This window comes from Neolamprologus brichardi, chromosome 5, assembly GCF_056152115.1.
Source record: "Neolamprologus brichardi isolate AB-2024 chromosome 5, ASM5615211v1, whole genome shotgun sequence".
In the NCBI taxonomy this organism is placed as follows: domain Eukaryota; kingdom Metazoa; phylum Chordata; class Actinopteri; order Cichliformes; family Cichlidae; genus Neolamprologus; species Neolamprologus brichardi.
In genome coordinates, this window is record NC_142108.1 from 2,791,901 (window position 1) to 2,911,556 (window position 119,656).

At 42.0% G+C, this 119,656-nt stretch overlaps 1 long non-coding RNA gene and 1 pseudogene across 3 annotated transcripts; one reads left to right on the forward strand and one right to left on the reverse strand.

Moving 5' to 3' along the window:
* Positions 1–5,948: 5,948 nt before the first annotated feature.
* LOC148102681 (uncharacterized) lies at positions 5,949–6,728 on the reverse strand (annotated as a pseudogene).
* Positions 6,729–71,967: 65,239 nt separating this feature from the next.
* On the forward strand, positions 71,968–102,510 carry LOC148102682 (uncharacterized). 3 transcript variants are annotated; one of them, XR_015719024.1, is made up of 4 exons: positions 71,968–72,205; positions 73,758–73,903; positions 75,635–75,736; positions 93,381–102,510. It is a non-coding gene; the product is annotated as an uncharacterized LOC148102682 (long non-coding RNA). The 3 variants fall into 3 exon arrangements; XR_015719023.1 differs by lacking the exon at positions 75,635–75,736; XR_015719025.1 differs by lacking the exons at positions 71,968–72,205; positions 73,758–73,903; positions 75,635–75,736 and adding an exon at positions 83,752–83,856.
* Positions 102,511–119,656: the final 17,146 nt, after the last annotated feature.

A 119,656-nucleotide genomic window follows, 5' to 3' on the forward strand; every position in this document is an offset into this window, starting at 1 on the left:
GTTGTTTTAACCCTTTAAATCCCAGTTTAATTACATGAGTGCCCTGTTTTTTTTTTTTAGCCCCCAAAAACAAAAAAACTAAATATTTTCCATAAAAAACATTTGAAGTAATATTCGTTTGTTATTATAATTAGGCCTTTAGATGGTCTAAAGATTGGCACCAACATTCATTTTTATCCACTTTTATTTTTTTTGCAGGAGCAGATTTAAAAATATGCACCCTTTAAGAGCCCTAAGGGCACAAAAAGGTCCCGCCCCAAAAAGTGCAATAAAAATATTATATATTCATATTTTTTTCTACTTTAAATTGGTCAATCTTTTAAAACTACTCCTCCCTGAAATATTCATATAAAGTTTTAATTATATTTTCGTTGTTTTAACACTTTAAATTTCAGTTTCATTACATGAGCGCACTGTTTGTTTGTTTTTTTTAGCCCCAAAAAACAAAAAAACTAAATATTTTCCATAAAAAACATTTGAAGTAATATTCGTTTGTTATTATAATTAGGCCTTTAGATGGACTAAAGATTGGCACCAACATTCATTCTGATCAATTACTATTTTTTCTAGGAGCACAGTAAATGTAATATAATGGTGATCATGTTTTTCACTTTTTGATTATGTTAACTGCTTATTAGCACTTATTATTTACTTATTGCTTATTACCACTAAATACTATTACCTTGTTGTGTTCTAAAATAAAATAAAAAAAAATATGAAAATAAAAATACAAGATCACTTTGAACCAGAAAACATTTATTTTAGAACGATGACTGTTTGAAATGGAGAAAGGTATGAGAGATATGAGAAAGAGATAAAGAGTGAGAGATGGGGGTTGGGGGGGCAGTCCTGCTCAGGTGGAGCAGTTGCTGCAGATGGTCAGGCTGTGGTCCTTACATGCGCCCTTCCCACATTTGCAGCAGGTGGTAACGACTCTTCTTCTTTTTTTGCGCAAAGGTCACATTGCTTCCTGCCCTTCGATTTGGCTGCAGAGGGACCTGCAGCAGCAGCACCCTGCGCATGTTTCACAAACTCTGCTGTGAGGGAAGAGCGGAGAAGTCGCTCTGTCTTTGCAATGTGCGGTTGAACTAAAGTTTCGCCAATCTCCTCGATGTACAGCCTCCTTCTGTATGCTTTGCTTTGCTGCCAGGCTTGGTCCACCACGGTCCACAGGACGTAACCGTTATAGAGCAAGATGTCGATCAGATGGTGGAAAAGGGCTAATGGCCACCGCCTCGTTCGCCTCCTACACGTGTAGGTGGCAACAGCCTAATAAAAAAACAAAACACACACACACACAAAAAAAACATTAAACCTACATATATTTTACACAAGAATATATGAGCAAGAATGAATAAATTCGTGCGCAACTGATGCGTAATGACACCTACCTGATCAAGTTTGTCCACACCTCCCTTGGATTTGTTATAGTCCTTTATGATGTGTGGCTTTCTCTTTGGGTCGTCGCTTACTCATGGAGTGCGGTGTTTGGAGCTCAACAGGAGGACATTTCTGCCGCGGCGGGGGACGTACGACACGGCCGTGTGCGTCATAGTAAAAGCGAAGACGGAGGAAAACACTCCTCTCCCCCTTGTCTGGAGCAGTTGTGGCGGAAGCTCCGGTTTGTTCTTCCTAATGGTGCCAACCAGGGTATTTTTTCGCCTGAGCAGCTCCTCTGACAGAGGGAAGGAAGTAAAAAAATTGTCACATGTGACGTTGTGTCCCTGGAGCCCCTCTGTCAGTTCCAGAACCACTCGCATCCCCTGGTTGATCTCAGCACGCTCGCTGGCTGCTTTGTCTGTGTAGAGCTGCAGTCTCCAGGCGTACGACGTCGCAGACCGCCCATACCTTCAGCCCATACTTTGCTGGCTTTTTGGGCATATACTGCCTGAAGGCGCACCTCCCTTTGAAAGGAACAAGTTGTTCATCCACACAAATTTCCTTGTTTGGGGAGAACATCATCTGGAGGCGATGGGTCCACATATCCCAGATTTTGCGAAATGGACCCAGTTCGTCATCACGTTGTCTTGGTCTCGAAAGTTTGTCATCGAATCGCAGAGCCCTGCTGATGTAGCGAAACCTTTTCTCGGACATGGTAGCCCGAAAAACCATCCGGCCGGATTTCTCACTCCAGAGAGAGTGTTGATTAGTTTCGGGAACGGTAAACACCAGCCAGAATTAGTAGCCCCACATACGCACGCAGTTCATCGCTGTCCACATCTTTCCATTCAGCGATAGTACGTCTCCCCTGGAGATTGGTCATTGAGACGATATGCTGGATAATTTCATCGGTGACAAAAAGAGAAAAACTGAATTGTGGGTCACTGATCCGGGCGGTGGCATAAAGAGTAGGTCCGGTTAGTCCCGTGGCTGCTGGAACGTAGCGGAGCGTCTCGGCGTTTGTAGGAGACCACTTTGTTCCATTTTTAGAAATCTGGACTCCAGCTCCTCCGTTTCCTCCTCCGAAGAAATCTCCACGTCATCCCCCGAATCCTCGGTGGATGATGAGGCACTATCCTCGCACTCGGGGTCCAGGATCATTTGCAACGCTTCTTCCGTGTTGTACCGTCTTGCCATTGTGAAAAAGACTACTCCCGCGCTACTGCTCATTCTTATAACCACGGCTTTAGTGCAGCTGCATAAACAACCTGAGCTTGCAGACAAAACAAGTCTAATTTGGCTTTGGTATTCGTTTTATATTTCATTTGTTTACATTGCAGTATGGACTTCAAAAGGAGAAAAAATGTTTGAAATTAGACACACACTCTTTGATTCTGAGGTTAGACACACACTCCTTTATTTTTTTTAAGACACACACACATTGATAGTGACCCAAACTCATCATTTGAGCAGAAAGAACGCTGCTGTAAATGTGGGATTTTCCAGCTGTAAATGTTGTATTTTCCAGCAGGCGTCAAATGTGAAACAAGGGCGCCACCTGGTGGACAAATAAAAAAAAATACAATTCTAAGGCCCCTACTTCAAAGTCTCAGTGAAAGTGGAAAGATGACATTTAATTTGATGGTAATGATTGGGCAGTGAAAAGTAGCGTTTATAATGGGTTTCAATGGGGCACAAAACGGTCCCTAGGGCCTTAAGAGGATGTGCATTTGTAGCTTAGCCACTGAAGCTAATTTAAAGAAGTCAGACTTAAATTTTGAAATAAAATTATACCAAACTTTTTTTTGGAAAGTTTGGCTATATTCCATTCAACACAGTGCAAATGGCTTGGAACCGAAAAATGCAAAAGCCACAAAATGGTCCCAGGGCTTCTAAAGGGAGATGACAAACACTCGACATGCTAAAAAGTCTGTTCCTCATTGCATCAATGCTTGGCTGTTTGTGTGTAGCCAGGATACTCAAGAGCCTTACAATGAAGCATATCTTGCCTTTGGCTTCAGCTGCACAATGGTGGTGCCAAGGTAGGTATCCCTGACAGAATTCATTTCTCCTGCAACGGGAGCACGCTCTGGGCTATCCAAATCACGGACAAACAGTATCTCTTGATTTTTAGTTCACAAAAACATAGAAAGACTAACTGCTCCTGAAATTCTGGAGATGTTTGCTCTTTATACAGTAAGGTTACAGTGGGGTACAAATAATATCTGGCTGATGCTGGCACAATCTGTTCCCCCGTCCAAATCACAGACAAACAGTATCCCACAGTCGTCTGTTTTTAAACCCATTTTGCACTGAGGCATTTTTATTCATTTATTTATTTTTAAAGGTAATGATAGCAACGTTGAGTATTGTTAAATAGGGGTGGCAAAACAACTACACGTAAAATAATTACACCATAAAGATTGTTTTTCTGTTATTGGCTTTGTCAAGGCTACGTACACGGGTATGAAAATGGAGATTTTCCGTTTGGGGGGGGACCCTGTCTGAAAAGTTTGTTTTCCTGGAAAGCCAGCTAATTTTGTGTTACTTTTCAAGTGCCTTCATCTCAAATGTTAATAACTAAAGATAATATTTTGGATTTTGTCTCACTGAGTCTCTTGGTCAGAGTTGGTCAAAAAGGAGACTAATGTAAAAAAAATTTTTACATTAGTCTGAGTGATTCATAATCATAAGTCACAGCGCTGGACAAATGCATACAGCATACATAAATTTAATTTTAAAAAAAGTTAATTTGGTCAGGATTTGGATTGTGAAAGTGTTTGTGTTGAATGTAGAAGTTCACTGTGAGGCCTGTTTTTCTAAATGGAGGAACAGTAACTGTGTGTCTATCTACGTGGTTTTAAAAAACAAACAAAACTGCAGAGCAAGATTAACAGCAAGAGAATTTTGTCCATATCCGCCACTGTAGAAATTAATCTCATGTAAACAATAAGGTGGCGCACAGTGTGACGTCAAAAAAGGCACACACTTTTGATGTTGCGTGACTAAATCTCCGTATCCCTTGTCCACAGGTAAACGCAAAAACTGAGTCTTCAAATCTCCACCCTGGCACGAGTTTTTAAAAATCTGTTTTTGATGATCCAAAATGCTGTTTACGTGTGGACGAAAAGTCCTCAACGCATAGAATTCATTCAAAAATGCCCGTGTAGGTGTAGCATAAGTTTATTTTATTGCTACCTGTAATTTATTGCAATTTACTTTAATTGTTTAATTAAAAGGTGAGGTGTGAAATAAAACAAATGGGTGTGTGTGTAGTTGGAGGATGTGTTTGTGCCGGGGAGGGTGGGGGTGAACAAAGGGGGGGCTAGCAAAAAAGTTTGGGAACCACTGCGTTAACCAGCACTGTAAGAACTGTCTAACACCCACACTATCAACATCCAAACAACACTGTCTTTTGTCTGTCTAGTTAAATATGTACCTTTTACTCTCCATGGCCAGTCAGAGTCTCCATAGTTGCACGTTATGTTTTCCCCCGGCTTGATGTCTGTTACTGCAAATAAACAGAGATGAGGCTGTCTGTTCATAGTAATGATCTTTATTTTGATGTTTGGACTCACATGATCATCATTAACAAGTCTGCCCAAGGAGTCATCCTCTCTGGCTGTTTAAGTGCTGAAACAAATAAAATTGCAAGAGATAAAATGACAAACTTTATGAACAGGCAGAATAAATTCAATTACATTTTTAATTATATGGATTTGCAACAAACTAGCAGTTTGTCTTAATGTGGTCGTCATAACATTTGCAAAAAGTATGCTTTGCATAAATTACTCTAAATTACATACCATAATTGTTTTCCATTTCATCAAAATTTAAACAGAAAGAATTTCAAGGCATCATCGTACAGTCTTACGGTGCATACACACCGAACGCGATAGAATCGACCAGAGCTTCACGTTTACATGTAAAGTCAATGGAGGAGCGCGATGAAGCGCGACGTGGGGTCTCGCGAAACTTTAGAAGCAGATTGGCATTGTGAAAATGCTTTTCTGCCTGATTCACGCGAACAATTAGCGTGACTGATGTGATCGAAAATACACGCTGCAGTTTGTGTGGTGCATTTTGTGCATTCGCGTCGACTGCTCAGTTGGAAAAATCTGAACTCCAAACCAATCAGGAGCCTGGTGACGTGATGCTCTGACCCTAGTTCAAAGGGGCAGGTCCGGCCAAAGCCATTCATTCTTCAGTCCTTTTTATTCCTGTCTCTCTGTAAATAGTTATATTTTATATATTTATGTTTAATGTTTTTTTTGTTTGAGAATTTTAATATTATTTCAAAAAAAAATTTGTAATGACTAATGTCTCAGTTCTACTACACAGCAAATATTGGCACACAACTTGACACATGTAGAAGTTTTCATATTATACTAATGAAAAAAATATACTACTATATAGGAACGTAGTGAAGACAATTATTTAAGAGAATAAAGAGAGGTTAGTTTATTTTGGAGGCAAGCTCCATTTATTAAGAAAGTTTTTTTTAAAAAAAGGCAGGAACACTCTTTAGAGGTTTGTGGGTGGCTCTTAAAAGAGCTGTTGTGGGGAAGTCACTGGGACTTAAAATAGGCTATGCTTTTGGCTGCCAAGAGACAGCTCCCTCTGCTGAAAAGTGGGCCATGAACTTCTCCTTCACCGGGACAGCCTCTCTGGAGGAGTTGTTGGCTGCTACACACCCCTCACAGCAGGTGCCACACCCCTCACAGCAGGTGCCCCTCTCTTGTCCAAACAGCGCAGAAAATAGTGGAGAACACACGTTGCCTTCACACACTTCTCTGCAACTTCAGGACTGAGCTCCATGGAGCGCCATTACAACCTCCACTGTGAGGAGAGGACACCGAAGACACACTCCACTATCATCTGGGCCCTGGAAAGGCGATAGTTAAAGATCCTCTTCTCTAATAGCAGGAGGCGTCCAGGGAAAGGCCTCATGAGCTCCCGCCGCAGCGGGAACGCTTCATCAGCCACAAAGACATGGGGCTGGGCTCCACAGTGTTCTCCACCAGGTAGAGGCTGGTCAGGGGGCAGATGGAGAGTCCCACTCTGAAGAGCCTGACCAAAGGTGGAGTTGGCCAGAATACCACCGTCGCTGGTCCTCCCGTACCCCCCAACATCAGTGACGCGGAAGCGATACCTTGCATCCACAACCGCAAGGAGAACAATGGAAAAAGTTCCCTTGTAGTTGTGGAACATGGATCCTGAGTTGGGGGGTGCCTTCGTCTGGACGTGCTTCCCATCCAGCGCTCCTGGAATCACTCTGCAATGGACCGCCAGTCTGCAGTTGAAGGCACAGCCCTGAAATCATCCACTAGACAGTCCCAGATGGCCATCGCTACCTGGGGGATGATCTGGCTCACCGTGGACACACCAACTCTGAAACTGGATGCGATGGTCATAAAATAGAAAAGGCCTTACCCAGCTAAGGAGGATATTAACACCTTTCTCGTGCCCGGAGAGTTAGAGAAAATGCCTCTGGGATCCCTGCTGCACAGTTTCAGGTAAAAAAAAAAAAAAAAAGATCAGGTATTACAAATGAATAGGGGAGACAAAATTAGTGTAGTGTAAATGTAAATGCGTTCATCCCCTTTTGTCTGATGAAAATAACTACATATACACACGTACGTCTATTATTCTGGGGGATTATTTGCGATGTGCCCCTCCCCTCACAGCAGGTGCCCCTCCCCTCAAAGCAGGTGCCCCTATCTCGTCCAAACAGCGCAGAAAATCATGGAGAACACACGTCGCCTTCACACACTTCTCCGCAACTTCAGGACGGTGCTCCATGGAGCGCCAATACAACCTCCACTGTGAGGAGAGGATACCGAAGACCCACTCCACTACCAGCTGGGCCCTGGAGAGGCGATAGTTGAAGATCCTCTTCTTTAATGGAAGGAGGCGTCCAGGGAAAGGCCTCAGGAGCTCCCGCTGCAGCGGGAACGCTTCATCAGCCACAAAGACATGGGGCTGGGCTCCACGGTCTTCTCCACCAGGTACAGGCCGACGCGGGACAGCAGCTCTTCAAACTATGCGAGGGACAGACAGTGGTACCGCTGAAAGCGTCATCCGGACGCAGCTCCTGGAGCAAGTGGTGAAACTCACCAAACTGCTCACGCGTCTGGAGGACCTGATGGACCCAGGTATGGCGAGGACGTCCTTTACGCCGCTGCTCTGCTCTCCACAGTAAATAGAGAAGGGAGACTCTCTCTTCAAACGCTAGATTGATAGCTGCCATCTACTTCCTCCCACATTTCCGCTTCATGCGCGTGAAAATTGCATATTTTAAAGCGCGACCAGTTCGCCTTGGACACGCTTCGAGGTGCGACTGTGCAAGCAACCAGCTAGGGGCGTGTGGCGCTTTTTGGGCGCTTCTATCGCATTCGGTTAGTTTTCGTTAGTCTTCCATGTTCCTTCTTGCTTATGACATCTCCACAATATTTCACAAGGAATTCTCCTTTATCAAAGTAGCCACCTACTAAACACTCCTTGACCTTACAAAAAAAAAATAGAAAATGTCAACATTAATCTACCACAGTGGTTAAACTTATGACTATACCAAAAATCTTCAAGTATCTTAGTATCTCACCTTTGAATAAATTGATTAATTTGACCTCAAATCCATCTTTGTCCCTACCCAAAAATGAAAAAATGTGCAACTTTGGGTTAAATCTTCACTCTTAGTTGCCTCGTTGCAATACACTGTACAATTTCTGTAATATTTCAGGAACATAGTTTACAGTGAAAACTGATATTTTACAGGAGGTGCTTTTAATCCTCTGGAGTCAAGGGTATAATTAGCAGTTTTTGACTACTCTTTGATTTGACCTCTATAATTCTTTGTCCTTTGTCCAAGTTCTTTTGGTGAAGCTTCAATAAACTCAATACAGTCCAACTTGCCAGGAACTCTGCCACCTTCTATGAATCTTTTTCAAGTGTTTTGGGGGGGGGTTTGTTTGCTTCCCCCCACCCCCACAGCACGAGTCTCTTCTGCAGACCAGCTTCTCTTCTATGAAGCTCCTGAGAACAAACAAAAGTATTAATAGATCTGTTATCATTTTAATTGAAGGGGCCTCTATGGCACTCAAGTACTCTGCACAACATTACAAACAGTAAAATACAGAAACCAGAAACATAGGACTGGTTAAAAATGTGACACTGCTGTTACATTTGTGGATTGAAAGCAAATTTAAACTGATGAGTCTTGAGTGAGGATTTGAAAAGAGAAAGTGAAGTCATATTTCTGATGTTAGTGATTTCCAGAACATAGTAGTGAGATGGGTGTGAGGGACAGACAAGCAAATAGGAAACCAAACAAGTGACAATACAACATGCGAGCAACTAAAATAAAAAGTAACCATTTATTTTTGCCGTTTCAGAGGAGATATTGTACTGCATGTTGTAAAAGCCTCAAAAGTGACAAACTCCAGTCCTCGAGGGCCAGCATCCTGCTTGTTTTTGAGTTATCCCTGCCCTACCTGCTGCTGATTACCTGGTTCAGGAGTGCTTTACCAATAAGAAGCTACAAGGGCAGGCTCGTTAAAGCCTGGAGTTTGACACCCGTGCTGTATGGTGTTATACAAATGTTGTAATTATTCAAACACACGTCCAAATGAACCTTCAATATCAAACTTTGGGATTTTGTGATGCATTTGCAGACATTTAGCACAGCTTTCAGTGGCTCGTTTTGGAGTGTTACCCCTTCAGTAGCTTTTCACTCCCGCTTCGCCCGCCATTGTTGTCTCTCTATGATAGAGCATGCCCTGGAATGATGAGAGTTCAAGTGCTGGGCTCCCACACCTTGAACTGGCCTCTTGTAGGGAGTGATGAGGAGGAGTGGATGTTGGAGGCATGGGTACCCTCCATCTGCGAGGATGAAATGCACCGACCCAGGCCAGCCCACGTACGTGTCAATGAAGTGGCCCTGATGGTCACAAACCGCCTGCAAAAGATGATAGATAGTAACAGGAAACTGTTTCCATAGCACTGACCATAAGGGCAGCTTGGAGACTTGATACGGATGTGGCAGCCTTTCAGAAAAGCTTGGTGGCGTGCCAGCACTGCAAACCCACAGGACACTATCTCCATGTCCTTCGGGGTCTTTGGGAGGTGGATGATCTGGTGGTGAATGGCCACCACTTCTTCTGTGACTCGGTGAACAATGTAGTGGACAGTAGAACGAGGCATCCCAAACACTCTTGAGACCACCCTGTAGGATGCTCCACTTGCCAACCAGAAAAGGAACACCAGGGTCTCAATTGTGGCACCCCAACTATGCTGCCGATCCTGGTTCAGGAGATTTAGCGACACTGCCAGAGACTCCCTGCTTAGCCAAAAATCAGGCCTTGGATTCTCCTGGTTTAAAAAAAACTTATAAATTATACTTACGTAAAAGAAGAGAAAAAGAGTGAGAGTTTATGACTATCATTTCACCGAAGGGGAGAAGTGGTAAGGGCGGGAACAGCTGGTGATGCAAATCTGAAGGCTAGCCCGTCCCATTTCACAGCCTTGCACTTCTGGCTTTCAAAGGACCCGGCCTTCTTCGAAGGATGTGGCCTAGGCCTAGGACTTGGGACAAGTCTGACATCTTTCAGATGAAACTTAATGGAAGCAGACGTGCAGCATAACTCTGGACTCTTCTTTGTCTGGTTTTGAGCAGTCTGCCGCACATGATTTTTTTACTTTTGCACGACGACTGATGTTTCCATAAGATCTTTTTGCTGAACATTCCAAAGCAATAACAGCAAGGTTAATAGTCTCCAACCAATGCTTTATTAGATGGCTGCTTCCATATTACAACTTCTCCTCTGCCCTTTTGTAGCACTTTGCTGTTGTGCTTTAAGTCTCCTTTATTGCTTAGTTGTTTCAAAAAGACTCTCTCTGCTAGGCGACAGAGGACGTAAGATAAATGAGCCCAGAGACCAGGGGGTTAGATAAAAAGAAAAACATAAGGTTTATTAGCACAACTGAAAACCGTTAGTGAAACAACTCACTAGGCAATAGAGATTTTAAACAAACATAACAAACAACTCAAATAACACTAATAACACCAGTAGAACACTACTCATCTAAACATCTCACAGGAGGCAACTCAAAAACAAAGGCTCAAATGGCAGCAAGGCAAAGGCAAGAGGGACCGTCTACACAGTCTGTTCACATCAACAAGTCCCCCACGAATGAAGGATCCTCAGCCTTTTATATTCTCAGGTAATTGCAGTCAGCTGTGTCATTGGTCTGTCGTAGTCAAGGCTCCTGCAGCAGCCAATGGTGTGAGTGGTCTGGCACACTCTGATCTGCATGAAGTTGGGGCGGGCATAGGTCCAGGCCAGCCAATCCCCCGTGAGTCCTGGAACACTTTGATTTCCATAGAGAAAGGCGGGGCCACCTGAGGCCAGAGGCCGTAACACTCTTCCTTTCTTTAGAACTCGGAGGGCAGCTAAAGGCATATGCCAACTCTGCCATCTCCACGTGCTTCCTCTGCAGATGTCTTGAAATGTTTGCTTGAGACTTAACGCAGTAAAGACATAATGCCTCTTGTCCCATACTCGTTTGTCCTTGCTCTTTGTACAGGTTTTTACAGTCACCTTTGATTTCACATTTATTTATTTTTCTTGTGATTATTTCTCCTTTTCCCATGTGTTCTGGATTTCTTTTTAACAGTCACATTTCTCATTTCTTGATCATCTCTTGAAGTAGTGCTAGGAACTTTAGGGATCTTACTTGGCAGACTGTGGGTTTCACCAGCACTTGATTCTGAGCTCTGACTTGTTGTATTCTGTGTCTGAGCAAATGGATAACTCCAGCTCTGAGGAATCACTCTGGTCCTCCTGAATACCTGACTGTAGGTAAAGAGAATAATTATCATGAGAAGAAGTCAAACATTAAAGACACCTTAAGTGTCATCTTGAAGATGAACTATCAAATGTAATTATAAGTATAGTTTTACGGCTTTATTACATAACTCCAACTCCAAAAAGTTGAGACGCTGTGTAAAATGCAAGGTAAAATAAAATGCGATGATTTTCAAAGCCCACATCTGAGGGTATGGGGGAGCATTAGTGCCTATGGAACTGGCAGCTTGCACATGTGAAAACGCATCATCAGCGCTAAAAGATAATACAGGTTATAGAGCAACATATGCGCCCATCCAAACTTCTTTTCAGGGAAGGCCTTGCGTATTTCAGCAAAACAAGGACTGCTGAGCAGCTAGAATCTTACATCAGACAAGAATGGGAAAACATTCCTCTCCTTAAAGTCCAGCATCTGGTCTCCTCAATTCCCAGATGTTTACAGTGTTGTAAAAAGAAAGGAACACTACACAGTGGGAAACATGGTCCTGTCCCAACTTTTCTGGGACATGTTACTGCCATCAAGTTCAAAATGATCTAATTATATATTTTTTTTAAAAAATAGAAAACATATCAATTGCTTAAACTGAGATTTTTTTCCATGTTCTACTATGAATAAAATATGAGTTTAGGAGATTTGAAAAACACTGTGTAGAATGTAAATAAAAGCAGAATTCAAATGAACTAAAATAAGATGATACAGTATGCTGACACCTTTTATTGCATGGAAAACTTTTTGTCAGTGACACTAGTGCCATACACCAAAGATGACTTTTTGTTTTCTTTCCACAAACATTCTGTTGTATCAACCCACATGACAATAATTTGCAATTAAATCAAAAAGTTACAACCATACAAAGAAAATCTGGTATAGTTCTGTGGAAAACCTCCAAATTGCTGATCCTCTGCTGTCAGCTTCGTCCATGCTATTTTATCTGTGCTACTGTTGACATAGTAAACATAACAGTAGAAATGACATGAATAGACTGGTTTGTGGTCACCAATATAACTTTTTTTTATTCTGAATTAGAGTGTTTTCTGATATCTGGCTTACATAATTTATATTTTAAAAATGCTGAGTTTTAACCATGTGTTGTCTTTGTGCCATTTTCAAGTACAAAGGCAAGATCAATGTCTTATTTGCATTTTATGTAGAACACGAGGCTGACCTCACAGACATGAGTATCGTGCTAGCAGCAGTTGTTCATGGTAAGTGCATCAAAGGATCACGTTTTTGAAGACAATCACGTCAAATCTAAGAATCATTCCCACCTTAACTGTCGATTCTTGATGCAGATTCCAGTTTGCATCTGTTGTCTTTACCTATTAGACATTAATAATTGTTACTGAATTGTATGTAGGAATTTTAAAGACTACATTGTTCTTAGTAGAACAATGTTCAAATATTTTGTAACAAGGCACATACCTGTGTTTGGCTTGCTGCCATGGCTTCCTTGACCTAATACCAAAGACAAAATTCAAGGTCACTACTTAGTTAAATTTAAGTAATCCAGTTACAGTCAATGACTTGGATGTGATATAGTACAACTGCACCAACAGTTTTTGGTGTTGGAGTGACATTATTTCCTTTTTAACATACTTTTATTAATAACTCTCTGTACGTAAAACACAATCAGGACAGGATCTTATCATTTCCTCCAAGGTGTCTTATTATAACACTAAAACAGTGGCCAAGAGACGACATAAACACACTTTCCATAAATAGTGAAATTTTGGCACTAAACTACCCCACAGCCAAGATTGTTTCAAGGCACAGTTATAAAACACTACACAAAATGTAAGCCTTTGTATAACTATTTACATCATTTGCTCTAAATAGCCAAATAAATATTGCATGGCAGCCTTGATCTTCCATTTTTAAAAAAAAAAACAACACTTTCTGAAGCCCACTTTAGCAGCGGAATGCCAGGCTAACTGTCCGGTTGTTTGACAGTGGAAAAACACAGACAACAAACATGAAGAATATGATAACAGATATCAGGAATGAGACAAATAAGGCTACACAGAGCACCCTTGCTCAGTTGGGTCATGCTGATGTGCACTACACCAGTAAATATAGTGTACATCCATCCATCCATCTTCATCCGCTTTATCCGAGGCCGGGTTGCGGGGGCAGCAGCCTAAGCAGAGAGGCCCAGACCTCCCTCTCCCCAGCCACCTCCTCCAGCTTATCCGGGGGAACACCAAGGCGTTCCCAGGCCAGCTGAGAGATATGATCTCTCCAGCGTGTCCTGGGTCTGCCCCGGGGCCTCCTCCCGGTGGGACATGCCCGGAACACCTCACCCAGGAGGCGCCCAGGAGGCATCCTTGTCAGATGCCCGAACCACCTCAACTGGCTCCTTTCGATGTGGAGCAGCAGCGGCTCTACTCTGAGCCCCTCCCGGATGGCCGAACTTCTCACCCTATCTCTAAGGGAGAGGCCAGCCACCCTTCGGAGGAAGCTCGTTTCTGCCGCTTGTATCTGCGATCTCGTTCTTTCGGTCACTATAGTGTACAGACGCCGCTCAATCACTGAAAACATCTACACTATTTAGTCATCACTCATTGGAAAGCTCATGCTACAGGCTGACAGGTGGTTTAATTTTTAATTGGGTCTGAAACTCTGATAACAAGTAACGCAGTATAAAATGCCATGTTGGCGTAAACATGTGTGAACGTTTATATTTCAGATGAGATTTGATGGATAAAGGAGGACGATGATTTCAAGCATTTTGGATTGTATACTATGGGCTCAAAATGTGGTCATAAATATTTTGTACTTGTAAATCGGTTTTGTACTTGTAAATCAGGATTTGTATGTGTGAAAAAAATTTGTGTGTGTGTAAAAAAGATTTGTATGTGTAAAAAAAAATGTGTGTGCGTAAAAAAGATTTGTATGTGTAAAAAAGATTTGTGCGTGTGTAAAAAAGATTTGTGTGTGGACTTAGCCAAAAAAACCCTGCAAGTTACAAGTACGAATTTTGACCCTATTTTTCTTCCTTTCATCTGATTGGTCAGTGTCATGTCAATCACAAATGTAACAATCCAACCAGAGAACAGATGGGTTTGGCTGTCGGAGGGGCGCTTTTTTGAACTGCAGGTCCTTGAAGGGTAATACAGGTTGAAGCTGGAGGATCTCTATATAAATATCCGATAGCAGCTAGGTCCCCTAACTTTCAGTTGCTGTTGAAAGGATAAAGTTGTGGTATATCAGTGGTTAGAAATACCATTATTACTTTAGGATTAGTTTAACACAAAGTCAGGGCTGACCCGGGACCATTGCTGTGAGTCACAGTGCGCAGCATAAAAGTCCTTTCACATCCGACGCAGGATGTGCTGCTAATGCTAACTGCTAACTAAAAGCAAAGAATCCAGAATTTGTTGCTGGCTGCTGAGCTCTGTGGGTTTTTGCAGCAGCTCTACCTGTACTAGATGCACCTGCTACTTGTCTTTTCTATCTCTGACTTTATGTCCTCTACAAGAGTTTCTGTTTTTTTTGCTAGTTCTTCAAATGTTCAATAAAAACATCTATGCTAATTCATAACGAAGAAAGCTTTGTAATGAAGACTGTCATTTCCAAAACACTGCCCGCCCCCACCCCGCGGTCCGCAGCGCTGTTGAAAAGGCTGTAGAAGTCCCTATATTAAACACGTAGACCTGTGACACAAAAATCACCAAACTCGGGCGACCACAGACTGTTTTCCTTCGTGGTGATGAAGGAAAACGCTGAGTTGGCATGTAAAAGGGCATTTATTCCCTTCAAAGACCTGCAGTCCAAAAAAGCGCCCCACCGACAGCCAAACCCATCTGTTCTCTGGTTGGATTGTTACATTTGTGATTGACATGACATTGACCAATCAGATAAAAGGAAGAAAAATAGGGTCAAAATTCGTACTTGTAACTTGCAGGGTTTTTTTGGCTAAGTCCACACACAAATTTTTTTTACACATACAAATCTTTTTTACGCACACACAAATTTTTTTTACACATACAAATCTTTTTTACACACACACAAAATTTTTTTACACATACAAATCCTGATTTACAAGTACAAAACCGATTTACAAGTACAAAATATTTCTGACCACATTTTGAAGCCATAGTATACACGTTAAGACAATGAAATTCAAAGCATTGCTACTCGCACGCGTCACACTTCACTAGTTTCGTTTACATATTTTGAAACGCTAACTTGAATAGCGGAGATGGGCAACTGGGGTAGAGGTGGTGATCTGAAGTAGTTTTCCAACAGTCTTGAAAGAAATTCCCAGAGATGCTGAGCACTTGTTGGCCTGTTTGCCTTCACTCTGCGCTCCATCTCATCCCAAACCATCTCAGTTGGGTTTAGGTCAGGTGACTGTGGAGGCCAGGCCATCTGGTGCAGCGCTCCATCATTCTCCTTGGTCACAAAGCCCTTACACAGCCTGGAGGTGTGTTTGGGGTCATTGTCCTTTTGAAAAATAAATGATGGTCCAACTAAACGCAAACTGGATGGGATGGTATGCTGCTGCAGGATGCTGTGGTAGCAATGCTGGTTCAGTGTGCCTTTAGTTTAGAATAAATCCCCAATAGTGTCACCAGCGAAGCACCCCCACACCATCATGCCTCCATGCTTCATGGTGGGAACCAAGCATGTAGAGACAATGATAGAGGGATGGTGGATATATTGGACAAAGGATGTTGAATATGGAGCTGCCACGCAGGAGGAAAAGAGGATGACCTCAGGGGAGGTTTATGGATGTAGTGAAGGAGAACATGCAGAGGGTTGATGGGGGTGGGGGGTGCCTGCTTACACTGGAACTGGGGACACTGAGCGACATGAATTTGATTAATTTAACAAACATTAAATGATTAAGAACGATCAGCATTGCTGCTTTACCAGGTGTAACTATGAAGTTTAACATCCAGGCATCCATGAAAACAGAATTTATTACATTTAACGGAGTTAGAAGTTAGCAGGAAGTTAGCGGAAGTTAGCTCACTAGTTTTGCTAGTTACCTAAACATGATATATCATGTTCTGACTGGGAGATTTCTGAAAAAATTCAAACGTACAGCTCTGCTATCACTTCCAACATAAATGAAGACAGAAAACTAAACAGCAGTGACGTTTGTAACTGAAGTTGGGCTAGCTGGTATATCATGATGTGCTACGTGATCGCTAGCGACACAGCTATGTTAGCATAACATAAACAGTGAAACTGGAGGATGAACGCTAACTTTTTTCCACTCGATAAAAGTTAACATGAGGGTTCCTGATGGTTAGAGACAAATGCAGTCGCATGGCAGGATGCTGCAAACGGACCAAACTTAAGTCAGGAGAACAACTGAGATAATCCATCCACAATACGAGGTTAGTCATTAATATACTGCAACAACACGGGAATAGAGCAGCTGCGAGAGAATTCAACATTAATGAATCAATGGTACGGAAGTGGAGGAAGCAAAAAGAATGAGTTGAATAAAGCTTGATTTATCTGACTGCTTTGTTTTGCTTAATGTGTCTTATAATTCTGTGCATCTTATGGTCCGAAAAATATGTATCTGACTTTTTTATTTGGCACACTGCAGTTTAATGTTGCAAAGCACCTCTTTTTAACTTCAGTGGATATTATACATGGTTATGCTCAGGATATGTCAGCCCATTTCTACTGAAAATGTTTTTTGGTTAAAGTTTCAGCAAGGAATTTGCATTTGCACTGTTTTTTTTTTTTTTTTTTAATATATATATAGCTTTAATATACATAAAAAACAGCTGCTTGTTTAAGTGAAAATAAATGGATTGGGGGGGGGGGGGGGGGGGTTGCGTTGTGGAGTTGTATTTTGTCTCGCATCAATTATATCGTCAGTTCTATCGTTATCGCAAATTTTCAAATCTATATAGTGATAAATATTTTTGGCCATATCGCCCTGCTCTAGTGCTAAATTCTGTTTTTTATTCCTCCATACATAATACAGGTCTCCATCTAGATTAAGCATGTAAATGGGCGGAGGGCAAGGGGGGTGGAAGCACATAAAAAAAAAAAAAGGGAATACTACACTTAAATTCAACTTGAAATGAGCCATTATACTCCTTTATCCTGAAGGTCTCAGCTCTTCTCTTGATTATAAACCTTTCTTTGCTGGTTGACACCTCAGGATAACAATTGTGGAATTTCAAATCCAGAATCTCCCTCAAAATTTTAGGATCTATTTCCCTCACACCTATTCATTTATCTAACAAACCTAATGACTTGCTTACTCCTCTGCGCCATAGACTCACAAACTCAAAAACACAAGACAATCCAACTGGCACACCTCAGTCACTCACTTTCTTAAATCGACTCACTTTCTCATGCTCTACTTAATCACACTGGCTTGAGTTGCTTTCTATTCACTAACTGCTATCTCCTCACAAAACCACAAATGTTTGTTAAATTAATCAAGTGTATATAGACTGTACATAAGTGCCAATTCTCACCAGCTGCGTGGATCAATTATTGCTTGATTGACTGACGGGATGGTGGCCTTAGTCCTATTGCATCAAAAATATCTATTGCAGTGCCATTTTTATAATTCAGCATGATAGCTGAAGGAAGGATATCAGGGGTGTCAGGAAAAACTTTCAGTCTTACAACTGATGGGATCATGTGGGATGTTATTTGAATCCAGGACCTGGCCGGCGGTTCTGGGAAACCTGGGAGTAAACTTGTGGATCCAAGCTGAATAGGGGGGGAACTTCATGCCCAGTGTAAGACCAGTACTAACTACTAACAGCATCAAGACACTACAAAGTAATAAACATCTTCACCACAGCTAATGTGTGTGTGTGTTCAGTTGATGTGAGTGATTACTATTGGTGATTCAACAGAAATTGGGGGGGATGACAGCCTCTCTCCACAGTTTGACCTCTGACTCATCCTTTAATAATAAAGGGTCCAAGGGTTCCATCTAAATGTGATAAAGAAGGACAACTTTTTCTTTTAAATAAAAATGAATGAATAAAAATAGCATTAGGTAACTTTGTATTATTCTACCTTGAATATGGTACCTACCATGTCTTTACTGGAGTTTTAATTTAAAAAAAAAAGTTTAAAATCTTAAACTACATCTAAGAAAATAAATGTGAGGAAACTGACAGCTTTGACCCATCCCCTGACAGCCGATCGATCCGGATGGGAGCAGTCACATACTGCAGATAGCTGTGTCTTTACTTGTCAGCATAGATCTGATGCGTCCACAGATAGCCGACAGAGAGCCGATGGGACTACCTGCACTGTCGCAGCCATCAGGCCCATGAGGCGGAGATACAGGCCCCAGCTCGCCCGAGAGTGGGGGAGAAGTGGTCAAGGCACGTCCTGAGGACTTGCTGCCACTCAACTGTGACGGAGTCCAGGGACATGCCCAGGAAGGTGGTGGTCTGAGACGGTTCCAACCTGCACTTCGGTGCCCCAGAGTGCGAATATGAGAGACCAGAAGGGCAACATGGCTGCAGCACTGTTCTGAGGAGGCACAGACCAGCCAGTCATCTAGGTAATTCAGGTCCAACCGCAGCTGCGGCAGACTTTTCCCTAGCTCTATAACTGCAAATAAACATGAGCAAATTAAGCACAAGTGAGCTGGAGATATAATTGCTTTCTCTATTATTATACTCTGTAACTTTAGAAGTTAATTATTAAACAACTACCAGCATCAATTAAAAAAGGGGATGCACCTGAGTTTGGAGAAAATTGATGCCGTGACTCTGCGTCCAACACGGTTACGTTTTGGAGGATGATTGTCGAGGGGAACGTAGTCATCATCTTTGGGGTCACAGGTACAAAGAAGTCTCTTTACCCCTGAAATGTTGGTTGCTGTTACAGTAGGATGAGTTATTGTTGTTACCTCTGGAAACACTTTTTTAAATGTATTTTCTGTTTTGTAGCTTCAATACAGAAAATACTTGAGCTGAGAGCATCATCTTAATTGTTGTTTTTAACTGATGTTTGTGTTGGGGGAAAAAAATCGAAGTTTGATCGCTGAATTTGGTAGGACTAAATTTTATTTCCACACACACTTGTAGATGGATTTCAGTTTGCACACATCATCTTGAAGACTAACCTGTGAGAATAGGTTTATTTTTAGTGTGTGATAAAGCTGTGGCTGACTGTTGTCTAAGTCTTAATGATAAACAATTTAAATTCTTGAGACTGATGCTGTGGGCCAAGTTTATGCAAATTTATTTGACCACCTGTCATAAAACCAAAATAACTAGTGCTGTCAGCGTTAATCTCATTAAAATGACATTAACGCCATAACCGCATTAACGCGGCAAATCTCTGTGAGCAAGTTAATGCGGATCGCTCCGTGCGAGGGGCTGCACGAGCTAACCGCAATAACGCGTTGATGCCGTGCATCCCTTGCACGGGGCGTAAATCTGGAACTAAAATGAATAGTACAAGCTTACCCTCAAATCTTAGATTTTCTTTGACTATTAATATTATTGTACCTTAAATTTATTAAATTTATTTATTTACATTTATTAATTCATATTAACATTGAATCATAATTGAATGCTGTAAACAAATAATACTTTTTACTCTCAATCATTAGTTTCACGATTCAATCATAAATTTTGTTCCTGGAAAAAAAAATCTTCTTCATCTTTTTTATTAATTAAAGTAATCTTTTATTGCAACTTTTATTGTTGTTAATTATACTATTTTAGTTCCAATTACTATATTTTAATCATTCTTTAAACAAAACTAAAAATAAATAAATAATGCGTTTCAGTGTTCCAATATTGTTTTACATTTTTGACAGAACTTTCTAAGATAATACTTATGTGTTATTAAAAAAATAAACATTTAAGAAACAAAAAAGCATGCAATAAAATAAATGCATGATATCCTTGTGAATTGGACACATAAATTATTCATTAATATTGGATAACAGGGATCCACAAGGTGACGAAGAACAATGGAGAGACTAATGAAAATTGTGCAATGTGTTTGAGTAAAAATAGGAGTTTAATGTACACAGCGCTGTTTTTGAAATAACCAGCAGACCTGCTAGTTCAGAGACTCATCACTCATGAAGAAAGCAAGACAATGATGGAACCGGGTTTTACTTGCTAGTAAGGGAGGCTGGTCGGAACCAGGCTCTTGGAGCTGAACGTTCATCACCTGTTTCCTAGACAACTTCAAATAAACAGCCTTCCTTGCAGCCTTTCTGAGAACACAAGCACTGCCCATTGTAAAAAAAAAAAAAAAACTATGGTCACAAAAGGTCAAAACACTGTGTGAGTGTGTGTACCTGACTTCCTGCCACACAATATATGCTTACAACTGCTTAACCCACATTTCCTGGTTATCCAAAGGTCATCTCCCCACACGCGTATATGGCTTAACTTTAATGGTTCACCATATGCAAGCATAGGCGAGCCCCTAAATGGCCGGGGGTGGACATCCCTCAGAAGATAAGGAAACCAGAATCTCACATGGGATGTGCCTGCAGATAAACAGCTACAGCTAATTACCTCCAGCATCATAGATGTGTAGGGGAGGAACAGACGAATATCTAACCATGCAGTTTACTTACAAATTTAAGTACAACAATGACAACATTTAACAATTTCAACCTAACACTGTATTTTACTCATTTTTCTAATTGAAACAAATAAATACAGTAAGGATAGAACAGAATTGCATATACGGGCCATTTGTCCAAGTTCTAAAGTACAGAACGTATAGTATGAATATGAGGAGCAGACAGTCACCTAACCATACCAGCAGCACAGAGGCATCAAGATCGGGTCAGCTGACAATCTGCCTGGATATTCAATCTTCTTCTAAGAGTTCAAGGACTAGTAATACGTTTTAAAGGCACTGTATAATTTGCAGCCCAAGTGTCTAATAAGTATGTTTAATAAAATAATAATAATAATAATAAAATATGTTTAATAAAAATATGTTTGACTGGCCAGAATGACAGGGCAATCTGGAGAGTAACAGAGAAGTGATGGAGTATATGTATATACTGGAGGAAGAGATTAGCCGATTGGGAACAAATGGAACAGAAACTGCAGATAAAACAAACAATAACTATATTTATTATAATTAAATAAAAGAAAAAATAAAACCATGACACGGCATAAAGAAAAATGTCTTGCATAAGGTTAACTTCTCAGCTTTTACACCATATAATCATGTTGTGTAGGTACCCCATATTTTGCCTGTAACCCTGGAGGTTCCTGGTCTGTTTGGAGTGGTGGTTCATGTCATACTACAAGACCCAGGTTTTCTCAGCAGAACAAAGTGATCAGTATTATCCACGTCACCTCTCTAAGGCTGGCTGTAGGAATGTGGAATTGGATATCTTTGATGGAAATGCAATGTTGGCGTTAAACCACTGGATGGCAGACAAGATACACCTATCAAGAGTGTGTGCTCAGACTCAGTCCAGTTGCTTCCCATTACTCAGTTTAGTTGAAGCTACGACTTACCTACAGGCAGCAGTAGGAAGCAGACAAACTGAGACAAATGGATCACAAAAACGTCTTTATTGGCATCTAGTGATGTCCGGTGAGAAGAGGAGGTTTGAGGACTTCTTGGCATTCTGTGTGGGTCTCCAAATCCTGCCACTAATTTGTCATTTGTATGAGGTAGCAAAACAAATAAAAGAAGCTCCTCAATGGCAGCAATAAGAGTGGAATGACGGGACAGCTCCTGATGTGCAGAAAGAGCATCAACTAAACAAAGTAATACATTTCAGTCTATTTGCACTGGGTAGTGTTTAAAGTGCTAATTAGCATTGTGTGTTAATGACAGACTTCACAAGGTTATACACTTTAAACTAGTTTATACTCGATGGCAAATACAATCATCTATTGTGGATCATATCATAAATATCACAACAGATGGACTCAAATGCAGATTTATTGACAATTAGAACAGTGACAGGAGACGGTAACTACAGCTGAGGATATTTTATCAGGCCCAGGATTAAGAGTCGCCTGCAGTGGATGAGTCTACAAACTGGTAAGTATAATATAAAGGAACATTTACGAGGGGTCAGTCTGAGGAATAGGAGATGCATATTAATATCACAGGTGGAAATCTGAGTAATACTGATGCACATCCTTGTTATTGAGTGTAAAGAAGGAGTCGACTGGAAATGTTTCAGATATGAATCCAGTAGCAGGTGGAGAATGGCAGTACCACCTACTGAGTGAGGTATCCTCATCTTACAGATGAGAACACGTAGAGTGCTGGAAAAAGGTATTGATGCCCTTCCAGATTTTTTTTTTTGAAGAGAAGAAGAAGAAATTATCCCCCACACCGTTACACACACCGTTGCATCTCCACCAGCAGCTTGAACTGTTGATGCAAGGCAGGAGTGATGAGTGCTTTCATGCAAAGCTGTCTGTTGTAAAACCTAGTCAGCTTAATGTGTTTAATATAGACATTTAAGGGAGGGGCAGTTGGAGCAGTCTTCAATGGACATGTAGATGAAGGGAACAGGGGTGAATAGTGGTGGTGGATTTAATGGAAGAATGGCGTACTGATGGTGAACACTGAACACAGTAGAAGAAGAGGCAGGACCACAGTGTGTAAGAGTGGAGGAAGTTGCACTCAGGTGGACTAAATCTTGCACAGAAATTGCAGTCCGAAAGACAGGAGAATTCAAGATAGTGTAAGGGGAGAACAGAGCTAGACAACATCTGGCTCTAGCTCTGGTTCTTGATTTCCAAAGTCATCCTACAGACTAGCATCAAAGATTAAATGGTGGAAATTTTGGAAGGAAGAATGCTGTGCAAGTTTTAGGGAAGAGTTGAGACAGGCTCCGGGTGGTAGGGAATGTTACCGGGTGACTGAATAATTACAGGTGAAGTAGTGAGGTAAACTGCAAAGGTGTTTGGTGCAACCTCTGGACAGAAGAAAGATGATAAGAAGACTTGGTGGTGGAATGACGAAGTACAGGAAAGAATTCAGAAGGAAAAGTGGGATAGCTAGAGAGTCAAAGGAGCTTGCAAAGAAAAGCGTCTGGACTTCTTTAAGTTACTTGAAGACGTTTCACCTCTCATCCGAGAAGCTTCTTCAGTTCTAAGGTCAAATGGTGGAGAGTCCCAGATATAAACCTAGTGGGAGTTTCCCCCCACAGAGGGACAAAAGGACCCCCTGATGATCCTCTAATCGCCTGAGCCAAGGTGTGAAACTGGGTGTGGGTCCCAATCAGCCAGAGTTTCGGGTGAGCTCATTGTGAAACCTGGCCCCACCTTATCATGCGAATTCCTGAGGTCAGATGGCCCAGGGTGTGAGTGGGCGTTAAGGCGTCTGGGGAGGGAACTCAAAACTGGATTATAGATGGCAGAGAGTTGGTGTCGTAAACCACCGCCTCTGTTCAAAGATGGTCGCTCACAGTGGACATAGATGCTTCTTTCACTCCTCTTTCAAACCATCTGTCCTCTATGTCCAAAATGTGAACATTGGCGTCCTCGAAAGAGTGACCTTTATCCTTAAGATGCAGATGGACAGCTGAGTCTTGTCCTGTCCAGCTGTCCATCTGCATCTTAAGGATAAAGGACACTCTTTCGAGGATGCCAATGTTCACATCTCCTTTGACTACGATGACCTGGATGACTGAGAACCTTCACAGACAGATAGCTAGAGAGGAATACTGAGAGCAAATAGAGAGGTGACAAAAGAAAATGCAAACGGTGAGTTGTATGTGAGGCTGGACACTAAGGAAGGACAAAATAACTTGTATCACTGCAGAGAGATTGAGCTGGAAAGGATGTGCAGCAGGTTAGACTGATTTAAAAAACAAAACAAACCTGTGCTAACATGGGAACGGAGAGCTGGGAAGATGGCAGGAGCCCTCCGAGGAGCTAGTGTATGAAGAAAATGAGAGAGAGAGGATAACAGGAAAGTTAGTGAATCAGGAAGTATAGAGGATTAATGACAAAATGAAGGCAGTTGGTTCAGGTGACATACCTGTGGATATTTCGAGATATGTAGGAGACATGGCAGTGTTTTTTTTAACTGAGATTGTTTGATACAACTCTATGGAGAGGTAGAGGGACGTACTGAGAGCAGAGGAAATGAAGTAAGAAGAAGCGAGTAGAGTAGACTGTGTGTGGACACGAGGTGAAGAAGAGAGAGCATGCAGCGTGAAGAGGGTGGAGAAATATCAGTAAGAGTGAAAAGGAAATTTATAAGATAGTAGTGAGACCTGCTCTGATGTATGGTTCGGAGACAATGGCATTGACATGAAAACAGGAGACCGAACTGGAGGTGCCAGAGTTTAAGATGTTGAGATTCTCACTGGGAGGGACCAGGATGGACAAGATTAGAGTACATCAGAGGGACAGAGAGGGCACTTTGTTTTTGTTTTTTTTTTTGTTTGTTTTTTGAGAAGCCACTTAGCACCGACCTATGACTCATCCAAGCTATATGAGGCACCTGGGGATGAACCAGTGAGTTCAGGCTCTCTTGAAGAATAATGGTGGTCATACCAAATATGGACTTGTACTCTGCCTTTGCCTTATGTACCGTTTCCATTTATCTCTTTACAATAAGTCTCTCCCTCCATTTCCCATTTTCCTACCAAAATAAATAGCAGATGGCTCAAGATTTTTGCACAGCACTGTCTGATTCTTGTGTTTTTAGCAAGATTTTTGCAAAAACAAAACACATTGGGATCATCAGTGTTCTCACTTTGGTACAGCAGTGGAGGAAACAGGACACGTGCACTTGTTGAGTTTGTGACACTTTTACACTTCTGACAACTTGGGAACCTGCAGCTTTCTTTCTAACACGCCCCTCACAGAGTCTTATGAACACACACACACACTACTGAACAGCCCAGAGCAAAAACAATGAGATGCTGAAGAACGCTGCTTTTGTAACTGGAGCACACACAGCTTGCCCGACAGGATTTTCTCCAAAATCCTTCAATTGAATTTTTCTTTCCGTGAGGGGAAGACGCTGCTCTCTTTCCATCCCAATATCCCTGAGCAAACACTTGCGTCAGCTGTTTGTGTTTGCCAATACATTATGACTATGAATATTTTAAAGGCAAAATGGAGTTGTGTATCTGCAGTCACTCTGAGGAGGAACCACTGTTCTGAATTAATTCACATGCCTTTCATTTAGCAGTGCAGAATTATACAGCTCGTGTCAGATAATTCAAAGTTACGTGCGCAGCCAAGTAATGGATACATTTTTTTCTCTTTCTTCCTTCTCCGTGAGCCTCTGAAATCTCCACATCAGCAGAAATCAGCTAAAACTGAAACAGTTTTTGTGTGTGTTAAACGTTGTGCTGTTACACACTAATGCAGAAAAAGAGAAGAAAATACTGTAAAGAATCTCCCAGAAGTCTCATTAAAATGTAAAAACGTGCATGTGTTCGATAAGTGTTTTTTCTGTCCAATCTTTGATTCTCTGGGTAAAAATAAATTTCAATTTTAAAGCGCTTCTCATGGCCACGGGCAGGTTTAGTTATGAGACAGCAGCTGCTGCTAGTCGAAGTGACTGCATGCCTAATAGTCTGATCTGAATTGCTTCAGTGCTATTCAGGAGAATGGAGTATACTGTTATCAGCAATGTTTATTTTCTGTGCCCTTTCTTTGTACTTGATGTCTATCAGTGGCGTTATTGATTAGCAGAACAGCAGCAGCTGTTCAGACTGGTGTGAGCGGGGAACGTCGCTCCGTTTCATTCAGCCGTGTTTACTTGAGCTGATATAAATTGAGTGAATGCAATTGATTTTGGGCATCTGCCTTTCAGCGAAGGGGAAGTTAGTGGAGAACGGAAGAGACGACAGCATCTCGGTGCAGCAAAGAGGAGGAGAAAGAAATGTGTGTGAGAGCGATAGAGACAGACAGATGGTGTTGCTGCACGGGAACCTGGCCTAATGTAGTTTCATTCAGCCCTTATCACCGCTGGCAGCGTTTTGGCACAATTTAAACAGATAGAGGGAATAGTGAAAATACTCTAAAATATTATATTAGTACGTATTTCACAGCGCGTTTTACAATGCAATGATTTTGCCTCAAATTTTCTTTAGATTACACCTCCGGTTAGCGATGGTAAATACCGTAAATGTGGGCATTTTAAGTTTAAAATCTCAGTTTTTGTAGTTACAATTATTGTGTAATGTTGGATAAACTGCCAGTGGAAGATATTTATGCTTCCTGAAACTGTTCTGAATCTCAGTGCTGATTGAAATTTCACTTACAATTTTTTTTTTAATTTATTAGGGGCATCACCTTCCTGTAGGAAATTAACATGTTCTCGCTTTGTCTGCATTGGCTTCATCTGGCCAATCCAAACACTTTATTATTAGGTTAACTGGCGATTCAAAATTGGCAGTAGGTGTTGAGGTGACCCTGTGTGGTTATCTGTCTGTGCGAGCCCTCTAATAGACCTGTCCATGTTGTATACTGCCTCACACTCAGTGACAGCTGGTGTATGATCCTGGCCCCTTGCGACAAACTGGAACAGCACATACAGGTTTTTAGCAAAACAGCAATGTATCACTGTTTATAGTTGAGTGCTAGCATCTGGCAAAAATAGCAGTGGGCTGGTGTATCATGGCTGATGGAAGCAGTGTGAGCTGACAGGATGGAAATAACAGAAAGCTGGAGCTAGTTCCTTTAAATGGGGAGATTATGTGGTAAGGCAACAGTTAATACGTCAGTCACACTAGAGAAAAATAGGTAAACTCCTTGTTACCAACTGCTTGTACAGAGGTTGAGCAACCTGTCTCTAAGTCACCATGGTCTGACTCTGCACTGATAGCAGTCAGTCTGAGTCAGCTTAGTGAAGCACTGTAAATAACTGTTGTCTAGTTTATGAATGCATACAACATATTGTCAAAACGTTCCATTCAATCAGGGTCGGTCTGAGCTGAGGAGACCAACTCGTCTGTGATGTGTCTCTTTGCAGCAGGGGGTTCAACTCAGCTGGGTTCCAGCTGCTTGTTTTCTGACTTTATTCTTCTATGGAGGTGAGGTCGCCGAGCACCAGGCCTGTACTGGCAATCTGCCTGTTGGGGTGAAGCACCAGGATCAATGTAATTTTTTTCCTGTGTTGATATTATTATGCTGGCTATGTGCCAGCTGGAAAGGTCGCTGCTCAGCAGCCCTTCAAGCACCGAAGTCAGCCCATTCATTCTTTTTTGTTACTGACACTGGATTGCCCAATCAAATCTCTTAACACAACCAACCCCTCCCTCACCTTTGCAGTGCTCAGAGCACTAGTGTTGGTGTTAAAGATGGGTAAACAAAAGCGAAACAGTGGAGCTGAAAGCTAAGAGAGAAATAGAAAAAGCAATGTGTTAAATTAACCAACATGTTAGCTGTCGGTGCAGCTGCTGCACCATCAACAGTAGCACCAGCAACAACTAATTTAATAAGTAGCTCTCACAGTCACAGGAGGCTGCTGTTGATACCACTAACTGTGTAACTGTGGATAAGTGCAGGGACAGCACTCACAACAACAGACTGGGGGAGAGACCAAGTTAGATATAATTACTGTGGTAAGAAAGTAGATGGAGGGACATAATGAGGAAGAGAGAGATTCAAGTGAAATGAATAGCTACTTTGAGCGTAAGCCACTGCTAAAAGCTAAAGTGTAGCTTTTAATTGTCACATGCTGCACTACAGTGACGCTAACATGTCCAATCATGCTACGCCGCCTGAACCAAAAATGCCAGGGCTGATTTTTATTTTGTCCCAGTTCAGACTAACCTAGCACTTGTGTCAAATCTCCATCCTGCAGCAACTCCATCACTGTTTGAGGTGGAATTTCTTATTTTCTGTTTCAAGCCCGTGAGGTTCCAGCTGGAATGCAGGCCGTTAATGTGAGTTTCTGTTTCCAAACAACAGCAACAGATTTGAGATTTTTGCCACGTTATCACAAACAGATTGCATGTAATTACAAACTTGACCCAAATTGATAGCAGACTGACTCTGGTGGAACAAGACTGTACACTTTAAAGATGACACGGGTCACGTGCCTCGTTCAAACGAAGCAGCCGTTTCAGAGGCAACAAGCTCTTGAGTTCCTTGCACATGGTCGCAATAATTCTGGTAGTGCTACAGTCTCCAACCATGGATTTCCCTAGTGCAACTGTAGCATGATACATTCATGGTTTTCAGTCAAGTGGATGCTGTGGATTTCTGGAGGGCAGAATAATTGGCACTCAACTGAATCACAACACAAGCATGTCAATATTCCATAGGCCACAAATAAACAGAACACAAGATTTGGGTCCTCGTGATCCATAACAGCAGCCAATGTGCCCTTCAGATGGGCATTTCTATAATGATGTGACACTGGGTGAAAACAATGGACACTGTGTCCAATAATAGGTGTAGAAGACCTCTGATGTTTGGTGAGTTTGAAGATAAACCTGCATTAGTTACCTGAACATCTACGGAAAGCTAAAAAAAATACTGCAAATATCATATTCTGATAAAATGTGTTTTGTTTTGTTTTTTTATGGTAATTGATTGGAATGAAATCACACATTCGGCTTTTAAAGTATGTTAGCATGTTTATCATAAAGAAGCTACTGCAATTTCCAAGCTACTAGTACAACTATTGCTGCTTTAGCTATATCTAAAGAACTGACGTTGACGTGTGATAAGGATCCAGTAGATGTCACTGCTTGTGCCCCGTTACAGTGTTAACCTTTCTTAAATGTATTTCTTCTCAGTCTGATTTATACATTGTCAGCACATCAGTTTTGCACCGGTTACAAAATGTCAAAACATATTGAACAAAACTCAGACGAAGCAAGGTCATCTTTTATCACCCATATTACCAGAGATCATTCCTGCAGGAAGAAAGAGCTCTGCTGTAACACCTGTGCAGACAGAGTTAGTAAGCAGCTATAAATATCCACCGCAGGTAGCAAACAATGACTCGAGAAACATACAAGAGTAATTTCCTCACCTTCGATTATCATGGGTGGTAAAATACAGTTGAACATATTGGTTTGGCCTCATTATTAAAAATGTTAAACGATAGAAGAATGCATCACAGCATGACACAAAGTCATCAGTAACACAACTGCATCCATCCCTCCTCTTTGCTGCCAAGGGCCATAAGTTGGATCCCTGCAGTCCACAAATTTGCACTTTTTCTTTTCTTTACACTAAAGAAAAGTCATTAAATATTCACAGGAATCTGAAGTTGTTATCCTAAGTGGCAAGGCACCTTTCCAATCATTAAAGTTTATGGGCTTATTTCCTGTAAATTGCTTCATGTACCGATGTTACCTTCCAGGGCCTTAAAATTACGATCTAACTTCATTTCCAACATGCCATATGAAATCAGTTTAAGTGCAACGCTAATTGTAAGAACTCTGGCTTTATGATTTCGTCTGGTAAGATAGTTATCTTCTCTCAGACTTTCCACCCAGTTGCACAGGCTTTTGCTTCAGTTGATGCTAAAAGTTATTTATGGAAGCTTGTACTAACAGAAGAACAAACACATTAACACCCGGTTTAAAGAAAGCACAGGATTACACAGTGAGACAGTGAAACTGAAGAAAACTAAATATCTGCTGCATTACCCATCCATCCATTTTCTTCTTATCCAATTCAGGGTAGCAGGGGGGCTGGAGTCTCTCTACTGCATAATTCCAGAGTAAATAAAGATAAAATGAGCATTAAATTTCTTGAACTTGACAGAATAATTTTCTAGCGATGTTTTTTGTGCATTTTCAGTGAGAAGAATCTATTGTGTGCTAGCAGAAGTTTAATCTATCCATTAGTCCATCCATTTCCTACTATTTATCAGGGTCTGGTTCACACTGGCAGACTAAAACAGCAAAGCACCCCACAGCAGCAAATGGCATTCAGTGACCTTGCTGCTCTTCACCAAGTAGCATGTGTCAGAAACATACAGCCTTTGAGCCAACCAAGGGGCATCCTTGTTAAATGTCTGTACCACCTTAACTAACCCCTTTCGGGGCGCCTTTTCTGAATGAGTGAACTCCTTAACCCATCTCTAAGGCTGAGCCCAGACACCCTTCAGAGGCAGCTTGATTCTGTCTTTCTTTGTGTATGACTTTGTGGCCTATGTGAGGGTAATTAGGTAGGTCAACCAGTCAATTCACAGCTTTGCCTCTATTCTCAGCTCTCTCTTTTTACCAAAACACACCAGTCACTGTAGACATTGCGCCAGTCTTTCCAATCACCTGTCCAGTGCTGCTTTGCAATCCCAGCACACGCCCCAGCACAAACTGGAGGTTACTGTACATTGAGGTGAGCATGGCGACACCATCCCCAAAAAGTAAAGACTTGATCCTGAGAGCACTGAACTGGAAACCTTCAGCCCCTTGGATACGCTTAAACCTACTGATGGCAATGCAAACCAAGCTTTTGCTACATTTGGGATGGTGGTGGGTGGTGGTTGGTAGTGGCTGGGTGGGGGAAGGGGATAAGACTGATGCGTTCATATGTCCTCTCTTTGCATTCATTACATATGACCGTGTCAATCACATGTTGACTAACTGTGTAACCTCCCACACACGGAGAGATAGGAACTGCAGTTCTAATACCAAGAAATATGTCCGTTTATGTACATGGTAAGAGTCCATCAACAGCTTACAACAACAACATGTTTGTTTCTTTGCAGCTCATCTGACGGCTGAGCTGGCTCCTCACCTCCTGCTGTCTCTCTGAGGGGAGGAATGGAGAGGAATTATCGTCTCTCACGGCACTGAGTAATTGGTTTTATTTATTATATTTGGTGATACATATTCATCTGCTAGATGATTTACTTTTAACTTCTGGTAATGCAAAGCGCTGTATGAAAAAATGTGGAAGCTGTTCGAGTGATTATTAGATTTATATCTCACAAGTTGATTTAGAACAGATGTTCTACTGCAGGCAATGCAGTAACTACCAATGACAAACCTGTTAGGGTACATCAGTACCAAATTATGCAAAAAAGGCTTTAAACTTATTAGACCAGAAATGTCCTCCTGAGAGAAATGACACAGTGTTAAAGGAATTACTCAAGAATTGACTCTTCGCTTGCAAAGAGCAAAGAAAGTCCACAAAGGTAAGTGACTGGGATGGGCACAAAACACAAAGGTTTGCTTTTTGTTTCACTCTCTCTAAACGTTAAGTAGGTGCTTACAAATGTAACCTGTGATGGTCCGACCTGTCCTCCAGTGCTGACCTCTCACTTTTTATCTATTCCTTCTGTGTGTTTGCATATGTGCTGGGCCTTGTTTGTTCCACAGACCACGGTATTGTTCTGTTCCTGCACATCTCTCACCTGGCACACATTGGCAATAACTCATCAAATACAAAAAAAGCTCTGGTCCTTCCTCCCGATTATTCCTAAATTGTTTTGCCAATTTACGTGGAAGAATTACTCAGACTTTCACGTTGTCCTTGTCTTTTTTCACCAGATTTGCCCTTCTCTATTCTGGATTGGGTTAGTTTGATATTTTGGGATATACACATTTTTCTTTTCAATTCAATTCAGTTCAACTGTATTTATATAGCGCCAAATCACAACAGTCGCCTCAAGGCGCTTTATATTGTAACGTCGAACCTACAACAATACATTCAGAGAATTCCTATCATTCTGGTAAATGCAGAGCTATGGCCAGCAGTTAACTTGTGTAATGATGGAGTGCAAGGAGAAAAGGCAATGGCTGTTAGTTTTTTTGTTTTTTGACTTTATCAGTCACTGCCTCTTCTTTGTAACTGTTACGACCCCTGGTTGGAAGAAGGGAGTAACGCAACAACCACAATAATTTGAAAGAATCCTCTTAAGTAAATCTCTTAACATCTTTCATCCAGGGTTTGGAGACTGTTTTCTAATAGATTCTAATACATTGTGGCAAGATGTTAGAGAACTATTGGATATTAAGAAGTTCTGATAAATCTTCCCCATTTCCCCCCCTTAAGAGTGGTTTTAAGTATCTATTTGAATTACTGAAAACAACAGCTTGCTTCAACTGTACATTATAAATTACCCTTACATTCTGATATCCTGGGCTAAGAGTATCTTTGTTTTAATAAATTATTCTCCCAGATCTAGCCAGAAAGGGAACAAAGAAAATTATTTTTCTGACACACATTAAAACAGTGGTTCTTAACCTTGTTGGAGGTACCGAACCCCACCAGTTTCATATGTGCATTCACTGAACGCCTCTTTAGTGAAAAATAAAATATATTTTTTTCAAATTCAAGACATAGATGTGTTTTTTATTGGTGCACAAAATGAGCCGTGCATGTCACGGTGGAGGCTCTGCCGAACCCCTGAGACCGATTCACCGAACCCCTAGGGTTCGATCGAACCCAGGTTAAGAACCACTGCATTAAAACCTATTAAGACTTCTGTCCCAAAGAAGTCTACTTTACCTTTAAAATCTCGGGTGAGGTCAGGGTTATGGGTTGCCACCCATGATGGCTTATACCCCAAAGGGTTAAATCTTTATGATGATCTGATGCAGTAGGTGAAAATCATAATGGTGTGAGGGACACTGCCTATCATGAAGTTAATGTAACACTTCAAAAACAAGGCTTGGGGTAGTGCCTTTTTCTCATAGATGAGGAGTAACAGATGAAGGACCACGTGAATGGGTAGCCTTTGTGCAGAGTACAACATTAGTACTGGAGCAGAATGGAATGGATGCACATCAGCCATTAGGTTTTATTCTCCTCTCATTTGTGCCCAAGCTGATCACCTCCAACCACCATCTCATCCTCAGGGTACTATAGTTGACTCATAAGGATGACGAGTTGGCAGATGTATTGGTGTCCAGAAGAATCGATCAGGTTAACTGCATGAAGATGGAACATGTTACCAAGTGCTAAATGGTAAATTAACCACAAACTCAAATTTATGTCGGTTTAAGTAGCCGGAGGTAATTAACATGTAGGTGATTCGCACAAATGAGTGTCATTCAAGCCTTATCGTGTTAGACACAAAGACAAGTCTGTGATTTAATTTCTGATCACTTCCTCTGATATAAGCTGTGTTTGCTGTGGGAAGTAAACACAGCTTCAAACATAAAACACATCGTCTCCCACCTGAGGCATAAACCGCAATCATTATCAGGCACTGCTCTCTGACAAGGACACTGTTTGAGTTCAACCCCGTCACGGACAACATGGAGCCTGTCTGATTATGATTAGGAAAGCAATCAGAGGTAATTGCAGTTCTGTCAAACTATTCATGCTGCACATCTCTCTTGGTCATGACTTGCAGGTAGAAAATTAATCTGAAAACCTAAACCATTTGTCTTCGTGACCATGTCAAGATTTAAATATGCTGCACGTTAACATTCAGATAAGGCTACTGTGACAGAATCATGACAGAAATGTGGATTTTATGTCATTTTTCCCATTAAAAGGATCACAATGACAGCAGAAGTAAAACAAATCATTACCACCAATTTTCAGAGGCCTAAGTGCAACAGTACACATTAAGAATTACAAATATAAGGATATATATATATATATATATATATTAAGTCTGGAATTCAGTAAGTAAAAACTGTGTACGGTTGGCTTGAGTTTATCACGGCATTTTACAGTTCACTAAAATAAAATTTTTTAAAAAAGGGTGAAACATACTTTTCATCTCAATAATTTCTCATCATCTACCAACAGTATCAACAAAGTAAAACTGTTGGTGAATTGTCCAACGACTCCTGAGTGCTATTCCCAAAAAAGTACACTTTACATGGAGCTTGTTGTATTGGGAACAAAGGTTGTGTGGTCGGAAAATGTGTGAAGTTATTTGGATGAGCAGGTCTCAAACTCTGATTCAAAGCTGTTTTATGTAATGAATACATAACAAAGGTTTCAGTGGGCAGTGACACTGTGTTTGCAACAGTTCTTCTTTACGTCACATTGACTGACGCGCTTTCAGTCTTGTTGCATACTACAAACTCAGTCCCTCTTATTTGCCTCGATTAAACATCAGCCACAGTGTGCCATATCTGCAAAAGTCTAACTCTGCGACACTGACAGTCTTTGCCATTGAGCAGTGTGGCTCAATAGGCTGCAACCACCTTAACATAGTTGCATTTAAAATCCACAATTGCCAGGACTCAAGGTTTTACAGGAGAATAATGTAGTCTAAAAGAAGATGATTAATGGTACTTGCTTCACCAGCCAGTAGTTTTCTTCTTATGGCTGCTTGGTGTATGTCTCAATTGTGCTTTCACCTAATCTCACTGGTCTGTGCTGCTAAAACAGCAAGTGTTGCTTTACTTACAGTAATTGTAGTTCCAAGTCAATCCCTCTCAATTTCCCCTGCTCTGTCTATGAGAGTGCAAGTATGTGCATGTTTGTTAGAAAGTGATTCAAATATAAAATACAGTGAGGTTTGGGTAAATGCAGCTTATAGTAATTAGCACCCTCAGAGTAGAAGGCGATATAGTCCATTTACCAAGTTAGCATCGCAGTGTATTATGAGTGATAATTATTAGAAGTGACCAATTCCTGATGCATTCACATGTAACTTGAATTTTAACCCTCTGAAAAAACATTAATAGATTTTAAAGCATGACCATTAGGGCAATACCCTTATTGCCAAGACTTGTGAGAACAGGGTTTAAAAGAATAGAAATTGGATATTGTGATGGCATGTGATTAGGGTTAAGGTCATTACTGATGATGACATCCACTTCAGAGGGTTAATATTCTAAAGGGCTCTAAGACGCCTTCTGGCTTGTCTTTTAACTAGTACAAGCCTCGATAGGTTCCAGCCCCACACAGGTTAGGAAGCGAAGTAAAATATATAGATGGATGTGACTTTAATTAAAATCAGGATTACAGTGACATACTTTTTTCACAGGATAGCAGAATTATTACTTGGAGATAATTTATCCAAATTTCAGGAGCGGGGCCATACCTCCGTATATGTGAGAGGAGTATCTGTACAGATGGTCTGTACACCACAGTTTACTTTGCACAAAAGTGTATTTGCTGTCTTGGGCTGAGCTTCTCATAGAAACTAAAGAACTTTGCTTTCAGTCTGTGCCACTTAAAAGACCTGTAATGCACAGGTAGATGCCCATATGGGTGATGGTTCCCAAGATCAAACATGACTACAATCTACAGCTACACTGTACTGAATACAGCTGTGAGGCTAAATACTGTCAGCATGCAAGCATGAGATAAGAGAAGAGAAGATAGAGCTTTATCGTCACTGTTACAAGAACAATGAAAGGCAGTTTGGCATCTCTCCACTAGCAGTATGCAGATTTTTATATTAAAATTACTTTAAAGATAAAAGATACACAGATGTATACAGTTGCATACAAGTTACATATGCTATAAGGTGCAATACAAGGAGCAAGTGATCAGTGCATGCTCACATGCTTACAATGTTAACATGCCAGTGTTTTAGTATTTCTATCTTACCACAGCCATCTTTGTCTTTAGTTTGTGTTAGCATGCTAATATTTGCTAAGTAGTGTTAGACACAGAGTTTGTAGTTATGTGGTTAAAAGCAACAAATAAATGGAGATCAGGTCATATTTCAACCTGATGATGGCACTAGAGGAAAAGATTACAAAAGTTTATTTATTTTATACTGAGGCTACATGATTTTCTGTAAAGCCTAACTTATATATGTATATGCATATATATATACATACATATATATACTCTGAGATATTTAAATCAGGGTCAAAGTGCCAGAACATTTATCAGCATCAGGCAAAAGGCAGAGTACTTCCTGGACTGGTCACCATAACAGCACCACATATCACAGAGGAGCACCCACCTCTATGATTGGCAGTTTTGAACAAACAACTTTGTTTCTGTGAGGTAATATGTTTCCTAGATATTAAAAAGTGTTATGGTTTTCAGAAAATACATTCAAGGGGACAACTCTTTTAAAAAAAAAATCAGCATCTTCTTCAATAACAAATAACAATGCAAATAGGCAAACTAAGTACAAAGGAATGTGCTGAGACAAAATTTCAAAACAAAGGTAAGTTTAAAAACAGGTTAGGGAACAAAAGGGGTTTGTCAAAGAACAGAGTACCATAAAGAAAAAAACTAAATAACTGGCCAAGAGCATGTGGAAACAACCAGTATGTGCTGTAGAAGAGCAGGTATGAGAAAAAAAATACTATGCTGTAAGTATGTTCATATTGCTCTCATATGACAGAATAGCCTGAACGTCATCTAACAAACATTTTTAAACCTGGTCAAAAAAAGTCTCTTACATTTAAATGTTCTAATGGTTGATTTCATGTGTATGGGCTCAAATTGTGGTCATAAATATTTTGTACTTGTAAATCAGTTTTGTATGTGTAAAAAAGATTTGTGTGTGGACTTAGCCAAAAAATAGGTGTAAAACTCTGCACTCAACTTTCAAGGTACAAGTACGAATTTTGACCCTATTTTTCTCCCTTTCATCTGATTGGCCAATGTCATGTCAATCACAAATTTAATTATCCAATCAGAGAACAGATGGGTTTGGCTATTGGAGGGGTTCTTTATGGAGCTTCAGGTTTACACATACAAAACTGATTTACAAGTACAAAATATTTATGACCACAATTTGAGCCCATACATGTGCCACAGAAGATATGTCAGGGCAGAGGTCAGAACAAACGGCATACATGTTCAAATCATTTATTCTTGTTAAGAATAAGAAAGTTTATTAAACACTTTGTCAGCACTCTCCACAGTTTGTGTGCAGAAATTTGGTACACAAGCAACACATTTAGTTAGATCAATTGAACTAGAAGAAAGGGTAATAGATAATTTACTCCTTTCTTGGAACTCAAACTCTATCTGATGCATTCGTGCTGTTTGGTCCACTTCATTGTCCAACTTTCTGATCTTAAGTTGGAACTGGAATCTACTGGTTGTGAGCCTTTTTCTATCAGAGATTATGTTAACTCTCAAACACCAGTAAGGTACTTTACTGTAACTGGTGACCATCAAATTGTTGATACTGCAGGTATGTACCAAATATAAAGCGATCAACCTAAGACACAGCAGGGCACACACCATCATCACTCACACAACAAGGTGTTTCAATAGTTTCTTCTGAACCAGAGTTGGACTGATGGCAAAGCAAAAACCACTGAACAATGTGCAACAATAACTCCACGCTTGTCATATAAATGACAAGTAAGAAATGTGCATATCCTAACTGTGCAAAATCTGCAATATCATTAGACTCGTGTGTAAATAGTGCCACCCCTCTTGTAAAGGGGGGAAATTTATAATTAACAATTTGTATTAGCATTGTATTGTCTTGCTTATTGTTGTTGATGACTGAGAGAGCTCTCCAAAAGTATTCCGATGTGCCTTAACTGCTGGTTTTATGCACAAATGGCAAATATAGAACCTTGAATGATATGTGGCAGATAATGCTTGATTGACGAGGTCAAAACTAAACTGTATCTACGGCCTAAACTCACTGCTCTAATCTGACATGTATCTTTCCACGAATGTAACTACTTGTCAACACAGACTTCAGTTCAATTTTCAATTTAATTATATTTATACAGCACCAAATCACAACAACAGTCGCCTCAAGGTGCTTTATATCGTAAGGTAGACCCTACAATAATACATACAGAGAAAAACCCAACAATCATATGAGTCCCCATGAGCAAGCACTTTGGCGACAGTGGGAAGGAAAAACTCCCTTTTAACAGGAAGAAACCTCCAGCAGAACCAGGCTGAGGAAGGGGCCACCTCTGATGGGTGGCAGTACCCAGCATGCATTGAGTAATACTGAGTTTATAATGGGGATGTCATTGTACCAGTCCCAGTACAACATAACATGGAGCTAGCATTAACTACAGTGAGTAGCTAAATAGTTAATAGAGAAGTAACATTACGTATTAGCTGCGTGTAACACGTAGTTACAGCTTTGATATTTTACTGTAAAGTTTTGCTCTCTTTAGACTGACTATATTTTTAAATGGATGCATAAAACCAGGTACTTACTGAGTAAACTGAGATAATGTAAAAATATCCAGTGATTTATCAATATGGTTGACATTACCTCTACATTCAGGTGGTTATTTTTCCTTTTAAAAGGAAAAAGGATGATGACAAGATTATTTAAGTTTAAATTTTTGTCAAAATAATTCCAAGTGATTTTCCAACCTATTTCTAACTATATTAGTTTTCTTTATACGCATAAATTATTTCTATTTCCAAAGGAGTCCTAAAAAGAACTGTTGATCGAAGCAGGAGATGGATACACAAAGTTATTACAGCATTTAAAAGACCCAAGAACAACTGCCAAGACACAAGAGAGCGACGAAGTTGGGAATTGTGGTCTCAAAGAGGACAATCACTAGAACTCTGCACAGGAATGACTGAGGTTTCAGACCAAGAAAAAACTCCACTTCTGCAAAAGAACCACCTTCGAACCAGACTGAAGTATGTAAAGATGACCTGAAGAAAGATTATTTATACTGGATGAACATCCTTTGGTCTGATGAGATGAAACTGCATCTCTTTGAAGAGATGCTGCTATTGTTTAAACAAAGTAGGGAGACGCGAACAACCCACAGAACAATGTCCACAGAGTGAAACCCACTGGTGAGAGTATTATGCTGTGGGGATGCTTGTGTTCCAGATCCAATGCTTGAGTCTGGAACTGGGAATATTGTCCCGGTAGAAGGAATCATGAAGAAAGAAGGATGTGTGAAGATTGTGAAAGAAAACTTCAAGCAGTCAGCAGCAAAACTGTGACTTTGTCCCCCAGCACAACAACGACCCAAAACATACATGCTCCTGGCGAAGAATGACCTCCAGAAGAAAAGGGGAGCATTAATGACAGGCCTACACAAAGCCCTGACTTGAATCCCACTAAAATTTGTAGGATAAACGGAAGACCAAGGTTCATGCCAAAAGACCATCAAATCCTGACGAGTTCGGGAGATTTTCCAGCAAACGACTGCAGGCTGTTATCTATCAAAAGGGATACACAACTGACTATTAGCTGATAATTCTGACCTAGTTTTTCTTTTTGTGAAATAATGTTTCTGTGTGTAAATTAAAATAATGTAAGCATCCAAGATACAATTGGGACATTTGGAAAAGCTGTATTAAAAATTTCTTGCTTTGTTCAACAGAACTTGGAAACAGTTTTTTTAAATTGTTTGTTTTAAACTAACATTTCTATGTTGGACCATCTGTATGTATAACCAATGCATATTTCTCTTCGTAGCCAAAGAACAAGTACAGTTTTAATTCTTGACAGAATTTCAGTTTTTAGTTGAGTTTATCTGATAAAAAGGCTTGAGAACTTTTGAAAGGTTCACTAAGAAATGCTGTTACATGCATTCAGTGAAATATTTCAGTGCTTTGGCTGCTCGCATTAAACTTTTCCCTCTACAAGATAAATTGTCTTTATGAGCCAGCTGAAAAACAGCAGGGCCTTTGATTAAACATTGTAACTCAGCAGACAAAGTGAAATGGCTCGTTGAGAACAATGTGAAGAAAGAAAAACAAGCCTGAAACACTGATTTGCACGCAATCACTTCGGATGTTTAGAATCAGAACTGTAACAAGGATAAGCAGGGCTACAATCTGCAGAAATTTATGAAGATGGAACAACAGGGAGGAGGCGTGTTTGTTTGTGTGTGGGAACCGTGTTTAAAGTCTCCTAGCTGAGCCATGACGTACTGGCTGGGTAGAATCGGCCTCCTGGCAGCAGCATGCCTGCCTGCCTTGGTGGTGTGAAACAGCAATACAACAAAAAGCCCCTCAGTGGATGATAAACAGTCTGGCTAGTAAGCATTGTGCAAATCAACAGTGAAATCGGTCAACATACTGTGTGAAAATTTTGTGTGGATTGGATGTCTTGCTTGGGAGAGGAAACATTTCTGATTTGTATTATCTGATTTAGCCTGACTAGTGAATGAATTTGACAAAGTGAACAAAAGCATTTTAGCCTTCATTAGAATAGGTTTCATTCATTTTAACATCAGAATAGTCACACATATAGACAATAAACCTGCTGCTCTCTAGGAAATGCTACTCTGTCAGTCTGTCACATCAACAATTATCAGACACATCGGTCAAGACAGAAATAGATTTCCTTTCATTGTTTCTCTTTAATAGCGCCAACAATTTCACACATTCAAATGACTTAACAACTGTTGTGTGCCATGAACTTTGGTAGACACATCCATGTCATAATACACCCGATGCCATTTTTCAAACGTTTGACTCGTACTCATCTGACTGGACAGACAAAGCCCAAGTTGGGCAGTTTTATGTAGGTTTAAAGATTTTGCGAACCACAATAAGAAGATGGTGAGGGGCAGCAGATGCTTGTCCTTTGGTGGCCCATTCATTTCATGGGATCTGGCAATTGCCGGGTCACTGGATTGCATAAGCTTCTAACCCTCTGAAGCCTGAATCGTTATATATGGCACCCTTAGGCTAAGCCCATATTTTGGAGAAAACAAGGCATGCCAGTTTGGAGGACTACTTTACTTTGTACCCTGATTGCCTACAGTTGGGTAAGCATTTCCAAAAAAACAAAAATGATAAATTCTGATTGCCTAACATTAGAGTTAGGGTCATCACTGATGATGACTTAAACCTCAGAGGCTTATAATGCCTCATGTTTGCTTGTAATTGATACTTGCAAGCTTCAAATAACTTTATATCCTTTTTTTATGTTATGTGCACAATTATTCGATCTTAGTGTAGACAAAATGCATGTGACATATAGCTCAATATTGTGCCTGATGGTGGCTTGGGAGTCAGCTGATGGGAAATGGTGCTAACGCTCTACTAAGTCACGATACACAGGGGAAACAGGTCTTACGTTTCAGAATGGACTGCAAACAACTTTCATAGCTGTGAGTCTGAAGCCAGGGGCGTTCCAGAACAAGCGGCGTGCACGTCATATCAAAAATGTAAAGGTAGATATTTTAACTGTGATTTCCAGAGAGCAGAAGAGACTGGTGGGGGTAATATCGGCAAGATTGTTGCCACTTAGAGTGGAGACCTGGAGTGGGCCTTCTAACGGAATGTCAAGTTGTTTAGTTAGTTTTTTTATGTCCAAAAAACTTTGTTCCTCTCTGGAATAATTTAAAGTTTGGTGACACACGGAATCATTTTCACATCAAATCTTGGCTGAAACCATTAAATGAAATAAGGAGGTCTTTTGGTCACTGGGGGGCAGGATTCAATGAAATGTTCTTTCTCGCCACAGTATAAACACTTCCCAGTCCCAGTTCTTCTGCTACTTTCCTCCAGAGATAGGTGAGACCTTAGAATTGCATCGGTTCAGCACCTAATTCATCATACTCGCTCTCTTTCCATGTCCAGTGAAAGTGGAAGCTATCCACAATGAAGCCTCACAGGAACTATAAGCTTAAGTGAGGCAGTCCTTATGAATGTGGTTGTCCATCCCAATACCCATAGAATCAAGTGAGTGAAGGTAATCAGGCAATACTTGAGCAGCTAATTCACTCCTCGTGTAATTATTTAATCAATGAGAAAAAGCCCAATGGGAAGCTTTGTCCTCCCAACTACTGTCCTCAGCCAAAATCCAAACAAATCAATGGAGTAACCCTCCACACTTCTTCCTGTCACAGACTAAATATTCTGGGAGCAGCAGCATCTGAACTTCAACCTTTATCAAATACACATTGAAATTTAATAATGAACTCAGGCAGTAAGACATGCTAATGAAGCTCTTGCTTACACTAAGTCCATTTGAGTGTTCTGCCCCTTAATATATGAATAATAAATAACGTCGACAGAAGACGTCTCGTGTAGAGGCGAGATGACAGAGGACTCACTCATGTTCTCCCAGCAGAGCTCCATGAAAGGTAATGGCTCTCTGGATTAGATAGATGTCCGTCGAGTCCATAATCACCAGATTGTTCTCTCGTGGAATTGACCTGAACTCACACTCAGCACAGAAGCATCAAAGTTGATCGGGTTTAATGCAGACAGCAGAATGTTTGACTCAGACAATAACAACAGAGGGGAGCAGGTGGGAGGGCTGGCTGGGTTTTAGCTGAAGCTTGATCCATAGGAAGTCCAAAGGTACGCACGCGCACACACTTCACAATGACAGTGGGTTTGTCATTGTGAAGCTCCAAACATGGAGCCGAACTCCACCCTACAGTAGACTCAGTGGTCTGGTAACAACTGAAAAATCTCGTCAGCCTTAAGAAGGCAGCAGGTGATGACCGCTTGCAAAACCAGTGAGTTAATCAGCAAACCATCTTCAGGTATGCTCGCCAGGAGGGCTGAAAGGCACAGAGGTGCACCCAACTCTGAAACCAAGTAACAGAGTAAAAATGACTCACACTGACTGGAGAAAGAGGGAGCACAAGCAGGATCGACAGACAGAAAAGGTCAGCACAGGTGGATGATAGCTGACTTTAGTAGCTCTTATTATCATCTGTAGCTCAGGAGGTGGAGAAGGTCATCCACGAATCAGAGGGTTGGTGGTTTGATTCCTGGCTGTATGCCAGAGTATTCTTGGGAAAACAACAAAGTCCCAAGTTGCTCTTTGATGCGAATATCAGAGTGTGACTGTTTGGTCAAAACCACTTAGGTGTAGAAAAAAACGTGCTTGTGACTGGGTGAATGAGGCATGTTGTATAAAAGCACTTTGAGTGATTTACCAGTTACAACCCTCACACATGGTTATAAGCTTTGTGTGGTTTGGGCTCACCATTCATGGGGGCTTCACACTAGAACCCCTGATCCTTTGCAGGAGCCAGTTCAGGTGATTCAGATGTCTGATAAGGATGCCCCTCCACCCCCACCTCCAGATCCCAAAGTAGCCCCAGAATACTCTGGGGGGATTATTTTCCAGGTACTAGACCCTGACATAACATTTCATTGTCAAATGCTGTTCTGACTTTCTCATCAGCCAACTGCAGTGTGCTGTTGGTGCTAAAATAGAAATGGTAGTAAACATTATACAGAGCCTATGACTACTACACGCTGCCATTATGAGCATGTTATCATGCCCACATACAATATAGCTGCTTTTGATTGTTATAAACTTCAAAAGCATAAAGGCTGTCACACTGTACTTATAGTAGATTATAGTATCTTAATTACAAGGCATGTGAAATACCTAAAAGCAGCAATGCAACATTCCTTTTCTCAGATTTTACTCAGAACTCTTTTCTTTGAGTGGTGCTTCTTATAAAATGCTACTTACAACTGTAATCTATTAAACGTCGCACAGCACTTTAAAAAAAAGTAATCTATTACTTTATCTGTTCAAAGTAGGGCTGTCAATGTTAATGCGTTAAAGTGGATTAATCCATCATCACGATTAATTCGATTAAAATCGAATTAATTTGAGTCATTCTGCAGAAGTCCCTGAAATGTCTCTGTCAGCGCATCTCGGGCAGTTTGCCCAAAGCTTGTCTGCTTCAGATTTGTTATATGCATAAAAATTTTTATTATGATGATTGAACGTTGACAGCCCTAGTTCAAACTAATTTTTTAATGCTACTCATTACTTGTAGTATTATCCAGCAACACACATATCTGTACTACAGTTTAATCCAGGGAATTCCCAGAAAGACCAGTTAAGACCTTTTCCCAATTCCCAGAAAATGTAATGACAGGAAACAGGAAAAAAACCAACTTGGGTGCAACACATTCCAAAAATGTCTATTAATGAATACAAATCCTTGTGGCTAATTATTAGAAACATTCTCCAACTTCCTAGAATGATCTTGAGGAACTATGTTAGTATGGTAATGCCTCATTCAGTGCATCATTACTGCAGTTAGCCTCATACAGGTAGCTAGTACAGGTTACAGGTAGCTAGGACAGGTTACAGGTAGCTAGGACAGGTTACAGGTAGCTAGCAGCCTATTTTGTCAATCAAGCTAAACACAATGTCTGTTACCAGCTTTGGCTTGCAGCACGGAGGACGGTGGTGCTAAATGCAGATTGTGTGACCAGGTAAGAAGATCTTCAGGAGTGCCAACAAGCAGACTGTGTGATATTTAAAGTCAACATTTCTGAGAAAAGGGCCATAGCAAAGTGTGGCGGGGCGTGGCCTGCGGTGCCGTGCAGTGAAGGCGGATGCACCTGCACGGCATCTGCAATCACGCCCGCCGACTTAAATATTGTAATGGGTGCTGTGTTTGTGGTGGTTGCAATAATGTTGAGCGGGCAGCGGGAGAGCTGCAGCTCTGTGAGCATTGTGAAGAGCAACCGTGTGAGTCAATAAAGTATGCTGAACTTGCACCCGGGTCTGCCGTGGTCAGGCTATAATTTATTGCTTTGTTATTACAGTAGATTGAATACTTTGTGTTCACAGCCTCACACCAGCAGAGAGGCTGCATGCTGGATGTGAAAGTAGCTCATATTTTACTAATACTATTGAACATAAATTCTGTGTTTTTTGGCCTTAATCATCACCCGAATAATTGACATGTCATGTTGTGAACACATGTCTAGATACTTCTCCTTGTTGTATTTAGTGCTGATTTAAAAGCCGAAGGCTTACCGGAAGTTTTTATATAAACACTTCTTCTTTTGTCTGCTCCTTTTTCATCTCAAAGCTGCTTAAACTGTGTTGTCCCTCTGAAATATTAATTTCTAATCTTGTTTATCCTGCTCACTCCCAATGAAAACCTTAAAATGTTCAACTCTGCCACCACCAGCTCCCCCTGTGTTTTTGTCAGTGCAACCATCTCCAAACTATACATCATAGCAGGTCTCGCTACCATCATGTAAAGCTTCCCTTTCACAAATCACCCCTGACACTCCTCTCCACCCACTCTACCCTTCCTGCACTTGCTTCCTTACCTCTCTTGTGGAGTGTACATTGATTTGGGTGGTTCATCCCATGTATTTAAAGTCATCTTACCTCCAATACCTCTGCTGTTTGCAGCTTTACTGGTACACCTGTCTCCCACACATTCACGCTGATGTATTCTGGCTTGCTCCAGAGCCTAGCTGCACCTGTCCGGGCTCTCTTTTCACCTGTGATCTCTCACTACAGCTCACAGTGTCATCTGCAAACGTCAAAGTCCACAGAGACATCATGAGTCATCCTATCCATCACCACTGCAAACATGAAGTGTATCAGAGCTGATCTCTGATGTAATCCCACCCCCACCTTTGACTAATGTGTCACTTCTACTTCAGCAACTCGTTCCCATATCTTCATGTTGTGGCTCATCAGCTTTATCTCTGTAGTTACTCAGCTCTACACATCAACCTTGCTGTTGGAAATTGGTATAATACACTTTTTCGCCTTTTTCAGGCATCCTGTCACTCCCCAAGATTATGTTAAACAATCTGGTTAAAAAGGATATCTCCTACCTGTACTAGTATGTCATCTGAACCAACCCTTTCCACTATAAATCCTCTTCATAGCTTCTCTCACTTCCTCCTTACAAATCGTCTGCACTTCCACTAACTATCCTCCATCCATCCTCCTCTCACTCTCATTTTCTAAATTCATTCTCATTCTACTTCTTCCATCTTCTCAACACACTGTCTTCATTAGTTAGTACAGAGGTTCCCAAAGGGGGAATGCTTGGACACTGCTAGCATAATGGACAGCTTTTTGACAGGGCTCCCACATAAACGCAAAGCAGGAGATGAAGCATCGCTGAATATGTTTCCAAACTAAAGACTAGAAAATATGATGAAGCATATCTTTCCTTTGGCTTCACCTGGACAAGTGCCGAGGTCGGTCTCTGCAACAGAAATTGTTTTCCCTGCGTCGGGAGCAGCGCTGGGCTCTCAAAATCACAGACAAACAGTATCCCACATTTTTTATTTTTAGTTCACAAACACTTGTTGTAATGACTAACTACTCCTGACATTTTGGAGATGTTTGCTCTTTATACAGTAAAGTTACAGCGGGATACAAATAACATCAGGCTGATCCTGCCATAATTTGTCCCCCCTGTCCAAACCACGTACAAACAGTATCCCACAGTTGTTTATGTTTTTAAACCAATTTTTGAAAAATGCATTGATAGCAATGTTGAATATTATTACACAAGAAAAAAACAACTACACGTAAAATAATTACACCATGCGCACAGCGTGACGTGAAAAAAGACGTTGCGTGACGAACTCCGTATTACTCGTCCACACGTAAACGCCGTTTAAAATCACTGAAAAACTACGTTTTTGCCTTCACATGTGGACAAAAGACCCAAATGCATAGAAACAGCAGCGTTTTCAAAAATACCCGTGTAGGTGTGGACGTAGCGTAAAAGAATTAGTAGTTTATTTCATTGCTACCTGTAATTTATTGCAGTTTACTTTTATTTGTTTAATTGTTTACGAAATCTTTGAGGTGTGAAATAAACCGCAATGGAGTTTGAATATAAAATATGGGTGTGTGTGGCTGGAGGATGTGTTTGTGCAGGGGAGGGGGGGGGGGGGGGGGGGGGGGGGGGAGATTTTTCTTGTAAAACAAAGTGGGGCCTAACAAAAGAAGTTTGGGAACCACTGAGTTAGTACATCAATGTCTTCTTTCTTATGTCCAGAGAATAAAACAAGAAAATTAGTCATCAGTATTAACAAACCCTAATAGGACTGATTAGGTTATACCACAAGTTTGATGCCAAACTCACAAAGAGCACTTCACTAAAAAGGTGATTCTTCTACCAAATATATGACACTGATACCATCCATCCATCCATCTTCATCCGCTTTATCCGAGGCCGGATCGCGGGGGCAGCAGCCTAAGCAGAGAGGCCCAGACCTCCCTCTCCCCAGCCACCTCCTCCAGCTTATCCGAGGAAACACCAAGGCGTTCCCAGGCCAGCCGAGAGATATGATCTCTCCAGCGTGTCCTGGGTCTGCCCCGGGGCCTCCTCCAGGTGGGACATGCCCGGAACACCTCACCCAGGAGGCGCCCAGGAGCCATCCTTGTCAGATGCCCGAACCACCTCAACTGGCTCCTTTCGATGTTGAGGAGCAGCGGCTCTACTCTGAGCCCCTCCCGGATGGCTGAACTTCTCACCCTATCTCTAAGGGAGAGGCCAGCCACCCTTCAGAGGAAGCTCATTTCCGCGATCTCGTTCTTTCGGTCACTACCCACAGCTTGTGGCCATAGGTGAGGGTAGGGACATAGATCGACCGCTAAATTGAGAGCTTTGCTCAGCTCTCTCTTCACCACGACTGACCGGTCCAGCGTCCACATCACTGCGGTCGCAGCACCAATCCGTCTGTCGATCTCCCGCTCCCTTCTCCCATCACTGGCAAACAACACCCCAAGATACTTGAACTCCTCCACTTGGGGCAGGAACTGATAAGAAATTGAGAAAGTAAACAGTAGCTCCTCGAAGGACAATCCTACTAACTATTTTCGTATAAAGTAACATTGTTACATGACAATGCAATCTGAATTCTATTTCAGAAGAATGTATTCCGTTTGAATCATTTATGTAGGACAAAAGCAGTGAAAGTTCAATTTAAAAATGAACCAAAGGATCACAACTCAGTAATCACAATCATTTCTAATGTGAGATCCACTGGGTTTTTCAGGGTAGTGTTTAGTGTCTATGTGGATTTACACAGTTCAACCAGATGTACAAGTCCAACACAGTGCTTTGCATTTGAATAACACAAAGTTAGTATAGCTTCGTTTGGTTTGCAGGATGTTTGCTTTGTACGTTGTTACTTCCCACCTCTGATCAGTGACAAGTAGGTGCTGTGTTCACGCTGATGGATTGTTGTTTCTGGTCTGAGCAGTTTGATCTGTACCGTCTCATTCTTTATCCTTCATGGAATTAATCAGAAGTCATTTTAATTCTTGAAAGGTTTTAGGTCACCGTACATTTTCTCTTTCCACATAAACTCAGTTTAAATGTCAGTATTGGTTGATTAGTAAGTGCTATGTTGTTACTGCATTTAGAACAGTAATGCAGGATGGTGACTATTTTACACATATTATATTGCTGTGGAGCACCTGCCACTGACTGTAACTAAAAGTGCAGCCAAACATTTTTAGTTCTCGGTAATGAAAATATTTCCATTTTTACTCACGCGATTCAAAAAAACAACAACAAACTTTTTGACTTTCACTCCATCCCTCTTGTATCTGTGCTCATAAGACACAGCCATTAACAAGAATGTTACATGTGTGTTAAGGAGCTGGAGCACTTTTGTCACCATGCATGTGTCTGTGGGATGATGATTGATGATGAGCACAGTGATAAAAGTAGTAATCACCCTGCCAGGGAACTGAAGGCACAGTGGCTGCTGTTTCTAAAAAGTGGTGCATTTTCGTGTGTGTGGGTTCGCAAACAGATGACATTTGTGTGTATGTCTCATCAACACCCCCTCGCCCAACTGTCTGTCCATCAAGATGTTCCGTGGCACAAGTTTGTGCATGTGTGTGTATGGCCTTTGGATGGGCGCTTGTCGCCTGCTACTACAGTGTAGTGAGTGCGTGCGCGGCTTGCGTAATTGAGCTACCGAGCATGTGTGACATCTTAAATTAGACAACGTTCCTGGCCGCAAAACCATTCAACCCTGCCAAACACAACGCGGACAGCACCATTCATGTGTGGCAGACTATGATGATGAGACACACACAGTCTCTGTCTCTTTCTCTCTCTCACACACACGCACACAAGCGGACATGGTGACTCATACATCTTAATTAGAAGCTAAGCAGCATCGTGTTAGTATTAGCGAGGAGAGGCGAGCCTGTCACTGGAGGCAAATGAGAAGGGCCACGGTTATATGCACAGTCACATTATTGCATATGAAGTAAATGCATGGCCTAAAGTCCAATTAGTTTACTACCTGTGCAGTTGGCAGATTGTGTATGTGTGTGTCTATCTAGGACAACACACATATTGTACATAAATACCAGGTACACACACACTAGTATAAACTTTTGGAAAAAAATAAAATAGCAGTAGCAACGAAGGGTAAAAGAAAAAGCTGGCTGCTGTTAGTGTATGTTTGTGTGTGAGCGTGGCCTCGACTTTGTAAAGCCAGCGCTCCTAACACGATCTGAAAACCCTACCAAGACCCTGTTGTTTGGCTTGATAGTGTCACCGGTCAGTGGCATTTGTCAGAGTTCAGGAAACACACACACACAGACAGTGGCATTTGGCCAGAGTCGTGTTGTGGTTTCTGGGAGCAGTGGCGGCGATGGTAGGGGAGTTCACTGACGTTCCATGTTGCCACGGGGACGAACTGACCTTAAACAGCTCGTAGTGAGGGACATACGGGGGAGTTTCCAGTGACTGATCAGCTCACCTTAACATCAAATACACCACATAAACACACAAACGCACGCACGCACACGTGCACGCACACTATCATGTACCACATTGTTGAGTGAGGTATAATACCCAACAGCCCAGTTATCTGTCACACCTCATTAAAGCTGTCTTCTGTTCTCATATCCTCTTTGCTTATTCGCCATCTGACTCCATTCAGATTTATTCAAACTTGACTCTGTCATAGTTTTTATTCCTCATTTTATCCTTCTACATTCCCCAACTCCTCCTTGTCTTTGCGTCAGGTTTGGTTTGGCCGTGTTGACATCCATCAGGTGTCCAGTTAACTGGTTTAGGCCAAGGTCTAGGTTCATTTTTACATCTACCCCTTTAATTAATTGACACAACCAAATTGATATCTCATAGTAAAAAAGAGTTATTATCTTCTGCTTATTGAAAATATGCTTTTTTAGTATCCAGGTAAAACCTGACCCTATAGCTAAGTTATAGGGTTTTTTCCCAGTAACCTATTGGGTGCTAAGGTGTTAAAAGCAGTGCCCGATAAAAAAGTGAAATACTTGTTGAACAATTTAATTGTTCAGTCGTGGGGAAAAAGTTCATCACATCATCAAACGGATAAAAATAGACTCTCTGTTTCCAGGTTAGGCACTAATGAGTAGAAACGGCTGGTGGAACTTGTGTTATTTGAACCTCTGACATCTGCGGTTTTGTTCTCTTTGCTTTCATGGTGTCATCCTGCTGAGATCTAAAGGAGTCGCTAAGACAGCCAGGAAAAAAAGTTCTGAGTACCTGTGAGTTTGGCAAAAGATTTAAAATGGTCATAAATTATTTATGATGATTCCATCTACTGTCAAGGAAATCATCTCTTTTGTTTTTTTGTTTTTTTGAAAAAATACTCAAAAGTTAATTCTTTTTTTACCAGAGTTGAGGCTTTCTCACAACTTTCAGGATTCTGGTTGAGAGAAAATGTTTAATTTCAACCCTTATAATCCCACACATGGGAAGCGTTGCAGTCCTCTGCATTTAACTAGTTCACTCAAAGAAGCAGTGGGGAGCTACCACTGTGCGAAATACAGGCGCCACCGAGATTTGAACTCGGATTGCTGGATTCAGAGTCCAGAGTGCTAACCATTACATCATGGAACCACCGCTTTTGGTCTTGGCGTAGGGATAGAACTGTGTATCGCTATTTTATTGACTACATTTGTAAACCAAGCATCCAGGATAGCTCATCTTTTTATTTGGCATTAAGTTTTAGAAAGAAAAAAAAAAACGTGGACTTGAGAAAAAAGAAAGTCCATGGTCTTGCTCAGATTTGCTCTTATAGATCTATTGACTTTCATGCTTCTTATCCCCTCCCTATTTGTTTCCTGTCTTTCTTCTCTCTCCCCAACGGGTCGTAGCAGATGGCCCCGCCCCTCCCTGAGGCTGGTTCTGCCGGAGGTTTCTTCCTGTTAAAAGGGAGTTTTTCCTTCTCACTGTCGCCCAAGTGTGCGTTTTTCCTCTGTATGTATTATTGTAGGGTCTACCTTACAATGTAAAGCACCTTGAGGGGACTGTTGTTGTGATGTATAAATAATTTTAAAGATTAAGATCCTCGATTGTCTTTAAGAATATGAACTGACTGCACTTTGACTAGCACAACTCCACCTTTACATAATCCCATCTATATATTGAGAATAAATATTCTTTAAAATAGATAATTCTGGTGATTAATAACCTAATAAAGTAGGCATTTGGCAGAGTTGTCCTTAAGTGTAAGTTTATCAGTTTTTTGTTCAGAGCTGTATAAAAGCTAACTAAAACTAAACTCCACAGATGTTATTTTTACCACATGATCAAGACTGAAGCCTGACACTGTGCACAACTTGAAAGTAGACGGGGGAGCGATAGACTGCTGAGCTGGAGTTCGATACCATCTAAAAAGTGCATGCAAAATGGCAAAGAGAGCTTTTCAGATTTTTGTCAGCAGCACTTCAACTTGATTTTTACGTGGACCTCCTACCTAGCATGAATGCACAGCCACTAGTTTTTCAAATGCAGTGTGGTTCAATCAGCTTTTACAGCCTGTGATTTGTCAATAGCTTTATGGTTGCTTTTTGTTTGTTTGTTTTATCATGGGTGACTTTACCTGGACCTTTTTCTTTTAGAAGTACAGTACTTTTAGAGAAAAACAAAGGTTTCTTTTGAGACTGTCGTTTTTTTTTCAACACTATTCATTTCTAACACCAAAATGTAGACCTTTTATTCAGGGGGCACACATACAAAACATGCTTTGATTTATTTAAGTATATGATAGATCTGTTATTTTTCAGTTCGGTTTGTCTGGTGAACAACTTAACTTACCCTCTATGGCCTCAAACTGCTGGTTTTGGCAGAACGAATACGGTTGTAAAATAAGGTCTTATTGCATGCTCAATCCCAGAAGTCGCAGAAAGCTTTGTCTGTTCATCTGGCCAACGTTTTTTCAGTGGGAGAAAAGTTTCACCTATTTCAAACCTTTCTCCCACTGAAAACGTAATGTCCAGATGAACCGCATCAGCTTCCTGAGATTGTAGGAATAAGCTTTCTCTGAAGGTTGTCCAGATGCTGCCTCTAGATGAGAAGCTCCTTAATGAAAAGTGGTCTGGGCATCTGGCCACGATGCCTCCGACATGCCTCTGAGGAAAGGTGTTTTGGACAAGTCTTACTAGAAAAAGACCCCAGGGCAGACCCAGAATATGCAGGAAGGATTATACTCTCAGCTTTTTTGGCAAATACCTGTGTTTCCCACCAAAGACAGGACTATATATTATTTTAATAGACCACTTTGCTCTCACAGTACAGCCTTACTTTCAACTGTCAGGCCACTGTTTTGTGGCACCAGCTGCCAGTTTGGGTCATGTGACAGACACCCTATCTACTTTTAAGACTGGGCTTAACCTCTTAACAACCACCATGCCACTGGCAACCCATCTGTTAGAGTTTTCCTTTTCCCAGGTTAGAATACCTGTGTTTATAAGCTTTCAATTGAAAAACTGTCAAAAATAGACTTTCTTTGAAATGTAGCATCTTCTGTTTAGCATGTGGCCATACAAAAACACAGCACCCTACACCCTTGCTGGTGATCTGGTAAATGGAGAAGGGCTGGTGCTTTTGGATGAGGTTTAGAGTTAGGACTAGATCAGGTGACCCAAAACCATCCCTTATTTGTGTTGCTATATCAGCTGCCTGGATTATACGGACTGGACTTATATAGCACTTATCTACTGTCCTGCAGCACTCAAAGCACTTTATACAACATGCCTCATTCACCCATTCATACAAGCACTTTTTTCTATGCGTTTCTGTCTTTGTAATCCTGCCCTCGTACGTCACAGCAGACGGCTGCTCCTCTCTGATTCTGTGGGAGGTCTTTTCCTGTTAAAACTGAGTTCTTCCTTCCCACAGCCACCACATCTCTTCTCATAGATGACTGGGGCTTGTAGGACCTTAGCTTACAATTTAAAGGTCTTTGAGACAACTGCTGTGGTGAATTGGTGCTAAATAAATGTATTATATTGTAATGTAATGAACTGAAATCACTTAGACAATAGTAGGCAACCCCTGCAGCCTGGACCTGGATAAGTGGATAACTTGTCGAAGATGGATGGGTAAACAGTTTAACTTAGTTCTAGTAAAAATGTGGTGAGAGGCCATACACATGAGCACAGCAAAGGCCAGCTGACTTTAAGCACAGGCTGCAGATGCAGACTGTATAAATCCTGTTGATATTTCTTGAAACACTGCTAATACACATTTACATAAATATTATATTCCTGTCTTCTTTCTCCTTTTTGCAACTTTTCTAACCGCAACCCTTTCTCTATCAACCATCTCTCCATCCCCCCGTTCCTTTACTCTCTCTCCTCTCCAGCCTCACCTAGCTCTTCACTCGTTCCTCTCTGTTATTTTCCTCACCATTCTCCTATTGATTTATCTCCATCGCTCCTACATTACTTTTCTCTCCTCCTTCTGCCTCTTTTCAGCTCGTTCCTCCATCGTCCATCTCTCCATCCCCGCCCCTGTCCACGGGCTGTTTGCTCACCCATGTTACCTCTCCACACCCATCTCTTTCCAATTTTCCTACATTCCCCCCCTTTTTTCCCCCCACACTGATGAGCTGAGATGCAGCTCTACTCATCAGATTGCCTGTCTCTCCTCCTTGCTTTCTTTAACACTTGTAGAAATGACCTGACACATCCAATCCCAGGTTATTACACAGATGTGCCAAATCTCTCTCTCTCTCCAACACACACACACACACACACACTTAGTGAAAGAAAAAGCACATTCCCTGCGGCCGCTACACAGACACAAACTCACCCTATTACAGCAGTCCAAATGAAAATGAATTATGCATTCTGTCCTGCCACTTGTAACAAGTATATGATGCATCCCCCATTTCCACACAATTGGGCACACAAAAACACGTGCAAAATGGGAACGGACATGCTCATGTAAACACGCAAACACAAAACGCAGTGAAAACAAAAGAATGAATGCGTTATTGATGGAAATATCAGACAAGCGCAAGCTCGTTCTTCACCAACATGTTGCTTCGCACTGGGCTAATGAAACTCTTCACAGCCCTAACGCTGTGATTTCTACTTAAATGGACGCGCACATCACACAAGACCATCATTGTTTTCAGCCCCCGTGTTTACCGCAGTTTTGAATGATACGCCAACCACAACCAACCCCTCCTCCTGCCTTCCAAGTCCATACCAAGGTCGTCGGCCTCCCTCCCGGCTTTAGCATTCCCCTCGTATCCCCCATAATCCTCACTGTTTAAGCCTGAGGTACAAATACATTCTATTCAACCTGCACCAAGGGGGCTGATAATACCCAGCAGAGTGTGTTTGTGTATACGTGTGCATGCTTAAGTGAGGAATGTGTGCCTATATACACCTCTGTGTGTGTATGCACACGGGTGTCTGTACAGGGCTCTGTGTTAAACACCCATAGGTGCTTAGTATTCTCTGCGCCACGCGTCCTTGCATCCCCACTCTTATTTTTTCCGTCTCTGTTCTCCTCTCTCAGATGAGACTCCCAATGGCTGATGGAGAGTGGAAAGAAAGAGGGTCGGGGGGAGGTATGGAGGTATGAGCAACAAAATGCAGGTGGATAAAGTTTACACAGCGTGACTGATGATTATAAGGATACCTTGCTTTCTTTCTAACAGACAGTTAAAGCATTGCTAATGCCGAACAGGACATTATCCGCTGAGTGTCGATACACAGTAAACGTGTTAAACAGAGAGATGGAGTGCGAGGTACACCCACCTGCACTCAGTTTATCCACCTTTAATAAGACACAGCTAAATATAACCCCCTTTAATGCTCAGGTCTACCTAATATCACAGTAAATTGAGACAAGTTATATAATCCATACTTGTGTCACACATACACACGCCTTTAGCCTGCGGCGTGCTTAGTAATCACAGGTGATTAGCTATATCCCAACAGAGAGAAAATGGAAGCTTGTAGCAGCACGAACAGCAGTTTACTCCAAACAAAATCTAATTTGGCGTCTTCTCAGGCTGCTGCCGAAATGTGTCCACGCCAGATGGTGAGGCTTGCGTGTCGTGGTGGGATCAGACATGCCTTACAACGTCCTCAAAGCAAAAAGTACAGACGGGAGTTTTAGGAAAACTAGTAAAACAAAATGTTCCGACCAAATTCCTTCATGTAACTTTGTAGACAGCTGTACTTGAAACTATTGCAGCAATTGGTCAAGAAGATTGTGCAACAGATGTGATAACCAGAAGTGGTAGAGACTGAAATAATTAGTGGAGGGAAAAACAGCTAGAGGTCTGGACTCAGTGGAACTCGTTGGGAAACAGTTTGCAATGCATATGTATATGCATTGCATTCATGTGCAGTACCTTTATAAAGGAATGCTGCAGAAGTTCTGATCACAGGCCAAAAACAAAAAAGCCTTTTGTCTTTTGGAAGTCAAAGCAGTGATTTGTCAACTTGATTTTCACTTTTGAGAACTACACAAAGTTGTAGGGAGGCAAAGTTGACCATTTTCATAATCTAAAGGAGGTGTTAGTAGCAGTAAAACTATTAGAAAGAAAATTCACTGGGTTTTTCCACAGTAGGGACGCTGGTTGCCCCAAGCTATGTTGTGAATAGCTGCTAGCACTTGAGCCACACTGACACATTTTAAGTGTTTTTCCATTACAATGCAAGATATGGTTGATTAAGTAACAGAGGAGTGCTGTATCTGTTTGTGCTATTGCATTACACAGGTCTAATTTGATTATTCTAATATAGATTTCACCTGGGTGAATAAGCATACACTAAATTCATTACATTTCCTTTAAGGTTCTCACAATAATAACATCCCAAAGAAAGATAGAATAGAATAGAAGAATAGAATAATCCTTTAATTGTCCCACAAGGGGGAAATTTGGTAGTAACAGCAGCCAAAAAGACAAATATACAAACAAACAGTACACAGGACACGGAACAGAAACATACACAATTTTTTCTTACATATTTACATTAAGGACAAATGTGTGGCAAGTAAATATCTAAAGCAATGGTTAGCAATGAATCTCTACAGTCGGGCTGATTAAACTGACTCACCATTGTTACTGATGGTACGGATCATTTGCTCATACCAGGTACATTTTAGCTAACAAAGACATTTACAATCATAATCTGACAACATGTGATAAACATAATGATTGATTGATTGATTGATTGGTAATTTATTTCAACATGTGAACAATATACAAGTACATTTAGAAAAGAAAATAAGAAAGAAAAAAATACAATACAAATTACATACAACTTTTTTTAAATTTTTGTACTTTTAGACTTCTTTTTTTTTTTTTTTAAATTGAACAGCTTGTGGTAACTACAGGTCAGCTATACTATGTTCTATCCCTGTAGCTAAAATATAAACAAGTTGATCAGCAAAGGCTCATTTTGGGTCTCAGGATAGTTGTATATCTTTTTCAAGGATCAAAAAAAAAAATATATATATATTTGCATTGTCTGGTCTAAATTTTAAGGAGCAATATTAGGAGACAATTTGTTTACTAGCTATATAGATATTATCTGAAATATTATTATTATTATTCAATTTTAAGGTTTTATCTTTATTTTCCTTGTTTCTGGTGAGTTGCTCTGGTTTCCTCCCACATCCACGGTGACTGTAGGTGTGGGGACAGACACAACTTTGAGCTGTCAATAACAAAAAAGTACTTTAAAAGTACTTTACAGAAGTTAGTCCAAAGCATGCATAATACTAAACAAATACAGAATCAATGCTTGACATCATAACCATCTAACACTGTATTCAATAACTAGCTTAATGAAAAATGAACATCCTATTAGTTTACTATGAATCTTTTACAAAAATAAATCATAATTTGAATCACAACATGCTTTTGTGTTTATTTGCTGGTATGCCAGTGTAAACATAATGTAAATTATGTTGGCTTTGCATCAGCTCTAACTTAGCACAGCTCTGATACAGTAGATTAAAGCTGATGTCTGCTAGTACCAAAATAAGCTAAACTTGAGGCCACAAGTGTCCTTTCCACTTAACGCTGGCCAGTTGAGGTTGTTGGATTCAACACTTATCACAAGCGCTGCACAGGTACATTGGCATAGTTATAGGTTATATTATAGCATTAGCTGATAACTTAGCACTATGTTCTCTCGTCCAAATATGGATGAGCTAATGCTAGAAAGCTTGCTAACTAAACTTGCTAGCAAATCCAGATATAACTTCTGACTCCAAACAAAACCAACATGGTACCAGTCAAATTGCCAAAACCAATGAGTGGCATCACTATGGCTATGTAAAATATATATGTATGCATTATATGTAAAAATTCTGTTTAATCTCATTGCTGACATAGTAAAAGGAAGCTGGTAGTTTCGACAGACAGAATGACAGGATTGGAAAGGATTGGAACGATATTTAGCAGCATTCAAACACTTGAGCCCTGTGCAAAGATATCACCCAGCACAGAAGATATTGTGACATCAAATTGGCTTAGAGAAGTAATCTTCCTCACTGGGCTGTCAGTCAGTCTTCATTATGAAGCTCAAACAGTGCACATATTCAATTTGACAGTTTTTGTGTGAAATTTTGAGTGTGCCAAATTACATTTCATTAGACACACAAATTACAGGCATGAGGAAAAAAAGGCCCTGTGCCCAGGTTTCTGCAATCATGGAGGATACTTGACCTTAAGAACTGTTTAAGTGGATAGAAATATGAATAAAACATGAGAAATGGCCATCACATACAAAGAATCAAAAATAATTATATGGTTGCATAGGTGTTTTGCAATTACATCGCTTGCTGAGAAGAAATGAAGTACTGCTAATGCCAAGTGACAGCTGCAATTTCCAAGTGGGAAAACATTCCTATGGTATAATTTTTGCAGACTTAATTTTGAGGGGATTGGAAGAGAGGGCAAAAAGTAATAAAAGAAAAAAAGGCAGTTTCAATAATAGGTAGGAACATCTAGTTACATTTTAAGTCTATGTGCAAATTTAGAATTTAGAAAAAGAGATTTTAGATCTAATTAATCTGTAACTGACAGACGAAAAAGACTCTGGAGATCAGCTAAAACTCGAAAGTCTGTTCTTAAGACACAAATATCTGTGCATTATGACTGCGGTATGCATAAAATACAGTTATAGTTTGTTATAACAAGGTCAACACCAGAGCGGATTATTACACCATTACTTCACCACACTGCACGAACCGTAAACTGCTTCTTGGACCGCTGGATGTAAATCACGTCTTGCAGAGACACTCAATACAAACATAATTCCAAGGCAGACTGCTCACACAGAAAGAATTCTTGTACAAGAACCACAAATATCGGTGGCATTTGTTCATGATAGTTTAAAGAACTCATGTCTGCTCTTTTTGTCTTACAAGTTGGAAATCGTTAAAAGAGTTAAAAGCATTTGAAATGATTGTTTATTTTCAATAACTTTGCTTTGCGAGACCAACAAGTTATTATTTGCTTTCTTTGTTAACATTCACGTGCACGTAATCAAAGAAATTTGGTCCTGTTTTAATGTTTACAACATAAAACACATTTGCATTAATTTTGTTACAGTGTTGTGGAAGCCAAATTAATTATTAATGACCCAAGCTACAGATGTGGACGCACATTTATACTAATTTGCAGTGCTAATAACTGGCTATAAGAACTCTGAAGTCACTCCTCTGTGGATTAGGATAATAAAATCTCCAATCTGTCAACATGCTCATACAAAGGACAGCTCTCCACACAGCAAGTAAGCTTTGACTAAACTAAAAGGAAGTTATTTGCCATTGCCTGGTCCCACATATCACCATTTACTAATCCTACTGTAAATGCAAAAATTACATTTGCAATATCTGCAGCACATAGCACAGAGTTTATTTGGGGAACTGAGGGAGCTAATTTCTTGGAGCACAAAAAAGAAGAATGTAATTAATGTCTACTTTGTTAAGATCTGTGCAAAATATGTAATTCGACCTCCTTTAATTGTATTGTCAAATGAAAGCAATTTTGACAGTCCATCCCTACCATCTGGACCTGTTTTAGGTTGCCTGTAGCTCAGCAGTTAGAGCAGGTCGTCCACTAATCAGAAAGTTGGTGGTTTAAACTTGGCTGTCCTTATTTGGGGGCCATCTGCATTGACTGTATGTAAAAGATGGATTTAGGCACTGGCACCTCAACTTTGGCTCTGTTGTTCTTTTGGAGGCAGAAGTAACTGCATTTAGATGAAAGGAGGCTGAGATATCAGCAGAGGTTGGTTAGAGGGCATTTCAGAGCTGATTTCATTTTTCAAAGCTCCATGTGGTCACTGGCCATCTGCAGTGGTTGTTAGCTATAGGTTTCACTGTGGAAGATGCAAACTGGTGAGGGTAATTGATGTCTTATGCTGTCATTCGTCCCCACCACCTGACAATGCAACATTAAAACATTTTTAAAGGATTTTATGTGGTATAAAACTCGCCTGTGTATGAGTGCATACAAACTAATGTTCAATAGAGTAAACCGACAGTTCACTGATAACTTGTTGTGCACTTATCAGTTATGTACTGCAAAAATATGGGGTCTAGCAGCACCTCTGAGGTGGCCAAAGTCAGGAGGAGCATTAAAGGCATTTGCTTATATCTGTTGCAGTAATGGCTTAGGATGAACCGCATAACTGCAGTATTTACCACTATATCAGATCTGAATGTCAGTGTGGTGTGCGTGTCATCATGGTTACAGCCTCTATGGAGCATGTTATGAGCCACGTAAGTGGTTGGACGGAGCTGCGCTGCCAGCTGATTGATGCTGGGCGGACCGGCTCTAATGCTGTCTGGCTTGCAGCATACAGAATGTGACACTGGTTTGGTTTGGAGAATATTGATCTCGAATGGTTCTTGCCGAGCGTAGATATGGGCGCCTGTATTGATGTTCACTATGGCTCTCATTTCAGGCTCATCTCACCCTGCCTCTGTGTTTGTGTGAGGGCGTGTGCGTATGTATGTGTGTGTGTGTGGGGCAGCAGCAGTGCCGGAGGCTACTCAAGTGTGAAATCGCGTGACGTTTTCTCCATTGCGCTTCATTTAGCCACACATCGCCCATCTCTCATTCCTGACAAGTTTCTTAACTGCCCCAAAATGTGAGCGCCTCAGGGCGGGGAGGCCGTGTAGCCCCGTCAGTGTACAATGAAGTGTGTGTGTGTGAGAGAAAGTGGGTGTGTGTTTGTGGGGGCTGAAGCGAGAGTCTAATAAAGCTAGCAGCTGCCATGGAAACCAGGGCAGAGGCTAACTCATCCTCTGTGTCTAGGGACCCATCAGGGCCTCGGTCATGGTGCAAACACATGCATGCACACAGAGATACACATATAGACACAGACACACAATCAGGTACCAAAAGCATGGTAAATGACTCTTACTGGGAGGCCTCTCGTACACGCTCTCATATAAACAGCAGACGAAGAGCCGTGAAATAAGCTATGGCACCGCAAGAAATGGGAAAGCAAGCTGCCTGTTCAAGAGCCCCTGTGACTCTACTTCGTCTGTCTCACACAGACACACACACAAACACACACAGACACACACACACACACACACACTGGTAGAATGACATGCTCAATATCCAGCTGTAATCCTCTCCCCTTTCTTATCAAAAGTGTGTGTGTGTGTGTGTGTGTGTGTGTGTGTGTGTGTGTGTGTGTGTGTGTGTGTGAAATAGGTAGATACGAATGACAGCAAACTCAGGTTTTGACGACATGACAGCAGCATTCTCCATGTGGCAGGTTTATTGCATTTTTAATCTCTGCTTACATAAACCCTCAAACCCTCAACATCCGACACACAGACACGGACATGCGCACGCACACACACACACACACACACACACACACACACACATATATATATATATATAGACATTAGGCACACACTTCATCATCTCTCCCTTCACTGTCGCTCACACAATGAAAAGGGCAGCGGAAGCCAATCAAAATGATCTCTAATATTACCCATCATGCTATTTGTGTGTGTGTGTGTGTGTGTGTGTGTGTGTGTGTGGGTGGATGGCTTGCCAGGCTTCATCTGACATTTATAAAATGAATTGCAGTTCACATGCTGAGGAAATGGTGCACGTCTACGCGTTATGCGATGCAGGTTCTCCCCCGGGCTCGTGCTTGACAAATCTCATATCCTCGCCGTGGACTGAAACCCCAGCACAGAATTAGGCAATTGCAATTGAAAGTGTGATTGAAAGGTGGATGTTGGTGGAGGCGACTCCGAGTGCCACTCTGGGTGTCACTGAGGTGTCACGAGATAAGGAAAGATGACAGCAGTTAAGGCAGGCGACTGACTTGTTTCCTTAGCTGGGCTGCAGATTCTGTTAGGTCAGACGAGTTCAGACTCAAACGACCCCGGTGGGGAATATCAGCTCGACGTGTCAGGAGAGGACGCAGAGACGATAACTGTAAGACAAATAGTGAGCAGAGAAGATGATTATAGAGAAGAAAAAAAGCTAGCCTTGCTTCTTGTGTCATGTTTCAGTAAACAGGCGATAAACTTATTAAAAGTGCTTTTCAAAGGCCTTCCACTACGATCTGCCAAAAAACTAAAACTTCAGAAATGTATTACATGAAAAACTGAGGCATAATTGCGAAGCTCCTACTAACTGCTATAATCTCAGGGGGGGTTGATAAAGCCTACGTTATAAATGACTAACTGAAAATGGCATTCCCATAGACTTGAACCCAGCGCGAGAACAAAGTAAGCCACCCACCACGCCTTATTAAGAAAAGAAGAAAGAGAAGCTTCCAGGGCAGCATTTCACAGAGAGTGAGTCCAAGTTTAAAAACACTGGGCACATATTGTTCTTTGATCACAGAATGTGATGCAGTGTTGATCAGCCTCTGTGGAGACAAATATGAGATGATTTTCTACAGCAACGCTTTAGGATATTACATAAGGCAGGTATTCATACCACACTTTTCTCCCATCCCAACAGTGAGAGCATCAGTGGACGATTCCTATAACAGACAGAGGGTGAAAATAATTACATAATATAATGGCGTAAAACCAGATTCATGCTCCAAAGAGGATGAACTCGATGTCTGTCTCTACTGTCACCCGTGCCTCTCTTCACACAGTGCAGGGTTTTAGCTTCAGTCTATAGAGCTGCTAAATTATGGTCTGTATTCTGTTCAGTGGGAACAGAGCACACTGCACTGCTGCAACAATGGTAGTCGTAATTAGCATTTTCATGTAAAATGGTTGAAGGCATACTGGGAATACTTTTATAATCATTAAATGTTAACACTTTCACACTCTAACACCTGTAACAATACATGTTAGAAGAGAATGTGCCATTCAGAAGGTTAGCTTGTTGGACACGATTCTATTATGTTTAAAGGCAGTTATTGTAGCTCTCACGCTGAAAAGACAGATGGATGTATTTTATCCTATTAAAACTTTTCTGATTATTCCTTTAAAAATTGAGAGTTACAGATTTGCACTGGTTACTTTGTTTCTATATATTTCTGCTAATGTACATTTCTGTAGAAATAATTGCATTCAGTTTTATTTGCAGCAAGAGCCTTCTTTACTGTACTACTACTTTACTCTTATAATTATAGTAAATTATTGTATGGTCTCTACCTTATTGTAAATAATTACCGTAAATATTGAAAAAAGGCAAAAGCTGTATTACACACCTTAGATAGACATGCCTCAGAACAGTTACCTGACTCTACTATGGACTGCGTCTAACAGATGAATGGCTTACAAAGACTCCATATTCTGCTTTAAGTAACTAAGAGCAATTTTAATGGGTTTAACCCTTTAAGACCAGAGGTTATATTATAGTTTTACATGCCGTAGTGCCATTTTTGGGAGCATTTCAAGTTGCTATACATCAATACAACCATTACAGCCTAGATTTTCATAATATGTCTGCATTAAGTGCATAGTAATTACATAAATTGCAAAAAAGTGCAATAAACTACAAAAAAATTGAAAATCGTTTTTGTTTTTTAACATATATTTCTAGTTAGAGAAATTTAAGAGGCTTATCCCTCAAAACTGTAAATACAAAAAAGTTGCACAAAATAGTTTCCCACCACAGAAAATTTATTTTGAGTGTCTTCATAGTTTTATTTTTGAAATACACCAATTTTTATATACTGCAGGAAAAACGAAAATAAATATTATAGTGCAAATTTGCAAAAAAGCAGCATATGCATCAAAATAAACTATTTCCAGCAGTGCAATATGAGTCCTAAGCATCCCAGAAACGACACAGAAAGTCATAAAGTCAAACATAACTTTTAAAAACACCAGTATAGGCTTATGAGGCCTTGATGGTAAAAAACTACATTTCCACGAAAATGGCACTTCCGGTTTCGGGCAGGTCATGGTGGACATGCGATAGGTCACGCTAACGTCTATTCCAACATAGGAAGTGTTATGAACAGCTGATCGGATCGGCAAAGTGTGTTTCTGGAATATTATGTTTTTGTTGCTGCAAGTGCTTTTTATGCAGTTTTTGCAAAAGCTATATGTGGAAGGAAACTGTGACCTAGATCAAGGTGATGGCATAAGATGTAAGTACAACTCCTCCGGTTTCATATGCAAAAAAAATTATTGCGCTAGCTTATGTGGTTGCAGTGCTACCGGGATTTAAAAGTAGTTGCGCAAAACGGAGCAAGCTGCTCCGTTCGGTTTTAAAGGGTTAAATGGGTTCTGAAAACAAACAGCTGAATGGGATTAGAAATGGACTTGACACTAATCTTCAGTAAATATCTAATCACCTGTCTGCTGCTCTGCCTTGGTCAGTTTCAGTGGATGTGTTTCAAACTGGCAGAAATATTTAGGCAAAAGTAATCAAGTAAATAAGTCGGGTGAAAGGAATGGATGAGAGGTTCCAATGTTGAGCTTTTCCTTTCCGAGTGCAGATGTACAAATGCAAAGTGCATTTTAACTATTGCAAAGAAATTACATCAGAATCATTCAGTCAGTATTTTTGTAACTACTGGAGGCTCTTATTGGCTGAGGTGTCGCGAGACAAAGGAAGCTTTGAACCAGTAATTCACAGTACACACGATTTAAAAACCAGTCCATATACCATTTATATGTCCACATATGCATTTCCCTGTGATTTTTCAGTTAGTCTTGTATATGATTATGTGTACGTATGATGGGGTCAGGAATGTTTTTTTTCTGTTTGGTCTTTGGGTTTCTGTTAATACTGGATACTGTCACTCACCAAGCACATCTCATATTCATTCTAAACACAGCCACTGCTCCCACAAACAAATTAAATCCCTTCCTATATGCCGCAGTGCTTTTTCCTCTTGGGTAAAGAGAGTGTGGCACTAGAACTACTGCCATATTTGTTGGTTGGAGTCTGATTATTTACTCTTGCACCTGTTCGGTAATTTCGAGGCTTCAAAACAATCCTGCTTGCGCTGAGTCGCTTGGAGTGGCGCAGCTGTGGTTTTACTTTTGTATTTGTTATGAAATTGCACCTCTTACCACGAACACAAGTGCAAACAGGTTTTTTTGTTGCTGTTTTTTCAGATGGCTCATATAAAGCCTTTTGTGTGCTAGTCCTGAGTTGAGATATTTCAGCTTTAGCCTTTAATGTAAGACTACACCTACGGCTGTGGCTTAACATATTCAAGCTTATCACTCATTAATGGACTAAAAGCTGTGAAAAACATGCAGGGAATATTTCAGTGCGATGTTTTGTCTTCTACTTTTTTCTCTGATAAATGGTAAAAACAAAAAAAGCAAAATACATATATTGTGTATACACACTTTCTGACAGTTTAATAAGAAAATCGTAGCTCTAGCACAGATGCTGAGGGAGAAAGGGAACCTATTTTTGTTTCCTTTAACATTTTTTCCAATGGATAGACTTCAAAACATGGGTCAGCCTGCATGAAGCAGGTGTCCAGTCCATTAAGCCTTCACAAAGGAATCTGGAATCTTTAACTAGTCTTTTCCCGACTCATTAATCCCTGGTGTGATCAACTGGCAATGGGTCCAGTAATGACTCGCTGATAAAACTGAATGTGATTAATCACCCCGCTAACAAAATTAAAACAAGTGAATTATCATTATCATCACTGATTATCATTATTAATCAAAGACATTATTTTAAAGTGGTAGCTTCATTTGAAATTTGTTCAGAACAGTGTTTGTTATTGTAATCACAACATTTATGCTTTGGGTATTTCACTCAGTAGAAGCAACTTTACTTGTTGGCTATTAATTTAAAGTGGTAGAGTTTTTATAAAAGGGTCGCAGGGGGCTGGAGTCTATCCCAGTCATCATAGGGCGAGAGGCAGGGTACACCCTGGACAGGCCGGCAGTCTGTTGCAGGGTGAACACATAGACAAACGACCATTGGCGCCCATGTTTGCACCTATGTAATGTCTATGGGCAATTTAGAATTACCACTTAACCTAACCCCACTAACTGCATGTCTTTGGACTGTGGGAGGGAGCCGGAGTACCCGAAGAGAACCCACGCAATTAATTATGGGGAGAACATGCAAACAAACAAGCCAGGTGTTAGAATCAAACTCAGGACCTTTGTGCTGTGAGGCAACAGTGCTAATCACTGCACCACCGTTTTGTATTCTCGGAAACACAAAACCAAATTTTCCCGTGACTTAACTTTGGTTTGTCTCCCTTCCAAGGTCATGTTTTAGAGCATGTGTGATTCAGCACTGCTGCCATTTCTAGATCATCCTGTTCTGGCACCTACACTTGTGCGTCTGCACAGCATGCATCTTCTTGAAATGATGCATGTAGAAACAGTTACCCTTCTACTTCATTTTCATTTGCCAGACGTGGACAAAGAAGAGAGACACAAATCTGTCAAGATGATTTAAGATTGTGTTTCTGTGTTTTCACTGTGCTGCATGCTGGAACCAATCCAGTCTCAGTCGCCGTGTGCCAGTCGGTGGGGTTTTGTCTCTGGCCTGGTTCATTTTTGCTTGTTGCCTGCATCCTAACCCACTACATTAAGGCATCAGTGAGATGGATTTGTCAGTACCAACCCTTTCCTGCTCAGTACCAAATAGTTTTCAGTCACTTAACCCAACCAAACAAAAGTAAGTGCAAAACACAAAGATGTCAAGAAGACAGACCACGACAAACCTGTGTCTATCCGGTCTTTAAGTCTGACGTCATTAGTCATTTCCGGGTCCAAACTCCGCTTCAGGTCCCAAAGTCAAACGAACACTGCGGCATCACTCAGAGTTACAAACTATCTAAACTGTTTCATCTTTAATAAAATCATCAGTGTTGCTGCTTTACCAGGTGTAACAATTAAGTTTAATTAAGAATCCATGAAAACAGAATTTATTAAATTTAACGTAGTTAGAAGTTAGCAGGAAGTTAGCTCGCTAGTTTCCACCTAAACATAATATGTCATGTTCTGACTGAGGGATTTCTGAAAAAATTAAAACATTCAGCTCTGCTATCACTTCATAAATAAATGAAGACAGAAAACTAAACAGCAGTGACGTTTGTAGGGTTACTGGAGTTTGGCTAGCTGGTATATAATGATGTCCTACGTGTTAGCCGACACAGCTATGTTAGCATAATATAAACACATTAGCACAGTGAAGCTGGAGGATGAATGCTAACTTTTTTCCACTTGATGAAAGGAGAACAACTGAGATAATCCATCCACAATTCGAGGTTAGTCATTAATATACTGCTGCATGAGCTGGGCTGCAGTTACATCGTAAGGTTTTAAAAACTGAGTTATGAAATGAATAGTGGTAATAAAAACCGAGAGAGGCTGACAGTGATCACTGATTTTTTTAGGGGCTTGTTGAGATTAAATAGAACAAAATACAAAACATTAAGACATGTTAAAAACACAACAGCCTTAATAAACGCAGAGTAGTTTGGACCCAGAAGCAGGGTTCATATGTCATCACTTAAAGACCAGATTGCCATTACATCCCATCCAGCCTCCTAAGGCAGACTTTTTTTTGTCTCTAAAATAGGAGCATTATTTCTGGATGGCCAGTATAGCTGCAGCTGGTCAATAAACGAAGAGGTGAAGGCAGCATATGATAAAACAGCACCATATCTTGATGTGGCATGAGAACCGGCTAGAACAAAATGCAGTTCAGGTTCTTTCTACTGAACGTTTCAGTAGAGCTGCCCATTGACAGCACTGGGGATGAATTCCCTCCAGTATTCAAATTTCCCCCTACTGATTACTGCAGAGTAAAGAATTTTTATCACCAAAGTTAAAATGCCTACCTTCAATAGGAACTCCATTCTTCTTTGTTGTTCCCAGCAGCTGCCTCCCTCTGAGACTATTAAACCACAAACACACAGGATTTGGTGTGGCTCCACATGAAAAACACAGCGAGCTTACTTGATAAACAGTAAATTCAAGGTTAGGCATATAGGCTTTTGCTACAGCCCACGTAATACGACTTGCCCTACACTTCAACTGCCTATAAACCTGTAGACTACATCTTTAGCACTGGGCCGACGTGCTCTTCTGTTAACTAAAGCACGGCTTCTGTCGGCTGACATTGGAGCTGTTGGGCACAAAGTGGTCACTAATGGCAGATTAATCATTCTTACAACATTTAATAGGCGCTTAACAAATGCTTTTAGTGTACATTTAACGCCTACATTAATTAATTCCACTCATTTAGTGCTTGCCTGCTAGCTATGTAATGTCATTAAAGTAGAGCCATGCAGTAAATTGACTGTTCACAGCGATGTAACATGAGCTTCAAACATAAATAAGTGAAGAGTACCAACCACAGTTTGGTAGTGTGAAAACAGTATTAGTCCTCTTTCCCTGTGTTTCAACAACTGAACACCATTTTTAGCTTATTCTGACCTTTAGTAATGTCACGGTGCAGTTACACAGAAACCCTCATTCATAATTAAACTTGCTGGTTTATCCATGTTTCTATTTGTTCCCGCTGGGTCTGTTTATAATCTGCTTTCTTCTTTGTTTCTTAATCTGGCCTCTGCACACAAACACAGCAGATTTTAAATCAAACAGCCAAGGTGTGGATTGTAAAGCTTAGAGTGAAGAGGTTGGACAAAATTATTGCATTAATTATTGCAGTTGTTACATCAAGTAGTTTTATAATCAGGTGAGACCTGTTACAGGACAACTCGATTTCTAGGGATTCGGTTTAGACAACTGAAAAACAAGTTTGGTTTTTTTACAGACAAACCATTTTAGCATTTTAAAGAGAGAGATTAGACATGATATCATTTCCTGTAAGGCAGCACGGTGGCACGGTGGTTAGCACTGTTGCTGCACAGCAAGAAGGTCCTGAGTTCAATTCCACCATCAGGCCGGGGTCTTTCTGTGTGGAGTTTGCATGTTCTCCCCGTGTTTGCGTGGGTTCCCTCCGGGTACTCCGGCTTCCTCCCACCGTCCAAAGACATGCAGCTTGTGGGGATAGGTTAATTGGTTAATCCAAATTGCCACTAGGTGTGAATGTGCGAGTGAATGTGAGTGTGAATGGTTGTAAGGATAAGCGGAAGCGAATGGATGGATGGATCATTTCCTGTACTTTCCCAGATTACTTCAGTTCAGTATGGTTTATGGAACAGTAGTGATGTATAATACCAAGTAACATTCAGGCAGGTATTGGCAATACTGATCTGATAGTGATACTTTGTATCAGTATGCACTACAAATGTGACTTTGTCTTTTTACAGATGCGAAGAATTCCCCTCATTTAAACACAGACACAAAAACCTAGACATAAGTCACTTTCCAAAATTCAGCACCAGTGCTACACGTAGCCAACAGCTCCACATTTCATTTGTACCTGGATAGATAGAGCCTGCCTGCAGCACCAAAGGACTCCGCAAGCTATGTCTGTCTCGCCCCAGCAGCACCTGTCCCTCTCCTCCTCTTCAGTTTGCCTCATCATAAACTCATCATCATATTCTGTGTTATAATTTGCTTTTGTTTCTGTTTGACAAGGTTTGCAGTCTTGCTACATTTGTCACAAACCGCGTCTCGGCTGTTAGTGGAGCTGAAATAGCTCCACACATGACTCCACTCATCAACTGAGTGAGCGAGCACAAGTGACCTGTGACGCATTTATACAGCTAGCTGTATTTCGCAGATCACTATGACAGGCGGAAGAAGAAGTAGTCCTTACCAATCATTTAGACAATCCCTGTAATACAGCTACTGTGTTCCTGTTACTCATAAAGTACAAATTTACCACAAAGTACCAAAATATATATTTTTATGAGAATCGATTCTAAAACATAAACATCTGGTATCGGAGTAATTGATATTTTGTATTATATTTATATTTCGTATTGATCCGCACTCCACTAGTTTATGGCAGTGGCGTTCTTTCAGGGCATGCAAGGCAAGCAGTGCTTGTCTTGTGAAATCAAAAGCAGACATTAATTAAAACGTACCAAATTAAACAATCTTGTTTCAGTACACTTAGCATTCTGTCATTAAATTTCTCTCATGGCTGTTTGCATCCATGCATTACTGCCATCTTGTGACCACAGATGGTTATTGTTACTAGAAACAGAATTATTTCTGCGTGGTAAGAGTATGGAGTAGGCGTTCTCATGAAAGTGTCCATGGCTGGTTGACGATGGCTTCTCAAGCTGAGAGCCAGCAGCTTACAGTTCGTTGTTTGTGCTTGTGCACTCTGGTCTGATGATTAGCATGCGGGGCCAACTGCTGCTGGCTTTGCATCTACTGATCTGAGCTGTGTTTAGTGACAAAACAGAGCTGGAATTGGCAAGTAGATGGAAACTCTATTATCATGATAATTCTCTTACTAACCACTTTGGTCAACATATCCAACATGTAAGAAAGTTTGAATCAATCATTCAGAACATTATAATGAAAACTATGATGATGGCGAGGGGAACTAATGCTCTGTTTGGCTTAATAAAACACCACCAGGTGAATAGGTGCAGGTTCCCCCAGCATTTCCTTACTTTATGTAGAATTTCAGATGAACTTGTCTGAGGAATCACTTGGTTTACCAAATTTAGTTCAGCTGGTTTGCTAATACACCACCTTCGTTTTTCATTCAGTTTTTTTCCCACTATAGATATCGACAGCTATGTCACACAGTGCTCAAGCGATGAGCACAATGCGATGCATTACTGTGCACTGAATAGAATATGAATTATTTAAAACAAGCTCAATGCTCAGCAATAGTAATGCTAGTAATACTGTAGGAATACAGTAACACAGTAAACCATAACACCAATGTGGAACATTTTTCTGCAGGACAAGTACTTTCATTTCATTATCTTATATAATGTTTGCCAATAATACAGTTCTGAAGTATGTATAGAGTATGTATATGTAGAGTATGGCATGTGTATTTTTATAGTATTCTGTTGTTTGTTTTGCTAAAGCATTGCTTACAGTTCTATACAGTGCAGAGACATGAAGGGGGGTTACATCCGCTAATTTTCTGTACATGCTACTGTTTATGGTATGTAAGTATTTAGTATTTAGTAAGTATTTACTGGATAACATATACCACATGGATGCAGCAAGCTTTGGCAGCTGTGATGTTTTTTTGTTTTTTTAATTAAATTATGTTATTATGTAGTTTGATTAGCGAGCTGAAGTCATAAAATACATGTAAGCTAAATAGTGCTAACTAACAGACTGCGTAATTTGTATCACGCATCGAGCCATGTTCCTGGTGAGACAGTTTTTATTAGCATGCTTCAAATTGCACCAAACTTGGTGGAGAGGTGAAGTTTAGTGATGATAATTAGCAAGTAACTAATTATCATCAGTAGCTGTTTTAGCAGATCACAAACAAGCACTGGTGATGGTTTAATTAAGATTGCGTGCTAATGCTGTAAAGTTGGATGTCTATTAGAGGAACGGCAGATTTTGCACTTTTGCTTTTTACTCAATTCTCGCTCTTGTGTGGAAATTGTTGGTTTGGAACATTTAGGCAATTTCTAAATTTATCATCACAATACATGGAGCATGTGCAACATTTCCCCAAAATGGTTTTGTCACTGCTTCCCAAAGTGCAAGAATCCAGTATGACAAGATAATGTACTCCACGTTGAATTGTGTCATTTCAGCCTCACAAAACTACCCTGTTAGATATATGAGAAAAACCGATGCGAGCTGTCAAACACAGAGACGCTTAACATCCTGTTAGGGGAAATTCTTGGTGGAAACAGAGAGTTCTGGTCACACTTTTTGCTTCATCTCAACTTGAAAACTTTTGGCTGACGGCAGTTTGAAACCCGAAATAGACGTGGAGCTCTTAGCTGGAACAGATGCACATGTGCGTCGTTTCGGCTACTTCTCGACGAGAAAAAGTGCTTGTAGTCGTACGTACATAGACACACACGCACACACACTGACGAGAGCATTGACTGGAAACAATAGATGTGAAGGGGACACCTGCTTGCCTGATATGCACCCCCCCCACATCCTCCCTCCCATCCATTAGGATTCAGTTCAGGGCTCGGCTCTGTCTCCGTGAGTAGGTTAGCCATGTGTGTCATGGTGAAATCCAGTGAATGATAATGAACTAACTGTGTGTGTGTATGTGTGTGTGTGTGTGTGTGTGTGTGTGTGTGTGTGTGTGTGTGTGTGTGTGGAGAGGAGGAGGAGAGGAGTTCGCATGCTTGCTGAATCACTCCCTCTATCCATCCCTCCATACACCTATCTATCTAGACATCCAGCTATTCCTCCTCCTCCACCTCCTCCTCCTCGTTGGCGGTGTGTCGGCTAGAAGGACGGCCCCCATGCTCTGACACACACACATGCAGACGCACACCTCCGCGATGTGTCACTACCCATTCCACCTGCCTCTTCTCGTCATTCTCCGCTCACTGTTCCATCTACCTACACTTGCTCTTTCCCACCCTCTAAACCTCAGTTTGTCTTTATTATTATTATTTTTTTTTAGTTCTCTCTTAGTCTTGCTCTCCACCCCCCCCCCCCCCCCACCCCCCCCACTGTTCTCAACTTCCCCCCACGCTGTGTGTCACCACTGCCGGGAAGGAAGAAAAATGCTCCGGCACACGAGAGCGAAAGGAGAAAACGGTGAAAAGAGTCAAAGGGAGAAGACGGTGAAGACTGGAGTGTGCTCGGAGCACGGCGATGCCTCCATCCGCTACGAGCCACACTCTTCTTTGATGGAATATCCCGGACAGCGGAGGGCAGAAGGAGGGAGAAGAAAAAGAAGGAGAAGAAGAAGAATAACAGGACTGAGAAGACGGGACGGCCAGCGCTCGCCTCAGGAGGGTACGGCAACACGAAATGAAAAGAACAAAAAAAACAACCCATGTATGACATGCTTTTGCCAATCATTTCTCTAACAACTTCAGCTCTTCTGTCCCTTTTGGCGTTTTTCATTTTGGGTTTTGATCTCTCTCGCTCTCTCCCTCTCTCTCTTTATTCCCTTCTCTCTGCTGAGTTGTGTCCACAGGCTCTGTTTGGGACTTTGGCTAATTGTGAAACTATTCTCCGGACTCAGGCAAAGACGAGACTTTCTATACCCCTCATTTCTTTTTCATTCTAATTAATCCCCCCCTGTGCAGACCCTCAAAGAGCCCATCTCTCTCTCTTGCAGTCTCCACAACTCCAGCTCTGCCTCTCTCTACCTCACTCACTGTTTTTTTTCCCCTCGCTCTCTCCATCTGTCTGCCTTTGAGAAGCAAATAATTGGATGTGGAGATTGGCTTCTCTGTGGCTGAGCCAGAGGATTGAGGCTGCACGGCACTTCACACACAGACACACACACATGAAAACACGATTACTCACACACACACACACCTGCAGCTCAGGCTGTGTGTGTGTGTGTGTGTGTGTGTGTGTGTGTGAGAGAGAGAGAGAGAGAGTTTGAATATGAGCTGCAAAGATCTCCCTCGTTTTTTAAAAAGACTAGTTTTCATCGTTTCTTTCTTTTTTTTAAAGAATTTACCAACTTCTGAATGTGCTCTCAAAGCCAAGTATAGACTAAGTAATGTGCCTAAATGACTCTGTGCTTTTTCTTTTTTTTTTTTTGGGGGGGGGGGGGGGGGGATCCTCTGCTGAGGTTTTTTGGGATAAGGAAAACAGATATATATATATATATATATATATATATATGTATATTTCTTCTCTTCAAGTTATGGATGTGAGCTCATTTCTTTGGGGAAAAAGTATTTATTGTAATAGTATTTTACCAAAAGTATTTTTTTACAGTGCAGAAACTAAGAGAGAGAGAGAGAGTGAGCTCGAGCGGCTGAGAGACCTTTGAAGAGTTAGTGGCAGAGGTATTTCCCTGCAGAGAGGGAGAGAGAGACAGAGATGAAGAAGATGAAGAGGAGGCTTCTGAGACAAGAAGACATGAGAGGTGTTGTGATGCTGGCGAAGTTACAGGCTAGCTGGCTGAGTGGAGGACACACACACACACACACACACACATCAACACTTAGAAGAGATGTGAAGCTCCTTTCAGCACACTCTCTGCTCTGAGGCAGGGCGCCAAGTCTCCAGGGATGGAGAGGAGACCTCTCAGCCGTTACACTCACTCTCTCTCTCACACACACACACACACACACACACACACACACACACACACACACACACAGAGTTAGTCACCTTAACACATTTTACACACTCGCAAAGCCACAGATGGAACGAGAGGGACTTTGCTTCGGGACGACCTTTTTCACATTTCTTCTTCTTCTTTTTTTTAATTGTGTTGTATTTCATTATTCACTCTCTCTCTCACTCTCTCTCCTCTTTACCTTCCCGCCCAACCACACATCTCCCGCCTCCCTTTTCTCCTCCTCCTGCTGCTGCTGCTCAGCTCCATCCAAGCTCATTGTCCTCTCAAACGCGCACACACCTCGCCACTGAGAGCGTTGCGTACACGTGCGTGCATGAGGACGGGGGTGTGTGCGCGGCCGGTCTTTCTACGCAGCAGCGCAGCCCGGCACCAGCTTTCACTCTGAGGTGAGTGTTTGTGCGCCGTCTCCGTATCTCACAAACTCACCTTTTTTCTTTTAAGACACAGTTTTTGTGGGTATTGAAGTTTGTAAAGTGTGTGTATGTCATATTATTTGAACTATTTGTGTTTGTGTGTGTGAGTGAGTGTTTGCGTTAACAGGGGTCAGAGGTTCTGCCGGTGACATTTGGATGGCAGCAGGGTTGGATATGGAGCTGAGATTGTGTCCCAGGCTGCTGGTGTGACTGTGAGTGTTATGAGCGTGTGTGTGTGTGTGCGTGCGTGTGTGTATCCGTGCGTGTGCGCTGCCAGAGGGTGAGCTCGGCTCAGTCTGTACGTGCTCTGCTTATGAATTACTGACCACGGCTGGAGTTCTGCTCCCTGCTAGCTCACAAGGAGCCTGCAGATAGCCTCTCTGTGCTTTTTTCTTTCTCTTTTCCTTTTTCACACTTTCCCGTCGCTCCGTCTCTTCCTCTGTCTCTCTCTTTTCTCATTCCGTCTCATTTGAGTCGGGCGTCTTAATTGGCATACCTGCTCGTAGGCAACCGCACCACCAAAGCTGCGCGCTCAATGCATATTCTCACACAACCAGTTTATATGTTGAAATAATCTCCTCTGTCACTCCCTCTGTCACACACACACATTCCACGGCAGATTTAAATATTTCCCGGCGGGGTTGGAGGGTGAACAGAAATAGATCTAATTCTAAATCAGGACTAGAGCTCGGCTCAGGCAGCCACGCCACCCCCCCCTCCCTCTCTCCCTCTGCTACAGCCAGCAGCTACAACACTTGCACTCCAAAAGAAGAAGAAGAAAAGAAAAAAGTTCAAAGATTTGCTGTGAGTTTTACCAGTGAAATATACTGCGACAGCGTGAGAAGAGCAACTCTGAAGGCTTTCCCTCGCCAAACCCCGCGCTGTTCTTCCACATCAGCCTCAGTGCTGAACACGGGGAGACAAAAAGAGCTTCTTAGTTTCAAAGATGCTGATAATCAGACTTCCTTTATTTTTCTTTTTCAGTTTTATTTTGAAGCAATAACGTTAATAAAAAGCAGATTTAAAAAAACGGTTCATTTGCTTCACAGAAACTTGACTTTAAAAAGATTTCGGACAGTTTTAAGCTGTATGGATTTTCCCGTTCCGCCTCTTGGCTGCTACAGTAGCTGGCTGCGGGCGGATTAAAACTGGAGTTAAGATACAGATCTGGAGTTGATGAGTTTCTAGCTGCCTGTCTGTCCGCCTACCTGTCTGTCTGTGATGCCGTGTCTGTGTGCGTCGGGCCTGATTCCAGAGCGGTGATAGGATAGGTCACGGCCTGCTGGCTGCCTCCAGCAGCGCAGGAGAGAGAAGGAGGAAAAGACAGAGATATGGAAAAGAGGAGGACGGCAGGGGGAGCAGGTTGAAGGAGAGCGGGTGTGTGTGTTCATGTGTCAGGTTGTGTGTTTGTGATGACGGTGTGTGAGATAAGGAAGAATGGGGGGGGGGGATAAGATGTGCTGAAGGCTGGATAAGCTGCACCTGGTTTGAGAGAGAAAATAAAAGATAAGAATGCACAAAGAGAGATGTGGGGAAAAGGGGAGGTGGCAGGTCGCAGGAGTGTGTGTGTGTGTGTGTCTGTGTGTGTTTGTGTTAAGCCTCCGATATCTACCTACTGTCTCCTACTTCTCCTCGCCCGCAGTCTCCCTCGCTAACCGCCCTCTTCCTCTTCACTCTCTCCTCTTTCTCTTTTTTGACAATGAGCCGACAGCAAAGAACAAAAGAAGACATAATACATGCAAGCCCTCCTCTCTCTGCAGTCAGGAAGGAGAGGAGGAGGAGGAGGAGACAGGAAAGAGGAGAGAGGTATGAGTAAGGCGCAACATGCAAGGCAATTGTCGTAATCAAATTATATAAAATAAAAAAGGGAATAAATAAAAATAAGCTGTGTGGTTGCTCCAGAAATGTCAAACTTATGAAAGGAAGGTGAATCAGTGGGTGAGTTCCTGGATGTGAGATGGTATGAAAAAAAAAAGAGTTTTATTCATGATCACAGACCAAAGTTTTCAAAATGTGCAGACAAACAAGCCTTCTGCTGTTGTTCTCTTACTGACTTTCTGCACTAATAAGACAAGGTGACATTGAAAACAAAAACCCTCAGGTGACTCTGTGCTTCATCTCTTACCAGCAACTGTTGAGCCGTCCTGTTTCCAGACTCTCTCTGTTGTCTTTAATCTGGACGCAGCGACCTGGAACTGCACTCGTAACGTATGTTTGGACCATAATTAGTTGGAACCAAGAGCAACGACCGATCACTTCAGTGTGCTGCTTCCTTCCAGTAATATCTCTTCTACTTGATTTAAAAACAAAAACAAACAGTAGAGATGTTGGCAAACCGCTACTTTAACCAGTAGCAGCTACGTCTAAGTAGAAGTCATTTTAAGTTCATATAGTGAGATATTAGATTAAAGGTTAGTTCTTTACTTAATGCACTTTTAAGTAAAGTTAAGTAAACCTGAGCCTGGTTCTGCTGGAGGTTTCTTCCTGTTAAAAGGGAGTTTTTCCTTCCCACTGTCACCAAAGTGCTTGGTCATAGGGGCTCATATGATTCTTAGGTTTTTCTCTGTATGCATTATTGTAGGGTCTACCTTAAATATAAAGCACCTTGTTGTGATTTGGAGCTGTATAAATAAAATTGAATTCAATTGAATTAAAAATAAACAACACGACCACATATGCTAATTTGTCGCATCTTTCAATAGGAGCTCGCTTAGTCGACCAGAATGATTACTTTTATTTTCACTGTGATGTCATTCAGAACGACAGCGAGTTACCCGCTCCCTCCGCTGCTTCATCTTCAGCTGTATAAACTCCAACATTATCACTCATACAGTGAGTGCTGCAGTTTATTTCCCTGGTTAACAAACTGGTACAAATGTGAGGCTAATGCTCCAGTTTGAGCTGTTTTTAGCTAAAACAGTTGTAGCTGTAGTGGTTTCATATTTGTATTTTGTATGCTGAAAAGTTTGCTCAGCAGAGGGTTGTCCTGTGCTTCCCATTTGGCTATTATTGTCTGAAAGCAGGCTAGCGGCAAAGAAGTAGTGAGAGGAACCCCAAAGCTTAACCAGATTGTTTGAGCCAACTTATTTCTTAGCAAATATGTTCACACACAACACTATTAATGTTACCAGCCATGCAGTTCATTCACATAAACGGTCATTTTTTTTCAGCTCATTTGGTTTGAATGAAGTTGACACAAAGGTGCAGTGGTTAGCACAAAACTTCCTTGTTCGAGGCTGGAGGTGGAGTTTGCACGTTCTCCGGGTTCCTCCCACAGTCCATAGACATGCGTCTCAGGTTAACAGGTTGATATGGTCTCTCTCTAAGTGATAGACAGTGACCCGTCTGGATGTTCACCCCATTATTACGCAGATGCTTGTTAAAAATCTAACCTGCAGGAGTCATGCTGCAGATATAAAGAGGAATGACTTAACCATAACTCTTTCATGGCATGCATTTTTAATTTCTCTTTGCTATTTGGGCTGATTGGGACCTGATGAATGTAAAAACAAAGAGTTACCAGATATTTTTTGAACCTGATTTTTGTTTCTGAGAAAAATGAGATCCACATATGAGGACATTCATTTTAAATGTTGATAGATCAGTGGCACTATAATGTCCTCTTAAGTAGATATCAGGCCCTTGTAGAGCAAAAAAAGTATTTTGGTCTAGACAACCCAAAATGTGATGTCCACATATGTGGACGCCAGGTCCTACGAGGTTAAGAAAGCAAAAGCATGTCTTTTATCCTGTCTTCCTTCTCTCACCCCAACCGGTCACAGCAGATGGCCCCGCCCCTCCCTGAGCCTGGTTCTGCCGGAGGTTTCTTCCTGTTAAAAGGGAGTTTTTCCTTCCCACTGTCGCCAAAGTGCTGCTCATAGGGGGTCATATGATTGTTGGGTTTTTCTCTGTATCTATGAAGCGCCTTGAGGCGACTTTTGTTGTGATTTGGCGCTATATAAATAAAATTGAATTGAATTGAATTGAATTGAAAAGTAATTACGCTTACATACAGATTTAACTGGCTAATTTGTGGATTGTATAGCATCAACAGGATTGCACTGGTTTTCCCTTTGCCTTACTTACACCAGATAATTAATGGTTGCTGATTATTACACATAATAGAGGACTCCACACACACACATGCAGTGATCACACCCGGCCAGCGATTTCAGCTGCGGTAATTAAAGAAGCGTTAGCAGTGAGTGAATAAAACATGCATCAATCCCTCTTCCCTTCATTCGAACCCCCTCCTCCATCTTTTTTTTCACTGTCTGTTCCTTTCTCTTTCCCCCACCCTGATGTAATTCTCCAGCATCTTCCTTTCCTCCAGTTCATCTGCCCCCCACCCACTGTTATTGCGCTGCTTTCCTCATCTCCTTCCTTGTTCCTGCTCTTGCTCTTTTCTGCCCTCATTTCCTCCTTTATCATAGTCTCCCTCCTCTTACTCTTCGCCTCCTCCCATCAGACTCCAGCCTCTCCTCTCTAGCATTCCCCAGAGATGAACCAATGTGTGCAAGCTGTTGCAGCAGGAGTAGTACAGGTGTAGATAGAGCTATCGTGGTGGGGATGCGCTTGGAAACATGTCGTTTTTTGCACGCGCGCACACACACCTTGTAGGCACTGCAGGTGCTGCATCAAGATAAATGAGCCGTCATTAGCCAATCAGGTCAGCCGGTGGGAGGGCGATGGAATACCGAGAAACGAGATCAGCTAGTGGAGGTCACGCCTGTGACAGGAGGGATGTGTGTATTTATGTGTGTGTGCTGCGTGGTGAAAGTGAGAAGGAGGATTCCCTGATTAGATGTGAGCAAAGTTTTCTTCTCCTCCTGCTTTTTTACTGCTCAAACGTCTCCTTCCTTCCTCTGTTACTGTCTCCCCCAACCCTCCCTCTCCCCACCAGCACTGTTCTGGGAAAGTTGAGCGTTGCTGAAGATTGTTGCACTGCAATTTGACGGCCTAATTGGTATCTGCGGCCGGTTGTTTATCTCTTCATGGTGACTCGGTGCAGTGAAGGAGACAGCGATTGAGAAGGAATTTAAAAGCGTTTCAAAAGTCTTGTTTGCACCTCTGAATTTCTGCTGGAGGGAGAAGCTGATGTCATATTGTGTCTTCAAGCTCCAGGGGAAAGCCTAACTAGTTAGAGAGAAAATCAGACTCACGTATATTTTCATTAGAGCACCGTGATCTATGAGCGTGCATGTGCATGTATATGTTTGCCCTCCTAACATTTACTCTGGGGCTAATACAAATGGATTTATGCATAACGTGCTCATTCTCACAGCTAATGTGCTGCTGGGATGGAGGAAGGTAAATGATAAACCCCATGGAAAAAACCCTCTAATCTCACTTATTCTCTCCCTCTCTCTATGAATGTGTGTGTGTGTGTGTGTGTGTGTGTGTGTGTGCGCACATGTATAAAGGGCTTTCAGGATGGCCGCTAGCTTTCTTTGATCACTAATCCTTTCTCTGGCCTGACTTTCTGTCCCTCGTTCTTTTTTTCCTCTGCCCATCTCGCCGCTCTCCTCTCATCTCCTCTCCCGCGCTCGCCTTGCCATGTCTGCATTGTGAGCAGCTTACAGGCGGCTATCTAGGACAGGGTGCCCTCTCTCTGTCTGTTTCTGACTCAGGGTAGTTCTCCTTTTTCCCTTCACCGCTGCTTTACTATTCTCTGATTTCTCAAGCATTAAAGATGCAATCCTTTCTTTTCTTCTTAAAACACAATACATTCTGTTTATTTAGAGTTTCTGGTCCTCGGCATCCTTCCTCCTGTGCTTGCTGGGTATGGTGCAATGCTTTTCCTAGCACACCTCTGAGCATAAAGTGCAGCGCAGAGCAGGTGTTTCAATGGAAAATCAAGTGCACCAAAAACGTGCGTGAGTGTTAATGTGAAGCACATTTTGCTAGCTTAGTGTGAGTATTTTTATCTGTTTGGCCTATTCTACAAAGATCAGTGGAAATAAGGATCAAAATTATTTGAACCAATACAAACTGATGGAATAATATAAAAGTACAAGAAGAAAAATACAGGAAATGTTCAAATAACAACAGAAACACAGTGCACTGCAGGGTTAACAGCTACACAATTAGCCCTTAGAAGTATTATGAAATGAGAAAATTAGTGTTTTGCTGTTGTTGCCTGGGCTCTGGAAACTTTACTAATATTATCACTATTGAAAGGTTAAAACGAGACATCCAAATACAGGCAAACAGGTTTGGTGCGTACAAGATTAGCTTGCTACGTGCTACAAATATGAGCAAACACATTCGATGTCTGAGATCAATAGAAAGACTACAAAAACGCCACTGTTGAGTATGGAGTAAAAATTGCATTTTCTCAGGTCAGGCCACACATCTTAATAATTTTTTGAACAAAGCTACATATTTTAGTTACTCTGCTGTAAGCTAACGTCATAAGCTAATTTGCTAAGACCTTAAGTTTAGCATTTTTTGCTCTATAGAAAACTAAAGAGAGGACTGGATTTTGTCCTCTGTTTCCTTTCAGGTCATTGCTCTAAGAAGAGATACCTTTTTGGATAAATGGTGAATTAAGTTTTTAACCAATATATATGAACTGTGAGTACTGAAAGGACAGTTTTAACACAGTTTTGGCCTGGCAAAATAAAAGCGCCGTCTTTCATTTCTCTCCATTCATTTTCCTTATCCTGAGATCACTGTGACCTTTCTGTCCTCTTTTTTTCTTGCTTTCTCTCTCACTCGCTATCTTTCTCCTTGCTCTCAGTTTCAGGTAATCTGTCCAACCAGCTGAGGCGAGAAATCTCTTGACTGCAGCGCACACAAACAGTCTCTCTCTGTCCCTGTTGCTCTCTCTGCCTCTTGCTCTCTCTCTCTCACAGTTCACAGCTCATCTAAAGCTCCTGCCAATGCTCACGGCATTATTATTCACCATGTTCATAACTTTACAGAGGAGCCCTGTGGTCGGCCAGACAGTTGTAGTGCTACCGAGACCTCGTAATCTCTCTGCTCTCTGCGCGGGCCTTGTTAAGCCTTATTCTCCACTGGGAACCTGGAGGTTATAATTATCCTACCTTGAGCGGTCCAGGAGCACCTCGGTTGCTCTCTGTAGTTCTGGTGTCGCTCCAAGAAAAAGGCAACAGAGACTCTACAGAAGGCAAGTGATAGCACAGAAGCACCAGCACTGGGGACGCTAAGCTCTAAATTTTCCAGGTAAATGATTGTGCTGTTGGTGAGTGCTGTTTCGACATCATCTCTTACAAGAACAACAGGACACGTCCGACCACACTTAGCTTTGACCGTAGGCGTATTTTCTATTAATGTTTTGATGCTTCATGGGTCATGCTAAATATGTACTCTCCACTTTCTGGGAATCGAGGAGTTGAACAAAGCAGAATGAAAACTGTATAAATAGACCCAAAAACATCTTCTTTCTTTTGTTTTATTTTTTTAAGCTCAGTTGTTCTCTTGGTCTCTCCAGTTGTTTTGGGGAGCTAACACGCTATCGCCTGAATAACAGTGTTTATTAGAACCACAAATTCATGTGTTGTAGTTCTGCAGATGGGATAACTCCCACGCACAGACACATGGAGATTTTCTCTGTTTACCATCAGCAGGTCCCACTCCTGGGAGAAACAAATTCCCTTCTTGAACACCAAAGCAATGAGCACAAGAACAACACCAGTTTCCCCGGTACGTCGCGTCTAGATAAGACCCTAATGTCGGTCAGCCTCTACCTCTAGCCACCTCTTCCATTTGAGAAGCCTGCTTTCTAGAATCATGGCAAACTGACAGACTGAAATCACTTGCAATTATCCTCAAAGTAATCTGGCATTACATTTTACCTTTTTAGTTTCAATAAAAATCACCCTATCCTTTATCAGATAGGATAGTTGAGTCAGATGTCCCCAAATAGCTGCTAGCTATTTCCTTTTCATCACACTTTAAAACAAATGTTTAAAATGACTCATGTATAAAACTTTTTTTGGGCTAACCACCATGACGTATTGTTTGCAAAGTATTTTTGAAACTTGTCATTTCCCCAGACCTCTACAATGGTGGTGCAGTGCAAAGTTGACGTAGCGCGAAGGTAGTCGCAATAATGGAAAAGACGGCAGGTTGAAATAAGCAATCCTTTACGGGCCAGAATATCTAACCTGGTTAGTATGAAACGTTGGCGTGTTTTACTGTTTTTGGATCGTTTTTGATCTCTTGATTCAAACATAGACTTAAAGCACTTCGAATGTAGAAGTTCCTTAAACCTGCTTTCTTTCTTGTGTCCAACAAGATGGTTGAAAAGGAACTAAACCTGTTGTGTCGAAAACAGATCTTGAGCTGCCTTGCTCCATGACCTCAGTAAACACTTTCCTGAGTTTATTGTCGTGGTTGGTAGTTTCAAGTCTTACCAGGTTACCGAATGCATTATGGCAGCAATTCCCAAAGTCAAGAGTGCTGTGGCCCACTTAAAAGTCCCACGGGGCCCACCCGAGCTTCACTGTAATCAAAATACAAGAGAAAGTGATGTGTTTCCTTGAAGATTTTATTTTTAAAAACACTAATCGCTAATGCTACACAGTCATATTGCAAAGTGTCAAGGCCAGTCTGTGACCCACCTGCCACTGGGACACAAACTTCAATACAAAAGCAAAAAAATATTACCTTTTATTCACTTTTTAATGAATAAATACATTTATATAAATTTGTGCTGTTAGCGTTAATCTCGTTAAAATAACGTTAACACCATAATCGCATTAACGCAGCAAATCTCTGTTAGCGAGTTATCGCAGCTCGCCCCGTGTGTAGGGCTGGACGTTAATGCGTTAGCGAGCTAACCGCGCTAATGCGTTGATGTGGTGCAGCCCCACGCACGGGGCGAACAGAGATTTGCCACTTTAATGCGATTATGGTGTTAACATCATTTTAATGAGATTAACGCTAACAGCACTAATATAAATATGTAAGTTTCTGTTGTTACTGCGGCCCACGTGCAGTAGCTTCAAGGGCCACCAAGGGGCCCCGGCCCACACTCTGGGAATCGCTGCATCATGGTTCTCATTTTTTAAATCGTAGTCCCCTGTTTGTCAAAATGGACGATGAAGCAAGACACACTTTAGGCCTCGTAGCTAGAAAAGTTACTCAGTGAGTCCACCCTCGAACTGTCGGCATAGTTTGCAGAGGTTATTCCGTGTGACTTGTAAAAACTATATATTATGATTCTCAATTCAGAAGTGTAAACTTATCCTGTAGAAATGATGGATAGGTGGAGGAGCAGGTGAAGCAGTAGGATGGTTTTTGGTGTGCATCAGGAGGCAAAGATGTGTGTGTGGAGGGATTGAGGGTGAAACACAAAGCAGTGGCCTGTGGAGAAGAAAGAGAGCTCCTCTGTGTTTAGAAGTCAATAGGCTCTTTGTTCACTGATCCTGGGACACAGTTAGCCATGAGACACACTGACACTTCATACACACCATAATGTACCTGCGGACACACACACGCAATTTAAATACCTAAGCCCGAAAGGGCATTCCTCCATTTTCAAAGTAGCTGCTTTCCAGTTTTAATCTGTCTACATACATATGCCACTCTTTATCGCTCAGCCCTCAGCTTTGGTGTCTTTATGTTGAAACTACAGAGAAAACCATTACCTTGACTCTTTCTTTCACTTATCTGGGAGGGGGGATGCGGGGAGGGGTCAGTGGGTTTTTCTTTTTTTTTTTTTAAAGAAAACTGGACAGAGGATATTTTGTGTGAGAACAAGAGAAAAAGGGTTGGGAAACAGAGAAGGGGGCAGGGCTGCAGGTACAGGTAAAAGCTTTGTGCAGGTACCAGAACCGAATACGTGAATTCAGATGGAAAAGAGAGCAGGAGGCGCTCTGTATGTTGGAGTCAGTCGCACAAAATGGCAGGAATTGGTTCTTCTGTGGCTTCACGGTGACCTGGAAAAGTGCATAATTGTAAGTATACATAAAGGTATTTCTCTAATTTTGTGTTATCTCTTGAGCTGTAAAAGAGGAACTCGTGACTTTCGGGAGCTATACTGTGTTTCTTCCTAGTTGTGCAACCGCGACTCATTCGGGGTTTGTTTCGGGCAAATATTTAGAAACAAGAAGATGTTTCCTTTTAAATGAAGTCTCGCGCATTCAGTTTGGCATTACAGTTTTTTTCTGTTACAGCTATTTTGGTTTTTATTGAAAGGTTGATAAGGACATTGATCTAATTGCACTTAACCTTAGATGGGTTGCCTGTGACCCGGTGAACCCCAAGAGGTTAATAATGTGTAAAACTTTCCATGAAACGAGTGCTGTGGAATTCAGGGTTTTTTTGGCCATTGCCGAGTAGAACTTCTGGTTCTTGCACCAGTGAGAGCAGGTAAGGCGCTTGATGGGAAATGTTCTGGATGGGAGGTTTCTCAGTGGCTACTTATTTTCCATGAGAAGAAGTCAGGCACGTGTCAGCACGAATCACGCTCACACACAAGGTTCCTGCTTTGTATGTATGTGTGTATGTGTCCGAAGGCGGGCCCGATATAAATAATGGATAAAGGTCTAATAAGTTTTCTGTGTTATGTCTCTGGGCTGTTGACCATTGGGATCAGCATTAGGATCCCGTCACTCAAACTGTGGCACAACACTCGGCTTATCTGTGTTCTACGCACACAAATGCACACACACGTCCACGCCAACACTCCCACACGTCTGCGTACGCGCTCGCAAACACTGATCGCCTTATCTCATTGTCCAAACAAGAAGATAACAAATAAACCGCATTGTCTGTTTCCACAGAGGATCTCGATAAGACACAAATCAGCTTACGCACACAGACAAACGGACACACGCGTAAATATCTACAAACAGCGCACACAAGGAAGCGGTGCGAGTTTTCACAGGGAATGACGGTGGGAAAAAAAAGGGATTAAAACAAGGATGGATGACTTTGACATTAATCCCACCTGTTTCAAACTCTTTCTGAGTGACCCTTTTGCTCCATTTTCAAGCCCTGATACCTTTATCTCTCATTTCTTCTTATCTTTCCGGCACGTCTTTGCAGCCCTCTGACTTTCCGATTCCCATGCCTGTTGATACCGCAGGCTGCTGAAAAAAGAGGGGATTCCCCTTCAGTCTGAAAAGTAGCTCTTTGTTCACCAAACAAGGTACCACATATTTTAGATGTGATTGAGGTTATTAGCTGGATGAGTATATACTATTCTGCTGATCGCAGTAGTAAATATCAGAGAAATAATCTGACACTGATCTTTTCCAAGCACTTCTTTTTGGCACATTAGCTACTTTTTCACATATACAAGACTACAGCTAACAGCAAGTTAGCATGGCTTAGCATAAAAAAACCGTACATCACAAAAACTGATACCTCTGAAACTCTGCAGGGTTCCAAAGATTTAATGCAATCCTTTTTTGTCCTTTTATCTCAAGGCAGGTGTAAATAATTATTCTATTATGTATTCAGATATCCTCATTCATTCCTATTCAGTGAGGCCCATCTCATAAGTACCTTCTTCTGCATCCCCTGACTGAACTGCAGCCAAGGCCTGGCTCAATAGATCGGCTTCAGCTGTATTTCTGCCATACAGCAGGTACCATAAAAACTGTGGGAACAGGCACTAGTTGGAAACAGCGCCATAAAAAATGGTTGCACACAATAAAAGTCATGTATAGAGAAATTATGCAGTTGAGTTGGATAATCTGGAAGAATTCATAAAAAAAATAACAGTCAACTTACCAAAGCTGCTCAAAGACAGACCGAGCTGTGAGCAGAACTGAAGGTGAGAGAGAGCTTCAGCTATAAAGGCTGTGCTCGTGACGTTCGTGCCATAGCTTGTGATGCTGGCGGTAGAGCAGGTCACATACCAGTTAGATCAGCGGCCCCCCAACCTTTTTTGCGCCACAAGCCGATTTAATGTCAGACAATATTATCGCTGTGTAACACATTGTGTAACTTTATTAGCAGCGTCCGCCTGAAATACGGCAACAACATTGAGAGTAACATCCTCCTCTCTGCCCCTTAATGCTCTCTGGTCACTATGGTAACGCGTAAATATTTCTTTCAAAATAAGACGCACAACTACAACACGGGAAAAGACCCAGGGAAACCGAGTTAACGATAAAAACCCTGAAAACCATAAATTTCACACCCGAGCCTCAACTCTCGCGGCCTGGTACCAAACGACTCACGGACCGGTACCGGTCGCCTGGGGGTTGGGGACCGCTGAGTTAGATCAATTATCAGACGACCTGGCTGCTCCAATCTGCATGCCAATGTGTCCTTGAGCAAGATGATACTGAACCCCAAGTTGCTCTCACATCCAAGTGTTAATGTTACACAGAAATCAGTTAGGCATAGAAAAAGGTTCTTGTATGAATGAATGAGGCGGTTTGTTTGAAGTGCTGTAAGTGCTCAAGTAGAGTAGAAAAGCACTATATAAGAAGCAGTCTATTTACCATATAGGACGATTATTAAATCTGAATTTAAAACATTCGCCTGAATGTAGGGCTGCCACGATTAGTCGACTAGTTACGATAACGTTGACAATCAAAATCGTCGACGACTGATTTAATAGTCGACACGTTGTTTGAAGCTTTGTAAGATCCCAAAAGACGCATGAAAGTAGTAGGATTTAAGAGTGTAATACCAGACTGAAACAGAAGATGGCAGCACTGCATGTACAAGGATGCCAGCTGCCGTTAAACCCCGAAGGAGAAGCTCTGTCCCAGAATTCATAGCGCAGCCCAGCTCAGTTTCCAACAATGGCGGCAGCTAGTTAGTTTTAATATTACTCTTATTATTGTTTCTGGGTCACAAAATAAACGTTTAACATATTTTCAGGCGAGAATGTAGCTGTGTAAACCTCAAATATCTGCTCAGTTTATCAAGACACCACATATTTTCAAAAGCGCTCCGACGTTTTCGGAGACGTCTGTTACCCACTAGCTTGATAGCTAGCCGGGAGCTAGGCTCACTAGAGCCCGTGAGAACAGCGGACTCCCGGCAAATCGTTTTCAAACCCACCGCCGTCTTTCGCTACTCAGGTTAAACATGATATATAAGTCACTTAGATAACTTAAAAATGTTATTGTTTGGCTTTTTTCAGTATTTTATTTGTTCCTGAGTAAATCGGTTTGGCTGAGATTAAAGTTATAGTTTTTACACAGCTGAATAAATGTCAAGCAGACAGCTGATTATCAGAAGTGTGAGATGCTTGAGAATATACTCCAGTGTCCTGTTATATTTTAGATAGCAAGGAGTTTATTAAACTTCACCGAAACAATCTGCAAATTTCATCAAAAGTTTAATAAACTATCATCTTGTCTTTATTTTTAGTTAGCACATACCTTAAACACTTAAAGCTGTAAGCTAATGATAGTTATATAAGAGCAGATGCGGCTGGTGCAATAAGCTGTATGTTTTACGTCCAATGGATGATGATCTGATTAGTCGACTAATCGCAAAAATAATCGGTGACTAGTCGACTATCAAAATAATCGTTTGTGGCAGCCCTACCTGAATGAGATTGTGAGAAACAAAGAATAATATATTTTGTGAAGATTAATAAATAAATTGCATTTTGTGGAAGACAACCATTTCAGCGCCTGGGACACCTCATGACATCCAAAAATACTAATATATGAAACCTTCTTGCTAACCTTCTCATCATCTACTGTAAGCCAGACCCTGACTTGTTCTCCCAGCATCTGGTATTGTTCCTGGTCAGCCTTTACAAGCAACACTAAATATCTCTGCTAACTTCAAAAGTTACTTCTAGTTAGAGCTGACTAAGCCAACAAACTAGTTAGTTGTAGGGATACTTGGGCATATTACTGCCTTGTAATCAATAATTTACGAGTGAAACTTTTATCAGAGCGTTAAATAATTCAAATTCATCGCCGATCTACTTTTTTCACTAACAAAAGCTTACGCTCTAACCCTTGTTTGTTTCCCACGACGGCTGGTTCACGCACAGTGCCATGCTGTACTTTATGTGCATATTTGTGGACGCACGTGGGCTATTTTTTTTATGCCACCCTCCCTCTCCCTTGCTCCCTGTTAACGTTGACTCATCCATTTTCAGCCAGTTAATAATTCAGAGGATCTGCAGGCTGTATTTTCATCTATCTCATCTCTACACTTGCCTGTGAAAGAACCTCTAGAAATTACGCATCGCCAAACAAGACGGTGACTCCGATGGCTGGCAGCGTGGCTGGAGATAGAGAGAGACGGCGAGCCGGATGAGTGGGAGAAGAAGAAGAAGCAAAAGGAAAACAGGAGAGAGTGAGTGGAGATGGCCAGGAGTGGGGGATTGGAGGATACATGTGAGACAAGAAGGATACGCGGTGGAGATGGGTGTCTCAGCACTGCTGTAAATCCTCTGCAGGGCCTTGTAAGCTGTCAGACAAGCTGAGGGTGTTAAAGGCATGTAGTGAGAGAGCTGCACACACAGACACACACACACTGCGCGTCAATCATTGTGTGGAAAGAAAAGTTTACTCTCGCTACCGGCGTGATGGCTCGCTGCTGTGTTTTATGGCTTTCTATTCCTATGTGATTTTCTCTGGCATGTCACATAGGGTCTAAAGCCATTGGGTACAGAGTGGGAGATCTGCAGACAAGGATTAGATGGATATATGGGATGGCAGTAAAGGGATAAAAGAAGAGCTCATGGAGGTTTAATAGTATATAGTACACACAAATGCATGCGCGCGCACACACACTGCATATGGCCCGAGGCGTTTTTGTCTCCGCTCTCAGGCAGCCCAGAGCCCAGCTCAGCTAATTGCCCCCATATGAGACAGGTTGAATCAATCCTTAAACCACACACACACTCAAGCACACACGTGAATGCAGACACTTCATGTTTCATCTGTGCTTGTGTTTTTGTCACCCACTCACTCCCTCTTGCACAGCGCACACACACACACACACACACACACTCCCCAGCCAGGCCTGCTGGTGCTGCTGACTCAGGTTGGTATTTAATGAAGCTCTTAGTTTCACCTCGCGTCTCCTAATCTCAGAGCTCATTTGTGATTGGCTGCTCGAACACTGGCGAAAAATGTTAACGCTTGGAGTTTAGTGAGCCTTAAGACATGCGTGTGTACGTGTGTGTGTGTGTGTGTGTGTGTGCGTCTGTCTGTCCATCTGTTTGCGTGAGAGGGAGCCAGAGATGGAGGCAGAGCAGGGAGAGAGTAACTGAAGCGCAGACATGGAGAAATGTTGAAAAATATGAGAAGTGTAGCAGTAAAATGAGTTTTTCTCCTTGCTGAGTGACAGCGCTCAATAGACTGTGTGTGTGCGCGCGCGCGTGTGTGTGTGTGTGCGTGTGTGTAATGACCTACTGACTGAACCCCTGTAACTTTATCTACATGGAGTTTTTTCTTGCTTAATGGGCTGAACATGGTTCTCCGTTGGCGGTGTGTTGGCAGACCGTAGCTTTGGACCGTCTACCTGCAGGGAGCGTCTGTTACCAGATGGAGGCAATGTGCTAAGTATGTGTTAGACCGGTCTCTGGGCTACTGTTGCATGTGCTGCTGTTGGTCGCTCAGCCAGCCGTGGAGAAGAGCAAAGTCCTAACATTCAAAAAACTGAATTCGACTCCAACCGCTGTCTGTGCTTTTCAAACTCTGGTTTTGATCTCATTCCTGATGAATTCCATGCACGAGAACACGTTTGTGTAGACTGAAAATATCTCTCTGTAGGCAAATACTTATGCAAATATACAGCACCAGCATAAAACAAGTATAAGGCACTGCAAATATGTGGAGACAACCACGTGCAGATATCTACACAGTCACACACGCTGCCTATTATGATCTACTGAAATAACATCACTTGCACATCTGTACACCTTTACCATATAAGTGACGATAAATCCCAAAAGATTAAGAAGTTAATCACTGTTTTTGCAGGTAAGATCATTTAGTTTTGGTCACACAGGAACTTCCATCAGTCCATTGGCTGTAACTCTTTCGTTGTGTAGAGTGAGTGTTCACACAGCCAGTGCCGACCCCTAACCCCAACCCTACCCCTTGACAAGAAAAAAAGGCTCTTGTTTGATTTTTGTTAATCTCTCGTCTTTCAGCCATAATATCAGAGTCATGGCTGGTACACAGCGGCCATTTCGCTGGACAAATTTACGACATTAATTTTTTTCGAACCAAGCTCGATTTTTGTTTGGATCCAAATAAACAGATCTGACCAGTCAGACCACTCGTAGCTTAAAATAAACCAGTCGTGAATATAAAATGATATGGAAATGGTTAAATATCTTTTAGATCAAATATTACCTTAGACACACAGCTGCTCCGGGTCAGTCAGCTCTCTGATATTATTTCCTCCTCAGATGGGGTCCCAACTCTGTCAACAAGAGTTCAACCTGCCCCACTGATATCCTGAAATATGTATGAAAGTGCTCGTGATACAGCTTCATCTCCTGGATCAATCCATGAAACTCTCCCTGTTGCTCCCTTGTCTCAAGAATGGGATGGGTTAGGAATCTGTTTCTTCCTCATCTTATTTGGAAACATTGGGACCATCTCATCATCTCTTGATGTCGTCTTAAATTTTTTTTTGCACTGCATTTTTGTTGTTGTTGTTGTTGTTTTTTAAAGACAGATTTTCCACACACAAACATTGACAAATACTACAGGTTTTAAATGTAACCTCAACAAAAATGTGACTACAAAAAATTAACACAAACATAAAGGACCACTTTGATATTGTACGGTCAACTCAAGATGCTTTATATTGTAAGATAAAGAACCTACAATAATACAAAGAAAACCCCAACAATCAGAAGACCCTCTATGAACAAGCACCTTGGCGACAGTGGGAAGGAAAAACTCCCATATAACAGGAAGTAACCAGGCATAGGGAGGGACGCCCATCTGCCACAACCAGTTGGGGTTGAGGGGAGGAAAACCGAGTCAGAACATACATATACGTTCCATAATAACTAATGATTAATACAGAGTAGTGTTTAAAGACATAAATGGCACATTACAAACACTGAAAGTGTTAAAGCGTACATTAGCTTGTGAAAACCTCATTTGAACGTTCGGGCCTAAAGCTTACACTTGAAACAGATTCAACAACATCAGTGTTTATGAACCAACGCACCTGCTTATTGGGACCTAGACTTGCTGTGTTTTAAAATACTCTAGGGTTGGGCACCTTGCGCCCACAGTAGCCTAGCTATTGCTGATTGATTTTTGGCAGCCTTAATGAAAAAAGATGAAGTTCTAGACTTCCACCAGAAAAAAACCCACCAAATGTAGTCAGCAAGAGCTGCCAAATAGATCAATAAACACATACATACAAAAAATAACCCAATTTGAAAAAATAACCCAAGTTTCTATGCATAAAAGATGCCTAGAAGAACTTTAAATGACAATAATTATCCCCGTGTTTATTACTGGCTTCGAGGAAGGTGTAAAAACATATAATATGATCAAAACTGTAAATGACTAACCTGAACAGTGAGTCAGTGAAAACAACTTTAATGAACATGGTTCAGAAATTGTCAAGTACAGCTGCAGCAAATTTGACACAACAGTCATAATTACTGAGCAAGTGATGGCCTTTGGTGAATATGCAGTGCTTGGTAGGAGTTTCGATCAGCTGTTCCTGGTCTCAGTTCAAGGACAGGGAGAAACATCAACAACAATCTTCTACTTTTCTATTCCAGTGTGAATGCACACAGTATGAAAACAGTATTTCTGTGGGAGTTAAACAGTAAATACAGGCCAATGTAACACATGTTCTCCATGTGAGCGTAACCTCTCAAATGCCCATTCTTTGTCCTGATCTAGATTGAAGTTATCATCAGTTATGAACCTGACACTAACACTAACCCTTACTGTTTGCCATCATGTCATTTTTTTTAAATGTTCTTCCAAGTGTTTGCTTGTCAAAAGAAAAAAAAATCATTCTAACTCAGCCGACTTCAGACTCATGACACTGACCAGCATCATCTTCCCAACGGTTTCTTTATTAATGGCAACACACCGTCTCCTCAAAACAGGAGACCAGACTGAGATCGCCTTCCTTTTCACTCAGTTGTATGAGGGTAATGAGTTGCCAGGTTTTCTTTTTAACTTACTGATATAGTGGATGCCAACTGAATGTTGTGTTATCTCCACTGAAAGCCTGCCCAAGGTTCACACTTGTTTTACATTCAATATCTGTCACTTTTACCTTTAAAATTAGCTCATCGCTCATTAGCTCAGTCCTGACTCCAATGTCTTAGAGAGAAGCAGAAAAGCTCTCTTTCTATATCCCCTCATTGCTAAGACTTCAGAGAACAATTAAAAGAACACAAACTCCACGTGTAGGGTTAGTTTCAGACATCACTGGTGACGCCCTGGACCACACACGGCCTGATTTAGAAGTGGACAAATACTTTTGGGACGAGCATCTTATTCTGCTCAGTAATGTGGTAGCTGTAGCGACTTCTATTTAAAATTAACTGTACGTTAATGTTGGTAAGTATTTTCACTGTAGCGATTTCATGTATTGAAATAGAAAGGTTGTCAGTGATGAACCTGTAGGCCATCATATCAATATTTTATAGGAGCACCTAATTTTATACATTTTAAAAAAATGTTCTTCCAAAAGTTAACAGGCAGGCTAAGAACTGTGAAACTCGTGTTTTTTAATTGGAGATAAAGTATCTGAATTTCAGGAATGGGACCATGCCTCCAAACGCTCCTTTGGTTCTCATCTATATATGTTCCCCAGTTCAGAATCAGAATACTTTATTAATCCTGAAGGAAATTAGGCTTCTACAAGCTGTTCCTTCTCATTTACGTGTCCCACCCTCCCTCCACTTTTCAGTTCTTTAACATCTTCACTTCTATTTAGTTCATGGGGATCTGCCGGGTCTGGGAGCCACCGCCAGCCCCCTTCGAGGCGTCCCCAAAGCGCAGCTCAATTCACATCCAAGCCATTCACCTTTATCTACTAAAATGCTGTCAAACCTAAAATGAGGACGTGGGCCCAGCGAGTGAAAATGCTTTTTGATTAGGATCAGGTTCAAAGGTAGAGTTGGGATTGTTTCCGATGATAACTTTGACCTCTGAGGGTTAAGAGCTTACAGGTCTGTGCAGAGCCTTTAGATTCATGTTGATTACAGTGAAATTTAATTTAGTTGGGGAGGCTCTCCCCATTTGTGTTCCAAGCATAAAAAGGATGCTAATCACTGTAGCATTTGTTGTTTTAGATGGTACCTCTGCTTAAAGAGTCCACTGCACCTAAAGAAATGGCCACTAGCTTAATCTTTGCTAAGTTCCATCCAGAAAACTGTCTTTGCCTGAAACGTGCATGAAAGGGAAGCTTCTTCTTCTATTGCAGATATCCATGTGTGTTCCAAGCAAAAGTCCTTATCATGAGCACTAGATGAAAGAGGACTGTTTTAATGCTTTACCTATTCTTCTCTCTCTCCCCGTCTTCCCTCTGTGTCCATTCACAGGTTCACGTAGATGCGGTGCATCAGATAGGACATGCCCTTCACCTGCGCCTGCTTCTGTGGCCTTAATGGCTTCTGCCGCAGACGGAGGAAGAAGAAAAGTGATCAAGTGGAGGACGAGGAGTGTGAAGAGGTAGAGCAATGGAGGGATCAGGAGACACAGGTGTGACAGCATTGCTGTCAGCCCAGCTGTCTTCACCTTTTCTGTGGGATTTATCCCTAATGGACTGAAATGTGTGGCCTGGGTTATCACTGCTCAGTACAGACTCCACTGTCTGACATGCTGCCTGGAGTCATTATAAGAGATGGTAAAGGGGGTTCAACGAGCACAGGCTTTTATTTAAAGTTAAAAAAAGAAAAGAAAGAAAAGGTGCTTTTGATTCAGGTACTGTATTTTTCCCAGAGTATCGGTGACTAACACTTCTTCTTTTGTACTTTTTAACCTGGCTAAACTCAACAAGCACAAGGCAGTCTTGAGCCACACTCTTCAAGTTGAAAATAAAAGCCTGCGAACTCCTCGCTCATGCCCATTACACATCCCTGCAGCACTCTCATTTCTCCCTTGGCAGCTGACTGAGAACTTTGCTTTTGCTGATGTGATTCCAAAAAAAGAGAAAAAAAGTCGTATCTGTTTGATTAATTTCTTGCCATAGCTGGCGTTCCGTACAAGGTGCGAAGAGGCGATGGACTCGAGAAATCCATTATTTTTCCGAGTCGCACTCCTCACCGCTCCTCCGCGGGGGCTGAATTAGAGCCAAAGCTCAACGGAGCTCTGCACCTCCTCACCTACCTGCTTATGTCAGATCAACTTAGTGAAAACTTCAGCTGAGTGAGAAAGTGTGCAGTAATTTCCAGAGTCACCCATGGAGGGCCGGAGCCCATCTCGGCTTTTCACGCTGCGCTGGGCTCCATCTAAAGCCAAGCAGCTGTCCAATCAGCAGCTTAGCTGGAGTGTGAAGATAGGAGTCAGGGGTCAGAGTGAGCAGCGGAGTTTGGGAGAAGTCCTTCCGCTTACGGCGTAGCATCTCTGTCTCATTAACAGGCAGACGAGTAATTACAAACACACGCACACATGGACGCAGACCCATCCATTAATGTCCCCCATTGGGAGAGGAGTGTCTGTCCGTAAATGCCATTGCGGTGCTCTTCCAGCTGTCACCTGTTTGAGTGTAGGACTCTGCGAGTGTTGTGTCTGTGCTTCTTCTTGGCTGCAACAATAGCTTTTCAAAGCTGAAACAAGTGGTTAAGATATCTGCTCAGCCACTACAGTACAGCCTTTCCAGAATGCACATGGAGACACAAAGACAAAAGACACACACACACAGGTCTCATTAGCATGTGTGATTATGCATGGCACGTCCAGTCAGGCAGTGGAGATGTAATTAACCTTTTCCAGCAGGAAACAGATGCCTGGATGTCACACATAAACACACATGCGATGGCACACACACACACACACACGTCTGCTGTCAGGGAAACAAAGCCAACGTCATGGTGTCACGGAAACAAAGCCCCAAAAGCGCCGCCTGGCACTCTGTGATAATCCCCTCACGCATATTTACATTCAGGGCTTAGAATACGCCTCAGTGCCGCCGTCTCCACCCCCTGCTGCACGCTGTTTCGCCCCCCCCTCCCCAACTTCTTCGCTGCCATCCTCTCTCCCCTCGCCGATCTACCTTCGGGCCTTCCACCTCATTCGCCCGAAGTCCTCCTGCTATCTCTCCCTCTGCTCCATCTTTCACTCGCCGTGTCCCGAAACTCTCTCCTTGCTCGGATTCATCTGTTTATTATCGGTGGATGGTACATGGCCTTGCATGGCAGCTCCCATAGATTAGCCCCCACCCCTCTCTCTTTCTCTGTCTGCGAATATCAGGGATTCCTTCAGGCGGGCAAAAAGCTGCTTTACGACAGATTAATGGACGGCCCTGATTGTGTCTGTTGGTGTGTGTCTACGCCTGCATGGAATAGATTGTCTGTTTACTCATTCTCCTGCTACAAGCGGCGAAATGAGACAAAGCTAAAGCCATTTCACAGTGTAGAGCACCTATTATGATTCACTGTGTTACGACGCAGCCCTAATGAGAAAGAGAGAGAATGAGAGGAGGGACGATAGCGGAGGAAGAGAGAGAAAGACGGTAATGAGAGCACGAGCTGGATGTGTGTGTGTGCGGGGAAGGGGGGGCTAATGCTAGACAGAGCAGTCATGCTAATTGGCTACAGTGGATAACTTTCTGAGGTGGGGTATGAGAGTGTGTGCGTGTGGGGGGGAGGCAGCGAAAAGAACAGCCTGATCTGTCGGCGTTGCACTCGTTTAACTCCCTCCATTTCACCTCTTTAATGAGAGGAATATTCGCTCCAGTAATGGAGAAAGACTTTAAATTGGTAACGATTTGTTGCTCACACACACGCACACGCACACACACATGCACAGAGGTGGTACGATGTGGTGGTGGGGCATTGAGGATGGGGTGGGGGTAGGGCTGGAGGGTGAATTGGCACTGGCAAAGGTGTGTGTGTGTGTGTGCGAGCATGTTCTCCCTCAAGCACCACAACCCCTTTATGGATCATGGCAATTTTCGGGGATTGTAACTCAAGGACAAACAGCTAAAAATAGAGGGGGTGGTGCATGACTCCTGCGAGAGCGGCGAGGGGGAGGGCGGGTTGTGGGAGGAGGTGAGCGCGGGGACGGCGAAAACGAGTCCTGTCGCATTAGATTTGGGTCAGAAACGAGGGAAGAGCCGGCGAGGCGGAGAGTGTTACAGACGGCTGGAAGATTCATCACTTGCTGCTCCCTGTACGTCTCACGCGTCTCCTGCAACACCTTGCTGCCCCTCCTCTCTGCTCCCACACATCATGCGCACACCTGCAGGAGATGGAGAGGGGAGGGCGCCGGGAACAAGGACGCCCAGAGAAAGGGTGAGAAATTGGTGAGAAAAGACGGTAAACCACCGGAAAGACAAAGACGTAATATCAGGGCAGAAAAGGCAAATTTGAAATGTGGCAAAAAAAAGAGAGTGAACTTCAGTTAGGTTAGATATAATATTAATATATGTCATCCGATTCAAAGGCCCTTTGCTGCATAATGAGGTCATACATAAATTCAAATGGTGGATGATACTAGTAGGGAATGAACTCTAATGAAAGGGACTTACTTCTGAATTGCATCAGAAGCTCTGTTCCCCCAGCTTAAAGGAGAAGCTTCACACAGTAGGCTTATTTGCTCCTGTGTCAAAATGGCTAATCTTCTGTCTGCACGTTTAATTGTTAGCAAAAGGAAAAGGGCAGACTGAAGTCTTTACACGAAAGTGTCATTTCCAAAATGTCGGACTTCTGCTTTATTCTGAAGGGGAGCGAGTTAGTCTCTACCTAACGCCGTGTAACCCAACGATAGTTCCCTGTGAATTTAAAATGAGACTTCTGAACCACATTATTTAAGTTCCATTTGAAAACATGAATCACCAAAAATCGACCGCTCCAAAGATATTTTCATTGTTGGGCATTTGGATACAACCCAAGATTTGTCTTAGTTGGTTTGCGACTACTTACAAATCATGAGTAGTTGCAGTGTCACGTATATACTGTATATAAAAATTGCAGATATAGTCCAAACATATGTGTCTGCATTTCCAGCAGCTTAAGGAAATGACATGATGTTGCAGATGTTACAGGGGTTTGTGGTTTGGTTAGCTGTACAGCATGATTATTATAGCAAACTCAACCACAGACTGTATATAAACGATGGATATCACCAATTTGACTCTGTATTTGAAACCTCAGATTAAATTATTCATAGAGACCAAAACATTCTTTTCACTATCCCAGGCTGTAAATGTATGGAGCCCCGCAGGGGACATGGGAGAAAAAAAAATTAAGACGGACTTTTGCGAGATCTCGCAAAACAAACTCGGGATCTCGCAAAACAAACTCGGGATCTCGCAAAACGTTTGCGAGATCTCGCAAAAGTTTTAGCCGCATTCTTCCCGTTAGCTCGAAGCTAACGGGAGGTCGAGACCTACTACAGCCGGGAGGAACACCGCTTTCCCGGCACATCGTGCCTCGACCTCCCGGTCGGCTTCGAGCCAGCGTGCGAAGAATGCGGCTAAAACGTTTGCGTTAAATGTGCTAATTTCATGGCAAAAATTTGCCATCTAAATATGTCTGTAGTTACTGTCTTACCCTCAAGTGGCCAATATAGGAACTGCAATTTCTGCACCACAGGTTGACCGTTGTGCTTTACTTTTTCGTAAAAGGGTAGAAGTTCTTATTCTGGTTCAGACAAGTCATGATCAACACGAGCTGATGGATCAAATCTATTTGCAAGTGATGTATAAATCAAAGAAGACCTTTGTAGACCCCAGAAAAATGACAGTATTTCTGGCACTAACATAAAGTTGTGTGGTATTCAGGGAAAACCAGTGAAGCTAGCTCGCATGGTTGCACCACAGTTGCAAGCTGTTCAGTCAGATGTGTGTTCTAGTATTCTGGTATTGTAGATGAATGCATTATACCTGCAATATGCTACAATTTGATTCTGGCCACCAGCCTATGTGTCACTGTCAAATAAAAGGCAAAATTCCAAAAGAATAATCTCAATAAAAAATAGGCAGTAAGCGTGCACATACACTTAGGTGGCAGACCCGATCTCTCTGTGCAAACATCCCCACATGCAGATAGACACACACATCACACACGCACATACACCCCACCATTCATCACACTGTGGTCTCACCATTGCTTCTGCTTCTCTCACCCACATCTGTTGTGTTGTTCCTAATGAAGAGAAAAGTGATGGTCCCACTAAGGCTAATTAGGAGAAATGAGATGCGCAGTGATGATAGACTGGTGATAGTCAAGAGGGAAGTGCTAACGCCGTCCGCTTAGAGCTCCCACCGGCTCTGGAGTATCAGAGGAGTGGAGCAGGAAAAATGGGGGATAAAAACAAGCAGTGGAAGGAGAAGGAGGGAGAGATATATAGCGTAATTGAGACTGTAATGGGTTTTGTCAGGAGCACCTGTCAGGGTCAAGTTAAAATGGCTTCGGTGAGAGAGGAAGAGAGGGATGAGAGGATGGGAGAGCGGAGAAGGGGCCAATTGGAGTCAGGATCCTGGTGAGGAGAGGCCCTCGTCCATGCCAACCTCACCTGATTGCCAATTTGTGCCAGTCTTCAGGCATCAAACACAATATGAGCCACAGTGAGACACACAAACACCTCTGATTGGAGAGTGGTAACCAGCTAAAAGCACCCATGCACACTCAATCACACACGCGCGCGCAAACTCACACTGACAGCCCACCTACGCCTGTTGATTGGGCACATCTAGCCTCCTAACAAGGTGTCCACGGTGCAGACCCAGGCGTGTGATTGAAAGATAAAACTGTCGCCATTAAATATCTAATTCTCCCCCACGCCTCCATGAAAATAAGGCGCGGTGCTGATTAGATTGCAGCCTGCTGTGGCAACCTCAGGTCTGCGCCTTGGTCATTACCAGCCCCCCCAACTCCACCAGGCCCAACCAGTCCTTGAGTTGCCAACCACACATGTGCTGCTCGTGATAGAAGAGCAATTCTGACACCCTCGAGAGCTGAGGTCGATGCCTGAGGAGTTATGAAATTAAGTTGAGTAAAAATGTATTTATAAATCACTACTAAAGCTGCACCTGGCAATTTAGCATGCTGCCAGACCCAAATGGCTGCACTGCATAACTGAAAATGTAAGACTTTACAGAGAAATTCTGTTAAGGTGGCGCCGGTGACTGCCTGACTCATGGGCCAGGGTAGTGGAGGTGCTGTAGAGGACGAGATCCATCATCCTGGGGATAAAGTCCTCGCTGCTGCTGTTTATGGATTTGCTTTTTCAATTTTTTTTCAACATTTTTTGTACTAGCAAACATTTTGACGCTGCATGCCACATTTGAAGTGAAAGGTGGAGACTATGCCTGGTGCCTCAGTCAGATATATCGGCTCTCAGTGACATCATACAGAGCCAAGAGCAGAAAAACCTGTCTCAAACCTAGTGCTCAGAGAAGTGTGAATCTTGACCTTTGGCTGTCTGCATTTAAAACGTCTAAGAACAGAAAATAAGTGAAACGTAGTCTTCTGTAAGAGTCTGAGGTGACAACCTGTTTGTTATTAGATAGAATGTAACCTTCCATCAGGTTCCTGCAACTCCTGAGTGGCTTATTAATAGATGTGCTGCACTGTTTTTAAAATGTACTATTTGCAAATGTACTTGTTTTTTCAAATCCTCAAATTAGAAATTCATTCATTTCCCAGCAGTGTTATAGTTTGTTCACAGTTGCTGAAAAATCTCCATAAATATTCAGTGATGGTTTGGAGAAAATGTTGTGTTGGGTAAATTAACACCACAAAGAATCGTTCAAAAATCACAACAATGAATTTTTTTTTTAAATCATGAAAACAGAAATATGGCTTTCACCACACAGAGATGTTAACATTTGTGGATGTGAATTTGAGCTAAAGGGTAATTGACAAAAGGCAGAGTAAAGAAAAGAAGCAGAAAATGTTAAGGCCTACAATTCCCATCATGCAACTCAAGAGAAATAGCAGATAAAAGTCCCTAAAGAGCCCCAGTAAATATAGCTGAGTTCATACATTGAAAGATGTGATAAGTAATTACGAAAAAGAAAAGATGTATAATTTAAGAAATGCGGGGTGGGTAAAATGGGAGGGCTTTGACTCCTGACATTAGAGTTTCTGGCTACGGCCCTGGTGCTCATCTACACAAACCCCATAATTATCCCTTTGTGCGGCATGATTTGCCTTAAACATAAACCAACAGCCCGATTTTTTTGTACTAACTTTTTTAGTTTGTTGATTGTAAGCCGGAGTAAAATCCTCAAGGTCCGCTTGCTATATTTTGCAAGTACAAATACAGCATCAAAGCGTCAGGAAAATGAACTCTTTGGACTCTTCTCCCTTGTGTATCTCCTCAGCCTTCACCGCTAACTGGAGAAATGAAAAAATATTTTCAAGCGGAGGCTTTCGGTGCATTTACTCTTCCTCGCAAATTAGCGAGATACTCCGCCACTTCAGTTGCCTTATTTTTCGACCGGGTGGGGGTGAGGGTGGCGGGAGGCTCCGTTTATTGGAACATTTGCTGCTAACGCTGGAGATGTGAGATTATTTTGTATACTTCACTGCACCAGGAGCTTCACTGGGGAACTCACTTTGCAGAATATAACCTGGTTCACTGGCACAATTCAGGCTTCGGAGCAGTTTAGCTTAATGGTCTTTAAGTGTCAGAATTTAGTAAGGGTAATGAGAAATTTTCTTTAAAGAGCAGCCTCAGCAGCAGCCCTGCCAACAAAATATCAAATTGATGTCTATTTGACATGCTGGAAATACCCCAGGGCCTTCAGTTTTAGTGGGCTGAAGGTTAAAGGAGATGCACAGCGAGATGGTCGCTTTTCCCCACCATCACCTTTAACGGACTCTTCCATAAGTCTCCACAACTGATTCAGTCGCTTCAGGCTGTCTGCTCTCTTACACGCGCCATTTTCCACACATCCCCCTGTTTTATACTTTTGTGTTATTGAGCTGTGTTTTCAAGCGTACAGAGGGAAACTTTTCTAATTGGCAGGCGGAGGAGGTGGGGGGGCTGTAAATAAGGTCAGGCATCCCACATATCTGATGCCAAATCACCATCATCAATGGGAGATAAATCAATCCCTCGCTGCTTTTTCCTCTTCATCCCGCCCCGCCTCCCATTCTCTCTCAAACTCCCTCTCTCCTTCGCGCACATAAGCACTCCCACCGAGGCCGATCGATACCGGAGCGGGTATTGAGCAGTGGCTGTGGTCCAAATGAGAGTTTGATTTCTCGTGGGGGGTGTTAGCCCCTGTAACCATGGTGTTGAGTCCCCATCGGGGACCTCTTCGCCAAACGCTCGTTGATGAAGTGCGTGTGAGAGCAGCGAGCGTGCGCTTTAAACACCTTTTGATTTAGCTGCGCTCGAGAACAATACTTTTCATTAGCGGCTGATAGCATTCATTAAGAGCAATTCAGCATGGCCGCTAATGAGCTGATCTGCTCTTGAACACTTCATCCTCCTTGAAAAACAATCAAGCGCGAGAGAAACTTGCCCTGACTGGAACACCAGAGTTCGTCACAGCTCCAAATCAGTGACGAATAGCCGGTTGATTCTTTGCTTGGGAAGCTCTAGCTTTGCGCTCCTGACTGCAAATCCACCCGTTGGAGCCTATTCATTTACTAATCTGGCGATACAGTTTGTCTAAACTGACACAAAGCCTGTGCCTTCAGTCCAGACCGCGGCCAGAGCAATCGCAGAATCTGTCCGTCAGCCGCTTCTTTGCCCGCGGGAGCCTCGGTTCCCTTTGACAGGAATTCGTTTGTAGCACCTTGCAAATTCTTTCACCTCCGTCAGATTTCTTTGCCCTCTGTCTCCTAACAACACGCGGAGCAGCCTGTTTGTCTGAGGGTGAGCAACGCTATCTGCTTCTTTCTTATATTATTCATATCCCAGTGCCTTTGCAGCGGAAAAACAAGCAAGGCAGAGAGACGAGAGAAAAGATGGAGAAGGGACCTTTGACAGAGCAGCTCTGATGAAGAGCGCGACATAGTGAGATACATAAACATGAGGCCAGAGAGTGCTGCGGCGAGAGACGGAGGAGGGAGGAAAAAAGCAGAAAGAACGAACGAGTACAAGGGAAAAGCAGCCGAGAGGCAGCGCACAGCTTCAGAAAGGTTGTCCGTCATTGACGAGCTCTCACCCCGCTCAGGAAATCCACCAATCAATGCTTTGGCACAACACACACATTAACCTGTGATGAAGGGTGTGTGTGATGGAGGAGAGAGTGTGCTACCGGTTTGAAATGCAGAACACGTCAAGAGTCCTAGGGAGCTCCTTTTGCAGCAAAGCCTCATTAAAGAGACACTTGCCTTAAAGCAAGGATATACTGCCAGACCACACACACACACACACACACACACGCAGGCAGACTCACTCAGGCTAACAGAAAAGGACACACACGCAGGAGCAACAAAATCGAACCCGAGTGCAGAGATAAATGTAGACGGGTAAATGCGGCGCTCTAATCCCTTTCCCCATTTCCTCTCCTTGTTCTCCATTTGAATAAAGTTTCATTTAACACCCCCCCCCCCACCCACCCACCCACCCAACAATCTCACACTAATATTATATTCATGTATATTTGATTGTGTCAACTCTGTGGAGATTGGCTACGCTGTATCTTGTGTGCCTTTTTAAAAATGCATCGATGAATAAATAATGTCTGTATTCGCTGATTGAAAAAGCCATATTGCCAGGAAGCCATGATGAAATGATAATGTAATATCTGTCCCTGTGCCGAATAAAGTCAAGCCATCCCTGCACCCCCTCTTTTTTTCCCTTAATTCTCTCAGTAAATGAAACCTGAAGCTCTGCAACTGCACCTTACACTGCCTGATGACATTCTGCTGTATGGTTTGCACTGCTGCACTAAGTGTGTTTTAATAAAGACGAAGCTTCTTTCTGTACGTCTGAATGCTGTGTGCTTGTTTCCAGATATTAATAAAGAGAAGCCTGCCATTTGCAGTCCACCCCGCCCCCCACCCCTCTCAGCGTCTCCCCCTGCTAATTGACAGTGATAGCAGAGACTCGTCTCCTGGGCTGATGTTGGGAGCCTAATAAAGATGCATTACCCACCTCCCATCTTCACATCCTCCCCCACCTCCTCCTCCTCCTGCTATCCCCACGCAAGCTGATTAAACTGATAAACTGTGCCAAAAAAGAGCCAGAGATGGGGATGTAAATAATGAAACAGCAGCGAGTAAAAGGAAGAGTCAGTAGGGGAGGTGAGAGCAGAGACGAGCCAGAGAGAGCAACCCCATTAGGAGCAGCTCCATGCCTAATGAATAAAATGCAAAGTTTGATATTGCCTGCTTAATTTCACAAATTCTTAATTGGTATGACATTTTAAGTTAAAGGCTCTGGCCTCTCAGCGACCTCTGAGGTGTCAGACTGTAAATTAACCACACACACGCACAAACTCTCTCACATAAACTCGACAGGCAGCCGCTGCTGCTTGTGGCTTTGATATTCTCTCATTAGCATAGCAACAGCAAGATGACCATCCGCAAGGGATACAGTAACCCAGGCAACCAGAGCTGGCCGGTCCAACTATGGGAACCAGAGGCACGAACAGAGCTCTCCTCCCAGTCCTCACAGAAATCCTTTAGTACTCACGGCTCTGAGCAAACGCATTTGCGCCCCAAGGGTGTAGCAATAGTTTGCAGTTTTTACCATAAGTGAGAAATACATTAACGTGTACTCGTAGTCGTTTTTTGTTTCCTGAATCACATGGGTGACTTTGGTGAATTTTGAATAACGTTAAGTATCTGCAGCCTCTTCTCAAGGAAACAGAAAGTTATAAATTTGCATGTGATTAAAGAGGAAAAGGTGAAAAAACACAGCGTAGATGTGTAGATGCTCTTCACTTTTTTTTCAGTAATGAAACTCAGTAGCGCTTTTAATGCCAGCCAAAATGTATCCGACATCAACTGCAAGCCATCGAAAGTTTGCACATAACCCTTTGTCCTTAAAAGCCACAAAAATATCTTATGCTAATGCAACCTTATCACCATATTGCACAATTCTGCAAAACCCTGAATTTCCATCAGCCTCCTTTCTCACGACCCATGCCAATCTTTTTTTGAGTTCCTGTTTTCTCTTAAGCTTGCTGAGCCCCAAGTGACTGAGAGCACATGAAGACTGCGGTTATGGTTAATAAAACACAATTTTTAATTGTGGCATGGAGTGAATGATACTTCTTCAGCACCCCGACACCTGCAGTGTCTACCAAGGTACATGCTGGCATGAACTGTATGTAAAAGACAGAGAGCTGTGACATCACCTGTTAGACTGTGGTGTCCCAGAGGGTGGCAGGTCTGACTGAGAAAGTGAGGGACACTGCATGCTCACAAGATAAGTAATAAAGATTTTAACCATCACATGCAGCCAGGGCATCTTCAGTCACCCCTGACATTAATTGTCCAAGTCTCTGCAACACTACAGGACAAACCTTCTTCTTGAAGATATATTTGTTTTCTTGTTTTGATGATGCAGTTGTATAGAGCACCGTCAAACACATCATTCCAAAAACCTTCCATGTGTTTAACTTGGATGAGAGCACATGGTGGCTTGTAAGAAACGGTTCTTCTGAAAGATAACAGTGACATCAGGCTAGAAATAACGCTTTCCTGTTTTAAAGGCTAAAACAATAAAATCACATTGAAACACATTAAAAACAATCATTCAGAACAACTTAATGGATGGTGTCCAGGCTTAATGGTTTGGGATGATGATTTTTTGCAAGTCAACCCAAAAGACATCCTGGTATCTTAAAAAAAACAACAACCCAAAAACCAAAACCCAATTCAACCCACAAATTTTGAGATTTTTAGAAGAGAGAAACCAAAGAGCAAAATGCTAACTCGTTTGTAATTTCAGGTCTAGTTTCTGCCACACTCTGTCGCTGCTTTATCAGGATTTGCTTATTGTATCTGTCTTTCTTACATCTTTCTCCATCTAGCACCAATCTGCAAACAGATTGAGTGTTTGGGGTTATTTGTTGGGCAGTTAGAAATGTTGCATTTAAATTACTTGACACATAAAAAACATTACTCCCTTTAGGTTAGCTCCTCTTCTCAGACACTAGCTAAATGCTAAAGTATCACAACCACAACTTAGGGACAAAAATGCCCTTCCGGTTCACTCCAGCCTACTTTAACCCCTGTGTATAGGACAGGTGTGCTTTAAAAATATAAGGATTAGAACATACATATATATTCATGTTAAAATATAGTAAAACGTTGTCAGAAAAATAAATACTCAAATGAAGTATTGACACCTGAAAAATCTCCTTAAAGCACAGTAATAATGTATTTTTATTAAGCAGTTTTGTGGTAGTTTTGCGGTGTTTTTTGGCGACTAGGCTCGGCTAGCATTGTTTATGCTAGGCTAAGCTAAACCGGTTTCTTTCTGGCAGTAGCACCGAACATAAACACACTGACAGAAAATAGAAAGGCAGTCTGGTTTTACTCCTTGCACAAATATGAATGAGCCAACTATTCATTCAAAGTCTTTGGCAGTGCACGATTTTTGTTTTAAAGTGGCTTTTTTTTAAAAAAATGTTTCTATTTGGGATGAGCTGCTTCTCTCTAACAAACATTTGACTCATGTGCTATTTTTACTCTGTTCTCAGAAGACATTTCAGCCAAACAGCTCTTCACATTGAGTGAGACATTGTAACAAGCTCTCCACCCCTGTTCGTACCTTTCCCACCTCAATTGTAGACCGTGCTGCCAGGTGGAACTGTGTCAATCTCTCACTATCATTTAGCATGAAAACCTTGCAGAGTTTTTCTTAAATGCATATGGTGGAACCTGCACAGATGGATACCTCACGCTGGCAATTTCATTCCACCTGTCAGTGTCTATCCCTTGTGCCTGACATGTACAGGCGCACAGTCACGCACACACATGTGGGAGAACAGCGGAGGTGGTAGTGCTGTAGTTAATTAGAATGTAACGTATCAAACTGCATTTTCTCAGTACCTCCGTGTGTGTGGGGGGGTTAATTGTGTGGGCAGAGTGACTAGCTGCATAGCTGTTTGTGTTAATTCAACACAGAAACACAGGCTATGTATGGGAGTATCTAATAATAGAGACATGGACAGATTGGAAAATCCTCTGCCCAGGAAGAAGAAAACTGCTTTAACTACATCTCAGAGAAAGCAAAGAGGCAGCGGGAGGAGAGCAAGAGGAGGAGGAGGAGGGAAAAGTTGAGAAAAACGAAGACGAGGGAGAAAAAGGGTTTGTTTTCCACTCTCTGTTCGTTCTTTGTGATCATGAAAAAGCAATGCTGTTCAGTTTCTGGATGCGTGTGGTGGTATACAAGACTTTTCAGCACCACGTTTGCCTCCTTGCTCTTTGTGTGCAGACCCTTCGCAGGCCTCCCAAAGACACAACTCTTTAATGAGCATATTGATCAGTGTTTCTCACACCTTCATTTTCCCCACAGAGAAAGGAAGGAGGAGAAAAGGATACAAGGGGAGGGGGAAGGGGGGGAGGAGAAAGCGATGAAGAGACGAAAGCTTTAGAAAAGCTTTAGACTCACAAAGTGGGGCTTTTTTTCTAAAGACCGCAGGGGAGTCAGCTTTGTGCCTGTAAAATTCAATTTACCTTTTCACAGATGGGCTGTACCGCAGCTGGTATTGAGGTGCACAACTCGTAAACTGCTCTGTGTGTGTGTATGCTCCTCGTATTGCATGTGCATCAGTGAATATGCATGCGTGTGTGTGCGTGCACATGTGCAGGTGTTTGTGTGTTCATGTGTGTGAGCAAAGCAGCAGTGTAAGCCACCCTGGTGTGAACCTGGGCTTTCTCTCGGAGCGCCGTCTCGCTCCGGTCGCTTCTCTGCATCACATTACTTCTCCACCTCCACCCACCCAGCAGCACAGAGAGAACAGGAGGGAAAGAAAAACATTACAAACAAAAACAAGAAGAAAAAAAACATCAAAGACAGCCTGTGAGAGCAACTTAAATTGCTGGGATATGAGTTCTTTGTTGACTCGAGGGAGAACAGTCAATACTGTGCAGTTTGGGGGAGGTGGCTCTGTTGTTAACATCCATCCCTGTGTCTCCTGGGTGTGGGGCTGCACTTTAACAAACACTATGTAAGTGATAATAATATGCTATGTCAGCGGAACATCCGGTTCCACTTTGTATGCGACCCGAGTTCTTTCAAGTGACGCTCTGCAGTGACATTTCCTCACAAAATCAATTCCTCTCAGCCAGCCAGACAGCTTGCTTGGCCGCAGAAAACATCTAAAGATTACATGCTTGTTTGCACTGGTAACTCTGCTAGTAAAACTAGTGACAAAATAGGACAAGGAACACTTGTAGATAATGTTTAATAGATATTGAGTGCATATGCTCTGTAGCGCTGATGTTACAGAGCATATGCACAACCCTAAAATGCTACAGAGCTGGTTAACAGACAATGTTGGAAAAGCAATAGAAAGTAATTTTTCACATTATCTACACAGAAAAAAACAAACATGCATGTTCAACTGCAGTGCTTATTTTTTATTGTGTTTATGTGATGTTTGTATTTTGTGCCACATCTTTGTACCGGCCAAAAACAGCCCTCTTTCTTCCAGTGTTCTGAGTTAGCAAGGTCCACAGCTTTCCACAGGAATTGCATGTTGGCTTTTAGAGATGATGACGACGATGGCCATATGACAGACATACTTTAGCAATAATAATGTTGTTGCACTGGCCCACACAGCAATTATTACTGCCTGAACTTGCAGGGTAACTCCATTATTCTGTGTTATTTTGCTGTGTTCAGAAAAACAACCAGATAACGCGCAATGAAGAAGTTATCCACTATCTCCACCACCTTCCAACAGCATATGCCTAGTGTGTGTGGATGAATAGGTTTTCTTTACATGTCATGTGCAACTATCTCATCACGAAATTTAGATTTGGTTCTTTGTGAGTCACCAAACTCAATCAGCACCACTAATAGAAAAAAAACAAGTAGAAATAAGACTCAATGATGCTGGTGATTACTGAAATTACTACAACAGCTCTTTTCAATTAGCTTGTGCATGTTTGTTATCGTCAGGGCTCTGCGTGCGGGAAGGTGGAGATGTGGATCCAAGCGCAGGACTCTGAGTCGGAAATATAACTGAAAACCACAGCTTTATTGCTGGCACCAACAAAACAGAAACCAAACATGAAAACACTAACTGGAACACACAGGCAGGATCTGAGGGTACGACGCAACACTGGGTTGAGGACAACACAGGGCTAATATACACAGGGTGGTAATCAGGGAATGGGTAACAGGAGGGAGACACAGCTGGGAGAGATCAGGGCTAACGAGACAGGGGGGAGCTAAGCTGCACACACTAACATAAGACAAAGACTTTCACAATAAAACAGGAAACCACTAAACAAAGATGCAGACACGACACTGAGAGACAGACCAGACACTGAACAGAAACTGCAATACACATGAGAACCCAAAACCAAAGAACTGATCCCTCACCAAGAACAGAAACAGATCTATAATGATAATAACAATAAACAAAGCACCAGAAACTCAGAAAACAATCCATAATGCAAAAATAAACCAAAATATAAGAAACTCAAAATGCTGGGTCAACACTGACCCAGAACCGTAACAGTTATATTGTCCAGGGGACAGGTATCATTCTGCACATCCACCTTTGATCTATGTGCTCTACTTTATTTCATTCTTCAATCAACTTCATCATTTTACAGTTGAGTGTGAAGCTGCAGATGACGAGAATAAGAACCTCCAAATACGAGGCCCGAGTTCTTGGGCGCAAAAGGCTGCTATGCCCACTCCGGGTTGGGAATGGGTTGTTGGCTCAAGTGGAGGAGTTCAAGAATCTTGGGCTCTTGTGAGGAAAAATGAAGGGAGGCGTTGGCTACAGTGAGGAATATAAAGGGTTCCTACCCTCGCCACAAGCTGTGGGTAGTGACCAAAAAAATTACACTGCAGATACAAGTGGCAGAAATTAGCTTCCCCAGAAAAGGAGTTGGGGTTCACCCTTAGAGATAGGGTAAAGGACTCTACTCTATCAGAGTAGCTGCTGTTCTTCCACATCAGAAGAAGCCTGTTGAAGTCACTCAGGCATTTGTCCTAGATGCCTCTTGGACATGTCCCAGGTGAGGTGTTTCAGGCATGTTCAACTGGATTACTTGGGGATGTCTTGGTGTCCAGAAGGAGCTACAAGAGGGAAGCAGAGTCCTGGGCATCTCTCCTTAGACTGCTGCCCCTTAAACCCAGAGTGGACAAACAGCAGAAAATGGATGGGTGGATGGGTGGATGGGTGGATGGATGGATGGATGGATGGGTGGGTGGGTGGGTGTCCACTACTGTAACAGAATGTATGTGACAGAAAAAAATGAGGAAAAGCATGAAATAAGTAACAAAATAACTGCTTGCATTGTATAAGTATTTGCATTACTTGTTACAACAATAAAGTAACATTATTTGAATGAGTTTCTTTGTAGAGATTTAGCCAAAACAACATGACTGTAGTTTCTTTGTTTCTGAATGAAAACTGAAAACTTTTCAATAATTTATTTATTTATTTTTGTCCAGTTTACTCAAAGAAAAAAAAAAAACATGGAGAAAACTGAATAAGTAAATTAAACTAAACAGGAAAAGTGCAGGAAAGAAGCAAGAGGAGAGAGTGGAGTAGAAGAAATGTGAGGACGTAGGTGTGAAGAAGATGAAGCAGCGATGAGAGAGAGAGAGAGAGAGAGAGCTTGTATGTGACTGTGATGGCTCTGTCAGGTTCTGTTAGCGTGATTGAACCTTCAGTGTAGCTCCTGGTTTATGTTTGTGTGCTCATGTGAGTCCATATCTGTGTGTTTACGTGCACCTGCCACACTCCACACTTCTTACAGAGTTTTTAATGAGGAGGAAAATTCTCTCCTCGGCAACCCGAAGTCTCTGCAAAGTCAGGGATGAAAAGAGAGAGAGAAACGGTTGTCTTCATAGAACAATTACAGTGACACTCCCCCTCTTTCTCCAGTGGTAAAGACACTGTGCAGCTCTGCACCAGCCACAGCAAACGCTTTGACATTTCAGAAGCCCGAAAATGGAGCAACAAAAAAAGTAGCTTTCTTTGTCAACAGAGCAAACGTCAGAGTTGAAAGGGAGATACAAGAGCGGTGGGGAATTTATTCCCTCTTTGTCTGTCAGTCTGCGTCTCTGTCTGTAAGTCTACATGTCTGTCGCACACATATTATCTCTATTTGTATGCTTTGCTGTTGTGTGCATGCAGTAACTCCCCATATTTATATTTATTGCCTAAGGTTTAACCATATTAAATAATTCACACATATTCAGGTAAACACATTTGTACGGAGCCCCGCAGGGGACATGGGAGGAAAAAAAATTAAGACGGACTTTTGCGAGATCTCGCAAAACTAACTCGGGATCTCGCAAAACTTTTGCGAGATATCGCAAACGTTTTAGCCGCATTCTTCGGACGCTGGCTCGAAGCCGACCGGGAGGTCGAGGCACGATGTGCCGGGAAAGCGGTGTTCCTCCCGGCTGTAGTAGGTCTCGACCTCCTTCGAGAAGCTAGCTTCGAGCTAACGGGAAGAATGCGGCTAAAACTTTTGCGAGATCCCGAGTTTGTTTTGCGAGATCTCACAAAAGTCCGTCTTAATTTTTTTTCTCCCATGTCCCCTGCAGGGCTCCGTACATTTGAATTATGCATCTATGACAATCATTTTTATTGTATGTGAAGGTAAAAGCTTAACGTTATGTTTATGTATTTCAGTTTGGGTTGTTTTTTTTTTTGTTTTTTTTTACATCAGTGGTTTACATATTATGCCCAACACCATGAGCCATGAACACAGCAGCAGAAGACACTCGTGGTGTCAGCAAAGAACAGGAAACTGAGGCTACAGCTCACACAGGCTCAATAAAGTGGAAAAAAGTGGCCTGTTCTGATTAGTGTTGATTTCTGCAGTAACACTTTATAATACGGCCCATGACTAAGTGCATAAATTGCAATGCGTTATATTTAAAATTATAATGTAATTATCTTTACAGGTAAATACTTAAGTTAAATTTAATATATTTAATATTAAATAAAGATGTTCAAAGTCAAGTTTAAGCTACTTGATAATAAGGCCCTGAAAAGTACAGAACTTTTAGGATGTAAAATATGGAAATATTCTTTGTTTTCCTGTAAAAATTACTGTAATATTACACAATACATAACTGTACTTACAGTTTAATTATTCCTTTGTTTCCTGTAAAAACCCGACTTGTTACCCTGTAATTCTGGTGTACCTACCTTTAAGTACTTGTAAGTATAATTACATTATAATTTCAAATAACAAACATTGAAATTCCATTTAATTAGAGGGTATTATGCCCTTAGTCATGGGTCATATTATAAAGTGTTCTTATTATTCAGATGGTACGGTCAGAATTTGCTGTAAACAACATGAAACATTCTCATTCCCAACACGTAACATGCCAACAATTTGCCATGTCCTGAGGCATCTCATAGTAACGCGAAAGATAACCTTCCGTGTCCCAATGATACGCTTCGGATTGTGAAAGGAATCCAATAGAATGACGCTCCATAACACATACATATAGGGCCTTGAGGGTGGGCACGTTAACGGCGTCCAGTGGACGGTCTGTGTATTCAACCCCACCTCTGGCGCCGGTGCCCACCTCTCAGTTTTAAATCCATGTAGACATTGAGGGTTCTTGGGAGGGGCCGTGCTAACACCTGCTGCTCTCTAGCAGCAGCACCGTGCTCTCCTGTGTTTTAAATGCACCTTGGAACAACACGCAGCAACACTACACATGAGCAAGAGGAGGGAGGTTTGGGGTCTTCACACACCTCTGTTCTCTGCTGGTCATCGGGGTGGGGGGGCTGGAAGGAGGTGTTGGCCATCCGATTGGGATCTGGGATGCGGGGCCTCCCTGCTGCTGCGGAGCCTGGGGCAGTCTGCTTACCTCCACCCCGGGGGAAAGGGTAACATCTCCTGGGTCTAGTTGCCGTTTCCCCCTCTGGGGGCGAGGGTACCTGGACCCGGGGTATAGAGTATGTTTGGGGAGTGTGATTGTGTGTACAGTGTCCATGTATGTCTATCCCTATGTTGGGTCAGTGCTGAGTATTTGTATATGTGTGCATGAGGGTGGGAATGCATGTTTGTGTCTGTGTCTGTTTGTCTGTGTCTATATGTCAGGTCGGGTCTTAGACTCCACCTCTCTGGGAACTCCCAGGCCCTCCAACGCCTATCTCCCCTCACCACACTCCCTGCCGGTGACTGATGCCCTCAGGGGTTGGTGCGTTGGTGGTTCTTGGCGTCCGGGGCTGGGCGCTCAGGTATGTACCAGCTCACCCACGGTGACTACTTGGCGGGGCCTGGCGCCTGTTGCTCAGTCAGGCCTCTTCCGGGGCAAAGGGGGCCCTCGGGCCTCCAGCCTCTGGGCTTGCAGCTCGGTCACTCTGGCACAGCTGGCTGCCGGCAGAGCCGGCGGGCACGCCACTGCAGCCCCTCTGGCTTCTGCTCCGTGGCTACTGGGTGACCCCTCATCTGGGGCTCTCCTCAGCTCTTCCCAGGAGGGTGGCACGGATGCCCCTCCGGTGGTCCTCCTTGGGCTCTCGCACTCTGGGGTCTCTGGATGTCTGGGTCCTGGATCTCCTCCATGCCTGCTTCATAAACTACACCTTTATTGGCTGCTATTTCCAAGCACATTGTGCGCTGTCGGTCCTGCTTGCTACACAACAACATTCATTATTTAGTATTTACTGCTGTTTACACTTAGCTAGATTAACGTGATGGTGTTGTGTTTAGTATGTTGCTATGTTGTTTTTGCTTGTTTTCTCTTCTTTTTCTCTCAACAGGTGAACCAGGTGATTTTCTTTTCTTCTTTCTCTTTTTAAGTGCCCTTTCTCACTGTCCCTCTCCCCTTCTGTTTTTCTTTTCCTTCATCTTTCTTTCTCCCTTTCCTTTCCCTCAGTCATGTCTGTCCCGTCTGTAACAACTGAAAATAAAATAAAATAAATAATAACAACAAAGGTCGATCAAATGGACCAATACGGCAAGGCCGTGATGATCCATTTGGCAAAGTAAATCCATTGGGTATCCTTGTTGGTCCTCAGACAACAATTCTGACGGCTAAAGAACCAAATGGGACAGGCAAAAAAAAAAAAAGAATGACGCTCCAGGCGTGTATTCCAGCCCTAACCATTCCAAATGGTTCCAATGTTTCCAAAAGTGTAACATACAGACGGGTTGGGTGGCCGAAAGCATAACATACCAATGATTTGTCACATAGTGTCGGTACGTTACGTTCTGGGATGAGAACGTGTTGCATGAAAGTGTCGATCCAGCCTGACTTGTATCAACTGTTCAGACGAGTGGTGTCGGTGTAATAATGTGAGGTTTTTGTTGTTGGTACACTTGTTAGTTCCAGCTAAGCATCATTTAAATGCCACGGCCGACCCGAGTATTGTTGCTGACCAGGTCCATTTGGTACACACACCTTCTGATGGCTGCGTTCAGCAGGGTAATAGTAAGTTTGTTTTCCAGTTTCCAGTAACTCTCTTGTGGTTACCTTCTGAGATGACTTGCCTATCTCGTCCTCACTGTTTCCACCTCAGTGTACATCGAGTCCTGTCTCATCTCTGTCTTAGTTGGATTTCCTGCATTGTGTTTCTGACCTTTTTCTCGAATGCCTACCTCTCTGCACCTTTTTGTTGTATTACTCTTTCGGAATGTATTGAATGGCTTTTTAAATTAAGTTTACTTTTTGATCATTTATTGTGATTTTGCTCTACTTTATGAAGTCCTGTATAAACCTCAGTATGTCCCTTTTATATTTTACAGAATTGCTTTTAAAACATATCAAGTCAGTCAAAAACTATGACTCACTAAAGAGGAGAAAATGATCAATAAGAAATGGTCAATTATTCTCCCTCGTGTTCTTCTTTGGTATAGATGCTCTATCCTTATATAGGGCGACCATGGTTCAGGGGGTTGGGAAGTGGGGCTGGGTATCGTCAATGATTTCTAGAATCGATTCGATTCCGATTCACAAGGTCCCGAATCGATTCGATTCGATTTGAATCTGGGAAATTTTGCCTCAGTCAGAAATATTATAATTCTGATCACGTATCAGTACATTTCCATATTTTTATATCTATAAAAAGAAAGCTGACACTTGCGAGACTTTATCAAAGGTGTGAGCACCACAGCAGATGCCTTTGTGTCAAAGTAGCTGAAGATAAAACACAGAAAAACATGAAGGTGATTTTCCTGGCCTGTGATTTTATAGCAGATAACCTGAAAAATATTCTGCAGTAGATCAAAAACGAAAGAAAGTCATTAATCAACATATGAATATTACCTGATGCTGCTGAAGTGAAGCAGAACAAAGTTACAGGGGTTTTATTAGAGACACAACTAAGCGTTTTGCAATTTTGCATAATTTTAAAAAGTTTACATTTGTTCAGAAGCCTATTGAACAGCAGAAATGAGGCTTTCTTTTCGGAAGTAAGTAAAAGAAAAACACAGCGGCCACTGTTCTTGAAGCATACAGAGAAAGAGAGAGAGAGAGAGCTGTGCATGAAGTGTGATTTTATCGTGGTGAAAGCAAAACAGCAAAACTAAGAGTGAATTCATGACGATGTTTACTTGAAGCGAAATGTGAAGCATAGTTTGGATCTTCTTTTGCTGCTGGTTCAGGAAATAATGTTAGGAGAGAGATAAAACCTGCAGCTTCAGAATCAGCGCAAAAAGGACGTAAACACAAAGCTCGGACCCGCCGACGGATCAGAATCAGTGAGCTGTCGGCTTTAAGCCCCGACCGTGTCCGTGCCGTCGGGTGAGAAAGGCCACATCTCACTTATTCTGATGCGTCGGCGGGTCAGAGCTTTGTGTTTACGTCTTTGTGCAGAATCCGTGTACCTGCTCTCATTTACTGTTTTAGCTGTTTGGTGGTTGTTGAAATTTTGTGATGTTTAATTTGAGATTCTGGGTAAATCGATTCAGGATTTTAATGAATTGATTTTACGTTATCCAAGCTAGAATCGATTTTAATTGATAAATCAATAATCAAAACCCACCCCTATTGGGAAGCTCATCTTGTAACCGGAAGGTTGCCGGTTCGATCCCCTGCTCTGTCTGTCTTGGTCGTTGTGTCTTTGGGCAAGACACTTCACCTACCACCTACTGGTGATGGCCAGAGGGGCCGATGGCGCGATATGGCATCCTCGCTTCTGTCAGTCTGCCCCAGGGCAGCTGTGGCTACAACTGTAGCTGCCTCCACCAGTGTGTGAATGCGAGAGTGAATGAATAGTGGCATTGTAAAGCGCTTTGAGGGTCTCGAAAAGTGCTGTATGAATGCAATCCATTATTATTATTATTACTTTGCAGGCCCAGCTGTTTCAGTGCTAATGTTGTGACACTTAGCACTCTCGGACCACTCGGGTGTAATAAAACAAAATGACCAAATAAATGATGCTGTACAAGTTACATGACTTAAATGGCATTAGTCACCAAAGAGAATAATGGCCACAGATGTGTATGAAGTAACTTCCTCCAATCAATGCATGAACCCAATAAATATGTTGTAGATCAATCAGCCTTTCCCACTGGGGTTCCTTTGTTTCAGACAACTGCTCTTTTACTTTCAGTCTTCTCACCTTCTCCAGTAATTTACTGACACCTTATATTACCATCACACTGGGGAAATCAGTGATAGGTCCTGGCATGATCAAGGATTTTGTGTCTGTGTGCAGTAACCTTGCAACCTTACAGTGGTTAAAATAGTTGCTCTAAAGATGTGGACGAGGTCTGCAACCACTCGCAGTCAGTTGTTGTCAAAGTGACTTTTGTGCGTCAAGATGAGTTGATTGCCTGCGATAAAGAGATGTGTCTAAGAAAAGATGCGTTGATCAGCACAGATTGATCTGATTGCAGTGTGTTTTTGCAACACTGGTGGACGTGGAGGGCGTCAACCTCTGGCTAATCAGCTGCTCACTGCAACTACTTGCAGTCAGTCTCTACCAGCTAAAAACGTTCAGTGCTATCACCGGGCAACCACGTACTTCTGTTAATTACAAGGAGGTTGATGTCCTAATGTGACTGATTCATTAGTAGGAGCACTATTAGATATTTGTCTTAATGCCACCACCTCCTAATAATCATGGAACACTATGACATGATAATAATAATAATAATGGATTGCATTTATATAGCGCTTTTCAAGGCACCCAAAGCGCTTTACAATGCCACTATTCATTCACTCTCACATTCACACACTGGTGAAGGCAAGCTACAGTTGTAGCCACAGCTGCCCTGGGGCAGACTGACAGAAGCGAGGCTGCCATATCGCGCCATCGGCCCCTCTGGCCAACACCAGTAGGTGGTAGGTGAAGTGTCTTGCCCAAGGACACAACGACCAGGACAGAGAGCCGGCAACCTTCCGGTTACAGATGCGCGTAAACAAATCACTCAGATTTGTAGGAGATGATAACATAATACAACATGTACCACAGAAAAAATATCGTACAGAATAGTGATGTTGTTAGCTCTTCAGGTATCATCATCTCCTACAAATCTGAGTGATTTGTCAGTTAAACAGAAAACAGAGCTAGTCCACGTATAAGTAATCAGACACCGTAAGCTAGGCCAAATAGATATATTTGACCTAGGTGCAGCAACGCCCCTCCCAACACACACACACACACACACACACACACACACAAACACACACACACAAACTTTAATTTAAAATCGCATCCTGATAGTAAATGCTGTAGCCAACAGGTCAATTTCTGAGTACAGATCAAGGACTGGATCGTGTTTTAGTAAAACTAAACTTTACACAAGCTACTAGAGACAACTATGAAGCTTTAGGAGATCTCTGGAGCTGCTTATGACCAAATCTGTTCTCTTTTCCATTTGTCTTCTCTCACTTTCCAAATAACTAACAAATAGAGTCGATGAACTGCAGAGATATTTTTAACCCAAATGTACGTGAATCTGCCACGAGTTGCACACAGAACTTACACACTGGGGTGCTACAAAATTCTTCCTCTAAATCACTTTAAGGCAACATGAGAATCACAAATGAGGACTGCATAGAGGATAATGAAGTAAATATTGGAGTTATGGACCCACAGCGCAGTCATTTGGCTGCAGAGTGTTTGGCTTCAAAGTATTTGGGTATTTTATTCACCAACTGCCTTTAATGGACCTCCATAACGAACCTGATGATGTCTGCTGCTTAACAAAATGTGGAACTGACAGTGCTCACTTATAGATGATATCTTTGTTCTTTTTTTTTAAACTGCAGGTTTGAGAACTTTTACAAATGTGAAAGAATCTGCCATTTAGTGCAGGAATTTACAGTAGCAGGTGGTTGAATAACTGACTCTGATGAAAACATGAAGTAAGGTGCAGTGAGAGGCTTTGGGGGTTTTTTTGTTGTTTTTTTTTTACTGTTTACAGTTTTAATGGGGCAGAAGCAAAGGGTGAGGAAAAAGTTTTCCTCACTCTGGTTATTTATTTTGACCACACAGGTCGGTGGTCAAAAAGTACAAAAGAAAAAGTCACTGGGAACTGAAAAGTAACTGAAAGATGGGTTGTTGTCTTCTGGACTCTAGACATGTTGATGTTCAGTTTGGTGAATTAGCAAAGGGGAGGCTGTGGCTGCCGTGTTGGCACAGTTGTCATTTTACACATCCATATTCCTAACTTCTAACCTTGGATAAGTTTGGTAAGGTAGGGTAGTTAAGGTAAGTTGTGTTTCCCTTCTACAGTCTTTTGTTTGTTGTTTGGCTGTGCCCACTCTGATTTTTCTACCTCTAAAGAGAAATAAACTATTCTGTATGGAACTGAAAACCTGAAGCTTGGAGCAGGGGAGTCACTTTTGTGTCGCGCTTTAGTTTCCCCAAGGCTGTGAAACCAGCATGCACATGAATGAGTTTTTACTTTTATTTGATGGACACTAAAGATTTTTCAGACAGGAAAGTGATGGAAGACACACAGCAAAGGCCCCTGGGTTCGAATCAAACCCAGGTTGCCATATTAAGCCTTGCAGCATATGATTGCCTCCTCAACCAGGTCAGCTAAATTTATGCCCGGAAACGTGTTTTTTTTTTTTTTTTTAATCCAGTGGATTATAACTGCTATTGCTACTGCATCTGAGAGAACTGACTCACATGTACGGCCAGCCTCAAGTGGCCATTAGAGGAACTGCAGATCATTGACGCTTCTGTGTTTTCTTCATCTTGTAGCCCTGCAGTGTGCTAGTCAATGAACTCCATAGATGTGTTTCAGTCATAACTAACCTTAAAGAAAATATTCAGCACTTTAGCTGCTACATCCTCCAGTACCAGCCCAGCCGGTAGCTACCTATACCCTGGTTGGCGGCCGTTGGTTGGCAAAGGGCATGATGTTTTTCTATAAAACCTGGAGCATCTTTCGTGAGAGCACTGTGCGTGAACCAAACCACTGATGTAGGGCAAAGAAAGTGGAGCAGTTAGCTGTAAGATGCTTAAAGAACTGCCGTACAATCATGTAACAGTTCTATGTAGCTTTTGCTATGACATGCAACATCTTTCACTTAAAGTAACCACATCTACTAACATATATCATCATCCTAGCGATAGATAAGCCAAGTAAGATGAACGCAGAAGTACAAAAACACATACAGTAGGTTGCAAAAGTGTTTGGGGCTTATAGAGAAATGAATTAAGGACCAATCAGGAGCCTTGAAGATAGGAAAGCATGCTACTTTGTCACAAGGGGTCACCACAGCAGGAAGCTCCATTTGATTTGGCAAATTTTTTGCAGCAGATACCCTTCCTGACACGACCACCAAGGGATTCATGTCTCCTCCTATGATCAAACTGGGGACCTTTTGCTTTTTACACTTTTGCACCTGACTAGTCACAAACAGAGAAAAGAAGAATAAATCAAAGCAAGAGCTGCTTGTTGTAAATTGGACTTGCAGTCCATTCACCTGTTCCTCAGGCGTATTAGGACCGGGGAGTAGAAAACCTCAGCAGCACTGACATTCTGATGGTGTTACTGGTGGAGCAGAGACACCCAATGGCAGCTTGCAGTACTGCGACTGCCTCAGACATCAGATCGTCACTTTGACACAGATCCGCTGGGTTGAAGTTGAAGTTGTGGTGACTCAGGTAAACAAATACGATAATAACCACGTCTCTTCTGTATTGATGTAATTAACTTGCTTTTATCCAGCCTCTGATCAACTGTACGTGTTTGTGTGTGTCTATCAAATCCTGAGGCTCTTTGACCGTTATCAGAATTTTGATTCCAGTCCCGCCGTCTCAGTTCTCCACAGGCTTTGTCAGCCACTTGGGATTTGGAGCAGACAGTGTTGCTACGTAGATATCCAGACATCAGGACAGAGGGTGTTTCCCCTGGGAGATAAGGGAGCTTGATGGGTGACTGTATCACAGCATGGCAGGGGCCCGTTTCCAGCCGAGGATAAGACGTCGGGCTGCAAATCGTTCTTCATCTGTGAAGCTGAAGGTCAAAAACTAAAGTTGTCTGGAGTCATGGAGGGAGATTTAATCAAAACGTGACTGAAATGCACAAATTGAAGGCTGTTGGTGCGCACTGCTCCACACCCTCTTCTTTGACAAAACAAAGACACACTGATTGTATTTGTGTTC